The sequence below is a fragment of the Microcaecilia unicolor genome, chromosome 2, assembly GCF_901765095.1.
Source record: "Microcaecilia unicolor chromosome 2, aMicUni1.1, whole genome shotgun sequence".
Classification (NCBI taxonomy): Eukaryota; Metazoa; Chordata; class Amphibia; order Gymnophiona; family Siphonopidae; genus Microcaecilia; species Microcaecilia unicolor.
In genome coordinates, this window is record NC_044032.1 from 25,173,090 (window position 1) to 25,311,483 (window position 138,394).

A 138,394-nucleotide genomic window follows, 5' to 3' on the forward strand; every position below is an offset into this window, starting at 1 on the left:
CGATTTGGGCGACCCTGGAAAAAGGACGCCCATCTCCCGATTTGTGTCGATAGATGGGTGCCCTTCTCTTTCGAAAATAAGCCTGAAAGTTTTAAAGAAGAGCTATTTCCAATTTCAGGATTTTTTTTTTAACAAAAGGCACAGCGATGGGGGCAAATGTAGCCCCATCTACAGTATGTTTAGATATGGCATAGTTTATTTATTTTTTTGTTACATTTGTACCCTGTGCTTTCCCAATCATGGTAGGCTCAATGCAGCTTCCATGGGGCAATGGAGGGTTAAGTGACTTGCTCAGAGTCACAAGGAGCTGCCTGTGCCTGAAGTGGGAATTGAACTCAGTTCCTCAGGACCAAAGTCCACCACCCTAACCACTAGGCCACTCCTCCACTGTTGCTACTATTTGAGATTCTACATGGAATGTTGCTATTCCACTAGCAACATTCCATGTAGAAGTCGGCCCTTGCAGATCACCAATGTGGCCGCGCAGGCTTCTGCTTCTGTGAGTCTGACGTCCTGCACGTACGTGCAGAAACAGAAGCCTGCGCAGCCTTCTACATGGAATGTTGCTAGTGGAATAGCAACATTCCATGTAGAATCTCCAATAGTAGCAACATTCCATGTAGAATCTCCAATAGTATCTATTTTATTTTTGTTACATTTGTACCCTGCGCTTTCCCACTCATGGCAGGCTCAATGCGGCTTACATGGGGCAATGGAGGGTTAAGTGACTTGCCCAGAGTCACAAGGAGCTGCCTGTGCCTGAAGTGGGAATCCAACTCAGTTCCCCAGGAACTGAGTTTGCCACCACCCTAACCACTAGGCCACTCCTCCACTCCACAGTTTGTATATATGCTACCTTTCTAGTCTGATATTGTTATGTGGAAAAGATTATGGCATCTTTTGTGTGGGGGGGGGGGGAGGGGGGAGGAGTACATCAATTACATCAGTTTTTAAGGGGTCCTTTCTTAAGGTGCGCTGAAAAATGGCTTGCAGTAGTGTAGGCGCAGGTTTTGGGCACACATCAATCCATTTTTCAGTGCACCCGTTAAAAAAGGCCTTTTTAAAATTTTTGCTGAAAATGGATGTGCGGCAAAATCAAAATTGCAGCGTGTCCATTTTAGGTCTGCGACCTTACCTAGTGGTCAAGTCTCATGCGGTAACCGGGTGGTAATGACCTACACGTGCCAAACGCCACTTGGCATGTGTTTGATATGCGCGTCTGAAAATAAAAATTAGTTTTCAGCCGCGCGTTATCGGCCGCACGCCAAAAATGAAATTACCGCAAGAGCCACGTGGTAACCGGGTGGTAGCTCCATTTTGGTGTGGGTTGGGTGCGCGTAGACGCTTACACGGCTTAGTAAAAGGGCCCCTAAGTGATATGAACAATAAAGATCTGAATATCACTTTTTGCTCCACAATTGGTTTTGATCAGATAAAAGAACATAAGAGTAGCCTTACGGGTCAGACCAATGGTCCGTCTAGCTCAGTATCCTACTTCCGACAGTGGCCAATCCAGGTCCCAAGTACCTGGCTGAAACCCAACATTTTCAGACTACGAGCTCAAACTCACAGTTGTGAAGAGACTATCGACTCCGAGTTCAACCTGGCAGCTTTGGAGGAGATTATAGCTTTGTTTTGCTTCGGTGCATACAACACAGCAAGTTTTTGATCGAGATACCGATGACAACAGATACCAAAACATTAAAGACTCCTCCTGATGCAGGCCCTGTGGGCCGAAACACAGCTGTGTCTAATCTTGTTTGCTATTCAATAAATTATTATCTCCATCTGGAGCGTTGTTCACTTTTTGAGTCATCTTCACTGTCTTGCGGAGATTTGCTTCTTCTGTTGCACATCGAGATTCTTGACACAGCCATTAAACCAAACAAAAAAGGCCTCCAAACTAGAAACATCACTCCCCCAAAGTAGGGTTACCATATTTTGTCCCCCAAAAAGGAGGACACATGCCCCGCCCCACCACACATCCCACCACGCCCCCTTTCACACCCCACCACACCCGCTTGCATGCCCTCGCTCCGCCCCCTGTCACATTTTCCCCTCCCCCCTGTCACACACCCCGTCACTCCCCCTCCCCATCACCCCCCTCCCCTTACCTTACTACTGCCCTGGTGGTCTAATGACCACCCTGCATGCATCCTTCCTGTTGGTGATCTCGGCGCCGATTCAAAATGGCCGCCGAGAGTTGAAGTCTCGCGAGGTCACTTCAACTCTTGGTGCCATTTTGAATCGGCACCGAGGATCACCAACAGGAAGGATGCATGCAGGGCAGCGCTCTGGGCAGGAGAGAGGGGGCTCTTTCCTGCCCAGAAGGCGGAAGAGGTCACTAGACCACCAGGGCAGTAGTAAGTAAGGGGAGGGGAGGCTAGCAATCTGCCCGTTTGTCCGGATTTCTGGACAAACGGGCAGATTGGAAAAACCCGCCCGATTGCCCGGACATGTCCTCAAAAAGAGGACATGTCCGGGTAAATCCAGACATATGGTAACCCTACCCCAAAGTATGAAAACATCATCTACTACTACTACTACTACTACTACTACTTAACATTTCTAGAGCGCTACTAGGGTTACGCAAAACATTTCCAAAAAAATAAAAGAAGAACTGAAGGGAGAATGAGCTAAGAACGGAAGAATGGATAGCTCAGTTACCTGATTATCTGATGCCTCCAAGCTTTTTGTCCCATCTTTTCATAAGACGTGTGTTTATTTATTTAATATTGCCATTTTATTTTGATTTCCTCGTCTAGATTTTTCTGTCAGAAACACAAATAGTAGCAACATTCCAAGCTACCAATCCCAGGGCAAGCAGTGGCCTTTCCCATGTCTGTCTCAATAGATATGTTTTTTGGGCATTCGAATATTTTACCTTGATGGCAAGTTTATTACCTCCATTTTTAGGAAGCAAACTTATAATACCCTTTCGCACTATGAGAGTCTTCATCCAGTGGGACAATTCTTGTGTCTCCACTGGTTATTTATTTATTTTATAAACTTATAGCTCACTTAACAGAAACCTTGTTGTGAAAGCAAGGCATGAGAGTCCCATAGTTCCTTATAAAGGCCCTCACTAATGATGCCACAATGCCCTAGAATTAGGGTTACCATATTTTGTCCTCCAAAAAGGACACATGCCCCACCACACCCCACCCCGCCCCCTTTCACACCCTCACTCCGCCCCCTGTCACACCCTCGCTCCGCCCCCTGTCACATTTTCCCTCCCCCCGTCACATACCCCGTCGCCCCCCTCCCCTTACCTTACTACTGCCCTGGTGGTCTAGTGACCTCTTCGGGGCAGGAAAGAGCCCTCTCTTTCCTGCCCGGAGCGCTGCCCTGCATGCATCCTTCCTGTTGGTGATCTCGGCGCTGATTCAAAATGGCCACCGAGAGTTGACGTCTCACGAGGTCACTTCAACTCTCGGTGGCCATTTTGAATCGGCACCGAGGATCACCAACAGGAAGGATGCATGCAGGGCAGCGCTCCGGGCAGGAAAGAGGGGGCTCTTTCCTGCCCCGAAGGCGGAAGAGGTCACTAGACCACCAGGGCACTAGTAAGGGGAGGGGAGGCTAGCAATCTGCCCGTTTGTCCGGATTTCTGGACAAACGGGCAGGCTGGCGGGCAGGCCGTCCTCCCACCAGCCTGCCCGTTTGTCCAGAAATCCGGACAAACAGGCAGATTGGCGAAACCCACCCGGTTGCCCGGACATGCCCTCTAAATCCGGACATATGGAAACCCTACCTAGAATGAGGCTTAGAATGCACTGAAGAACACAGCAAGGGTACCAGAGAGAGGCTAGAATACTTGGACAGCAGACTGAGGCTTGGATAGTCTCTGGAATGAGGCTAGAATGCTGTAACATCAGAGTGAGGCTTGGATAATCACTGGAAAAGAGCTTGGAAAACAAGCTGTAGAGGCATCAGTGCAAGAGGAGTGTAGTCCTAGGGAGGCAGTCTTGAGAAGCCACGGAGCCTGACCACCGAAAGAAAAGGTGAGTCAGGACGTGAGGGCACAGCCTTGGCCATGACTGTACCTCCTCCGCAAAGCCCTTCCTCCCTTCAGTCCGAACTTGAGTCTATGAGAAATCACTGAATGAAACCTGCTGATGAGATTTGGAGCATGGATGTGGACTGCAGGACCAGAGTTTGAAGGCAAGGCTGGTGTTTGTAGACAGGACTGGATCTTGTAGAGATGACTGGAGCTTGAGATCAGGGCTGAAGTAAAACAATAGCCAGCAGACTTCCACGGGTTGTCCTCGGGACCGTAGGCCCCCCCCCCCCCCTCTGGAATCACTGATCTCCTGGACCTCATATCTAGGGTCTGGTTCTTTGGGCACTGCACATGACATCGGTGCTTGAGGAGGTTTCTTAATCTCTCTACTAAAATAGAGATTATCAGATCAATTAATTTTGTAATATACCATTGTAGCTTTATAATATTCTAAACTAGTAAAAAAGGCCTGTTTCTGACACAAATGAAACGGGCGCTAGCAAGGTTTTCCTCGGCTCCCCTGCAGCCACCCATGTCCAGCGACCCTCCTCTCCCCCTGCAGCCACCCATGTCTAGAGACCCTTCTCTCCCCCTGCGCCCACTGCAGTCACCCATGTCCAGCGACCCTCCTCTCTCCCCTGCCCCCCCTGCAGCCACCCATGTCCAGCGACCCCCTGCCCCCCCTGCAGCCACCCATGTCCAGCGACCCTCCTCTCTCCCCTGCCCCCCCTCCAGCCACCCATGTCCAGCAACCCTCCTCTGGACATGGATCAGCTGTGAGGCATGGTTTTTTTTTCCCCCGGGTTCTGAAGTTGACATCATAATGGCTACAGTGATGTCAGCCTGATCTACGGAGCCTAGCAGACCAACTCGGAATGAGCCACGGTCCCAGGCAAGTCAGAACGTTGGAGGTGAGAATTATTATATAGGATTTATGTGTTGCCCTCAATAAAAAAAAAGCAAAAAAAAAGTCTGCCTTCACGCACTACTCTTTAAAATGGTGACATTGATGTCATGTCTGCTTAAAGGAACAGCACCAGAGAGCATTTTTTGCTTTTTTCATTATTTGAATGAAAAGTGCCCAGTAAGCAACTTTAGCTGCACAAAAGAGTTCTGTACTACATCAATGCTACAGTTTTTAAAGATCCTTTAAAGAGCGGTCTTCGGTTTTTTGAGTATCATTGCTTAATTTTATGTTTTAGTGGACATGGATATATATATATATATATATATATATATATATATATATATATATATATATATATATTTATATATATATATTGAGGACAACACTTATAAATTTGAAATATTATGAAGCTACAATGGTATAATATAAAAGTAATTGATCTGATAATCTCTATTTTAGTAGAGAGATTATGTTGTGAGAGATGTTCCTTCATAGTTCGTATTTATGTGCACATAAAGATACACATGTGATTAGGACCATCTATATAATAATTTGTACCTCAGGTTCTCTGGCTGGTTGGGTTGGTAACATGCTGACGTCAGCTCGCCTCCAGCGTTCTCTTCCCTCTCAGTGTCCTGCCCTCGTATAAAAACAAAATGACATCAGAGGAGGGCGGGACACTGAGAGGGAAAGCAAGGGAACACTGCCGCTGCTGTGACCCCAGGTAAGATGGGCGGCTTGCAGGCAGGGCGGCAGGAAGGACAGAGTCACTGGCCATGGAGTGGAGGGATCACGGAACACGGATGGGAGGGAAGGGCAGGGCAGAGGAGAATTGCTGGACATAGATGGGATGGGAGGGGAGGGAAGAATCGCTGGACATGAAGGGGAGGCCAAATACGTGGGACACGGAGGGGAGGGGAGGGCAGGGCAGAGGAGAATCATGGGACACTGAGAGGGAAGGCAAAGGAATGCCTGAGGCGATGCAAGCCCAGCCTGCCGCCGCTGTGACCTCAGGTAAGATGGACAGCTTACAGGCAGGGTGGCAGGAAGGACAGAGTCACTGGCCGTGGAGGGGAGGGGAGGGGAGAATCACTGGACATGGATGGGATGAGAGGGGAGGGAAGAATCGCTGGACATGGAGGGGAGGGCAGGGGAGAGGGGAGAAGCAGAGGGACACTCCAACATACTGTACATCAATCGCTGGACATGGATGGGATGGGAGGACATGGCAGGTCACAGGAGAATTGCTGCACATGGATGGGATGGGAGGGCATGGCAGGGTACAGGAGAATTGCTGCACATGGATGGGATGGGCGTCAAAATGGAGTTACCACCTGGTTACCGCGTGGCTGTTGCAGTAATTTAATTTTTTGGATGCGCACAATGGACGCGCGTCAAGTGGCATTTGTCACGCGTAGGTCATAACCACCTGGTTACCGTGTGAGACTTTACCGCTAGTTCAATGGCTGGCGGTAAGGTCGCAGACCCAAAATGGACGCGCGGCAAGTTTGATTTTGACACACATCCATTTTCAGCAAAAATTTTAAAACGGCCGTTTTTACAGGCCCGAAACCCACGCCTACACTACCGGAAGCCATTTTTCAGCGCTTCTTTCTAAAAAGGACCCCATAGGAACCAAAACCCCTTGAAAACTGACACCATGATTATTGTTTCTGATTTTGCTTATCATTTACATATTGGTCGCCTTTCCAGGTTTCTCCTGAGTAATATACTGGAACGGGTAGGTAGTTGTTACTATTCGGGATTCTGCCAGGTACTTGTGACCTGGATTGGCCACTGCTGGAAGCAGGATACTGGGCTTGATGGACCATTGCTCTGACCCAGTGTGGCTATTCCCCTTGTCTTACGGTTCTTAGTAGTAATCATACGATCTGATTTCTGCATGAGACAGACTGCGATGGACAACTGTCGAGCCTATGAGCCTATGGCATGCAGAGCAATTGATGTTTCCAGCTCCAATCAACTGAAATTGCAGGCTTCAGGGAAAGCAAAGTAAAATAAATAAATACTACAAGTACAGAAAAAGATTAGCTAATTAAATGCTGAGAGGTTGGGTTAATTAGGTCCAGTGGAGATTTGTAAACCAGAGGCCGATGTGTTAGCGCGCTAAGGGTCGGGTGGGTGGACTGCTGTTTGCTGCTAATAGAGTTATTATTGGATCGGAGCACTGCTGTATTAAATCTCGAAATAAACGAAAACAAATTAAGAGCCAGCAGCTTGCTATGGTGTTATCTTGTCAGTGGCTGACAGAAATCCATGGCCCCTTGGTTGGAGTGTTAATTTTACGCATGGCTGCTGGATAAGGGGAGGGAACTTGAAGTCAATAAAACCACAGAAGGGGGAGGGAGAGAAGGGGGCTAGAGAGAAGGAGGTGAAAACAAAACAAAAAAAAAAAACAGGAAAAAGACCAAGGCATCTGTTTCCTTATGAGAGAAATGGGAATGTCACTCAATATGCTTTTTCATATAGACTAGTCATAAATAACTCCCACTTATGCTGATGGTATTTTAAAACAGATAAGATAAATGGGCCGTTCACTAGAAAAGCTGCCATGAATCACATACAGAGCTAATGTTCATCGTCTGCTTCTGGTAGCATTGTTCAACAGGATCTGGTGATAGGAGCCGGCTAGTGGCCCCCAATGGGCAGTAAGAGGGAAAGACGGTGATTGACGTCAGGGCCTACATTTGTAACGGAAAACCCGACAGCGTTCGGGCTGCAGAGGTTCTGAGAGTTGGAAACTGCAGGGTATTTCCAAGGACTTGAAGGGGGTTTCCATGCTCTGTGCCTGCGGCTAAAAGTAGTGTTTCCCAACCTATGTGCCGTCAGACCGGATCAGAACTGCTACAGAGACTCAGAGGCGCATTTTCAAAGCACCTGTTACTAAGCCACGGAAGCGTCTACTTGCGCCCAATGCATGCCAAAATGGAGTTACCGCCCGGCTAACTCGTGGCTCTTGCCCTCCTCCCCTCCCCTCTGTGGAGGAGTGGCCTAGTGATTAGAGCACCTGTCTTGCAATCCAGAGGTGGCCAGTTCAAATCTCACTGCTGCTCCTTGTGATCTTGGGCAAGTCACTTAGCCCTCCATTGCCTCAGGTACAAACTTAGATTGTGAGCCCTCCTGGGACAGAGAAATAGCCAGTGTACCTGAATGTAACTCACATTGAGCTACTACTGAAAAAGGTGTGAGCAAAATCTAAATAATAATAATTTAAGCCAAGTAAAACCTGGTGTAAATTCCCACATCTTATTTAGGCGCAGATCGGGCATATTCTGTAACAGTGCACATAATTTTTTAGGAACGCCAATGTCCCTCCCAAGGCCATACCCCCTCTTGTGATCTACACATTGGAATTTACACAGAATACGCTTAGAAAGTTCCATGCCTAAATTCTAATTAATGCCAATTAGTGCCAATAATTGCTTGTTATTGGCCAATTATCAGCGCTGATTAGCTTGATAAACAACCTTGGCTTGCGCACCATGAACTCATGGGCAAATGCATTCCAACTAAAACTCAATACAGACAAAACACATTGTCTCATCCTCTCATCCCAATACAATACGATCATACCCACAACCTTAAACACCCCAGATTACACCCTCCCTATCTCAGATAGCCTGAAAATACTTGGTGTTACAATCGACCGTAGTCTGACACTTGAGACCCAAGTCAACTCTACAATCAAGAAAATGTTCCACTCTATGTGGAAACTCAAACATGTGAAACCATTCTTCCCGAGGGCAACATTCCGCAACCTGATACAATCAATGGTACTAAGCCATGCTGACTACTGCAATGGAATTTATGCGGGATGCAAAGAGCAACTCATAAAGAAACTACAGACTGCTCAAAACACAGCAGCTAGGCTCGATTCGAAAGTGCCAAACCCCTTCGTGAAAACCTGCATTGGCTCCCAATCAAAGAACATATTGCTTTCAAAATCTGCACTCTGGTCCACAAAATTACCTATGGCGAAGCCCCGGGATATATGACTGACCTCATAGACCTGTCAACCAGAAAAACCACCGTGGAAAGCAGTCTGCGGAGTACCTCAAGGATCACCATTATCACCAATACTCTTCAACATGATGATGATTCCACTGGCACAGTCCTTATCCGACCGAGGCCTTAACCCATTCATTTACGCAGATGATGTTACAATATACATCCCCTTCAGACATGATCTGACAGAAATAACCAACAAAATCAACGATAGTCTGAACATCATGGACTCCTGGGCAAACTCATTCCAACTGAAACTGAACACCGAAAAAACACATTGCCTCATCCTCTCCTCTCCATATAACAAATACAAACCCACAACCATAAATACTCCAGGACATACCCTCCCTACCTCGGACAGTTTGAAAATACTCGGTGTCACACTCGATCGCAACCTTACCCTCGAGAGCCAAGTAAACTCTGTAACAAAGAAATTGTTCTATTCAATGTGGAAGCTCAAATGATTAAAACCTTTCTTCCCAAGAGCAATTTTTGATACCTAATACAATCAATGGTCCTAAGCCATGCAGATTATTGCAACGGAATCTACGCGGGCTGCAAAGAACAACTCATTCAAAAACTCCAGACCGCCCAAAATACAGCAGCCAGGCTGATATTCAGCAAAACATGCTTCGAAAGTGCCAACCCCCTCCGAGAAAAGTTGCATTGACTCCCAATCAAAGAACGGATCATCTTCAAAATCTGCACCTTAGTCCACAAAATCATATACGGCGTAGTCCCAGAATACATGACAGACCTCATAGACTTACCAATAAGAAACAAAGTCAGATCATCAAGATCCTACCTAAACCTACACTACCCAAATTGCAAAGGACTGAAATACAAAACAATTTACGCAGCCGGCTTCTCCTACATAAGCGCACAACTATGGAATGGGCTCCCAAAAGCTGTGAAAACAATCCACGACCACTTGAACTTCAGGAAATCACTAAAAACCAACCTCTTCAAAAAGGCCTACCCCAGCGACCCCACGTAACTCTCTTCACCTACCAACACAGCATGACTATGATCGAACAGGACAACATGCAATCTTCATCCATTTCGACCCTCCACTTATACCTCATATGATCACTATACAACTTTGTATTTGTTATCCACCGACTGGGCAAATGCCTTTGACGGTACTATGTAAGCCACATTGAGCCTGCAAATAGGTGGGAAAACGTGGGGTACAAATGCAGTAAATAAATAAATAGAAACTATCTGCTGAAATAAGATTTTCTCTCTCAACTTACCGTCAAGCCCAACATTGGAAGCAAAAATGTGAAAAGAGTAGTCATGCAAATTCTCCTGCTTCGCCTAGTACAGTACATCCTACAATCCCTCTGGCTCTGGCCACTTCCTCATTCTTCTGTTTGCCAACATAACCGTAAGGACCCTTTCATAGGGTTGCCACATTTGCGGAGACAAAAAAAAGAGGACGCAAAAAAGAGAAATAGTTGCTACTTTTGCTGAAGAAACATTTAATCGTAGCAAATGTGTAAATGGTTTTTAGTTAATGCACATCAAATAGTGACTGACTTACAGTCCAGCAGTAGACAATAATCTACTTTTCAAAACTTCTGGATTTGAGTTCAACTGAATTTGAGCCCAGGTATACTTATCAGAAGAGTGGATATCCCTCCACAACTTTAGCTGGCTTCTGAGATACATGTGAAAGTCTTTGCATGACAAAAGCTTAAGGTTCTGCTGCAGGAACAATTTCCTTTGACAGATTTAACAGCAGGGAAATAGATATCAGCAATGCCTTTCTCTCTCTTTAGCACCCCCTTGTGTCCAGACTGACTAATAGTCCAGAGATGGTTTCTCTCATAGGCACAAAAGAAAAAGAGGACATTTTCCAAAAAATTAAAAAACATGGAGGACATATTTGAAGAACCCCATAATCGAAATCATGTGCTCCAAATCGCTATCTGAGCTGGGCACGCTTAGGAATTATGTGTATAATTGAAAAAAAACCGCCCATATCAGACACGCCTATTCCCCCGTGTCAATGGGCGTTCTTGGCGACGATATAAACGCCCACTCCGTATTTTCGAAAACCCAATTGGTACAATGCCGCCACGTCAACCACCAACCCGGAAGGGTAATTTTATGGATGGCGAGGTAGAGCTACTGGTCCAGGAGATCCAGCAACGCCACCAACATGTGTTTGCTCCCACAGGGCAGAGGCTGGCTGCAACGACCAAACAGAGGGAGTGGGAGGCAGTCCGTGACAGCGTCAATGCAGTCTTCCATTGTGCAAGGGACGTGGAGGACTGCAAGCGCAAGTGGCGCAAGCTCCGGAGGGATGTGAGGCGCAAGGCTGGTGCCCATCCCCCACCACATGATACTGCCAACCTCACCCCCCTGGAGCTGATGGTGCACTCCCTCCTACCCCAGGAGGGCATCCATGGAATTGGGGCCCTTGACACCTCTGCACAGGCTGAGGACTCAGGTAGGTTGATCATTCTTTATGAAGCTGCGCTTATGTGTTCCGCTGCACTAAACTGTGTTATACAAGTTGGGGCCAGGAGGTGGGAGGTGGGGAGTGGGGTGAGCGGCAAGCGGGAGGGAGTTTCAGGCGGGTGTGGTAATATGTAGAATAAACGACCATCTTAATGCTGCTGTGCTGACTTTCTTACCTACCCCTACTCACTTGCTCTGTATCATTACTCTTTATCCCTACCGTACTCATTTACCTTCCCTCTTACTTGTCCTGTGTGTGCATCTTAACTACATTGTAAGGTCTCTTTGAGTAGTGGTGTGTCATAGGAGCACACTCTGTGGCTGCTGTGGGTTTTTCCCCACCCCCAATATTGAGCAACTATCATGTAGGTGTCCAGGGTGGAGTTTTGTGCACTCGGCTTCACCCCCAATAATGCATAACAGTTGGCTCCTATGGGTGTATGTAGGGTACTACTTTGGCACTACTTTGGGACCCTTCCTTCCCTACTACTCCCTCCTATTTTCCCATCACCAAACCGTGCCTATTTCCTTCTATCACCTCTGTGCTCTACTGAGTGTGGGCCACATGCATGCAACTTAAGGAGCCTGTAATGGGGGTGATAATGCAGTTCTAGAGAGTCTAGCAAGTCCGTAGTAACAGAAGACATGCTGAAATGTCCTTCATTTTGACAAATATACAACCAACAGCTTGTCCACAAAGTTGTGAGCGGTGTCCTTCTCTTGGCTGGCTGTCCACCACCTCTACCCAGCTGGCTGTGGGGCTCTCTTTCACATCGCTGTCAATTCCTTTCCTCCTCCTCACCATCTCTTTGCTGGGTCAGCAGTTTGGGGGCCAATGTATATGAATGCTGAAAGACAAAACTGGGTTATTTTCACCAACATTTGCTCACCCTTGTGCTATACAGGTGATGACTCTGAGGAGGCTGGCCCTAGTGGCCTGCAAGACCAACCAAGGCCTACAGCAGCACCACAGCCTCACCCTCCACCGCCTGCAGCAGCAGTACAGCCTCTACCACCACCACCACCACCACCACCTGCACCAGTACAGCCTCTACCACCACCACCACCACCTGCAGCTGACCCAGCAGTAGAGGCTCAACCTCCACCAGCACCACCAGCAGAGGCAACACCTCCACCACTGGTTGACTCTGCTGATGAGTATGCCTATAGGGGGCTGGCTCCTCGTCACAGGCCATCCAGCCAATGGAGGCAACTGTTGCGGCTGGCCACTGAGTTGCTGAGACACAATGTGCGCCTGGAGGAGTACCGCCAGGACAAACTACAGCTGCAGAGGGAAACACTGCAGGTGCAGCGGCAAGCCCTCCAGGCCCACCAAGAGCTGCTCCAGGCGCACCGGGAAGCCCACCGAGAGGTGCTCCAGGCACAGCGGGAAGCCCACCAAAAGGTGCTGCAGCAACTCCAACAGCTGCAGCACACCATTGAAGGGCTGCGCCCTCCGGGCCCACCACCACCTACTCCAGCCGTGCTGCAGCAGCAAGACCTGCCCTCCACATCCTCCTCCAGTGAGCAGCAACCACCAGCCAAGAGGTGGGCGTTCCGATCTGCCGCCTCTGCACCGACTACTGCAGCACCCACCACCAAACCATCTCCCATTCTGGGTCCTGTGGCCAGGCTACACCCAACAAAGTGGCCAGATTTCCACTCCGTAGCCCAAGCCGAGGAGGAGGACAGTGGGAGCAGCACTGAGAGTGATGACGATACTCCCCCTGCAGCACCAACTGCACAGGAACTCCGTGGGAGGGGTAGGAGGGGATGGGGGAGGGGACGGGGAAAGTGATGTTATCACATGCTGGAGGGTGAGGGTGGGGGGGGGTTGAACACCTATGCACTTATGCAGTTATACACAATAAATGTGCACTTACTTTCACGCAAAACTTGTTTCAATGAGTCTTTGTCTTGCTCTTATGCCAAGCTGGTAAGCATTGAGGTCTGCTCTGTGGGCTGGGAGTGGAGGGGGCTCCTCTTCTTGCTCATCTGGGGCCTCCTCGGGTGGCTGTGCCTCCTCTGGGAGAGGCTGTCCTCTGCGCTGAGCCAAATTGTGCAGCATGCAGCAGGCAACAAACATCTTGGCCACCTTTTCAGGGCTGTAGAGGAGCTCCCCTCCAGACCGGTCCAGACAGCGGAAGCGGTTTTTGACCATTCCAAAAGTCCGCTCAATGTTCCCCCGGGTGCTCCGATGTCTCCTGTTGTAAGTTTCTTGTGGGCCTGGTTGTGGATGCACCACGGGGGTCATGAGCCACGTCCTCTGCGGGTAGCCCCGGTCACCTTTGGAGACAAGCAGAATGAGATAGATGAGTGTGTATTGCTTGGAGCAGGTACGGGGGGGGGGGGGGGGAGATTAGGATAGTGGGTTGTGGAGTGAGGTGGAGGAAGGCAGGGCGGAGGGTTGCCCAGTGGAGGAGATATAGTATGGGTACATTCATGTTGCACTTACCTAGTAGCCATCCACCAGTGAACTCCCTTTGCTCAAACCTGCGGTAGATGCCCGAATGCTGTAGGATGTATGCATCGTGGGTGGAACCGGGGAACCTGGCACACATGTCTAATATCTCCCCCTGGGCATCACACACAACTTGCATGTTCATGGAATGAAAAGCCTTCCTGTTTCTGTAGGTGGCTTCGTGTGCCCTGGGGGGTCTGAGGGTGACGCGTGTGCAATCAATGACACCTATGACCGAGGGGGATCTAGCAACAGCATAGAAGGCGGCCATGTTGTTGTGCAGGGCCTGGGGGGGGGGGGGGGGGGGGGGAAGTGATGTAGTGAGAGGTGTGATTTAGAAAGGCATCCAGGAACTGGGTGAGACAGTGTGAAATAGAAGCCTGGGTGAGCCCTGTGTTAGCAGCTAATACAGATTGAAAACTCCCAGTGGCCAGGACAGAGAGAGAGGAAGTGATTTTGAGATGGACAGGGATGGGGTTATTCCTACGGGTCTGGGGCTGAAGGAGGGGTTTCAGCTGCTCACAAAGCTGCACAATGGTGTCCCTATCAAACCTGAACCTTGTAAGACATTGCTGGTCAGTGAGTTGTAGGAAGGTGGTGCAGGGCCTATAGACTCGGGGCCGTGCATACGTCCTGCGGTGTGTGCCCTCTTCCTCTACCATGCCAGACACCAGTGCATTAAGTGCATCCATTTTCCCAGCAGTGCAAGTATTATTAGTAGTAGTAATAACACACGCACAACACACAGACCTCTCACTGCCAGCCACCACGCCCTCTTCCACTCACACAGGCAACACAGAGACAAACGGAGGTCAGGGAATACAATATACACGTGGGAACAGTGATTATTGGAGAGGGATAGGGGGAGGGGAAGGGGAAGGTACTGATAGAGCAAGGAGTAGGAGTTGGGAAAGGTCAAACGGTCAGTCACAACAGAGGCAGGCCACACAGACGAACGTACCAGGTACTCAACACACTCAACTTTCTCTCTGCAACCAACAAATCAGCTCTCCCAACACCGATCTCGCCACTTTCCAACTCCACACAAGCGCTATTGGGTCTAAAGACGTTTCCCCCTTGCTCTGGTCACTTTTATTTGGGGTCCAACAAATGACGCCCATGCTCCCGCCCAACCAGATCCATTTCGCTATCCGTGATACGTTGTACACGACCAGGTCGTATCACCGCCCCTAACACGCCCCCGACACGCCCCTTATTGGGGCGTTTCTCTCTGAGTGTACGAGCGACCCGGACGTACTGAAAATTTTGTTTCCATTATACTGATTTAATCGTTTTTGTGAGATAAATGTCTATCTCCCGATTTGGGTTGCAATATAGGCGTTTTTCTTTTTCAATTATAAGCTGGATTGTCTCCTATCCCATGACTTCTTAATTTTCTTAGGAGTCTGTCATGAGGGACTTTCTCAAAAGCTTTCTGAAAATACAGATACACTGCATCAAATGACTCAGCTTTTTCCACATGTTTATTCACGCCTTCAAAGAAATGAAGGCGTGAATCCTTGGCTGAATTCATGCTGACTCTGTCCCATTAAAACATGTTTGTCTATGCGTTCAGTAATTTTATTCTCTATAATAGTTTCCACTATTTTGCCCGACACTGACATCAGGCTTACCAGTCTGTAATTTCCCAGATCACCCCTGGAACCCTTTTTAAAAATCGGCGTTACATTGGCCACCCTCCAGGTAATATGGAATGCTTTGATCTTATAAACAATGCAATGTGAAACTTAGGCTAGCTCTAAAGTGAGCCCCATACTCGCAGTGTCATATGCTGTTCACCCTGGACTTGGAGGAGCTCCATACTCACAGTGGAATGTGCAACTCAGTCTGGAACTACAGTGACCCCCCCATAGTCACACTGTAATGTGCTGCTCAGCCTGTCACTACAGTGACCTTCATACTCACTGTGAAATGTGATTGCCAAGACCTGTCGTTTCTTTCTTTACAACATCTGTAAAATCCGCCCCTTTTTTTCCGAGCACTCTACCAAAACCCTCATCCACACCCTTGTCACCTCTAGTTTAGACTACTGCAATCTGCTTCTTGCTGGCCTCCCACTTAGTCACCTCTCCCCCCTCCCCTCTCCAGTCGGTTCAAAACTCTGCTGCCCGTCTCGTCTTCCGCTAGGGTCGCTTTACTCATACTACCCCTCTCCTCAAGACCCTTCACTGGCTCCCTATCCGTTTTCGCATCCTGTTCAAACTTCTTCTACTAACCTATAAATGTACTCATTCTGCTGCTCCCCAGTATCTCTCCACACTCATCCTTCCCTACACCCCTTCCCGTGCACTCCGCTCCATGGATAAATCCTTCTTATCTGTTCCCTTCTCCACTACTGCCAACTCCAGACTTCGCGCCTTCTGTCTCGCTGCACCCTACGCCTGGAATAAACTTCCTGAGCCCCTACATCTTGCCCCATCCTTGGCCACCTTTAAATCTAGACTGAAAGCCCACCTCTTTAACATTGCTTTTGACTCGTAACCACTTGTAACCACTCGCCTCCACCTACCCTCCTCTCTTCCTTCCCGTTCACATTAATTGATTTGATTTGCTTACTTTATTTATTTTTTTAGTCTATTAGATTGTAAGCTCTTTGAGCAGGGACTGTCTTTCTTCTATGTTTGTGCAGCGCTGCGTATGCCTTGTAGCACTATAGAAATGCTAAATAGTAGTAGTAGTAGTAGTAGATACTCATCCTGGCACTACAATGACCCCCAAGGTCACAGGGTAATGTGCTACTCGGTCTGGCATGTGCTACTCAGCCTGCTAAGGTTAGGACACTAATATCATGCGTGGATGTTATTGAAAAATGCCATCTTGGAAGCCCTGACCAGATGCATTCCATGTGGAAAGAAGAGAAAATGACAGACAGCATGATTAAAAGGTGAAGTAAAACAGGCTATTACAGCCAAAAGATTGTCGTTCAAAGAATGGAAAAAAGGACCCAAATGAAGAAAATAAGAAGCAACATAAGAACTGGCAAGTCAGATGTAAAGCATTAAGGGGGTGTTTTACTAAAGCTTAGCTCAAGTTAACTGCAGCAAGGCCCAAAAATGGCCCAGAATCTACATCTACACCAGCTATACTTAATACTCCTACGTTTTTGTCTAAATACCGCATCCCTTCCACCTGGATACCTCCGGGACCTCCTCATCCCATTATTGAAACCTTTCAGAGACTTGTTTTGAATGACGTGGAAAAAAATGGAGAGTGTTCCGCGTCATTTTCATCATAATTTATCCAATGCTCAGATGAAAGCGGTGCAAGAATTATATAGGAGGATCATACAATTACAATACTTAGAGCTGATAAGGGGGGTGCGGTGGTAATCCAAGATCAGGAAGCATATATACGAGAGGCCCACAGACATTTGGATGATAATGCTTTTTATACCAGGTTGGATGGAGATCCCACATCTTTGTATCAGAGTGATGTGAAAATTCTGGTAGACCAAGCATCAGCAGATGGCATTATTTCTATACGTGAAGCTAGAGATCTGTTTTTGCAACACCCTACCATTCCTGTGATTAGATTTGTGCCTAAAATTCACAAGTGTCTACATAATCCGCCTTCACGACCAATAGTGGGTAGTAATGGTTCACTACATGAGCCATTATCACAATTTTTGGACTTTCATTTACAGCCTTTACTGCAGAGGACTTCTTCATACGTTAGAGATACTACTACTACTACTACTTAACATTTTTAGAGCGCTACCAGGGTTACGCAGCGCTGTACAAATTAACAAAGAAGGATGGTCCCTGCTCAAAGGAGCTTACAATCTAAAGGATGAAATGTCAAGTTGGGGTAGTCTAGATTTCCTGCGTAGAGGTGTAGTGGTTAGGTGCTGGAGGCGACATTGAAGAGGTGGGCTTTGAGCAATGATTTGAAGATGGGCAGGGAGGGGCCTGGCGTATGGGCTCAGGGAGTTTGTTCCACGCATGGGGTGAGGAGAGGCAGAAAAGGCGGAGCCTGGAGTTGGCGGTGGTGGAGAAGGGTACTGAAAGGAGGGATTTGTCTTGAGAGCGGAGGTTACGGGTAGGGACGTAAGGGGAGATGAGGGTAGAGAGGTAAGGAGGGGCTGCAGATCGAGTGCATTTGTAGGTTAGTAGGTTCGGCACACTTTTTTTTTTTTTTTGTTACTTTTGTACCCCGCGCTTTCCCACTCATGTTATCTATGTTGAATGATCTCCAGTTAGATGAGTCTCGATATATGCTTATCACTATGGATGTGAAGTCTCTATATACTGTTATCCCCCAGCAGGCTGCTTTACAAGTAGTGGATATGAACTTACAAAAATTGGATATTTCCCATCATAAGTTGGCTCTGTTGAACTCTATGGCTCAATGTGTAGTGTTACATAATTACTTTAAGTTTGAGGACACTTATTATCTACAAATACGAGGAGTGGCTATGGGCAACTGTTGCCCCCACCATAGCATGTCTATATATGGAGAATTATGAACAACAGTATGTCTATCTTTCACGTTTTACATCTAATATTGTGCTATGGGTCGGATATATTGACGACGTCTTTCTTATATGGCAAGGGGATCGACAGCAACTTGAGATATTTTGTCAACATCTCAATACATGTGATCCAAATATTGAATTTGATATTAATGTGGGAGGAACAAGTGAATTTTTTGGACATTTCCATTACAACAAGGTCGTTTTAATACCCAGCTGTTCCGTAAGGAAACCAACACTAACTCTGTACTCCATTATTCAAGTTTCCATCCTGTGTCGCAAAAAGAAGCTATACCCTATGGTCAATTTTTACGGGTAAGGAAAATATGTAATTTGAGAGTGAATTTTCATAGGCATGCGGCAGACATGTCACACAGATTTTTACAGCGAGGATACCCTCGGAAGATCATACGAAAAGCACAAAAAAGAGCTGCCAATGTCCGGAGACGATGGCTGTTTGAACCAAAGGAAGATGGCAGGCAGTCTCCTTATGATGAAACTGTCACGTGTGTGTTACCATATTCCTCAAGAACAATGCATATAAAGAATATTATCAAGACCCATTGGCCCATGATGCGGTTACATGGCATTTCCATCATGCCAAGGTTTGCCTACACAAGATCACGCAATTTGGACGAATTACTTAAGCACAAGGAATGTAATAGGATTCCAGTACGTGACAGAGGTCATTTTAAGTGCCATGGTTGTAATTATTGTAGGTATGCGTGAGTCACGTCAAGTGTTACTCATCTGGTCACTAAGCACACTATTTATCTGCAAGAAAGAACAGATTGTGATACAGCTCAGGTTATTTACGGCACACAATACCCATGTTTACTTTGGTATATAGGACAAACAAAAAGGAAAATCAAACAGAGAATAGGTGAATATCTTAGCAATCTGCATATACATAAGAAGGAGGCTCCGTTAGTGAGCCACTGGGATCTGAAGGGTCATCGTGAGGAAGAGTTAAAATTTGTAGTACTAGCTCGTGTCAGGCAAGTTCGGGGTGGCAACATTGTGTCTAATTTACTGAGAAGAGAAGCACAATATATTTATAGCTGGCAAACTACAATTCCCAGAGGGCTCAATAAGGCTATTGATTGGTGGACGGTTACACATTTGTAATTGGTTCATTTAGGATATAAACATCACTGCGCATGTACTGGCGTTCTACCGACCTGCACAGGGACTGTTGTCTGTATCCAACCAGGTGGTCGTTCTACTATATAAGTTTAGTTTTCTAAATTATTTTATGAAGTTGTATAATATATTATTGCATAGCGACATAGTTCATGAATAAAGATTTTACCTTTTAGATTTCGTTCTCCTGAGGACGCCAGAGGGCGAAACATGTGACTACATGTTGAGAGCGAGAACAAGAAAATTGCCAAGGCATTTATGGTTTTAAGAAATGGGCACTTTATCACACAGCAAATGAAAAACAAAAAAGAAGCACTTTAAAGAATTTTAAAGAACTGGGTCAACACACAGCTGTACTGAGCGTTCCACCAGATTCGCACTTAGTCACTTTAAGTTAAGTACAATATTTTGCTATTAAGATTGCCATCCATTATAACAGCAATGGGGTAGGAAGGGAGGGCTGACGGTGCGATGATGCCGATAGTGGTGGTGATTCAGCTGCTTGTCAGCTTCACTCACGTACCCAGTTCTGAGCACTGTTCACTTTATTTTAAAAAAATTTCTTAAATTTAATATTAATCTTTATTCAGCTATTTAGCTTTGTATTATATCATTACAGTAAGTCTTCAGTTATTTTTCATATAATAGGTTTCTATTTTGAATAGTATTTAAAAAGGTTTGGACAAGTTCCTGGAAGAAAAGCCCGTAGTCTGCTATTGAGACAGACATGGAAAGCAACTGCTTGCCCTACGATTTGTAGCATGGAATGTTGCCATGATTTGGGTTTCTGTCAGGTCCTTGTGATTTGGCTTGACCACTGTTGGAAACAGGATACTGGGCTAGATGGGCCATTGGTCTGACCCAGTATGGCTACTCTTATGTTATGTTCTTATGTATAGTGACCTGATACTGATGGTGCAATGTGCAACTCAGCTTGGCCCTACAGGGTACCCCATACTCACTGTGCCAGGTACTATACATTCTGGGGCTACAGTGATCTTCATTGGCTCTACAGTAACTCCATATCCACAGTACAGTCAAACAGTAAGGAAAATAGATGAGTCTTTCAACACTCAGTCACACATGTTGGAAGATTCATCCATTTGCCTTACTGTTTGGGCTCTGTGAAGCTTCCTCTGTTCCTCCACTTTGGTGATTTCTCCCATATCCACAGTGCCATGTGCTACTCAACCTGGCACCCCTGGTGCTATTATGTTCTCATCCTCAGGCTGGGTGGAGACTGGCAGGGTTGAGAACCCTATGCTCATAGTACTATGAGGGGCTGAGGCTGGCAGAACCAGTGATACTCAACCAAGAAGCAGGAGCAAAGTGGGCACTGTGGAGACTTCAATATCTTTCTTCCAGGAGTGAAACAGGGGCAACAACTAAGTATTTGGTCATGAAATCAGCTCCTATTGGAACAGGCTTTTCTTTCATTTGAAGGTTTAGTTCGTAAATCACAGAAAAGATTATTGGATTAAACTCAAAGAAGCGAAGAGGGAAATATGGCTAGCAAAAGCGCGAGCGAAAGAAAAAATGGCTAAAGACGTAAAGAGAGGTGACAAGACCTTTTTCAGATATATTAGAGAAAGGAGAAAAGATAGGAATGGAATTGCGAGACTGAAAAATAAGGAGAATGGCTACGTGGAGAGTGATCAAGATAAAGCGAACATGCTAAACAATTATTTCTCTTCGATGTTCATGGAGGAAAATCCTGGTGAAGGACCATAGTTGGCTGCCGAGGGAAGGTCTGGGAATGGAGTGGATATTGTGCCGTTTACGGAAGAAAGAGTTTATAAACAGCTTGAGAATCTGAAGGTGAACAAAGCTATGGGGCCGGATGGGATACATCCCAGGATACTGATGGAGCTCAGGGAGGTCCTGGCAGGACCTCTTAAAGATTTATTTAATAGATCTATAGAGACGGGAGAGGTTCCGCGAGATTGGAGACGAGCGGATGTGGTCCCTCTTCACAAAAGTCTCATGTCGGTGGTAGGAAAAATAATGGAGTCGCTGCTGAAAGAAAGGATAGTTAACTTTCTAGAAGACGACGGGTTACAGGACCTGAGGCTTTACCAAAGGAAAATCCTGCCAAACGAATCTTATTGACTTCTTTGACTGGGTGACCAAAGAACTGGATGAAGGACATGTTCTAGATGTAATCTACTGGGATTTCAGCAAAGCCTTTGATACGGTCCCCCACAGAAGACTTGTGAATAAGCTGAAAGGGATGAACTTAGGACTGAAAGTGGTGAACTGGATAGAAAATTGTTTGACTGACAGGTGGCAGAGGGTGGTGGTAAATGGAATTTGCTGGGACGAAAGGATGGTGAGCAGTGGGGTTCCTCAGGGATCGGTGCTGGGGCCCATTTTGTTTAATATATTTGTGAGAGATATTGCTGGACAGTGAGTGAGAGGAAGCTGGTCTTAACCTGAGATGAAGAGTCCCTGCTCAGCTGCAATTTATATTATATAAATGTCATAAATAAATAAATAAATAAATGTATACACTCACTTATCTGAGCTCTGATCAAGCTGCTGAGGTGGCTGGCTAAAGCTCAGGGTCAGGTTACCTGCTCTGGTGCCCACGCATTGACCCCACCCAGAGCTGGAAGCTTGGTACCTGCTGTTCTGGGAGGGTGATGTTCTTTATAGTAACTACAGCTTAGATGCTCCGGGAGAGGGCAGAAAGGCTTCCAGGTCCCTGGCATGCACAGTCCTGCTCACTGTATGGCAGGCAGCCACTCCTCTCTGCCCTGCAACCAGCTCTCCTGCCTTTCACCTTGTCCCTTCAAAAGGTCCTGCCTGTTCCTTCCCACCCAGGAGGAAAGGAGAGGCACAGCTAAGACCACTTCCCAGCTCTCTCGCCTTTAAAATGTTCCCTGGTTTCAGGGACAGATTTAAACGAGAAAGAAAGTAGAACTGGCTGAATTTTCTTCCTACAGGTGCTTAATGAATCCCCAATAAATAAACAAGGGAAAGAAAAACTGAAAATTGTGATAAAGAGGGAAAAGTTGTTATTTATTTATTTATTTTATTGCATTTGTATCCCACATTTTTCCACCTCTTTGCGGGCTCAGTGTGGCTTACAATATATTGTGAATGATGGAAATACAATTTGTTACAGTACTGTTATGGTTACATAGTGAGGAGTTTTGTGAAGGCAAAGTGAAAATCAAAATATCATTTGGGAAAATAGAACAGTGGAATGTATCAATGGGAAAAGATAGGGCGATAGAATGTAATTTTGGAAGTAGAACAGTGGAATGTATCAATGGACAAAATATCATTTGTGGATAGAACAATGCAGTGTATCGATGGGGAAATGATAGGGCGATAGAACAATAGCAAGAGATCATTAGGTTATAGCAATTTTATCTGAGGGTAGAGTTTTAGGTGTGGTGAAAGTACGGGGAAGAGAATTCAGAAGAGAGTGTATTGATGCATTTTTATTAGTGTGTATGGAATTCATGTGTTCTGATCCTTGCAATAGATTTTTTCGAAGAGATGAGTCTTCAGTAGTTTGCGGAAGTCGGTTAGTTCGTAGGTCATTTTCAGGTTGCGTGGTAGTGTATTCCAGTAGTGCGTGCTCATATAAGGGAAGGTTGATGCATGCAGTACTTTGTATTTTATACCTTTGCACTTCGGGAAGTGGAGATTGAGGAAAGTTCGGGATGATCTTTTAGCGTTTCTGGGTGGTAGGTCTATTAAGTCAGACATGTATGCAGGGGCTTCACCGTGAATGATTTTGTGAACCAAGGTGCATACTTTAAGAGTGATGCGTTCCTTGAGTGGGAGCCAGTGTAGTTTCTCACGTAAGGGTTTTGCACTTTCGTATTTTGGCTTTCCGAAGATGAGTCTGGCTGCTGTGTTCTGGGCAGTCTGAAGTTTCCTCAGTATTTGCTCTTTGCAGCCTGCGTATAGTGAATTGCAGTAGTCCAGGTGGCTGAGTACGAGTGATTGCACTAGGCTGCGGAAGACAGATCTTGGGAAGAATGGTCTTAGTCTTTTCAGTTTCCACATGGAGTAGAACATCTTTTTGATTGTGTTGTTCGCATGAGTCTCAAGTGTTAGGTGGCGGTCAATAGTGACTCCAAGGATTTTTAAAGTTTCTGAGATTGGTAGATTTAGTTTAGGTGTGTTAACAGCGGTGAATTTATTCGTGTTGTATTGGGAGGTAAGTATGAGGCATTGAGTTTTTTCTGTATTCAGTTTCAATCGGAATGCATCTGCCCAGGTGTTCATGATGTGTAGACTTTGGTTGATTTCGTTGGAGATTTCATTAATGTCTTGTTTGAATGGAATATATATTGTTACATCATCAGCATATATGTATGGGTTAAAGTTATGATTCGATAGAAGTTTTGCCAAGGGAATCATCATTAGGTTGAAAATGGTTGGTGAGAGGGGGGATCCCTGCGGTACTCCACATTCAGGTGTCCATGCGGCAGACGTGGTTGAGTTTGATGTGACCTGATATGAGCGCTGGGTTAGGAACCCCTTGAACCAGTTTAGGACATTGCCTCCGATGCCAAAATATTCAAGTATGTGTAGTAGGATTCCATGATCAACCATATCAAAGGCACTTGACATGTCAAATTGTAAGAGGAGTATGTTGGAGCCGGTTGCAATCATTTGCTTAAATTTGGCCATTAGGGTAATTAGTACTGTTTCTGTGCTGTGGTTTGACCGGAATCCTGATTGGGCATCATGCAGTATTGAGAACTTGTTGAGATAGTTTGTGAGTTGTTTGGTTACCATCCCTTCGGTTATTTTGGTTATTAATGGTATGGATGCAACTGGTCTGTAGTTAGTTATTTCACTTGCGTTTTTCTTTGGGTATTGGGGTGAGTAGAATTTTTCCTTTATCCTTTGGGAAAAGTCCGTTTTGCAGCATGAAGTTCACGTGGTTCGTTAGGTCTATTATGAATTGTTGAGGAACTGATTTCATGAGGTTGTTTGGGCAGATATCTAGTTTGCAGTGGGATTTGGCGAATCTTTTGAGCGTTTTGGAGATGAGGTCCTCTGACAGTGATTCAAATTCGGTCCAGGTTCTGTCTGCTGGATATATTCCGTCTTCTGGGTCTAAACAGTTTAGAAGTGTGGCATATTCGGTGGGACTGGTGGGTATTTTAAGTCGTAATTGTATGATTTTTTCCTTGAAGTATTTCGCAAGGTCGTCGACCCCTGGAGTATCTTTGCTGTTGTTTGTAACTGGTGTGGTGTCCAGCAGTTTATTTACAATTAGAAGAGTTTGTGTGTGTCTTTGTAGTTAGGTCCAATCATTGTTTTGTAGTGTAGTCTTTTGGTCTGTTTTATGGTATATTTGTATTTCCTCCGAAGTGATTTCCAGGCATTTAGTGTGTGTTCATCTTTCTTTTTGTTCCATGCGCGTTCTAGTTTTCTGACTTGTGTTTTGAGTTCTTTCAGCTCTTCGGTGAACCATGGATTTGATTTTTTCCTGTGTGATGTTCTGGTTTGGATTGGGGCAATTGTGTCTAATGTTGTTTTACATATGTCATCCCATTCTTGGAGGAATTGAATGGTGTCTGTGTTTGTTGACCATTTATTTTGGTAGACTTGTTGCCAGAATGTTGTGGGGTCTATTTTTCCTCTCGTGGTGTATGTTGTTCGTTCATGTTTGTTGACTGCGTTTTTGTGTATTTTTCGCCAGTGGATAGAGACATATGCTTTATGGTGGTCTGTCCATGGTGTGGGTGTCCATCTTGTGTCTGTAAGTAGGAGAGTTGAGTCTGGGTCGAATTTGTATGTAATTATGTCTAGTGTGTGTCCTTTTTCGTGTGTTGGTTGAGTATTAGGTGCGTGTAAATCCCAGAGTTTTAAGAATTCTTTGCATTCTCGTGTGCCTGTTGAGGTGTCGTCTTCGAGGTGTAGGTTGATATCTCCCATTATGAGGATGTTTGAGGCAGAGACACATGTGTTCGAGATGAAGTCCATGAGTTGCGTTTGGGAGTCTTTCCAATTTCCTGGTGGTCTGTAGAATAGGATTGCGTTGAGTTGTCCTTGTAGGTTCGGGTGAGTGATTCTTGTCGAGGCGATTTCGAGTTGTGGTGAGGTGGATTCGCCAGTGGTTGTGATGGTGAACTCGGATTTGTAAATTATGGCTATTCCGCCACCTCTTTTTCCATTTCTTGTCCAGTGGGTGATTTTGTATTCTGGTGGGCATGTCTCTATGATGGCGGGGTCTGTAGGGCCGTGGAACCATGTTTCCATGATGAACAGAAGATCTAGATTCTCTGCGGTAATCCAGTCTAGTATGTCTACTGAGTTGCTTACTGCTGATCTAGCGTTGATATTTGTAGTAAGGTTAGCATCTGAGTGTTGCTTCTGGAAATGTAGCCCTTTTCACAGCAGGAGAACTGCATAGGCAAACGAAAAACACTGCCTTACCAAATCAGGGAGTAAACATGTGGATAAAGATGAGCCGGTTGATGTAGTGAATCTAGATTTTCAGAACGCTTTTGATAAATGTTCCACATGAGAGACTCAGGAGAATTTTAAAGAGTCAAGGGATAGCACAAAATTAGCATGTGCTGTGTATCCACAGCACATCCACACCCTTGTCACCTCTCGTTTAGACTACTGCAATCTGCTTCTTGCTGGCCTCCCACTTAGTCACCTCTCCCCTCTCCAATCGGTTCAAAACTCTGCTGCCCGTCTCATCTTCCGCCAGGGTCGCTTTACTCATACTACCCCTCTCCTCAAGTCGCTTCACTGGCTCCCTATCCATTTTCCCATCCTATTCAAACTTCTTCTGCTAACCTATAAATGTACTCACTCTGCTGCTCCCCAGTATCTCTCCACACTCGTCCTTCCCTACACCCCTTCCCGTGCACTCCGCTCCATGGATAAATCCTTCTTATCTGTTCCCTTCTCCACTACTGCCAACTCCAGACTTCACGCCTTCTGTCTCGCTGCACCCTACGCCTGGAATAAACTTCCTGAGCCCCTATGTCTTGCCCCATCCTTGGCCACCTTTAAATCTAGACTGAAAGCCCACCTCTTTAACATTGCTTTTGACTCATAACCACTTGTAACCACTCGCCTCCACCTACCCTCCTCTCCTCTCCTCCTTCCTGTACACATTAATTGATTTGATTTGCTTACTTTATTTTTTGTCTATTAGATTGTAAGCTCTTTGAGCAGGGACTGTCTTTCTTCTATGTTTGTGCAGCACTGCGTACGCCTTGTAGCGCTATAGAAATGCTAAATAGTAGTAGTAGTAGTAGTAGTAATAGGAGGCAATAGTCTGGTCTGGACTAAAAATTGGTTATTAGAAAACAGAGTGTAGGGTTAAATAGTCATTTATCTCAATGGAGGAGGGTGAACAGTGGAGTGCCGCAGGGATCAGTACTGGAACCGGTGCTATTTAATATATTTATAAATGAAATGGAAATTGCAACAACGAATGAGGTGATTACATTTGCAGATGACACAAAACTATTCAAGATTGTTAAAACACGTGCGGACTGTGAATTCTCCGAGGACCAGCAGGTTGCTTGTTCTCATGGGTGGGTCGACGTCTGCATCGGCCCGGGAAACGGAGGTTATTTTGCAAGCAAAATCATAAAAAACCTTTCTGGAGTCTTCTGCCGCGCGAGCAGCGCGCACTGCGCATGCACGGCCATCTCCCCGCCCATCGCGTGAACGTTCTCGCTTAGTTCTTTTTTCTCCATGGTGAGGTGCGGTCGGTTTTTTAAATCGCTCCTCACAGGCCCGGGAAGGAGATCTTCTACCAGTTTTTGTGGCTTTGTCTCTTTCCTTATTTTATTTGTTAGAATTCTAGTTACAAAAAAACAAAACAAAACAAACTCTAGTAGTTTCATTACTTTTTTAGCCCTTTTTAAAAGTTTCCTTTGTTTTTCGACGCGGCCGCTTTTGGCCGAGCGGTCGGGTTGCTCACTTTTTCGTGCCCCTTTTTTCTTTTAAAAGGCACGATCGCGTCCTTTGATTTCGCTGAAGCCGTTTTTTCTTCCATGTCATTGAAGACACCCAGCAGCTTCAAACATTGTACTCGGTGCAACCGGACTATCTTGGGTACCGATACCCACGCGTGGTGTATCCAGTGCCTTGGGCCCGACCATAGCCCAGCCGCTTGTAGTCTGTGTCTTCGCATGAAGAAACGGACCCAAGCGTCTCAAGAGGCCCAGCAAGAGAAGCTTTTTGGGACTCAGTCCAGTCCTTCAACTTTGACATCGACATCGGTACCGAGGTCGTCGGCGTCGGCATTGACATCGAGGGGCGCATCGATGTCGGGAGCAAAGGTAATGGCTGCGGAGTGACCAACTCGTGCTGGGAGCAGTGAAGCGTCGAGTGGGCCTCCACCTGTCTCGAGGCCTCCTGTTATGCAGGCCCCCCGGCCCCGAGGAGACGTGAGGATTCCACGTCTTCCTCGTCAGTACCAAGGAGTATCGATGACGGGCATCGAGCGAAGGCAAAGAAGCACCGTCATCGTTCTCCTTCGACATACGGTGCCGGGAGCTCCAGGGCGTCGAGGGATTCGGCACCCAAGAAGCGTCAGCGCCAAGAGGATCGCTCCCCCTCTATTCAGGAGGTGCCGATGCATCGGTCTAGCAGCCCGGTACCTGCTCCCGAGCCTCGACAAATTCTGCCACCGGCTCCTGTACCAACCCCACAGCCTTCTCCGACAGCGGCTCTCAACGAGCGCATCAGGGCCCTACTTCCAGAGCTTCTGGAAGGGTTACTGCGCCAGGCTGCTTCGGTGTTGGGGGTGCTTGCGTCTTCTGTACTGACAGCTGCAGTGGTCTCTAGCCCTTCGCCTGTGGTGAGGTCCCTGACTCCGGTGCCGCCTGCGGCATCGGTGTCGGCTGCCACCCAGGTCGACTCTTCTTTGACGTCGGTGGAGGAAGCTTCACCCGAGTCCAGGCGCGTGTCGACTTCTCGGCATCGCCATCGAGGATGTCGTTCCTCGGCATTGAGACAGGCTCAGTTTCGGTCTGCTCTGAGAGATGTCTTGTCCGATACTGAAGAGGAGAGTTCGTGGGAGGAGGAGGAGGATCCCTGGTACTTTTCTTCTGACGAGACTTATGGGATTCCTTCTGAACCTTCCCCTCCACCAGAAAGGAGACTGTCTCCACCGGAGAGTCTGTCCTTTACCTCCTTTGTCTGGGAAATGGCTGCGGCTATTCCCTTCCCTATGGAGGTTGAGGATGAGACCAGGGCTGAGATTCTCGAGGTCCTGGATTATCCTTCTCCACCTAGAGAGGCTGCAACAGCTCCGTTGCATAATGTACTCAATGAAGTCCTTATGCGAAACTGGTCGTTCCCTCTGTCTAACCCCGTCATCCCAAAGAGAACTGAATCCCAATATCAGATCCACGGGGAACCTACCTCACAATTCCATGGTGGTGGACTCTGCTCTCAAGAGGGCCAAGAGTACTAGAGACTAAGCCTCAGCGCCCCCAGTCAGAGAATCTAGGACCTTGGACTCTTTTGGGAGCAAGGCGTATCAGGCCGCTATGCTCACTGCCAAGATCCAAATATACCAGCTCTTCACGAGCATTCATTTGCGGAACTCGGTGAGGCAACTGTCTAGCTTGGTTGGTGCGCTCCCTCTGGAGCAGGCCGAGCCTTTTCGCCAGGTGGTCAGGTAGCAGAAGGCGTGTCGAAAATTCCTGGCCAGGGGTACGTTTGACACTTTTGACTTGTCCAGAATCTCATCCCAAGGTATAGTGATGCGCAGACTCTCATGGCTGCATGTCTCTGATCTGGATAATTCGGTCCAGCAGTGGATGGCGGATGTTCCTTGTTGGGGGGATAACCTTTTTGGTGAGAAAGTAGAGGATCTAGTTGACCAGCTCAAAAAGCATCTTCTGCTAATACTTTCTCATCTAGGAGGTTTTTTAGTGGGAACAGGAGTGCTCCCTATTCCTATGCTAGGTGTAGGTACATGCCTGCTTCTCGGCAGCCTGTCCAGGCTCAGTCCCAGCGCGCTTGTTCTCGTCAACACCGTGTACCTAAGGCCACTGCCGCTCCCCACCAAAAGCAAGGGATGGACTTTTGACTGGCTCCAGTTCAGCATAGCCTCAGTAAACATGTCCGTACCGGACGACTTGCCGTTGGAGGGAGGTTAATGTTTTTTCACCAAAGATGGCCTTTTATAACCTCCGACCGGTGGGTTCTTCAAATTGTCCAGCTAGTATACACCCTCAATCTGGAATCTAAACCTCCAAATTGCCCACCGGGAGCTCAGTCTTACAGTTCCCAGCACAAGCAGGTACTTGCAGAGGAACTCTCTGCCATTCTACAGGCCCAAGCGGTTGAACCCGTTCCACCAGGGGAAGAAGGGCTGGGATTCTATTCCAGGTACTTCCTTGTGCAAAAGAAAACAGGGGGGGGGGTGTCCCATCCTAGACCTAAGGGCCCTGAACAAATTTCTAGTCTGAGAAAAGTTCAGGATGGTTTCCCTGGGCACCCTTCTTCCCATGATTCAGGAAAACGATTGGCTATGCTCTCTGGACTTAAAGGATGCTTACACACACATCTCGATACTTCCAGCTCACAGGAAGTATCTTCGTTTTCGGCTAAGAACACAGCACTTTCAGTACTGTGTACTGCCTTTTGGCCTGGCATCTGCGCCCAGAGTGTTTACCAAATGCCTAGCTGTAGTCGCAGCGTCGATATGCAGACTGGGATTGCATGTGTTTGCTTATCTCGACGATTGGCTGGTGAAGAGCACCTCGAAGGAGGGTGCTCTGGAGTCCTTGCGAATGAATAATACAAATCAGTGGCATAGGAAGGGGGAGGGGTGGTCCTCCCCAGGTGCACGCCGCTGGGGGGGGGGGGGGGGTGTCGGCTTTGCTGGTTCCCTGCTCCCTCTGCCCCTCTTCAACCTCAATTAATGTCCGCTAGTTCTACCACCTTCCCGTCTCCGGAAAAGGTTTGTTTGCGGATTAATACCTTTCAAATATTTGAACGTCTGTATCATGTCACCCCTGTTTCTCCTTTCCTCCAAGATATACACGTTGAGGTCGGCAAGTCTCTCCTCGTACGGTTTGCAATGCAAATCCCATACCATTTTTGTCGCTTTTCTTTGCACCGCTTCCAGTCTTTTTACATCTTTAGCAAGATACGGCCTCCAAGACTGAACACAATACTCCAAGTGGGGCCTCACTAACGACTTGTAGAGGGACATCAAGACCTCCTTTTTTCTGCTAGTTATACCCCTCTCTATGCAGCCTAGCATCCTTCTGGCCACGGCTGTCACCTTGTCACATTGTTTCTTCACCTTCATATCCTCCGACACGAACACCCCAAGGTCTCTGTCCTGAGTCGAGCTTACTAGTCTCTCCCCTCCTATTTGGTATCTCTCTTTTGGGTTTCTACACCCCAAATGCATCACTCTGCACTTCTTGGCATTACATTTTAACTAATTACTCAATCTGTGGAAGAAACACTCAATACCAACTGAGTCTAATACTCTAATTCTATACTATAACTCAGTCATATAGACTTAGAACCAAATACAAAATACAACTCAAACACTAAATTGTGATATTAATAATCTGCTCAGTTCATACCCATTCCGACCATTATATCCCCAAAGGAATATGTGGCAGTGTCACAGATGGAACCATCATAGCACATTAGGTGTTCCACATCCCTGAATTAAGTATGTACATACCAACGTTGCCTTCCACGGAACTGCAAATGATCACTGGTATAAGCCCCAGAACAGTTTATACCAACATATACCCACACTGTACTTTGAAGAAACATTTTGTATAATCTTTGAAACATATATATATATATATATTTATTTATTTATTATTACATTTATACCCCGCGCTTTCCCACTCAAAGCAGGTTCAATGCGGCTTACATAGTAACAGGGATTACAGAGTATTGATGGAGAAAATATAAGTTAAGTATAGCAGAATAACCAAAGAGATAAGTAGGTAGAGAAGGGCAAGGGTAAAGGGAGTAGGAGAGATATAAGCAATGGTAGGTGAGCGTTGGAGGAGGGGTAGAAGAGGCGGGAGGGGGATGGGATACGGGATAAGCATAGAGAATTTAGGTGGGAGGAGTAGTCTAGGTCATTGTCGTTGTCTCCTGGATATGTGTTGGGTAGTAGAGTTCATAGGATGGGCCATTAGGTTTGGGCCATTAGGATAGGCTTGCTTGAACAGATGAGTTTTTAGTGATTTCCGGAAGAGTAGATAATCACTGATTCATCGGATAGGTCTGAGGAGGGCATTCCAGAGTTGGCTACCTAAGAAAGAGAAATTGGATCCATAATAGGTTTTGTATCTGAGTCCTTTGCAATTGGGATAATGTAGGTTGAGGTAAGTTTGTGAGGTTTCAAACATGTTTCTGGTGGGAAGGTCAATCAGATTGAGCATATAGCCCAGAGATTCACCGTGGATAATCTTATGGATTAATGTTTGGACCTTGAAGTTGATTCGTTCTCTGATAGGGAGCCAATGAAGTTTTTCACGAAGAGGTGTTGCGCATTCAAATCGAGATTTGCCAAAAATGAGTCTCGCTGCTGTATTTTGAGCAGTTTGAAGTTTTTTCAGGATATGGGTCCTGCAGCCTAAGAAAATATTATTACAGTAGTCGGCGTGGGTAAGTACCGTGGATTGTACCAAGTTCCGGAAAGTTTTCAGAGGGAGATATGGTTTTACGCGTTTCAGTATCCACATCATGTTGAACATTTTCTTTGTAGTGGATTTTGCGTGACTTTTGAGTGAGAGATGGTTGTCTAATGTCACTCCAAGGATTTTCAGGTTGTCAGATATGGGGATTCTGATGTCGGAGGTGATAAGATTAATAGGGAGGAGCGCGGAGTGTTGGGATGAGAAGATTAGGCATTGTGTTTTCTCTTTGTTCCTTATATACCATACTACCCTAAGTATAGAAAACAGAGTAATTATGGGGTTTCAACTCGAGTAAATCATCGGTACCGGGAGATGCAAAACCCAATGTGCTATAGAAAAACTACACTGCTAGAATCTTTCTCCCAACCTCTATATATAGTTTTGCATATAACTTTAAACATACATAGAGGGGCATAATCGAACGGCGCCGGCCAAATAGATGGGCGGACATCTTCGGGGCCGGCTCCGCGAAGGGGCGGAGCCAAGTGTATTTTCAAAATGCGCTTGGCGCCGGCCAAATCACTTGCCGGGGTTAGATGAGATGGCTGACTCCGATTTTCAGCCATAATGGAAACCGGAGCTGGCCATCTCAAATCCGGTGAAATGTAAGGCATTTGGGCATGGGACGAGCCAGCATTTCTAGTGCACTGGCCCCCCTGACATGCCAGGACACCAACCGGGCACCCTAGGGGGGCACTTTAAAAAATTAATAAAAAAAACAAAATTAGCTTCTAGGTTCATAGCACCCTTCCCTTGTGTGCTGAGACCCCAAATCCCCCCCCCCCAAAACCCACTGCCCACAACTCTATACTATTACCATAACCCTAAGGGGTGAAGGGGGGCACCTACATGTGGGTACAGTGGGTTTTTGGGGGCTCCCATTTACCAGCACAAGTGTAACAGGTAGGGGGGATGGGCCTGGGTCCACCTGCCTCAAGTGCACTGCACCCACTACAAACTGCTCCAGGGACCTGCATATTGCTGTCAGGGAACGGGGTATGACATTTGAGGCTGGCATACAGGCTGGCAAAAAATGTCTGATTTTTTTTGTGTGTGTGGGAGGGGGGTGGTGCCCACTGGGGAAGTAAGGGGAAGTGATCCCCACTTCCCTCTGGTGGTCATCTGGTCAGTTGGGGCACTTTTTTTGGACTTGGACCTAAAAAAAAGGGTCCAAATAAAACAGACCAAATTCTCCTGACGGCCAGCTTTCTTTTTTCCATTATCGGGAAAGCCGGCCATCTCAACGCGCGCCCCCATCCTGCCCATGTCCCGCCTTCGCTACCATGCCAACACGCCCCCTTTCAACTTTCGCTGGCCCCGCGACGGAACGCAGTTGAAGCCGCCCAAAATCGGCTTTCGATTATGCCGATTTGGGCAGATTCAGGAGATCGCCGCCCATCTCCCGATTTGTGTTGGAAGATGGGCGGCGATCACTTCCGAAAATCAGCTGGATTCTACTATGAGCATAGGGTTCTCAACCCTGCCAGTCTCCACCCAGCCTGAGGACGAGACCATGAGTAGCACATGGCACTGTGGATATGAGAGAAATCACCAAAGTGGAGGAACAGAGGAAGCCTCACGGAGCCCAAAGAGTAAGGCAAATGGATGAATCTTCCAACATGTGTGACTGAGTGTTGAAAGACTCATCTATTTGCCTTACTGTTTGACTGTACTGTGGGTATGGAGCCAATGAAGATCACTGTAGCCCCAGAATGTATAGTACCTGGCACAGTGAGTATGGGGTACCCTGCAGTGCCAGGCTGAGTTGCACATTGCACCATCAGTATCAGGTCACTATACATAAGAACATAACATAAGAGTAGCCATACTGGGTCAGACCAATGGCCCATCTAGCCCAGTAACCCAAATCATGGCAACATTCCATACTACAAATCGTAGGGCAAGCAGTTGCTTTCCATGTCTGTCTCAATAGCAGACTACGGGCTTTTCTTCCAGGAACTTGCCCAAATCTTTTTAAACCCAGATATGCTAATCGCTGTTACCACATCCTCCAGCAAAGAGTTCCAGAGCTTAACTATTCGTTGAATGAAAAACTATTTCCATGAAACTTCCTCGAGGATCCCCTAGTCTTTGTACTTTTAGAACGAGTAAAAAATTGATATACTTCTACTCGTTCTACACCACTCAGGATTTTGTAGACCTCAATCATATTTCCCCTCACCCGTCTCTTTTCCAAGCTGAACAGCCCTAACCTCTTTAGCCTTTCCTCATACGGGAGGAGTTCCATCCCCTTTATCATTTTGGTCGTTCTTCTTTGAACCTTTTCTAATTCCACTATATCTTTTTTGAGATACAGCGACCAGAACTGAATGCAATACTCAAGGTGCGGACGCACCATGGAGCGATACAAAGGCATTATAGTATATTTGGTCTTATTTACCATTCCTTTCCTAATAATTCCTAGCATCTTATTTGCTTTTTTGGCCACCGCTGCACACTGAGCAGAAGATTTCAGTGTGTTGTCTACAATGACACCTAGATCTTTTTCTTGATTGCTGACCCCCAAAGTAGACCCTAGCATCAGTTAACTATGATTCGGATTATTCTTTCCAATGTGCATTACTTTGCATTTGTCCAAATTAAATGTCACCTGCCATTTGGACGCCCAGTCTTCCAATTTTCAAAGGTCTTCCTGCAATAATTCACAGTCCGCACGTGTTTTAACAATCTTGAATAGTTTTGTGTCGTCTGCAAATTTAATCACCACATTCGTCGTTGCAATTTCAATTTCATTTATAAATATGTTAAATAGCACCGGTTCCAGTACTGAACCCTGCGGCACTCCACTGTTCACCCTCCTCCATTGAGATAAATGACTATTTAGCCCTACACTCTGTTTTCTAATAACCAATTTTTAGTCCAGACCAGAATATTGCCTCCTATTCCTTGACTCAGGAGTCTCTCATGTGGTAAAGGAGAAAGTGGTTTGACCACGGAGATACAAAGACCTGGCGAGATGGATCTTAAAAGCACTTGTTTATTGATGAAAAAAGACGCGACACAACTGTTGTGTTTTGGCCATTAGGCCTGCATCAGGAGTCTAGAAAACACATACCTATATATATAAAACTCACCCTCAACATTCTGAAGACAGTGATGTCAGTGAAGCCAAGCCACTGACTTCCTTCAAACAGGGTTCGAAGGTTCGTGATGGTGAAGCCACCGAAATCGCTCCGGGTCCCGCCCTCGAGGGCGGAGCAATGGCAGAACAACGAAGGGATTGGCAGGGAGGGAGGCAGGGAGGGGGGGTGTTGGGAAATCGCTCCGGGTCCCGCCCTTGCGTCAAACGTCATGACGTTGAGGGCGGAGCAATGGCAGAACAACGAAGGGGTTGGCAGGGAGGGGGGGTGTTGGCGACGAAAACCTTGATGGTAGAACAACGAAGGGGTTGACAGGGAGGGAGGCAGGGAGGGGGTGTTGGGAAATCCCTCGGGCCCCGCCCTCGCGTCAAACGTCATGACGTTGAGGGTGGAGCAATGGCAGAACAACGAAGGGGTTGGGCAGGGAGGGGGAGGGGGTGTTGGCGACGAAAACCTTGCTAGCGCCCGTTTCATTCGCTCAGAAACGGGCCTCTTTTACTAGTATACACATAAATATTAGGTAACAGCAAAAACTATATGTAGTTCAAAACTAGGATGTAAAACTAGAATAGAAAATGCTAAAATAATTTATAATAAAAAAAATTCCAAGATAAAGACTTATAAAATAATACGAGTCTTTTTTCATCAATAAACAAGTGCTTTTAAGATCCATCTCTCCAGGTCTTTGTATCTCCGTGGTCAAACATCCCACTTTCTCCTTTACCTGTGTTCTCCCGTGGGACGTTCGAGTTCTCCGCTTACCGGCGGATTTGTCTGAACATATACCCCTGAACCTGACCATGGCGTTCCAAACCTGGAATTATGTCTCTCATGTGGAACATTTATCAAAAGCTTTCTGAAAATCTAGATACACTACATCAACCGGCTCATCTTTATCCACATGTTTACTCCCTGGTTTGGTAAGGCAGTGTTTTTCATTTGCCTATGCAGTTCTCCTGCTGTGAAAAGGGCTACATTTCCAGAAGCAACACTCAGATGCTAACCTTACTACAAATATCAACTTTTCCCTCTTTATCATGATTTTCAGTTTTTCTTTCCCTTGTTTTTTTATTGGGGATTCATTAAGCACATGTAGGAAGAAAATTCAGCCAGTTCTACTTTCTTTCTCGTTTAAATCTGTCCCTAAAACCCAGGGAACATTTAAAGGCGAGAGAGCTGGGAAGTGGTCTTAGCTGTGCCTCTCCTTTTCTCCTGGGTGGGAAGGAACAGGCAGGACCTTTTGAAGGGACAAGGTGAAAGGCAGGAGAGCTGGTTGCAGGGCAGAGAGGAGTGGCTGCCTGCCATACAGTGAGCAGGACTGCACATGCCAGGGACCTGGAAGCCTTTCTTCCCTCTCCTGGAGCATCTAAGCTGTAGTTACTATAAAGAACATCACCCTCCCAGAACAGTAGGTACCAGGCTTCCAGCTCTGGGTGGGGTCAATGGGTGGGCACCAGGGCAGGTAACCTGACCCTGAACTTTAGCCAGCCACCTCAGCAGCTTGATGGGAGCTCAGATAAGTGAGTGTATACATTGCAGCTGAGCAGGGACTCTTCATCTCAGGTTGAGCCCAGCTTCCTCTCACTCACTCTCCAGCATGGCTTTTGATGGGACCTGGAAGTTGGATCGCACTGAGAACTATGACAAGTTCATGGAAGTAATGGGTGAGCTGGATCTAGTCTACTCAGTGCAGAATAAGAAACAAAACGTATCTCTTGTTTGCAGGGCTGGTGCATGCTTTGTAGGGGATGGTGGGCTTTCTTTATCCCACAACCTCGCAGAGGGAATTTGATTAAATGTGGTAACACCTTCCTCCTTTGGAGTGACAGCACCAGTGAGTATTTTCCACCTCTCTGACACCTCATTCCAGGGCATTGGAAGCAGACGGGGTGCAGCTGTGGCTTCCCCTGTAACTTACTACTAGGGCAGTGATGGGCAACCTTTTGAGCTTGTTGTGTCAAAATTCGCGAAAAAACCGAGCATAACTCGGGTGGTGTGTCACTTCGAGAAAAATCTACTAGGACCGCCCCTGGGCCCCCCCTACCCGAGATCGCTGCCCACCCGAGGTCGCTGGGCCCCCCCCGTCCACTTGCTACCGGGCCCAGAACTAACCTTAAAGCCTCCTTTCACGTCGCAGCAAGCAGCAGCAGGGCAGACCTCTCCTCCTTCCTTCTGTGCTCTGCCCTTGCGGACGTTACGTCAGGCGAGGGCAGGACACGGAAGGAAGGAGTGGCCTGCCCTGCTGCTGCTTGCTGCGACGTGAAAGGAGGCTTTAAGGTTAGTTTCCGGGAGAGAGGAGGGAGGGCGGACCACACTGCGGCGGCGCCGCGTGTCATCAAAAATGGCTACGCGTGTCAGTGCTGACACGCGTGTCATAGGTTCGCCATCAGGGTACTAGGGGGACTAAGGAATAAGAAACCCACGTTTTGTAGAAGTTGAAGGTGGTCCTTCTTAGAACAGTGTCTGTCACATTTCCTTCTAACAAGGTACGGAGTGTCCTAATAACGACCCAGCTGTTAGGGAGGCGAAGCTGATTAGATGGTGCTCTTCAAGCGCTCTGTTTGTAATCATCAGGGTGCTGCTGTTTTACTTGTAATCTTTTTTCCACAGCAGCTTTCACCTAATGTGGAATATGAAAAGCTGATTGTATGGGTGTGGTACCAATTGTAAAGGAGAGGGATTGGGGAAATCTGCACCTAAAACAGAAATTGTAAGAAGGTTGATCCAGTCCTGGGTTCCCCCCCATTGCATTCCTTAAGAAATGCAAAGCTATAAAGCTATAAAGGGGTTAACCCAGGAGTGAATCAACTGGATCTAGTTGGCAGTCTTATTGTAACTAGGGTTACCATATTTACCCGGACATGTCCTCTTTTTGAGGACATGTCCGGGCAACTGGGCGGGTTTTGCTTACTACTACTACTACTTATCATTGCTTTAGCGCTACTAGACATACGCAGCGCTGTACACTTGAACATGAAGAGAAAGTCCCTGCTCGACAGAGCTTACAATCTAATTAGGACAGACAAACAGGACGAACAAGAGATAAGGGAATATTAAAGTGAGGATGATAAAATAAGGGTTCTGAACAAGTGAACAAGGGTTACTACTGCCCTGGTGGTCAAGTGACCTCTTCCGCCTTCGGGGCAGGAAAGAGCCACCTCTTTTCTGCCCGGAGCTCTGCCCTGGACGCATCCTTCCTGTTGCTGATCGCAGAGCCAATTCAAAATGGCCGCCGAGAGTTGAAGTGGCCTCGCGAGAATTCAGCTCTCAGCGGCCATTTTGAATTGGCTCCGCAATCAGCAACAGGAAGGATGCGTCCAGGGCAGCGCTCCGGGCAGGAAAGAGGGGGCACTTTCCTGCCCCAAAGAGGTCACTAGACCACCAGGGCAGTAGTAAGGTAAGGGGAGGGGGGTTGACAGGGTGTGTGACAGGGGGGAGGAGAAAATGTAACATGGGGTGGAGCAAGGGTGTGACAGGGGGCGGGGTGTGACAGGGGGCGGGGTGTGAAAGGGGCGGGGCATGTGTCCTCCTTTTTGGGGGACAAAATATGGTAACCCTAATTGTAACCATTCTAGGGACAGGGCTGAATGCTCAGATTTTGCCCAAAGGGGTCTGTGGTCTCGCTTGTACTAAGCAAATGAGTCACTTTGTACCAAACTGAACCAGCTCCTTCATTGTGTCCAGGGAAGTGACTTTCGGTTGTATGTAGCAGCCCAATCATTTTCAAAAGTTAGCAATTGTTGATCCAGGCCTGGTTTTACCTGTTGCCTTCATGGACTTGTCTCCCTTTTCTTAGTTAAAGCCTCAGTGGACAGTGAGAGAAAAACCAGGCCTGGATGACAGAAAAGGAGCTAATCAGTAACACTAAGCTAAGTGCATTAAAGCTCTTTACCTGTTTTCAAATGGTGATGATGGTGATGAGATGAGGCACATTGTGAGTATGAAGGTTATAAGCTGACCTTTTGGGCTTGTCTGCTCTCACACAGAACAGCCAAGTTACCCATTCCAGGAGGGAGACTTTGGCTGGTCCTGGTTTTAAACTTGCATCCCAAAGCAGTGTAACATTTGTAGTCTATGATTCTATCCAATGAAATCAGTGCTGCAGGTCCCATAATGCACCAGATGAGGTTTGCAGAAATCCAGGACTGGTCAAAAAGTCTCCCTCCTGGAATGGATAACTTGGCAGCTCTGCCTCATATAGAAGACTTCTTGAGACCCTTCAGCTCATTCCATTTATTCCACTCCAGTATCCATTTATTTATTTATTGCATTTGTATCCCACATTTTCCCACCTTTTTGCAGGCTCAATGTGGCTTACAATGTGTCGTTCTTGGTGGTATATAGATTATAACGTAATCACTTATTGTTACATAGAGATTTTTTGAGTATCAAAGTAGAAGTTTAAAACAAGCATATGTTATACAAACAGTTCTGAATATAGGTATAGGAGATGTATGCAATTACATGTGTTGCTCTGTGTGGTATGCCTTGTTAAAGAGATGACTCTTCAATGATATACGAAAGTTTGTTAGATCGTAGATTATTTTTAGGTTCCGCGGCAGTATGTTCCATAACTTGGCACTCACATAGGAAAAATTTGATGCATGCGTAAGTTTGTATTTTAAATCTTTGCAGCTTGGGAAATGAAAATTAAGGAATGTGCGGGCTGATCTTTTGGCGTTCCTGGTTGGTAAGTCTATAAGGTCTGACATATAGGCTGGGGCATCTCCGTGGATAATTTTGTGAACTAAGGTGCAGATCTTGAACGTGATGCGTTCTTTAAGTGGGAGCCAGTGTAACTTTTCTCGTAGGGGTTTCACACTTTCATATTTTGCCTTTCCGAAGTCTGGCTGCGGTGTTCTGGGCTGCATGGAGTTTCTTGATTATTTGTTCTTTACAGCCAGCGTAGAGTGCGTTACAATAGTCTAGGTGGCTGAGTACCATTGATTGTACTAAGTTACGGAAGATTGTTCTTGGGAAGAAAGGTCTTACTCTTTTTAATTTCCACATTGAGTGGAACATCCTCTTGGTTGTGTTTTTCGCATGGCTCTCCAGTGTTAGATGTCGATCGATAGTAACACCAAGAATTTTTAGGGTGTCCAAAATGGGGAGTGTCAGGTTTGGTGTGTTTATGGTGGTGAATTCGCTCTTGTTGTGTTGTGAGATGAGTATTAGGCATTGGGTTTTTTCTGCATTAAGTTTCAGCTTGAATGCATCCGCCCATGAATGCATGATATGAAGACTTTGGTTGATGTCGCTGGAAATTTCCTTTAAATCTTGTTTGAATGGGATGTAGATCGTTACGTCATCTGCATATATGTATAGGTTGAGGTGTTGGTTGGATAGTAGTTTGGCCAAGGGTATCATCATTAAGTTGAATAGAGTCGGTGAGAGGGGGGATCCTTGTGGAACTCCACATTCTGGTGTCCATGTGGCTGAAGTAGTCGAGTTAGATGTCACTTGGTATGATCTTGTGGTTAGGAATCCCTTGAACCAATTAAGAACGTTGCCTCCAATTCCGAAGTAATCAAGGAGGTGTAGTAATATATTATGGTCAACCATATCGAAAGCGCTGGACAAGTCAAATTGTAGAAGTAGTATGTTATTGCCAGTTGTGATCAGTTGTTTGAATTTGGACATGAGAGTGACTAGTACTGTTTCAGTGCTGTGGTTAGACCGAAATCCTGATTGGGAGTCGTGGAGAATTGAGAACTTATTTAAATAATTGGTGAGCTGTTTGGTTACCATATCCTCCATTATTTTGGTTATTAGGGGGATAGATGCTACTGGTCTGTAGTTAGTTAGTTCACTAGCACTTTTCTTTGCATCTTTGGGTACGGGGGTAAGTAGAATATTTCCTTTCTCCTTTGGGAAGAGTCCATTTTGTAGCATATAGTTCAGATGTTCTGTGAGGTCTGTTATAAATTGTTGAGGGGCAAATGTTATAAGGTTATTAGGACATATGTCTAGCTTGCAATGAGATTTAGCAAATATTTTTAGCGTTTGGGAGATGGTGTCTTCTGATAACGTCTCGAAGTTGGTCCAGGTTCTGTCCGCTGGGTATACACCAGGGTCTGGGTCTAGACAGTCAAGGAGTGTAGCGTAGTTGGTGATACTGATAGGTATCTGAAGTCGTAGTTTTACGATTTTCTCGTTGAAGTATTTAGCGAGACTGTCTGCTGTAGGTGCATCTATGTTGTTAGAAGTGACTGGTGTAGTGTCTAGTAATTTGTTCACCAGTTGGAAGAGTTTATGTGTGTCCTTGTAATTTAGGCCGATTGTAGTTTTGTAATATGTTCTTTTAGTTTGTCTTATGGTGTATTTGTATTTTCTAAGTAGTTGTTTCCAGGCCTCGAGTGTGGAGTCATTTTTCTTTTTGTTCCATGCTCGTTCTAACCTTCTGACTTGTGTTTTAAGTTTTTTCAAGTCTTCATTGAACCATGGTAGTGAGTTCTTTCTGTGTGAGGTTCTGGTTTGGATTGGAGCTATGTTGTCTAGTATGTATCTGCATATATTGTCCCAATCTTGGTTTGTATCTGTCTTTATTGTCCATTCATTGTCATAGATCTGTTGCCAGAATATTGTTGGGTCTATTTTTCCTCTCGTGGTGTAGGTTTTTCGTTCTTGTTTATTGGGTGGGACTTTCATTTGCCATTGGAGGAAGATGTTTGCTTTGTAGTGGTCGGACCACGGTGTGGGTGTCCACTTTGTATCTGTTAGTACAAGGTTTAGGTCGGTGTCAAATTTGTGTGTGATGATGTCTAATGTGTGTCCTTTACTGTGAGTTGGTTGCGCGTTTGGCATATGAAGGTCCCATAATTGTAGGAGTTCTTCACATTCTTGGGTGCTTGTTGAGGTGGGGTCTTCAAGGTGTAGGTTAATATCCCCTACTATAATAAGATTTGAGGTAGAGACACATGTATTGGAAATAAAGTCCATGAAGTGTGTTTGGGAGTCTTGCCAGTTGCCTGGCAGTCTATACAGCAGTACTGCAGTTAGGTGTTCCTGTAGGTTTGGGTGATTGATTCTGACCGAAGCAATTTCAAGTTGTGGCAGAATGGATTCAGCTGTGGTTGTGATGGTGAATTGGGATTTGTAGATTATAGCTATTCCTCCTCCTCTTTTTCCATTTCATGTCCAGTGGGTAATTTTGTATCCTGGTGGGCATAGATCTAAGATTATGGGGTCTTTGAGGTTTCAGTGATGAATAAGAGGTCAAGATTGTCTGTTGTGATCCAGTCTGTTATAATTGCTGTTTTGTTGACTACAGATCTTGTGTTTATGTAGCCCATTTGGATTGATAAATAGGATTCGGCTTGGGGAGGGTGTGTGTTGATCCATGTGTTACAAAAAGGTACAGCGCTCTAAGCATGTACTGATCCTCTGTTGTGCATCCCCCTCCCTGTGGGCTCTCCTCAGCCTGAGTGGGTGGGGTGGGGTGGGGTGGTGGTGGGGAGGGGGAAGGCAGAGGCACTTGCCTCCTGCACATCCATATGGAAGAATTGTTTTCCCCTCCCACTGGCCTAGGTAAAAACCCTGTTCTCTTTTTGCAGGTGTGGATGGGAAGTTAGCAGCTCAGGACAACCTGATGACAATCAAGCAGAATGGAAAGCAATTCAGTGTCCATGAATCAAGTGTTTTCAATGCCTCGGATATGGTTTTCAGATTGGAAGAGATTCATGAGTATAGCATGTTGGGGATAAAGCTGGTGGTAAGAGGGGTCCTGTGAACAGCTGGTCCAGGGAAGGCAAATCTAATACCTTGTCCTGAGGAGGATGGGGTGAATCTAACAGACAGCACTACCTTACCACAGAATAACACTGCTGTGGTATCTACACATGACACAACACCTGCTGCTTTTGGGAGCTGATAGCATGTCTTGCTTTGAATGCTTTCGGTTTTCTGGCAAATCAATACAGATTTTAATTGTTTTCCTGCCAAACCAGGTTTCCTTCTATGAACTATTGTCTCGGATGGCTTTGAATGCCCTTCAGACTGATGGCAATTGTATAGTGGGTGGAAGAACAGAGCAAGAACATAGGAAATCATGTGTGTGTAGGGGGGGAGGTCTAAGAAACTTAGCATGGCACTTGCATAACAAAGCTTGAGATCTGCCAGTCTGCAGCTCTGGGAAGTTACAGGACTAGGCACTAAACCGCATTTCGTATTGCTGGACTTTCCCTGCGCTAATCAGACATCAGCGTTGGAAAATCAGCATAAAAATACTGCATCAAAGAGTGATGAGGTGCACTTCAAATAGCTAAAACTAGAATGTTCCCCTCTGTAAAGCACAGTAAAATCTAGTGCTAGAGCAGAGAGTGATCTAAGGTGACATGAGGTACTGCACTTTCCTGGGATCCCTGAGCTGCCTCCTCTCCTACAGCTCCCCCTCCCTCAAACACTTAAGAGGACGCTCACTCGCTCCTGCCTCTGTGCCACCATGTTTTTTGTTTTTAAAAAAAAAAAATGATAGCAGCTGATACCATATGGTGCCTCCTGGGATGTGCTGCCATTTTTCACGATGACACTTGTAGACGCAGAGTGATGAGCGTTGAAGCTTACAGATTTTTGAAGATGATAGTAGAGGTAGTAATGAGTAGGCCTCACTCCTGCCTTCCATCTTTAAAGCTCTGGTGGGAGGAAGTGAGGGGTCTGCTGGATCACCAGGGATGAATTTTGGGATGGGGAAGGTGAGAGATGCAGAGTCCAGTAGGTGTTTGGCTTTCATTCTTTTTGAATGTCTCTCTTCTCAGTGCACGAACCAATAGCGTCCTGGTGTAGAGGTGCTTGCTGCTCTGTGGAGTTCAGGACCTCTCCAGAGTATACCGGGAGGAGAGGGAATGGGCAGAGCTGTGCTAATTGATTAGGCTCTGTTAGGTGTGGCTTGACCTCCTCTGGAATACCAAATGCGGTGTTACAATCGGTGATGTGCTGGAGTGGGCTCTCACAGGCTCATGAGAGCCAGTTGTTAAAGTAGGTCCCCTGTGGCTACTTTAACAACTGGCTCCCAAAAGGTGGGCTCAAGCCCCCTCCTGAATTCTCCTTTATTTTGGGGGTGGAGATGCTGAGCCCCAAGTAAATAGAGTGCTGCTGCTCCCCGCTCCTTGTTTCCAGCTCTGAGCAGCAGGCTGGGAGAAGTCCCAGAATACTGCTCAGAGCTGGAATGGAAACAAGCAGCAGGGGCACAGCCAGACCTCGCGGTGGGAGGGGCCAGAGCCCGAGGTGGGGGGGGTACATATTGGTCTGCCGCCTTGCTGCCGCCCCGCCGCCTTGCTGCCCCCGTCACCCTGCCGCTCTCCCCCTGCCACCCTGCCACTCCCCACCCACTGCCGCAGCAAATACCTTGGCTGGCGGGGGTCCCCAATCCCTACCAGCTGAAGCATTATCCAGCCCTGGTCTCCGGCCCTGCTCTGTCTTCCCCTCACATCCTGCACGCTTCTTTTAGTGAAACTGAGCATGCTCAGTTTCACTAAAAGGAGCGTGACAGATGAGAGGGAAAGAGAGCAGGACAGGCAACACGGCGGTGCCAGAGACCGGCACTGGACAACGCTTCAGCTGGTGGGGGTTGGGGACCCCCCGCCAGTAAAACCAGGGGCCCAGAGGGAATTTTTTTTAGGGGGGAACCGAGGCCCCCGTGGCCCCGCGTAGCTACGCCACTGGCAATAGTGGTGGCGGTCAATTTATTAATTGGTGGGACTCAACATCCCTTCAAAGGTATTCCTAGTGTGCCTGTACATAGGGAGGATGGAGAGAGAGGCATGCATCCCCCCCCCGACACCCCCCCTCCCCAAAATTGCTGAGCTGGCTATGCCTGGAGAGAGAGCCCATTGTTAAAAATTTTCCAGCACACCCCTGGTTACAATCTTAGTTCAGGTATCTTATCAGTGTTAAGTACTCCCACCCTGATCTATTCTGCAGTCCTTAGAAAGGAGCCAGAGATCAGCAGTAACAGTAGGTAACACATTGTTCGCTATGGTGTCAAAACATCTAATTAATTCTAACCTTTGATGTTCTGTTCTTTGTGTTTAATGTAAACCACAGATTTATGTTTTACAAACGGCCATAAACACATAAACCATAATTTATCTGGCCAATTACTGGAAATGATGTCACCCTTGTTGCTTTCCAGGTACTAGGTTATATCAAATATGCCTCTTGGTCATCACTTCCTGTGTCAGAAGCCAGGATTTGTGACTACCATCATGTCCTATCTGGTTTTAGGGCATTTGGCGGCGACTTGGACTCAAATTGGAAGGCAACTTTAATCGTAAAGATAACAAGAAACTTCTGAAGACAGAACAAGAAATTGCGGGGGGTGAGCTTATACAGGTAAGTTTACACTGCTGATTTCTCACTTTCCAGAAAGTTCCAGAGCTTTCATTTGAGTTAAATGTGTTGGAGTGGAGGAGTAGCCTAGTGGTTAGTGCAGTGGACTTTGATCCTGGGGAACTGAGTTCGATTCCCACTGCAGCTCCTTGTGACTCTGGGTAAGTCACTTAACCCTCCATTACCCCTGGTACAAAAATAAGTACCTGAATATATGTAAACCACTTTGAATGTAGTTGCAAAAAACCTCAGAAAGGCGGCATATCAAGTCCCATTTCCCTTTCCCTTAATAGATCTCTCCAGTGCTGATGGAAGCTTCCAACTCATTCAAAAACTCAAAGAACATCTGAGTAGTGCTGTTACATGTATCCAGCACAGGACACTTGGGATGGGGTAGCCCAGAACCAGCCCCCTTTAAGCTCTTAATAAATTAGGCAGTGGGAGAGCATGTGTAGAAAACGATGAGAGGCATCCTTTCACAGTTTGATGTCTGACCACTAGGGATGGGCAGCTAGAGAATTTTCATCCTGTGTTTACAGGAATTTTTCTTTGCCAAAAATAATGTACACTGTAGAAAGAGTGTGCCCTTTCCCCAATACTGTGTACATAAATACACAAGTTTGCATGTATGCCCCGATGCCAATCTAGGAATCATCGGCCACGTTGCTGCAAAAGATAACCCATCCCTACTGAGCACTGGAGGATGAGTTGTAGGCACAAGGTTTCTAGAACTGAGGTCTTGAGGACATAGCTGTGAGTCCATGAGAAATTGCCCTTCCTTACTACTACTACTTAGCATTTCTATAGCGCTGTACAAGTTTAAACATGGGGAAGGACAGTCCCTGCTCAAGAGAGCTTACAATCTAAAGGTAAAAACTATGTAGTCAGTGTAGGTATCAGGAATGGGAAGGTGGTTAGGCGCCAAAAGCAAGGGAGAAGAGATGGGCCTTGAGTAAGGACTTGAAAATGGGCAGGGAGGGCGCATGGCGTATGGGCTCAGGAAGTCTGTTCCAGGCATAAGGTGATGCGAGGCAGAAGGGGCGGAGTCTGGAGTTGGTGGTGGTGGAGAAGGGTACAGAAAGGAGTGATTTGTCCTGAGAGCGGAGGTTACGGGTGGGAACATACGGGGAGAGGAGGGTAGAGAGGTAATGGGGGGCTGCAGATTGAGTGCACTTGAAGGTCAATAGGAGAAGCTTGAACTGTATATGGTAGTGGATTGGGAGCCAGTGAAGCGACTTGAGGAGAGGGGTGATATGAGAGTATCGGTTCACGCGGTAGATAAGACGTGCGGCGGAATTTTGGACAGATTGAAGGGGGGATAGGTGGCTAAGCGGAGGCCAGCGAGGAGAAGGTTGCAATAGGTTGTAACCCCCAGCACTAGGCACCCTCGGCTTATCATAAGTACATAAGTATTGCCACACTGGGACAGACCAAAGGTCCATCAGTCCCAGTATCATGTTTCCAACAGTGGTCAATCCAGGTCACAAATACATGGCAGAAACCCATATAGTAGCAACATTCCATGTAGAACCTCAAAGAGTAGCAACTTTCCATGTAGAACCCCAAAGAATAGCAAGATTCCATTCAGAATCCCAAGTACATAAGTGTTGGCATACTGGGACAGACCAAAGGCCCATCAAGCCCAGCATCCTGTTTCCAACAGTGGCCAATCTAGGTCACAATTACCTGGCAAGATCCCCAAAAAGGTCAATACATTTTATGCTACTTATCCCAGAAATAGCAGTGGATTTTCCCAACATTTAGCAGAACCACACCCAAAGGATCCTCTAATTCTTCAAAACTGTTTCTATGAATACTGCTTTCCCTCCGCCCTTCTTCCTGTCCTGGGAGGCTGTTCACATATCCACCATCCTTCCTGTGTACTCAGTCTCCACCTAGACAAGCCACTGATGCAGCGTTTATACCTTACTGCTGCCATCCCTCCCTGCAGAACAGATCTGTTCAGGTTTTTAAACCTCGGCTCAGAGGACTGTGGTAGTCAGTCATGACTCTGGAATTCATTGCTGGAAAATGTGGTGAAGGCGGTTAGCTTAGCAGAGTTTAAAAAGGGCTTGGACGGTTTCCTAAAGGACAAGTCCATAAACCGCTACTAAACGGACTTGGAAAAAACCAAAATTCCAGGAATAACATGTATAGAATGTTTGTACGTTTGGGAAGCTTGCCAGGTGCCCTTGGCCTGGATTGGCCGCTGTCGTGGACAAGATGCTGGGCTCGATGGACCCTTGGTCTTTTCCCAGCATGGCATTGCTTATGTACTTATGTACTTATGACTCCTGACTTTGTCTTCAAGAGCAGTGGTTCCCAATTTGTCCTATGGACTCCTAGCCACTTGGGTAGTCAAGATATCCATAATGGATATGTTTGAGAGAATCTTCATTGCATGCAATGAACCTGAAGCATGTTCATTGTGGATATTCCGAAAGCCAACTGGCTGGGAGTCCTCAGGACAAGCTGGAGCCCTACCTTACTAGTTTTGACAGTGGTTAGCCCCATACCTGTGTCTTACTGCCAAGACTTCTACTCTGTTAACTTTGGGATCTTAACACTCATCTAAGCAGACTGCTAGATGTATCAGTGTGGTATGGTTGAGTAGATTGGATAGGCCTGTGTAATGCTTCTCCCAACATGTTAACCTCATAAAGGATTATAACAGTTCAACTCATCTGTTGAAGAAATGCAAAATATTCATGCATATGCATTGATATTCCACAAACTTAATTTATTTGGCAGCTTTGGAATGAGATTACATCCTATAGATTTGTATTGCTTCCTACTTCTAAAGGATTGATTAGGAAAATGCTGTTCCCTTAATCTTTGCACCATGGGTGTAGCCAGGTCCATTTTTGGGGGTTACCCCACAAGGTGGACTTAAGGGGGTCTGGTATTCTCTCCCCCTACCCTCTACCACAATAAAGTTATCTTTGCATTACTGCGCATGTGCGGGAAAGCCAATATTGGCAGTCAAAGCATGTCTGCTGGTATTCTCTTCCTCTTGCAGAGGGGGGCGGGAGCCCCTAAGGCACCCCCTCCCCTGTGGCTACACCACGCACCACTGCCTTTGTAAAGCAGGTCCTGAAGTTCTCACTATCCCATGTAGTTTTCATGATCTCTCATGTGCTACCTCCAATGTATCCACAGGAAATAATACACAAGACTTACATATTAATGTGGATATCCTGATAGCCAAATGGGCTAGTGCAGGGGTGGGCAACCTTGGTCCTCAAGGGCCGCAACCCAGTCAGATTTTCAGGATTTCCCCAATGAATATGCATGATATCTATTTGCATACCATGGAGGCAGTGCATGTAACTGGATCTTGTGCATATTCATTGGGGAAATCTGAAAACCTGACTGGGTTGTGGGCCTTGAGCACCAAGGTTGTCCACCCCTAGGCTTGTAAGAGCTTCAGAACTCATTTGTGAAATGGCTGTGGAGGTTCTGGTTTTCCTGTGAATAGTGTCCCTGAGCTACTCCTGGTGATAGTGGTGGTTATTCTAGTGGAGCTCAGGACAGGGCTGCCGAAAGGGGGGGACAAAATTCCCCGGGCCCGGGCCTCCGGGGGGGGGCCCGGCGCCGCAGTCCGGCCCGTCCGCCCTCCATCGCTCCCGGAACTGACCTTAAGCGCCTCCCTCACCTTCACAGCAAGCAGCAGCAGACCACTCCTTCCTTCCGTGTCCCGCCCTCGCCTGACATAAGTTCCGCGAGGGCTGGGCACGGAAGGAAGGAGAGGTCTGCCGCTGCTTGCTGCGAAGGTGAGGGAGGCGCTTAAGGTTACTGCAGAGGGCTCGGGGGTGGAGAGAGGGCCCGGCCCGGTGGCGGGTGGAGAGGGGGCCCAGCGACCTCGGGTAGGGGGGCCTGGGGGCGGCCTTGTCCTGGGCCTGGCCCAGTCTCTTGGCGGCCCTGGCTCAGGAGCTGACTCCAGCTGACAAGCTTCTCCGATGGGGTGGCTGATTTTTTTTTTAGAGGGGGAAGGGAGTTCTGTAATGTGATACTATGTTCGCTGACTCCTAGACACACAAGCTAATATTTCAAACGAAAGGGGCTAAACAAATTACTCCTCTCTGGATGAAGTGAAGGAGCTTCAGCTATGGATCTCTCATTCATTTAACATCACAGGGACTCTGAGCACCTACAGACATAATATTATGCAACAGGGAACATGTCAGTTAAACTTTTTTTTTGTTTTGTTTAAACTTTAGACCTACTTGTATGAAGGAGTAGAAGCCAAGAAGATCTTCAAGAGAGAGTGAACATCAGCCAGGGAGCTCAGTAAAGAAGAGCAGAAGAAACGTGGCCTCGGTCTTTCCAACCCATTACTGATGGGATCCTGTGGGAGCCCAACCTACTTGACTGTTCATCTTGCCAGACGTAGCAACTACTGTTCAAATAAAACATACAAATTCAGCAAAGCTGTTCTGTGGCGGTTTTCATTAGATCCTTTGTGCATAATCCAGAGCTCAGCAATAGAACCGAGACGGTGCTGCAGATTCAGTCACAAGGGAGGGAATGTAAGATGTCACTGGAGCCTTTGCAAACGGCTAATGAATGACGTGCCTTCTATAAGCCAGAGATGCCATTCATTTGCTGTTTGTTCCGGATGTAAGAGGCATATTTTGATTTATTTCCCCATTTGACTTTCATTATACTGTGAGTCAGCAGTCCAGTTTTCTGATAGCGCCATTCGGAGGACCCCTGATGAAGGCATTAATGCTGAAATGCAGCCTGTGCTGGGTTCTTGGAAAGTGACCTTGTATATGTCTCTCTGAACTTGAAATAAACTGGGGCTTTGGCCATCCCGGCAGTTTTGTCTTGGTGTCTTCTACTTTTTTTTTTTAATTCTTCTGTGGGTTATTTGTGGAAGGGTTTGTTCTCCTTTTTCTTGTGACTGGAGCCTTTGCGGCACAAGGCGGTAGAAATGGCAGAGTTACGTTATATTATGTTGCTTATATTCCACTACTAAAGCTCTAAGCAGATCCCAGGAATTACAATTATTAAAATATCACTAACATTTAGTCCAGTGATTCCCAAACTTTTTTTCACTATGGTGGATACCCTACTGTGTCTTTTTTTTTTTTTTTCATATCCTGAGGAACCCTCAATTTATGTAGAAACTGGAGGATGTAATGGGGCAGTTCTACAAACTGAAGAGTAGCAAATCTCCCGGACCGGATGATATTCATCCCAGAGTACTGATTGAACTGAATGTTTTGTACTTTTTTGGGATCTTGCCAGGTATTTGTGACCTGGATTGGCCACTATTGGAAACAGGATGCTGGACCTTTGCTTATCCCAGAAATAGTGGATTTTCCCCAAATCCAGTTAATAATGGTGTATGGACTTTTCCTTTAGGAAACCATCCAAACCTTTTTTACACTCTGCTAAGTTAACCGCCTTTACCACATTCTCTGGCAACGAATTCCAGAGTTTAATTACAATTCTAGATTTTAATTACAAAAAGGAACTCACCTTACCCCGTCACCATCTCACTATGGTAAAACCACCTCTGTTCAGATCCAGCAAGTTACCTGCTTCCAGCTACTTCCCTCGCCTTTTCATCTGTAAGGTTTCCATGACTTTTTTGGCCAACATTGAGGGTGACCCCCACCTATCTGCTTGTTTCCAACCTCCTCTCTGTTAAAAGGTCTGTAGCCGCCCAGCGTGGGACTCAAACCCATGACCAGGGGCGTATCTGCGTGGGGCCACAGGGGCCTAGGCCCCTCGCAGATTTTGCCCTGGACCCCCCTACCGCCGTCAACCCTCCCCCGCCGTCACCTACCTTTGCTGGCGGGGGACCCCAACCCCCGCCAGCCAAGGTCCACTTCCTCCTGCCGCTGCCTTTAAAAATATTCCTTCAGCTGGCAGGGGACCCCAACCCCTGCCAGCCGAGCCGAGGTCTTTGAAGTTCTTCTTCGTCCTCGTGCTGTTCAAAGCTGCATCCAGTTTCGGAGTCTGACGTCGCAGCACGTTGTACGTGCAGGACGTCAGACTCACAGAAACAGAGTCTGTGAGTCTCGTCCTGCACGTACAACGTGCTGCGACATCAGACTCCAAAACTGGATTCAGCAGTTGAACAGCACGAGGATGAAGAAGAACTTCAAAGACCTCAGCTCGGCTGGTGGGGGTTGGGGTCCCCCGCCAGCAAAGGTAGGTGACGGCGGCGGGGGGGGGGGGGGTCGGTGACATGGCAGGGGGGGGGGTCAGTGACGACGGCGGTGGTAGCGGCGGGGGGGGGCTATAATGTGCCCCCTCACTCTGGCTCTGGCCCCCCCTACTGCTGCAGTTCAGATACGCCTCTGCCCACGACCCTAAGATTAAGAGTCTCATACTCTACTGACTGAGCTGGCCAGCCTTAGATTTGTACTTGTACTATGTTTTTGTAGGAAACTGTCCTATTTTGTTTTTCTGTAAGCTGCTCTGATCTAGTTATGGCTTGCTCATTCATTAAAGAACTGTGTTCCATTTTTAAAGGCCCGTGGTGCTGTTTTTTTTGTTTGAGCAGTATATAAGCAATAACTTCATGAGGAAGCCTGGAAGAGAGTTTGAGGAACCTAGTCTGGGAATCAGTGATTTAGACAATAAATTACAATAGGATCTATATTTCACCATTACCAATACAGTTCATGGCAGATCACATATTGGCCATAAGCTACTGAGACAGACTGTGCGAAGGCAGTAGAACGAGAGGACATGAAATGAGATTGAAGGGGGGCAGACTCAAGAAAAATGTCAGGAAGTATTTTTTCACGGAGAGAGTAGTGGATGCTTGGAATGCCCTCCCGCAGGAGGTGGTGGAAATGAAAACGGTAACAGAATTCAAACACGTATGGGATAAACATAAAGGAATCCTGTTCAGAAGGAATGGATCCTAAGGAGCTTAGCCGAGATTGGGTGGCAGAGCCGGTGGCGGGAGGCGGGGATAGTGCTGGGCAGACTTACACAGTCTGTGCCCTGAAAAGGACAGGTACAAATCAAGGTAAGGTATACACAAAAAGTAGCGCACATGAGTTTATCTTGTTGAGCAGACTGGATGGACCATGCAGGTCTTTTTCTGCCGTCATTTACTATGTTACTATGTTACAGTGAAACAAGTATAAAAACCCATCATCGTGACATGTAAATAACAAAATAAAATGAAAGATATAAAGCTAACAGCACCTGGATAACATAAACTTCCAAAATAGGAAAGTTTTTCAGATTTGAAAGGAGTTATTGAATATTTAGAATGGAAGGTAGACTACTCCAATGGGAGGGACCTGGGCCTGGTACAAAAAGGAAGACACCGCTCAAAACACGGCAGCTAGGCTTATATTTGGTAAAACGCGATTTGAAAACGCAAAACCCCTCCGCGAAAAACTACACTGGCTCCTAATCAAAGAACGCATCGCCTTCAAAATCTGCACCTTGGTTCACAAAATCATCTACGGAGAAGCCCCGAGTTACATGACAGACTTGATCAACTTACCAATTAGAAATACATCTGAATCAACACGATCTTATCTAAATCTGCACTACCCAAGCTGCAAAGGACTTAAATACAAAACAACTTACGCATCTAGTTTTTCCTACATAAGCACACAACTGTGGAACGCACTATCAAAAGCCTTGAAATCGATGTACGACCACCTAAACTTCCGGAAATCACTAAAAACCAACCTGTTTAAAAAGGCATACCCTACCGATCCAACTCAAATGCCTAATCTCTGCAACACAACCAAACTAAAGCACGTAATGGACATAACACAACCCTTCCGTTCTCCGATTCCCTAATGTGGCTGTGCCACATGAACTTAATCTTACCACAACATCACCCTGTGTTTGTTCACATCGGAGCCTGCAAAGGCCTCTCCGGTACTATGTAAGCCACATTGAGCCTACAAATAGGTGGGAAATGTGGGATGCAAATGTAACAAATAAATAAAATAAATATTTTTTTATTTGTTACATTTGTATCCCACATTTTCCCACCTATTTTCAGGCTCAATGTGGCTTACATAGTACCGTATCGGCATTCAACAATTCCGGTATGAACAAATACAAGGTGATGTTGTGGTAGAATAAGATTCATCTATGACAGATACATTAGGGGATCTTAGCGAGAAAGAGTTGTTATGTCCATTACGAGCTTTGGTTTCATTGTGTTGCAGATATTCAGGCTTTTATGTTGGGTCGGTGGGATATGCCTTTTTGAACAGGTTTGTTTTTAGTGATTTCCGGAAATTTAGGTGGTCATACGTTGTTTTTACGACTTTTGGCAGTGTGTTCCATAGTTGTGCACTTAAATAGGAAAAGTTGGATGCATAAGTTGATTTGTATTCAATTCTTTTGCAGCTTGGGTAGTGGAGATTTAGATATGTTCGAGCTGATCCTATTGTTTTTCTGGTTGGCAGGTCTATGATGTCTGTCATGTATCCCGGGGCTTCGCTGTAAATAATTTTATGAACCAGGGTGCAGATTTTGAAAGCAATACGTTCTTTGATTGGGAGCCAGTGCAGTTTTTCTCGGAGGGGTTTGGTGCTTTCAAACTGCGTTTTTCCAAATATAAGCCTGGCTGCTGTGTTTTGAGCGGTCTGAAGTTTCTTTATGATTTGTTCTTTGCATCCTGCATAATTTCCATTGCAGTAGTCTTAGTACCATTGATTGTATCAAATTGCGGAATATTTCCCTCAGGAGGAATGGTTTCACGCGTTTGAGATTCCCCACTGAGTGAAACATTTTCTTTATTGTGGATTTTGCTTGGTTCTCTAGTTAGAGGTTCTGGTCGATTGTAACGCCGAGAATTTTCAGGCTGTCTGATATAGGAAGGATGTATCCTGAGGTGTTAATTTTTGAGGGTTTATACGTGTTGTATTGGGATGAGATGGTGAGACAGTGTGTTTTTTCTGTGTTGAGTTTTAGTTGGAACGCATTTGCCCACGAGCCCATGATGTTCAAGCTGAGCTTGATTTCGTTGGTGATTTCTGCCAGATCATGTTTGTAAGGGATGTATATTGTGACATCATCTGCGTAGATGAATGGGTTAAGGCCTTGGTTGGATAAGGACTTGGGTAGTGGGGTCATCATAAGGTTGAAAAGGATCGGTGATAATGGTGATCCTTGTGATACTCCGCAGTCTGCTTTCCATGGTGATGATATGGTTGAGTTTGATTTCACTTGCTATGTTCTAGTGGTTAGGAAACCCTTGATCCATTTATGTGTGTTTCCACCAATCCCGAAGTAATCTAGGAGTCTTAGTAGTATTTTATGGTTGACCATGTCGAACGCACTAGACATGTCGAATTGGAGGAGAAGTATGCTTTTACCTGTTGCTATTTCCTGCTTGAATTTAGTTAGGAGAGTAATTAATACTGTTTTGGTGCAATGTAGGGGGCGAAATCCTGATTATGATTCGTGTAGTATTGTGAATTTGTTTATGTAATCATTAAGTTGTTTGGTTACCATGCTTTCCATTAATTTGACTACCAGTGGGATAGATGCTACTGGGCGGTAGTTGGTGATGTCATTCGTTTTTTTCTTGGTGACTTTTGGGATAGGGGTGAGTAGGATGTTGCCTTTTTCCTTAGGGAAGAGACCTTGTTGAAGCATGTAGTTTAAGTGGGATGTGAGGTCTGCTATGAAGCGGTGGGGGCGGATTTTATTAGGTAATTTGGGCAGGTATCCAATTGACAGTGAGTGCTGTCCGCTGGGTATTCACTAGGGGTTGGGTCCAAACCATCGATGAAGTTTTCGGTATCCGTGTTGTCCTGAGGTAGAGTTTTGCATAGGTTTGCAATTTTTTCGTTGAAGTATTTAGCAAGATTGTCTGCAGATGGGATGTCAGTATTGGTTTAGGTGGCCGGAGTTATGTCTAGTAGTTTGTTCACAAGCTGGTATAGTTTCTTCATGTCTTTGTAGTCTGGCTCTATTTTAGTTTTATAGTATGATCTTTTGGTCTGTCTTATTGCGTATTTGTATTTTCTTTGTATTTGTTTCCATGCGTTGCGTGTGTGTTCATCTTTTATTTTTTTCCATTCGTATTCGAGTTTCCTGGACTGTGTTTTTAATTTTTTCAGTTCTTCGTTGAACCATGGTATCGAGTTATGTCAGTGTGAGGTTCTTGTTCGTAAGGGTGCTATTTGGTCTAATATGCTTCTACATCTTTTATCCCATTCTGAGAGGTAGTATATAGAGTCCGTTTGAGTTGTCCAGTTGTTATTGTATATCTGTTGCCAGAATGTTTCTGGGTCTATTTGGCCTCTTGTGCTGTGGGTTATGTGTTTTCGTATGCGAAGAGAACCCCTGTATTTGAAATGAAGTCCATGAAGATTGGCTGGCTTTTGTTCCAATTGCATGGTGGTCTGTATAACAGTACGTAATTTAGGTGGTCGAGCAGGGTTTTGTGGTGGATTTTGATTGAGGCTATTTCGAGTTGGGTTGTTATGGACTCGACAGTGGTTTCGATGGTAAAATGGGATCGATATATTAGTGCTATGCCTCCGCCTCTCTTTTCCTTTCTGGTCCAGTGAGTGATTTTGTTACCTGGGGGGCATAGGTTTAGGATTATAGGGTCCTCTTGATCATGGATCCAGGTTTCAGTGATGAAGAGTAGATCGATTTTTTCTGACATGATCCAGTCTGTTACTATTGTTGTTTTGTTTACCACAGATCTGGCATTAATGCAACCTACTTGAATTTTTTGGTATGGGTTTTCTGTGTTCGGTGTTATGTGGACTTTTGTCAGTTGTCGTTTCTTAGTTTGTGTGGATTTTTTATGATCTTTCTTTCCCTTCTGTTGAGGTTGTCTGTTTGTTTGTGTTCTTCCATCGTTTTGGTTGTTGTCAGTGTGGTGAGGTGTGGTGTATCTGTTCAGTCTATGATAGTTATGTAGTATTGGTATGGTGTTACTTTCTGTGAGTGGGGTGGTTAGTGTTAGGTGGATCAGTGATAAGGAGTAGATTGCTAGGAGTAGTTTGATGGTATTCATGATGGTTTCAATTCACTTTGGGCTGCAAGTAGGCCATGTTTGATAGGGTGCGTGGTAGGACTTTGTTTTTTGTGATGGAAGCTTGTGTTCTGGTCTTCTGTGGTTTATGTATTTTCGGCTTGCCTTGAGCTATAGAGATCAATAGTTGCTCCGGTCCTCTATGATATTAGTGAGCGGAGGAGGTGTGGGGGGGGGGGGGGTGGAATAGTTCTTTGTCTCTTCTTAGCTAGTTACTTCCAATGTGAAGGGTGTCCTTGGCATAACAAAATAGAACTGAAGTCTCTTTCTTTCTAAGATTTCAATTATTGAATAAATATAGATAATTTACTCACGGTTAGATGTTTTGATGCCTTAGGGCACAGAGACTCCGTATTCTGTGAGCTGTAATAGTGGTTGGAGGTAGGAATCAGAGGAGGATAAGTTATATTATAGAGGTGAGTAGATAGTTGAACAGGTGGGAGTCGCATGGGCTAGGTGTTGGAGAGTGCAACAACTTAGTGGGAGGATATAGGGCATAGGGATTCCATAGTCACGAGCATCACATCGGTGGCTGGAGGTAGAAATCGAGGGGCAATTGGCAGCCCCTGCCGCTACTGCTTCTGTACTCTTCTAGAAGTCATTTCCAGCCAAGGTGATTTTCCTTCTGTGATAAATTCAAAGAATATAAGCGGTGTTGCAACTATCAACTCAGCACTGCGTATCAAAGTAGTGGGGTAAATCCCCCTATAAAAGTTTAAATATTAAAACACATAATTTGAATTGAACCTAAGCCTCATTAGGGAAACAATGTAACTTTTCTTAAGGCGACATCTTAACCAGTGGCGTAGCCACAGGTGGGCCTGGGTGGGCCGGGGCCCACCCACGTAGGGCTGAGGCACACATTTAGCGGTAGCTGGTGGGGATCCCAAGCTCCACCAACTGAAGACTTCCCCCTGATGGTAACAAAAATGCTGCTCTCCACAATACTGTTACCTGTGCATGCTCAGTTTTCAGCGCATGCCTGCTGCAGACTGCCAAGATGGAGAGAAGCATTTTCCCACCAGCTGAGATATTTTTTTGGTGTGTATTTGGGGGGGGGGAGGGGGGAGAACGCTTGGTGCTTACCCACTTCTTGCCTAGGCCCACCCAAAATCTGCTGTCTGGCTACGCCCCTGAGTCTTAACATATTTGTGAAACAAAGAGGGGCATTTTTGATAGAACGTCTAAATCAGAATTTGGACGTTTTACAAAAACATCCAAATTCTGAACAGGAAAAGTCATTTTCGAAAAAGATGACTTTTGTGTTTGAAAATGCTATGTCCGTCTTGTGATTTGGACGTCCTTTTTCTTTTGGTCCATTTTCGAACAAAAGATATCAAAATGCAAGATGTCCAAAACAGAGGAGGAGTGGCTTAATGGTTAGTGCAGTGGGCTTTGATCCTGGCAACATGGGTTCAATTCCTACTGCTACTCTTTGTGACATTGGGCAAGTCAAATGCACAAGGGGCATTTTTGGATATGACATCTAAGTCTGAATTTGGACTTTTTATGTAAAATGTCCAAAATCAGAACAGGAAAGGTTATTTTCTACAAAAAAAGTCTATCTTTTCCTTTTGAAAATACTGATTGGAAAAATGTTTTGTGATTTGGGGGAGTAATAATAAAAATGACAGTGCAAACAATTTTAAATTGAACATGTTTTGAACTAGGCAAACACAAGAACAACTTATAGGGCTTCTATCGACCTAGATAAAAAGGATCCCATGCTCCTTGGTTGGAGCCTACTCAAGACAGCACTTCTGACACTTCAACTCATCTTTGTGGCCGAGTCGGTGAAGTTCGTAAGCTGAGGTAACTGTTCTGTTTGTAAACAGAAAGGGGCCAGTTGGGACTGGATCTGCAGTGTAATACTGTGACATTGCTTCAGACTGGCCATCTTTCACTTAGAATTGGTGCTCAGTTTTGGAAGACCTGAGTCCATGTAACAGAGTAGATGAAGGCAGATAAAGACCTGAAGGGTTCATCCAGTCTTCCCAACATTCACACTCATTATCAATTAAAACCCTTTAGTGTCCAATGTTCCCGTAATAAGCCATATGGGAACAGATTGATGGGAACATTGGACACTAAAGGGTTAATGGTTAAACTAACAATGTGGTATAAAATACTTGATCCTGGTCTTTCTTGCTCGTTTCTGGGACATAGACTGTAGAGGTCTACCTGGCACTGTCCTTAAGTTCCAACTTCAGGAGTTGCCATCAAAGCCCACTCCAACCTGTCCCGATCTGTCTTGCCTTATATACAGGCCACAGAACGTAGAATTTTGCCTGGAATTGGCCTTAATTCTTCACAGCCAGAGTCGTCATCTAAGCAGCACTAGACACATCACCCATATGCAGCCATTTGGATGGCGACTCTGACTGTGAGGAACTTCTACTATCTGCGATGTGTCCTTAATTTGAGAAGATAGGTATCCTGTGCACTTCTGCTGGGGCCCAGCAAGGTCTAAAGCAGAATGTTCACCTTAAAAGGTATAATCTAGCCTTGGTCTGGGTACACTTTTCTCACTTTCCAGGTACATGTAAGTGCTTTACCTGCAATTTAATCTAATGGACATTGGGGAGGTACTTAGTGAATCCAGGGAAGTAGCCCATGTGAAGCAAGGAGAGTGAAGCCAGGGGCAGTTGTAGCACTTGAATGGGATAATTAGTCTGGCCCTATTGTAACAAGCTGTGCTAACCTTCAGCACGGTGCCCTAACTTTGTTCCCAATGCACAAAAAAACTGCAGTAAAATACCACTGAAGGGCAGCATGGCCAGTATTTAAACTCTCTGGCTCAGGGACTGCTCCTAGTGTAAAACATTTTGGCATGTTTACTTTTGTTATGGAGCAGTATCTTTATACTGTAAAATTATTTTAGAGTTTCTTCCCCCTCAGTCCAAATCATCAAAATGTCATCAATATATCAGTAGTATTTTAGGGGTGTGGTCTGATATGAATTCAGAAATGTCTCTTCCAGTTCAACCATAAAGAGGCTAGCATACTGGGGTGCTGCCCTGATTCTTTCAACACATACCATCCTACAATCAGATTCAAAATTGACTACTCCCCAGAAAAAGTCAATTTTTTGGACACCACAGTTTCAATCAGCAATGGCTACATACAAACATCCATATATAGGAAACCCACAGACAAATGCAGCTACCTCCACAACTCCAGCTTCCACCCTTCACATACAAAAAAAATCCATTATTCACAGCCAAGCCACAAGATACCACCGTATCTGCTCTGACCCAGGGGACAGAGAGAGGCACCTCAAAATCTTGACCGCATCCTTCGAACAGAAAGGCTACAACCCCAAAATAATCTCCAAGAATATTGCCTCCTCCCTCAAAACACCCAGGGAAAATCTGCTACAGTACAAGGAAAAGAAAGCCACGGACAGAACTCCCCCGTATAGTGACATACAACCCAGAGCTGGAAAAACTGAGGAAAATCATAAGAGATCTGCAACCACTACTCGCCTCACCCTATGCTTGGAATAAACTTCCTGAGCCCATATGCCAAGCCCCCTCCCTACCCATCTTCAAATCCTTGCTCAAAGCCCACCTCTTCAATGTTGCTTTCGGCACCTAACCTTTTACCTTTCAGGAAATCTAGACTGCCCCAGTTTGATGACCCCTGCTTGTCTGACTGTACATTTGTCCTTTAGATTGTAAGCTCTTTGAGCAGGGACTATCTTTCTATGTTAAATTGTACAGCGCTGCGTAACCCTAGTAGCGCTTTAGAAATGTTAAATAGTAGTAGTAGTAGAGAATCCACCTTTTACTGATTGGCTGCAGTCAACAACAGCTCTGTCCCTTGAAGAGTTAGGTTCTTTGCCTCCATTCCCCCTCTGATCATTTCAAAGTTAGTGGGTGTGTCTGGTCTCTCTACTGGGGAGGGCATGCATGTCTTATCTTCTGCCTGGACCGATATACACATATCACCCCTCTCCTCAAATCACTTCACTGGCTTCCGATCAAGTACCGGATACAATTCAAGCTTCTCCTACTAACCTTCACATGCACTCGATCTGCAGCCCCTCCTTACCTCTCTACCCTCATCTCCCTTTATGTTCCTACCTGTAACCTCCGCTCTCAAGACAAATCCCTCCTTTCTGTACCCTTCTCCACCACCGCCAACTCCAGGCTCTGCCCTTTCTGCCTCACCTCACCCCATGCTTGGAATAAACTCCCTGAGCCCATACACCAGGCCCCCTCCCTGCCCATCTTCAAATCCTTACTCAAAGCCCACCTCTTCAATGTCACCTTCGGCACCTAACCACTATACCTCTATTCAAGAAATCTAGACTGCCCCAACTTGACATTTTGTCCTTTAGATTGTAAGCTCCTTTGAGCAGGGACTGTCCTTTTTTGTTAAACTGTACATTGCTGCGTAACCCTAGTAGCGCTCTAGAAATGTTAAGTAGTAGTAGTAGTAGTAGTAATTACTGAAAGAGATATTCCCATCCCCACCAGTGTTGGCCTTCCGACAGCCACCCAATTTAAAACACAAGCTAGTGAGAAGCAAGCTCTCAACAGAGACCCAAAAAGAAGAGAACGGCACACATCCTTGCAAACTATGCCAAAACATGACACAAGACCCCACATTCATTCACAAAGGAAAAATATTCAACATAAAGGAATCCTTCACATGCTCATCTTCCAATGTATTATATGTCATCCAGTGTAAAAAATGTGACGAAGGATGCTATATTGGAGAAACAAGCCAGATGCTGAAGATTTAATTTACATAGACATCATATGAAAAATGCCAGTGCCAAGCAGGATGTTACCTCTGTGGGACAGCACTTTACAAAACCAGAACACTGTACTAATGATTTTATGGTAAGAATACTTTTAAAGGAAACTTTAAAACAATACAGGAACGCAAGACCTTTGAAGTCAAAATGATTAAATATTTTGACACCCACCAGACAGGACTTAACAATAACATAGGCAGGCTGCACACCCTCTCACCCCCTCCCCCTTGCTCTTCCCCTTCACGCACTCACAGATCAAGCATGAGACAGATTTTCTTTTTGGGAATAAATGGCCACAGCTTTATTGAAAACACATTAAACAATCCCTAGGAAGCAACTGAGCCTTGTGCTTGACGTTGTACATACTTCTGCCCTCCGCCATGCCTTTCCAGCTAGAGAGCCTGCATCACCGCCCTACGTGTCGGCCAGCCATGACTCCGCCCCCAGTGTGGCCGAGTGTCCGTGTGCTTGGGACTGCACTCCCCGACCAGTGTTCCACCTGCCATGTATAGCCAGCGAGGTGATTAGTCTGCCACCAGTGAGAGTTCCTGTCCCTTGCCTGAAACGGCTGATCTTCCTTTCACCTGTTGTTCCAGCACATCCCAGAATTTCCAAGCTCGGGTGCCTCCGCTGGTGTGACAGTCTACAATGGTTGTTCATAACACGCCTATAGGGAGACAAATAACAGCAATTCCCCTAGCCTCCCCGTGACCCCCTCCTTCCCCGCAGTCCTAACAGCACAACAATTTCTAGAGAACATGGTAATGCAAAGAAATGGCAAATCAATCACCGGTGGGTACCGCAAGTTAACATTACTGGCAATCCCCAACAATCTCTATAGTAGCGCTGTAGCACAGAGAATTAACATTCCACTTAACAGTGAGTATTATAACCTAACAGTAACAGTGCATGCAGGCGAACCCCCAAGACTCTGTAGCCGTAGCATGGGGGACCCAAGAATTAAGAACTCAATCAACAGTGGGTATCTCAACTTAATAGTAAATCTACAAGCTGCTGGGACCCTGAGCCTCTATAACCGTGGCCCTGTGTACCCAACACCCATCCTGGGACGCGTGAACAGGGGGGGAGGGCTGGGAAACTCCTGCACCGCTCGTTGCCGAAGGAGAGACTCCCCTCGTCTCGTCGGCAGCTTTTATACGTTCGCTTTATCTTGAACGCTCTCCACGTAGCCATTCTCATAATCTTTCAGTCTCGCAATTCCATTCCTATCTTTTCTCCTTTCTCCAATATATCTGAGAAAGGTCTTGCCACCTCTCTTTACATCTTTAGCCATTTTTTCTTCCGCTCGCGCTTTCGCTAGCCGTATTTCCCTCTTCGCTTCTTTGAGTTTAATCCAATAATCTTTTCTGTGATTTATGAACTAAACCTTCAAATGAAAGAAAAGCCTGTTCCAATAGGAGCTAATTTCATGACCAAATACTTAGTTGTTGCCCCTGTTTCCCTGATACTCCTGGAAGAAAGATATTGAAGTCTCCACAGTGCCCACTTTGCTCCTGCTTCTTGGTTGAGTATCACTGGTTCTGCCAGCCTCAGCCCCTCATAGTACTATGAGCATAGGGTTCTCAACCCTGCCTGTCTCCACCCAGCCTGAGGATGAGAACATAATAGCACCAGGGGTGCCAGGTTGAGTAGCACATGGCATTGTGGATATGGGAGAAATCACCAAAGTGGAGGAACAGAGGAAGCTTCACGGAGCCCAAACAGTAAGGCAAATGGATGAATCTTCCAACATGTGTGACTGAGTGTTGAAAGACTCATCTATTTGCCTTACTGTTTGACTGTACTGTGGGTATGGAGTTACTGTAGAGCCAATGAGGATCACTTTAGCCCCAGAATGTATAGTACCTGGCACAGTGAGTATGGGGTACCCTGTAGTGCCAAGCTGAGTTGTACATTGCCCCATCAGTATCAGGTCACTGTACATAAGAACATAACATAAGAACATAAGGGTAGCCATACTGGGTCAGACCAATGGCCCATCTAGCCCAGTATCCTGTTTCCAACAGTGGTCAAGCCAAATCACAAGGACCTGACAGAAACCCAAATCATGGCAACATTCCATGCTACAAATCGTAGGGCAAGCAGTTGCTTTCCATGTCTGTCTCAATAGCAGACTACGGGCTTTTCTTCCAGGAACTTGCCCAAATCTTTTTAAACCCAGATACGCTAATCGCTGTTACCACATCCTCCAGCAAAGAGTTCCAGAGCTTAACTATTTGTTGAATGAAAAACTATTTCCATGAAACTTCCTCGAGGATCCCCTAGTCTTTGTACTTTTAGAACAAGTAAAAAATTGATATACTTCTACTCGTTCTACACCACTCAAGATTTTGTAGACCTCAATCATATTTCCCCTCACCCGTCTCTTTTCCAAGCTGAACAGCCCTAACCTCTTTAGCCTTTCCTCATACGGGAGGAGTTCCATCCCCTTTATCATTTTGGTCGCTCTTCTTTGAACCTTTTCTAATTCCACTATATCTTTTTTGAGATACAGCGACCAGAACTGATGCTATACTCAAGGTGCGGATGCACCATGGAGCGATACAAAGGCATTATAGTATATTTGGTCTTATTTACCATTCCTTTCCTAATAATTCCTAGCATCTTATTTGCTTTTTTGGCCACCGCTGCACACTGAGCAGAAGATTTCAGTGTGTTGTCTACAATGACACCTAGATCTTTTTCTTGATTGCTGACCCCCAAAGTAGACCCTAGCATCAGGTAACTATGATTCGGATTATTCTTTCCAATGTGCATTACTTTGCATTTGTCCAAATTAAATGTCACCTGCCATTTGGACGCCCAGTCTTCCAATTTTCAAAGCTCTTCCTGCAATATTTCACAGTCCGCACGTGTTTTAACAATCTTGAATAGTTTTGTGTCGTCTGCAAATTTAATCACCTCATTCGTCGTTGCAATTTCCATTTCATTTATAAATATGTTAAATAGCACCGGTTCCAGTACTGAACCCTGCGGCACTCCACTGTTCACCCTCCTCCATTGAGATAAATTATTATTATTATTTATTGCATTTGTACCCCACATTATCCCACCTTTTTGCAGGCTCAATGTGGCTTACAGAGTGTTGTTATGATGCAGTCATGACATGATCTTAAATAAATGACTATTTAACCCTACACTCTGTTTTCTAATAACCAATTTTTAATCCAGACCAGAATATTGCCTCCTATCCCTTGACTCTTTAATATTCTCAGGAGTCTCTCATGTGGTAAAGGAGAAAGTGGGATGTTTGACCACGGAGATACAAAGACCTGGAGAGATGGATCTTAAAAGCACTTGTTTATTGATGAAAAAAGACGCGACACAACTGTTGTGTTTCGGCCATTAGGCCTGCATCAGGAGTTTACAAAACACATATATACACATAAATATTAGGTAAGAGCAAAAACTATATGTAGTTCAAAACTAGGATGTAAAACTAGAATAGAAAATGCTAAAACAATTTATAATAAAAAAAATTCCAAGATAAAGACTTATAAAATAATACGAGTCTTTTTTCATCAATAAACAAGTGCTTTTAAGATCCATCTCTCCAGGTCTTTGTATCTCCGTGGTCAAACATCCCACTTTCTCCTTTACCTGTGTTCTCCCGTGGGACGTTTGAGTTCTCCGCTTACCGGCGGATTTGTCTGAACATATACCCCTGAACCTGACCATGGCGTTCCAAACCTGGAATTTTGTCTCTCATGTGGAACATTTATCAAAAGCTTTCTGAAAATCTAGATATACTACATCAACCGGCTCATCTTTATCCACATGTGTACTCCCTGGTTTGGTAGGGCAGTGTTTTTCATTTGCCTATGCAGTTCTCCTGCTGTGAAAAGGGCTACATTTCCAGAAGCAACACTCAGGTGCTAACCTTACTACAAATATCAACTTTTCCCTCTTTATCACGATTTTCAGTTTTTCTTTCCCTTGTTTATTTATTGGGGATTCATTAAGCACCTGTAGGAAGAAAATTCAGCCAGTTCTACTTTCTTTCTCGTTTAAATCTGTCCCTGAAACCAGGGAACATTTTAAAGGTGAGAGAGCTGGGAAGTGGTCTTGTGCCTCTCCTTTCCTCCTGGGTGGGAAGGAACAGGCAGGACCTTTTGAAGGGACAAGGTGAAAGGCAGGAGAGCTGGTTGCAGGGCAGAGAGGAGTGGCTGCCTGCCATACAGTGAGCAGGACTGCACATGCCAGGGACCTGGAAGCCTTTCTTCCCTCTCCTGGAGCATCTAAGCTGTAGTTACTATAAAGAACATCACCCTCCCAGAACAGCAGGTACTAGGCTTTAAGCTCTGCGTGGGGTCAATGGGTGGGCACCAGGGCAGGTAACCTCACCCTGAACTTTAGCCAGCCACCTCAGCAGCTTGATGGGAGCTCAGATAAGTGAGTGTATAAATTGCAGCTGAGCAGGGACTCTTCATCTCAGGTTGAGCCCGGCTTCCTCTCACTCACTCTCCAGCATGGCTTTTGATGGGACCTGGAAGTTGGATCACACTGAGAACTATGACAAGTTCATGGAAGTAATGGGTGAGCTGGATCTAGTCTACTCAGTGCAGAATAAGAAACAAAACGTATCTCTTGTTTGCAGGGCTGGTGCATGCTTTGTAGGGGATGGTGGGCTTTCTTTATCCCACAACCTCGCAGAGGGAATTTGATTAAATGTGGTAACACCTTCCTCCTTTGGAGTGACAGCACCAGTGGGTATTTTCTACCTCTCTGACACCTCATTCCAGGGCATTGGAAACAGACGGGGTGCAGCTGTGGCTCCCCCTGTAAGTTACTACTAGGGGGACTAAGGAATAAGAAACCCACGTTTTGTATAAGTTGGAGGTGGTCCTTCTTAGAACAGTGTCTGTCACATTTCCTTCTAACAAGGTACGGAGTGTCCTAATAACGACCCAGCTGTTAGGGAGGCGAAGCTGATTAGATTGTGCTCTTCAAGCGCTCTGTTTGTAATCATCAGGGTGCTGCTGTTTTACTTGTAATCTTTTTTCCACAGCAGCTTTCACCTAATGTGGAATATGAAAAGCTGATTGTATGGGTGTGGTACCAATTGTAAAGGAGAGGGATTGGGGAAATCTGCACCTAAAACAGAAATTGTAAGAAGGTTGATCCAGTCCTGGGTTCCCCCCCATTGCATTCCCTAAGAAATGCAAAGCTATAAAGGGGTTAACCCAGGAGTGAATGAACTGGATCTAGTTGGTGCCTTATTGTAACTAGGGTTACCATATGTACGGATTTACCCGGACATGTCTTCTTTTTGAGGACATGTCCGGGCAACCGGGCGGGTTTTGCCAATCTGCCTGTTTGTCCGGATTTCTGGACAAACGGGCAGGCTGGTGGGCGGGACGGCCCACCCGCCAGCCTGCCCGTTTGTCCAGAAATCCGGACAAATCCGGACAAATGAGCAGATTGCTAGCTTCCCCTCCCCTTACTTACTACTGCCCTGGACCCGAAGTGGTGAACTGGATTAGGAATTGGTTGACGGACAGAAGCCAGAGGGTGGTGGTAAATGGAATTCGCTCGGAGGAGGGAAAGGTGAGTAGTGGTGTGCCTCAGGGATCGGTGCTGGGACCGATTCTGTTCAATATATTTGTGAGTGACATTGCCGAAGGGTTAGAAGGTAAAGTTTGCCTATTTGCGGATGATACTAAGATCTGCAACAGAGTGGACACCCGGGAGGGAGTGGAAAACATGAAAAAGGATCTGAGGAAGCTAGAAGAATGGTCTAAGGTTTGGCAATTAAAATTCAATGCGAAGAAATGCAAAGTGATGCACTTAGGGAATAGAAACCCTCGGGAGATGTATGTGTTAGGCGGGGAGAATCTGTTAGGTACGGACGGGGAGAGGGATCTTGGGGTGATAGTATCTGAGGATCTGAAGGTGACGAAACAGTGTGACAAGGCGGTGGCCGTAGCTAGAAGGTTGTTAGGCTGTATAGAGAGAGGTGTGACCAGCAGAAGAAAGGAGGTGTTGATGCCCCTGTATAAGTCGTTGGTGAGGCCCCACCTAGAGTATTGTGTTCAGTTTTGGAGGCCGTACCTTGCAAAGGATGTAAAAAGAATTGAAGCGGTGCAAAGAAAAGCTACGAGAATGGTAAGGGATTTGCGTTACAAGACGTATGAGGAGAGACTTGATGACCTGAACATGTATACTCTGGAAGAAAGGAGAAACAGGGGTGATATGATACAGACGTTCAAATATTTGAAAAGTATTAATCCGCAAACGAACCTTTTCCGGAGGCGCGAAGGCAGTAGAATGAGAGGACATGAAATGCGATTGAAGGGGGGCAAACTCAAGAAAAATGTCAGGAAGTATTTTTTCACGGAGAGAGTAGTGGATGCTTGGAATGCCCTCCCGCGGGACGTGGTGGAAATGAAAACAGTAACAGAATTCAAACACGCGTGGGATAAACATAAAGGAATCCTATTCAGAAGGAATGGATCCTAAGGAGCTTAGCCGAGATTGGGTGGCAGAGCCAGCCGGTGGTGGGAGGCGAGGATAGTGCTGGGCAGACTTATATGGTCTGTGCCAGAGCCAGTGGTGGGAGGCGGGGCTGGTGGTTGGGAGGCGGGGATAGTGCTGGACAGACTTATACGGTCTGTGCCCTGAAGAGGACAGGTACAAATCAAAGTAGGGTATACACAAAAAGTAGCACATATGAGTTTGTCTTGTTGGGCAGACTGGATGGACCATGCAGGTCTTTTTCTGCCGTCATTTACTATGTTACTATGGTGGTCTAGTGACCTCTTCTGCCTTTGGGGTGACGGGGTGTGTGACAGGAGGGAGGGGAATATGTGACAGGGGGTGGATCAAGGGCGTGATGGGGTGGGGCATGACATGGGCATGACAGGGCGTGACATGGGGCGGGGCATGTGTCCTCCTTTCCCTAAGAAATGCAAAGCTATAACGGGGTAAACCCAGGACTGAATCAACTGGATCTAGTTGGCAGCCTTATTGTAACCATTCTAGGCATAGGGCTGAATGCTCAGATTTTGCACAAAGGGGTTTGTGGTCTTGCTCGTACTCAAGAAAATGAGTCGCTTTGTACCAAACTGAACCAGCTCCTTCATTGTGTCCAGGGAAGTGACTTTCGGTTGTATCTAGCAGCCCAATCATTTCCAAAAGTTAGCTTCACCAGCATAGATGGCACATCTGAATACAAGGAACTTGGCAATTGTTGATCCAGGCCTGGTTTTATCTGTTGCCTTCATGGACTTGTCTCCCTTTTCTTAGTTAAAGCCTCAGTGGAACCAGGCCTGGATGACGGAAAAGGAGCTAATCAGTAACACTAACCTAAGTGCATTAAAGCTCTTTCCCTGTTTTTAAATGGTGATGAGATGAGGCACATTGTGAGTATGAAGGTTATAAGCCACAAATGCTCGTAGTCTAAGCAATAAAGTACATGACCTTCAAGCCCTGATGTTGGAGGCAGACTTAGACGTTGTTGCAATCACGGAGACGTGGCTCAATGGTTCCCATGAATGGGATGCAAACATACCAGGCTATAATCTATTTAGGAAGGATAGAGAGGGTTGTAAATGTTGGAATAATGTATTGTGTTTTACATGCATTGTCTGTCAGCAATGTTTTTTTCTTTCTCTGTGATTACTCTGTGACCTCTGATGTGAATTGCCTAGAGAGGTCACACCCATGCAACTTCCTGTGGGGATTAGGAACAGCCAGCACATGGAGCTCATGATCTCTCCTAAGCTGAGGATCTGTGGTGTGAGCATCCATTACCATCTAAGCACATGGAAAGAGCTGATAAACCAAATGTATTATATTATGTATATATAAGCCTGCTGAATATATATCTAACTACAAACTGTGAGTAAACAGATGTTTTGTTACTTCAACTTTAAAGTGACTCAGCAGTGAATTATTCTGGGGTGTATGTGAGAGAGATGAAGAAAAGAAATTAACATTTCTAAAGCTGAAGCTGTGTGTATAAAATCTGCTAATTATTTACTACAAATAATCCAACAAAAGGGTTATGGGCCCAGCCCAGGAATTGAAAAAGGAAGAAGAGAAATATTACCAGGCAGTGAAAAAGCCAAATTTTTCTCTTAAGTTTTAAAAGAAAGATTCAGTCTGTCTCTCTCTCCCCCCCACACACCAAACAGAAAGCAAATGGCTGAGGGAGGAAATTCACCATTTTTCCACTCTCTCAAGGTGCCTAAATTAACTGAACATAATTATAAGCAATGGGAGCTAAGATTCGGATGTCTCCTTCAAGCAAAGAAATTAAGCATATGTTTAGACCAAAACAGAACAGCTGAAAATATGGCTGAATGGGACAATGCAAACTATTATGTGAAGTGCATGTTTTTTGAAGCTCTCTCAGAGAAACAAGCCATATTGGTGGAGGCAAAAGATACAGCAAAGGAAATTTTAGATAAACTGAGAACTATGTATGCAACTACATATGCAAAACAGCAACCAATTTGGTTGGCAGAGTTGAATGAAACCAAATTAAGGGATAAAAGTAAGTGTAATGATCACATTATGCATCTTATGTCTTCATTTCAAAAGCTAGAACTTTCTGGAATTCCCATGTGTGATGCATTGAAAAGAGCATTTCTTTTTACCTCACTATCAAAGAAGTTTGATGTTTTTAGGTCTGTAAATGAAGCCATTGAAGGGCAATCTTTTGAACAGGCAGCATCAAAACTGAGGCAGGAATGCATAATTAATGATTTTGAGGAGATGTGTTCTCAAAGACAGTCAGAGAGAAATGAAACAAATTTCTTGGCAAAGAATAGAGGAAGGCGGAGCTATGGGAAAACTCCACCCAAGGGCAAGCTGATTTGCTACTCATGTGGAAAGGAGGAACATGTATCTAAATGGTGTAAGGAAACACAAAACACCCCCTCTAGCTCACCTAAGCCAATGGAACAAAAGAATTTTCCAAGCAGGAAATGTACAAAGGACAATGATAAACATAAGAGCTTTCTAATGGCAGAAAAATCTTTGACTATGGTAAATAATAATTCAAATGAAAGTACTTGGATTTTGGATTCGGGGAGCACATGCCATTTAACCAATTGTAAGGATTTCTTTCAGGAAATGTGTCCAGAAGAAGGTATTCTTAATACTGCAAACGCAGGGACTGCTAAGATCCAAGCAAAAGGCATTGGATTCTTAAAATGCAAAGAGTCTAATGAAGTTAAAGAAATTCCTGTAAGTGATGTCTTGTATATTCCCCAAGCAGTTTGCAATATGCTTAGTGTATCTACATTAGATAAGAAGGGATTTGTGATTCATTTTGAAAACAGTAAGTGCACAATCTCTAAAAATGATGAAGTGTATGCTGAAGCTTTTATGCATAATGATATTTATAAACTGAGCATTTCAGGTGAAGCCTCACATATGGCGCAAGTAAGGAAGAATGATGGTAAATGTAGTCTGGATATCTGGCACCGCCGCCTGGGACATCGTGATTTTAAGGTGATCCAGGATCTTTACAGTAAGCAACTTGCTACAGGCATTGAAATAAGTGCAGATACTGGTAAAATGGAGAAATGCATAGACTGTGTTACTCAAAAGGGTGTGAGACCCTCATTTCCTGCATACACAGGAAGTAGGAGTAATAAAGTACTGGACTTAATACACAGTGACTTATGTGGACCGTTTAATATCCCATCATTGGGAAATAACAGATTTGTGCTAATATTCTTGGATGATTTCTCTAGATACTGTGTGGCCTATTTGCTGAAAGAAAAAAGTCAAGTCACAGACATGCTGAAGAAATACGTAGCCATGGTGAGCAATAAATTTGAAAGAAAACCAAAGGTTCTTCAGACCGACAATGGTGGTGAGTTCACTTCACAAAGCATGCGCACATTTCTAGAACAAGAAGGCATTCAGCATATCACAACAGTAGCTTATACACCAGAGCAAAATTCTGTTGCAGAGAGAAAATTTAGGTCACTTGTGGAAATGACCAGATGTATGCTGTCAGATAGCAATCTCCCTAAAAGACTATGGGGGGAAGCCATTCTCACAGCAGTGTACCTACAAAACAGAATGCCAACTAAAGGCGCTGAGCGCACACCACATGAGACATGGCATGGTAGGAAGCCAAACCTGTCACACATAAGAACATTTGGAAGTACAGCATATGCTCATGTACCAAAGCAAAGAAGGCATAAACTGGATTCCACAACAGAAAGGGGCATTTTAGTTGGCTATGCTCCAGGACACAAAGGATATAGAATTTTGAATCTGAAAACTGGCATTGTTGGCATAAGACATGTTACATATTTTGATGAAAACAAAAGGGTTGATAAAGGCTGGATTATCCCAGATGAGCCTTATCATCCAGAATATGAAACTAGAACCATAATAGACATGCCAGTGTATATAAATGCCATACCAAGGCAGATGTCTGAAAGCAACTCATCTGTATCTAACGAGGAACAGGCAGAGGAAGCAGACACAGAAAGGATCATTGAAGAAGACAGTACAGTTGGAGAAGGGGAATCAATTGGAGAAGGACTCTCAGATTTAGAGGATGCGGAAAGGTCGGACCAACCTGTTGTCAGACGCTCATCCAGGGAAAACAAAGGTGTTCCACCCCCAAGACTGTCTTACCTAACAAAGTCAGCAGAAGCTCAAGAGCCCTTAACATGGGATGAGATTGAGAAAATGCCAGCAGAAGAAGCTGCTGAATGGCGTAAAGCTGCACAAGAAGAAATTGATTCATTGCATAAAAATAAAACTTGGATTCTTACAAAATTACCTCCTGGCAAGAAAGCTATAGGATGCAAATGGGTATTCAAGTTAAAAAGGAATGCACAAGGAAAAGTGGAAAGGTATAAAGCCAGATTAGTCGCAAAGGGATATCTTCAAAAATATGGAGAAGATTTTGATGAAGTGTTTGCACCTGTAGTGAAACACACGACAATTAGAACACTTCTGAGCACTGCAGTCTCAAAAGGCATGCAAGTCAACCACATTGATGTGAAAACAGCATTTCTTCATGGAGATATAACTGAAGACTTGTACATGGAACAGCCAACAGGTTTCATAAATACAAAACAAAGACAGCTAGTGTGTAAATTAAACAAAGGTCTTTATGGATTAAAGCAAAGTGCAAAATGTTGGAATGACAAATTGCATGAAATATTGACAAATTTAGGATTTAAGCAAGGTGAAGCAGATAAATGCTTGTACACTAGGTGCAGAAATGGACAATATGCATACATTTTAGCTTTTGTTGATGATCTGCTCATTGCAAGCGAAAGTGAGCAAGAGTACAAGGACATTGTAAAATATTTAAACCAGAATGTTGAGATAAAAGAACTTGGTAATGTGTCATACTATCTTGGTATAGAAATTGAGAAACAAAATGATGGTTCTTATCTTCTAAGCCAGAAGCAGAAAATAAATGAGCTTATTGAAAGTTTAGGTATGCAAGATGCCCAAGTTGTAAGCACTCCCATGATCACTGATTTTCTGAAGGATGAAACAGTAAGAGAACCTTTACCAGATAACATCCAATATAGATCAGCCATAGGTAAGCTTTTATATCTGACTACCACATACAGGGCTGATATAGCAAATGCAGTAGGAATTTTGAGCAGAAGGGTCAGCTCACCTACCAAATCAGATTGGACTGCAGTTAAAAGGATGGTAAGGTATTTAAAAGGTACCATTGATTGTAAATTAAAGATTTCAGCCAATAGTAATCCAAAACTAATATGTTACTGTGATTCAGATTGGGCAGGGGATCATTCTGATTATAAATCCACAAGTGGATATGTGTTTATGTATGGAAATGTACAAATTTCTTGGGCCAGTCATAAACAAAGTATTGTGAGTCTGTCTTCTACAGAAGCTGAATATGTGGCTGTATCAGAAGCATGCAGAGAACTGATGTGGATTGAAAAACTTTTGCTGGATTTTGGAATAGATGAACAGAGACCAATCCAGATAATGGAAGATAATCAGAGCTGCATCAGGCTGTCACAGAATGACAAGGTTCAGTCACGCACCAAGCACATCGCAACGAAATATCACAACGTGCGAGAGCTGGCGAAAGAAGGGGTTATCAGTCTACACTATTGTCACACCAGTGAGATGACAGCTGACATCATGACCAAACCGTTACCCAGAGAACGTTTTGAGAATCTGCGAATAAAGCTTGGACTTTGTATGAATTAATAATTGCATGACAGTTATGCATGAGAAGGGGTTTGTTGGAATAATGTATTGTGTTTTACATGCATTGTCTGTCAGCAATGTTTTTTTCTTTCTCTGTGATTACTCTGTGACCTCTGATGTGAATTGCCTAGAGAGGTCACACCCATGCAACTTCCTGTGGGGGTTAGGCATAGCACATGGAGCTCATGATCTCTCCTAGCCTGAGGATCTGTGGTGTGAGCATCCATTACCATCTAAGCACATGGAAAGAGCTGATAAACCAAATGTATTATATTATGTATATATAAGCCTGCTGAATATATATCTAACTACAAACTGTGAGTAAACAGATGTTTTGTTACTTCAACTTTAAAGTGACTCAGCAGTGAATTATTCTGGGGTGTATGTGAGAGAGATGAAGAAAAGAAATTAACATTTCTAAAGCTGAAGCTGTGTGTATAAAATCTGCTAATTATTTACTACAAATAATCCAACAGTAAAGGTGGAGGAGTAGCTCTATATGTAAAGAATGATATCATGGCGACTGAAATGACAGGGACCTGGGGAAAAGAAGAAGCGATATGGATCACCTTAAAAAGAGAGGATAGAACCTCTGTCCACGTGGGTGTTGCCTAATGACCCCCGACACAATTAGAGGAACTAGATAAAGATCTGATCGCAGATATTCAAAAATTAGGAAAGAAAAAAGAGGTTCTGTTGATGGGAGATTTCAATCTGCCAGATGTAGATTGGAAGGTTCCGTCTGCAAAAATCGGAAAGAAGTAAAGAGATCGTGGATGCTTTCCAAAGTGCTCTGCTCAGACAAATGGTGACGGAACCCACGAGGGAGGGAGCGACGCTGGATCTGGTGCTCACAGATGGGGATAGTGTGTCAAATGTCCGAGTGGGTGCACACCTGGGAAGCAGTGACCATTAAACGGTTTGGTTTGATATGACGGCTGAAGTGGTGGGCGGCCACTCTAAACTCAAAGTCCTGGATTTCAAGCGTGCTGACTTTAGTAAAATGGGGGAATACCTGAGGAAGGAGCTGATGGGCTGGGAGGACGTACAAGAAGTGGAAGGACAGTGGTCCAGGCTGAAAGAAGTAATAAATAGGGCCACAGACCTTTATGTAAGGAGAGTAAATAAAAGCAAGAGAAAAAGGAAACCGATATGGTTCTCCAAGAAAGTGGCTGAGAAAATAAAGGCTAAAGAGTTAGCGTTCCAGAAATACAGAAAATCTCAAGAAGAGGAACACGGGGAGGAATACTGGGTGAAACTGGAAGAAGCCAAGAGAGAGATACGTCTGGCGAAGGCGCAAGCGAAAAGAACAAATGGCTAGAAACGTAAGGAGGGGAGACAAAAATTTCTTCAGGTATATTAGTGAAAGGAGAATGACTAAAAAGGGAATTGTGAGACTAAAAGATACAGTGAAAAGCTATGTAGATAATGATGAAGAAAAAGCCAATTTGCTAAATAGATACTTTTGTTCTGTTTTCACTGAAGAAAATCCTGGAGAAGGACCGAGAGGGACTGGCAAAAGTACACCTGAGAATGGAGTGGATAGAGCACCGTTCACGGAAGAGAGTGTGTACGTTCACGGAAGAGAGTGTGTATGAACAACTTGGAAAGCTAAAGGTGGACAAAGCCATGGGACCGGACGGGATCCACCCCAGAATATTGAGGGAGCTCAGAGAGGTTCTGGCGGGTCCTCTTAAAGATTTGTTTAATAAATCCTTGGAGATGGGAGAGGTTCCGAGGGATTGGAGAACGGTGGATGTGGTCCCTCTTTACAAAACTGGTGATAGGGAAGAAGCTGGAAACTACAGGCCGGTAAGCCTCACTTCGGTTATTGGAAAAGTAATGGAAGCCATGCTGAAGGAAAGGATAGTGAATTTCCTGTAAGCCAATAAGTTGCAAGATCCGAGACAACATGGTTTTACCAGAGGGAAATTGTGCCAAACGAATCTCATTGAATTCTTTGATTGGGTAACTGGAAAATTAAATCATCGACATGCTTTAGACATAATCTACTTAGATTTTAGCAAAGCTTTTGACACGGTTCCCCACAGGAGGCTCTTAAATAAACTCGATGGGCTGAAGATAGGTCCCGAAGTGGTGAACTGGATTAGGAACTGGTTGACGGACAGACGACAGAGGGTGGTGGTAAATGGAGTTCACTCGGAGGAGGGAAAGGTGAGTAGTGGAGTACCTCAGGGATCGGTGCTGGGGCCGATTCTGTTCAATATATTTGTGTGTGACATTGCCGTAGGGTTAGAAGGTAAAGTTTGCCTATTTGCGGATGATACTAAGATTTGCAACAGAGTGGACACCCGGGAGGGAGTGGAAAGCATGAAAAAGGATCTCAGGAAGCTAGAAGAATGGTCTAAGGTTTGGCAATTAAAATTCAATGCGAAGAAATGCAAAGTGATGCACTTAGGGAGTAGAAACCCAAGAGAGACTTATGTGTTAGGCGGTGAGAGTCTGACAGGTACTGAGGGGGAGAGGGATCTTGGTGTGATAGTATCCGAGGGTCTGAAGGCGACGAAACAGTGTGACAAGGTGGTGGCTGTAGCGAGAAGGTTGTTAGGCTGTATAGAGAGAGGTGTGATCAGCAGAAGAAAGGAAATGTTGATGCCCCTGTACAAGTTGTTGGTGAGGCTCCACCTGGAGTATTGTGTTCAGTTTTCGAGGCCGTACCTTGCGAAGGATGTTAAAAAAAATGGAAGCGGTGCAAAGAAAAGCTATGAGAATGGTACGGGATTTGCGTTCCAAGACGTATGAGGAGAGACTTGCTGACCTGAACATGTATACCCTGGAGGAAAGGAGGAACAGGGGTGATATGATACAGACGTTGAAATATTTGAAAGGTATTAATCCGCAAACAAATCTTTTCTGGAGATGGGAAGGTGGTAGAACGAGAGGACATGAAATGAGGTTGAAGGGGGGGCAGCCTCAGGAAAGATGTCAGGAAGTATTTTTTCACGGAGAGGATGGTGGATGCTTGGAATGCCCTCCCGCGGGAGGTGGTGGAGATGAAAACGGTAACGGAATTCAAACATGCGTGGGATATGCATAAAGGAATCCTGTGCAGAAGGAATGGATCCTCAGAAGCTTAGCCGAAATTGGGTGGCGGAGCAGGTGGGGGGAAGAGGGGTTGGTGGTTGGGAGGCGAGGATAGTGGAGGGCAGACTTATACGGTCTGTGCCAGAGCCGGTGATGGGAAGCGGGACTGGTGGTTGGGAGGCGGGAAGTACTGCTGCGCAGACTTGTACGTTCTGTGCCCGGAATAAGGCAGGTACAAATCAAGGTAAGGTTTACACATATGTTTGTCTTGTTGGGCAGACTGGATGGACCGTGCAGGTCTTTTTCTGCCATCATCTACTATGTTACCTCTTGGGCTTGTCTGCTCTCACACAGAACGGCCAAGTTACCCATTCCAGGAGGGAGACTTTGGCTGGTCCTGGTTTTAAACTTCCATCCCAAAGCAGTGTAGCATTTGTAGTCTATGATTCCATCCAATGAAATCAGTGCTGCAGGTCCCATAATGCACCAGATGAGGTTTGCAGAAATCCAGGACTGGTCAAAAAGCCTCCCTCCTGGAATGGATAACTTGGCAGCTCAGCCTCATATAGAAGACTTCTTGAGACCCTTCAGCTCATTCCATTTATTCCACTCCAGTATCCATGTGTTACTGAAAGGTACAGAGCTCTAAGCATGTACTGATCCTCTGTTGTGCATCCCCCTCCCCGTGAGCTTTCCCCAGCCTGAGTGGGTGGGGTGGGGTAGTGGTGGGGAGGGGGAAGGCAGAGGCACTTGCCTCCTGCACATCCATATGGAAGAATTTTTTTCCCCTCCCACTGGCTTAGGTAAAAATCCTGTTCTCTTTTTGCAGGTGTGGATGAGAAGTTAGCAGCTCAGGACAACCTGAAGATGACAATCAAGCAGAACGGAACCCAATTCAGTGTCACTGAACAAGACGTTTCCAGTACCTCAAATAGCATTTTCAGATTGGATGAGAAAATTGAGTATAAGCTGCCTGGGGTTTCCAAAAAGCTGGTGGTAAGAGGGGTCCTGTGAACAGCTGGTCCAGGGAAGGCAAATATAATACCTTGTCCTGAGGAGGATGGGGTGAATCTAACAGACAGCACTACCTTACCACAGAATAACACTGCTGTGGTATCTACACATGACACAACACCTGCTGCTTTTGGGAGCTGATAGCATGTCTTGCTTTGAATGCTTTAGGTTTTCTGGCAAATCAATACAGATTTTAATTGTTTTCCTGCCAACCCAGGTTTCCTTCTATGAACTATTGTCTCGGATGGCCTTGAATGCCCTTCAGACTGTTCAGGAGCCTTTGCAAATGGCAATTGTATAGTGGGTGGAAGAACAGAGCAAGAACATAGGAAATCATGTGTGTGTGTGGGGGGGGGGGGGGGGACAGAGGCGTAGCTAGGTTTTGACATCTGGGGGAGCAGACTTTGTAAAATAGGCGCCAGACATGGGCATAGTTTGACTGTTTCATTTTGGGGGGGCAAAGGGTGTGGCTTGGCACATTTGCATATTCATTTGCATATGTACATCTCATACATATTCGTTAAGGCCACTTAAAAAACACACACACGCGCCAGACTAAAATGCTGAATATGAAGCCAGCATATCAAAAACAATAGGGCCAGACACTTTATGAAATAACACAAAACCCTATAAAAAGACACTCAAAATCTATACAGAAAACTTAACACACAAGAGCCCTAATTCACCTATGAAAATACCCTGGACCCTAGAGCACCAATATACCTGCTACTAGAAAATGGAACAAGCTGGACTGTTACACATTCCTACACAAAACACTACACGCTAGCAGACTCCGTCACCTCAGTCACATATGCAGAACATGGACAGACCCTCATGTGATACAAAATAGGGGACCACAAAAAACATGCCCACAAAAACTGAAATATAGATCTCTTCAAGAAAGCCAGACTCTGTAAGCAGTACAAATACTGGTAAAAGAGAAACAGAAATGTATTTTCTCCTGTACTATGCAAAATACAACAATACGGGAAAAACATGTACATTTCACAAAGCAGGCACATCTTAGTCCTTAAAAAGCATTAAATAAAAAGAATGCTTTGTTTTCTACCTTTGTCTGAGCATTCTATTTTTCTAGTTGGGCTGGTCCCAGTCTCTAATCTACTTTTCTCCTAAATTCTTTTCCAGGTTGGCTTTTCCATTTCTTTGTTCTTCTCTTGTCTTCTTCCTGTCCTTCTCTGCATCTGCCTGGCACTGATCTTTCATTTTATGTTTTTTCCCCCACTTTTCTCTCACTCTTTAGTCCTTAGTATTCATCTACCTACTAGCTTTGACCATCTCCCTCTCATTCCCTTTCCAGCACTCCCATTCCCCCCTCTATCTCTCCCTGTCTCCTAAGTTCTTCTCCCATCTTTCACCCACTTCATAAGTGTTTTTCTGATCATGCTGGCCCAGTATCTGATTCTGCTGCTATCTGTCCTCTTAACTCCGTTTCCAGGGCTTCCTTTCCATTTATTTCTTTACTTTCCTCCTTTCTTCTTCATTTCTTGCTCTATATCCATAAGTAAAAGCTGGGTCCTCCGCAGTCTTGACTGTCCAGTGGATCCAACTTCTGCCTATTTTCTCCATCCATGTGCAGTTTTCTCCTCTCTTCCTTTTCCCTCATCTCATCTCCTTCCTCTCTCTTCCCTCCCCTCCATCCATGTCCAACATTTCTTCTCTCTCCCCTCCATCCATGTGCATCTCCTTCCTGTCTTCTCTTCCCTCCCCTCCATCCAACAATTCTCCTCTCCCCCTGCCCTCCCCTCCATCCATCCATGTCCAGCAATTCTCCTCTCTCCCCTGACCTCCCCTCCATCCATCCATGTCCAGCAACCCTCCTCTCTCCCCTGCCCGCCTCCATCCATCCATATCCAGTAATTTCTCCTCTCTCCCTGGGCCCTGTCCTCCCATCCATGTCCATCCATGCTCCTCTCTCCCCTGCCCCCTCCATCCATCCATATCCAGCAATTTCTCCTCTCTCCCCTCCCCTCTGTCCATGTGCATCTCCATAGGCGCCCCGTATAAGAGGCTTGGGGTAGCCCGCCACTGCCCCGCCGCCCGCCGTACCTTTAAATATTACAGTTTTGCTGGAGTCGCGGGCAGCCGGCATTGAAGACATCGGCAGGCTTACGCCGGTTCCAGCAACCTTCCCTCTTCCCTCGTTGCAAGTCGGATGATGGCTCCGCCCTCTTCTGACGTATTTCCTGTATCTACGAGGGCAGAGCCATTATCCGACTTGCAACGAGGGAAGAGGGAAGGTTGCTGGAACCGGCGTAAGCCTGCCGATGTCTTCAATGCCGGCTGCCCGCGACTCCAGCAAAACTATAATATTTAAAGGTACGGCGGGGGGGGGGGGGGCAGGAAGGAAACAGGGCAGACGGGAGAGGAGGGTTGCTGCACATGGTGGAAGAAGGGGAGAGGAGGGTTGCTGGATGGAGGGAAGAGGAGGGTTGCTGGACATGGTGGAAGAAGGGGAGAGGAGAGGGCAGGGGAGAGGAGGGTTGCTGGATGGAGGGAAGGGGAGAGGAGGGTTGCTGGACATGGTGGAAGAAGGGGAGAGGAGGGTTGCTGGATATGGTGGAAGAAGGGGAGAGGAGGGTTGCTGGATGGAGGGAAGGGGAGAGGAGGGTTGCTGGATGAAGGGAAGGGGAGAGGAGGGTTGCTGGACATGGTGGAAGAAGGGGAGAGGAGAGGGCAGGGGAGAGGAGGGTTGCTGGATGGAGGGAAGGGGAGAGGAGGGTTGCTGGACATGGTGGAAGAAGGGGAGAGGAGGGTTGCTGGATGGAGGGAAGGGGAGAGGAGGGTTGCTGGACATGGTGGAAGAAGGGGAGAGGAGGGTTTCTGGACATGGTGGAAGAAGGGGAGAGGAGGGTTGCTGGATGGAGGGAAGGGGAGAGGAGGGTTGCTGGACATGGTGGAAGAAGGGGAGAGGAGAGGGCAGGGGAGAGGAGGGTTGCTGGATGGAGGAAAGGGGAGAGGAGGTTTGCTGGACATGGTGGAAGAAGGGGAGAGGGCAGGGGAGAGGAGAGTTGCTGGACATGGGTGGATGGAGGGGAGGGTAGGGGGGAGAGGAGGGTTGCTGGACATGGAGGGGGAGGGAGGAGTGAGGAAGGAGATGAGATAACAGAAAAGGAAGAGAGTAGAAAAACTGCACATGGATGAAGAAAATAGGCAAAAGCTGGATCCACTGGACAGTCAAGTTTGCGGAGGACCCAGCTTTTACTTACGGATGTAGGACAAGAAATGAAGAAGAAAGGCGGAAAGTAAACAAATAAATGGAAAGGAAGCCCTGGAAACGGAGTTAAGAGGACAGATAGCAGCAGAATCGGATACTGAGCCAGCACAATCAGAAAAACAAAGTCACCAGACAACAAAGGTAGAAAAGATCATTTTATTTTCATTATAGTGTTTGGAATATGTCCACTTTGAGAATTAGGTGTTCAACATTAAAAGTTTATTTACTTATTTATGACATTTTATCCCACATTAAACATGAATTAGGATGTTTTGTGGCTCTACATGAGAATTGTGATATTATGATCCCTTATTTCAATATTGTTGGCGGTCTGCATTTTCCGTATGGGTGGTATATTGGTGTATTAGGTTCTGCCCAGTGTAATATTTATGGTACAGTAAGGTTCAGAGTGTGTTTTTGCACAAAGTTGTGCATAGTGTTTTGCAGTTGAGCGATTGTGGTTAGTATATGCTTTGAGCAACCACTTTATTCTTTGACATATGATACATAGCTAATATCTAAATTTAATAAAAGGTATTAATTGTGACATTTATTTTTTTTTTTCTGTGTGTGATCAGACAATTATGGATTTAAACTCCACCCCTGGCCCCACCCCTAACCCCGCCCCCTTTAGCCTCCCCAAACAGTTGGGCAACCGACTGCCTATGTGCATCTCCTTCCTGTCTTTCCTCTCTTCCATACATATGCAGCATTTCTCTTGCCCTCCCCTGCATCCATGTACAGCAGCTCTCATCTCTCCCCTGCCCTCCCCTCCATCCATGTCCAGCAACTCTCCTCTCTCCCCTGCCCTCCCCTGCATCCATGTTCAGCAACTCTCCCCTGCCCTCCCCTGCATCCATGTTCAGCGATTTCACCCCTCTTCCCTGCCCCCTCCCCTGCATCCATGTACAGCAACTCTCATCTCTCCCCTGCCCTCCCCTCCATCCATGTCCAGCAACTCTCCTCTCTCCCCTGCCCTCCCCTGCATCCATGTTCAGCGATTTCACCCCTCTTCCCTGCCCCCTCCCCTGCATCCATGTTCAGCAATTCCTCCCCTCTTCACTGCCCCCTCCCCTGCATCCATGTTCAGCAATTCCTCCCCTCTTCCCTGCCCTCCCCTGCATCCATGTTCAGCGATTTCACCCCTCTTCCCTGCCCCCTGCACAGGGGTGTAGCTACGGGTGGGCCTGGCTGGGCCCAGGCCCACCCAATTTCAGCCCAGGACCGCCCAGCGCCAGCCCCAGCACCCATCGCCGGCCACTGCTGCTTTTCCTGTTGAGCAGCAGGGCCGGCGCTACAAAAAGAAGAAGCGCTAACGGCGCTAAGGATGAAAAATGTTTAAAAAATAAAAATAAAAAGCGCGGCACCGGCAGGCACTGTCTAGGCAGCCTTGAGGCATTGGCTGCTGGCTCGCAGGCTCCTCCCGTCTCCTACGTCACTACTGACGTAGGAGACGGGAGGAGCCTGCGAGCCAGCAGCCAATGCCTCAAGGCTGCCTAGACAGTGCCTGCCGGTGCCGCGCTTTTTTTTTTTTTTTTAAACATTTTTCATCCTTAGCGCCGTTAGCGCTTCTTCTTTTTGTAGCGCCGGCCCTGCTGCTCAACAGGAAAAGCAGCAGTGGCCGGCGATGGGAGCTGGGGCTGGCTGGCGCTGGCATGCAGGGTGGGCCTCGTCGAAGAAAAGAGGGAAAACATGGAAGAATGGGGAGAAAAAGAGGGAAAACAGATGGAAGGATGGCAGAGAATGAGGGAAAACATGGAAGGATGGGGAGAAAGAGGGAAAACATGGAAGGATGGGGAGAAAAGAGGGAAAACGGAAGGATGGGGAGAAAAGAGGGAAAACGGAAGGATGGCAGAGAAAGAGGGAAAACATGGAAGGATGGCAGAGAAAGGGAAAACATGGAAGGATGGGGAGAAAGAGGGAAAATAGATGGAAGGATGGGGAGAAAAGATAGAAAACGGAAGGATGGCAGAGAAAGAGGGAAAACAGATGGAAGGATGGGGAGAGAAAGAGGGAAAACTGATGGATGGGGAGAGAGACTGGATGGAAGGATGGGGAGAGACTGGAAGGATGCAGAGAGAAAGGGGAGATACTGGAAGGATGTGGAGAGAGAAGGGACACTGAACAGAAAAGGGTAGAGATACAGAGACACTGGTTAGAAAGAGGGAGAGAGAGACATTAGATGGAAGGATCAGGAGAGAGGGTAGATGGATGGAAGGATGGGAAGAGAAAGAGGGAAGACGCTGGATGGAAGGGTAGGGAGAAAGAGGTGACACTGGACGGAAGGATGCAGAAAGAAAGAGGGGAGACTACTGGAAGGATGGGGAGAGAAAGAAGAGAGCTGCTGGATGGAAAAGGAGAGTAGTGAAAGACTGGAGAATAAGAGGAAGGGGCATGGGGAGAACAAGGGAGAGAAAAAGATGAAAAGCCATAAGTAGATGAAGGAAATTAAAGAATGGATAGTAAGAATGAATTAAATCAGGACAGAGAGAGAGAGAGAGAGGCAGAAAAATATTGAAGAAAGCAAAGAAAAAGGAGAGAAAAATGAGAAACGGCCAGGAAACCGTGGCAGAAGAGTTAAGTGAAAACGAAGGAAAGCAGAATCTAGAGACTGGGAGCGACACAATGAGAAAAAGTAAATGGCCATACAAGAAAGGTAAAGAAAATAATTTTATTTTTAATTTAGGATAAAGTAATATGGTACCTGTGTTAATGAAGTTTCAGAGACCAATACTTCCTTCCTTAGGTCAGGCGAGGATACCGTAACAGCATTATACTGACCTGAGGCAGGAGGTTTTGGCCTCTGAAAGCTCATTGAAAAGGGTGTTAGGCTATTAAATACATTTTCTGAAATCTGATGCACTGAAAAGCAGCACTTTTACCCTATGTGACAAATGCATCTGATTAGCGTGACTAAATTTTGCTGGGGGAGGGGGGTAGAGAGAAAATTTTGTGCCCACCCACTTTGGGTTCAGGCCCATCCAAAATTGGCAGTCTGGCTACGCCACTGCCCCTGCATCCATGTTCAACGATTTCTCCCCTCTTCCCTGCCCCCTGCATCCATGTTCAACAATTTCACCCCTCTTCCCTGCCCCCTGCATCCATGTTCAACGATTTCTCCCCTCTTCCCTGCCCCCTGCATCCATGTTCAACAATTTCACCCCTCTTCCCTGCCCCCTGCATCCATGTTCAACGATTTCTCCCCTCTTCCCTGCCTTCCCCTGCATTCATGTTCAGCAATTCCTCCCCTCTTCCCTGTCCCCTGCCCTACCTCTTAAAACTCATTTTACTGAACAGCAGTGAAAGAAGCAGAGAACAGCCAGCTCGCGTCCCGCCCTTGCGTAAACAGGAAATGAGGGTGGGACCACAGCTCAGCTCAGCTGAGAGGGAAGGAGAAAGCAGAAGACGAGCCGGCTGTCCTCTGCTTCTTTCACTGCCGTTCAGTCAGGTAAAATGAGTTTTAAGCACTGGCTGGGCGGCAAGAAAGCAGGAGGGCAGGTTTCAAAATATTGGGGGTGCTCAAGCACCCACGAAGTCGGTGCCTATGGCTGCATAGGCGCCGTTTTTTAAAAAAATCGATTTAGGGGAACGACCGCTCCCCCTGCGCCCCACCTAGCTACGCTTCTGGGGGGGGGGGGGGGGAGGGTGTAAGAAACTTAGCATGGCACTTGCATAACAAAGCTTGAGATCTGCCAGTCTGCAGCTCTGGGAATTTACAGGACTAGGCACTAAACCGCATTTCGTATTGCTGGACTTTCCCTGCGCTAATCAGACAACAGCGTGGGAAAATCAGCATAAAAATACTGCATCAAAGGGTAATGAGCTGCGCTTCAAATAGCTAAAACTAGAATGTTCCCCTCTGTAAAGCACAGTAAAATCTAGTGCAAGAGCAGAGAGTGATCTAAGGTGACATGAGATATTTATTTATTTAATTATTTATTTATTTATTTATTGTATTTGTATCCCACATTTTCCCACCTCTTTGCAGGCTCAATGTGGCTTACAATACATCATGGATAGTGGAAATATATGACAAAAACAGACATTTAGTATTACAGAAGAATCTTGGGTAACATGATAATGATAAAGCATGATAGTAGTATTACAAGCAAATATTATAGGACAATTCTGGATATATGTGGAGGAGGTCACATTTGTTGATCTTTTTGGTATGCCTTGTTGAAGAGATGGGTCTTCAGTAGTTTGAGGAAGTTGGTTAGGTCATAGATCGTTTTTAAGTTGCGCGGTAGTGCGTTCCAGAATTGTGTGCTCATGTAGGAGAAGGTTGACGCATGCGTTAGTTTGTACTTTAGACCTTTGCAGTTGGGGAAGTGAAGATTAAGGAATGTGCAGGATGATTTTTTAGCATTCCTGGATGGTAAATCTATTAGGTCTGACATGTAGGCTGGGGCGTCTCCGTGAATGATTTTGTGAACTAGAGTACATATTTTGAACGTGATGCATTCTTTAAGAGGGAGCCAGTGTAGCTTTTCTCGTAGGGGTTTAGCATTTTCATATTTTGTTTTACCGAATATGAGTCTAGCTGCAGTGTTCTGTGCTGTCTGAAGTTTCTTGATTATTTTCTCTTTGCAGCCAGCGTAGAGTGCATTGCAGTAGTCTAAATGACTGAGTACCATTGATTGTACCAGGTTTCGGAAGACGTTCCTTGGGAAGAATGTTCTTATTCGTTTTAATTTCCACATTGAGTGGAACATCTTCTTGGTAGTGTTTTTCGCATGATTCTCAAGTGTTAGGTGTCGGTCAATGGTAACTCCAAGAATTTTTAGGGTCTCTGAAATTGGAAGATTCAGTTTTGGTGTGTTAATGCACTTTCCTGGGATCCCTGAACTGCCTCCTCTCCTACAGCTCCCCCTCCCTCAAACACTTAAGAGGACGCTCACTCGCTTCTGCCTCTGTGCCACCATGTATTTTTTTTTTAAATGATAGCAGCTGATACCATATGGTGCCCCCTGGGATGTGCTGCCATTTTTCACGATGACACTTGTAGTCGCAGAGTGCTCTCCTGCCTTCCATCTTTAAAGCTCTGGTGGGAGGAAGTGAGGGGTCTACTGGATCACCAGGGATGAATTTTGGGATGGGGAAGGTGAGAGATGCAGAGTCCAGTAGGCTGTTTGGCTTTCATTCTTTTTGAATGTCTCTCTTCTCAGTATACGAACCAATAGCACCCTGGTGTAGAGGTGCTTGCTGCTCTGTGGCGTTCAGGACCCCTCCAGAGTATACCAGGAGGAGAGGGAAAGGGCAGAGCTGTGCTAATTGCTTAGGCTCTGTTAGGTGTGGCTTGATCTCCTCTGGAATACCAAATGCGGTGTTACAATTGGTGATGTTGTGGAGTGGGCTCTCACAGGCTCGCGAGAGCCGGTTGTTAAAGTAAGCCCCCTGTGGCTACTTTAACAACTGGCTCCCAAAACGTGGACTCGGGCCCCCTCCTGAATTCTCCTTTATTTTGCGGGTGGAGTTGCTGAGCCCCAAGTAAATAGACTGCTGCTGCTCCCCGCTCCTTTTTGAAAAACAACAAAAAGCGGAAGAAAACCAAAGAAGACCAGACTGGAACCACAGATGGTAAGAGCACCAAATAAAGTTTTATTGGGACCCTACACGGTCCGTGTTTCGGCCGAAAAGGCCTTCCTCAGGTGTCTAAAACAAAACAAAATATGACATATAATAACATATATAATATAATATAATATAAACACATCTAAAATTGTTCCGTACAATATTCCATGTATGATGCGTGATAGTGACATTAAAATTAAAATTCTAAAAACATATAATATCACAAAACATTATAAAAGATAGATGAGGATGCAGTATTTTAAATAATCCAAAATAAGAATAGCAGTAAAAACTAAAGTAAATGACTATATAATTATGATAATGGTAATACCATTTCAAACTCCCTGAGCCATATACAGGAATATATATGTTAAAACATATAAATTAACAAATTTAAAAAAATTATAAATGATATTAATAATAATGTGGAATTATCAATTTGACCTTCAATGCCAAATAAGAATTCTTTATATTATAAATTAGTATATGATAAAAAGGAGAAAATAAAACATGATTGAATAATAAGTGAATACATGTAAGGGTTATACAGATGTGACATACCTTCAGATTGACGTATACAAATGTTCCTTCAAAATTCTCATGAAGTGGAAAAGCATAAATCTACATAGAGTAAAAACAAAAAAATAAAAATAATTAATAGAACGAATAATAATGAAAAGATGATAATAAAAAGAAAAAGAAGAAGAAGAAAAATATGTTGGTGTTGAGGAAAAAAAAGAAAGAAAAACAAAAGGAAAGACAAAAAGAAAAACATCAAATGCTTGATAGCACTGCCGTTAAGTAAGTCAGTTGTGAAGAATGTATGCCAACTGTTAAAAATAAAAATGTAAAATAAGAATAGACGAAAAGATGAAAATAAAATAGATGCACTATCCTGCTTATTTTCGAAAGACAAAAACGCCTATAGTGCGACCTAAATCGGGAGATAGACGTTTATCTCACAAAAATGATTACATCAGTATAATGGAAACAAAACTTTCAGTGCGTCCGTTTCGCTCGTACGCTCAGATACAAACGCCCAAATAAGGGGGCGTGTCGGGGGCGTGTTAAGGGCGGTGTTACGAGGTGGTCGTCTACAACGTATAACGGATAGCGAAATGATTTTGGGTGGGCGCGAACATGGGCGTCATTGCTTGGACCCGAAATAAAAGCGACCAGAGCAAGGGGGAAATCGTCTTTAGACCCATTAGCGATTGTGTAGAGTTAGAGAGTGGCGAGATCGGTGTTGGGAGAGCTGAATTGTTGGTTGCAGAGAAAGCTGAGTGTGTGGAGTACCTGTTACGTTCGTCTGTCTGCCCTAGTCGGAACGTTGTCACCCTCACCTGCCTCTTTTGTGTCTTACCTTTTGACCTTTCCCTACTCCTCCTCCTTGCTCTATCGGTCCCTTCCCCTTCCCCTCCCCCTATCCCTCTCCATTCACTGTTCCCACGTGTATATTGTCTTGCATGACCTCCGTTTGTCTCTGTGTTCCCTGTACTGTTTGGAGAGTGAGTGGCCAGAGGGTGTGTTCGGAGTGAGATTCTGTGTGCTGCTGTTGTTTCAGTACTACTACTAATACTTGCACTGGTGGGGAAATGGATACACTAAATTCACTGGCGGCTTCCATGTTAGAGGAACAGGCCACACACCGCAGGAGGTATTCACGGCCCCGAGTGTTCAGGCCCCACACCACCTTCCTACAACTCACTGACCAGCAGTGTCTGACAAGGTTCAGGTTTGATAAGGCGACCATTGTGCAGCTTTGTGAGCAGCTGAAACCCCTCCTTCAGCCCCAGACCCATAGGAATAACCCCATCCCTGTCCACCTCAAAATCACTGCCTCTCTCTCTCTGTCCTGGCCACTGGGAGTTTTCAATCTGTATTAGCTGCTAACACAGGGCTCACCCAGGCTTCTATTTCACACTGTCTCACCCAGTTCCTGGATGCCTTTCTAAATCACACCTCTCACTACATCACTTCCCCCCCCCCCCCCCCCAGGCCCTGCACAACAACATGGCCGCCTTCTATGCTGTTGCTAGATTCCCCTCGGTCATAGGTGTGATTGACTGCACACACGTCCAACTCAGACGCCCCCGGCCACACGAAGCCACCTACAGAAACAGGAAGGCATTTCATTCGATGAACATGCAAGTTGTGTGTGATGCCCAGGGGGAAATATTAGATGTGTGTGCCAGGTACCCCGGTTCCACCCACGATGCTTACGTCCTACAGCACTCAGGCATCTTCCGCAGGTTTGAGCGAAGAATAAGAATAGTAAAAATAATAATACTATAGAAGAAAAAATAATAAATAAATAATAAAAATGAAAAATGAAAAATAATATATGAATAATAATAATAATGAAATTGATAATGGTAAATGAAAATAGAAAAAAGAGAATAAAATAAAAATAAAAATATATAAAAATAAAATTAAAAATAAAAACTGATAAATAAATGAATTTTGAAAAATTTTATTATGAAATATTTTGTAGAAAATGCAAGAGTAACAAATACATTTAGAATTGAAAAAATGAAAAAATGGAAACATGAATGTGTAAATAAACATAAAAATAATAAGAATAAGAATAAAAGTAAAAAGGGATAATAAAAATAAAAATGAAAAGGTAATAATGAAAAATGAAAAAATGGGAAAAAAGAAAAAGAAGAACAGATCTGAAAAATAAAAAGGACATATACGTGAAATATGAAGTGAAACATCATATACATCACAAAAAGTGTATGAGTTCCAAATCTTTATTTAGGCCTTTTGGAGTTACCGAATCTAATTGATAAATAGCGCGTTGTTCTGCTTTAAGCAATGTACTATCCAAATTTCCACCTCGCCAATTATTTTTAAAAGTTTTAAAAATTAAGAATTTTATGTCATCACAATTATGTTTAGCCTGTATCCAATGTTCCACCAGAGGTGCAGTTCTGATTTGTCTCTTGATACAGCTACGGTGTTCTATAATTCTGACCTTAATCATCCTGCTAGTCTTGCCCACATATATCAAGCCACATGGACATAAGATTATATATATCACATTTTGTGTTTTACAATTACTGCTAAAGTTTAATTTATAGCAATATCAGATATCCTTAGATAATCCTGAAATGTGTTTATTCATTAGGAGGAAAACCTCAAATTTAAAAGGGAACACTCCGTCAGATAACCAACATAAGGGAGGACCCTTTAATCATCATAGGTAAAAACCTCCTACTTTTAATAAACGGCAACTGCTCAATGTTTTCAAAAAATTGAATAAATTTTTTTGAAAAGAAAAAACGTTTCTGTTTGAATGACAGCTGATAGGCGGAGCTTAGAAGCGAAAGTGTCTGACGTCAGTATATATAAATAAGCAGCCATTTTATGAAGGTAGTAGAAACAGACACTATCGTCAGTGAAATCCCTTGTAAGGACCTTCATATAAAATCATCCTTGTTTGAAGTCATGTTGGTTAAGGTATGATACTGATTTTTTGTGTTTTATTTATAGAGCAGTCAGATACCACGGACCCTGAGGCAAAATGTGAAACTTGGGCCGAAGTCGGACCGTGGATGGTATTTCTTACTGCAAATCTTAAAAGATAAAAAGATAAGTGATCCGTTGTTTAACGAGATGTAGAAACGGTTCATATTTATGAATATATTTTTTGAAAACATTGAGCAGTTGCCGTTTATTAAAAGTAGGAGGTTTTTTACCTATGATGATTAAAGGGTCCTCCCTTATGTTGGTTATCTAATGAAGGAGTGTTCCCTTTTAAATTTGAGGTTTTCCTCCTAATGAATAAACACATTTCAGGATTATCTAAGGATATCTGATATTGCTATATTTTCAATTTTTCATTTCTTGATATCCAAGATTGCTCTTTTGTGAGAAAGTTTAATTTATAACATTTTTTAGTGGTTGGATGGACAAATTCTTCAAGAGTTAATGAATGGACACAAACTGAACAAGAATTGCATGGCTTGTGACCAGTCTTGACTTCAATTGATTTGTCAAGTATAGGGAGAGCTGACAAAACTAAATGGTCCCTCAAATTTGGATTTCTGGAAAGGGCAAATGTAGGTAGGATATCGCTGAAACAAGGATGTGTTTGCACAATATGCCAGTGTTTATTGATGAAGATTGTTTTTGAAAAAAAGGGCTGAATGACGAGAAGCGGAAGGTACACACAATATCAGGTGTTACCTTGTTTTTTCTACCAGTTTGTAAAAGATCTTCTCGTGTCCTATTACATGCCCTATGGAACCCTTTATTAATACATGCTTTGGGGTATCCTCTCTGGGTGAACCTTTCTGAAAGAAGTTTTGATTGTTTCAAAAAAATCTTCTGTATCGGCACACACTCTTTTGAGTCTTAAAAACTGACAGAAGGGAAGATTGTCTTTTAGAGCACGATTGTGGTAGCTGGTGTAATGTAAATAACAATTCTTGTCAGTCGGCTTCTTATACAATGAGGTAGTCAGCCAACACGTCTAGAAATTAAATCCTTTCCATATTATATTGCATTTTAAACTTCAGGTTGGCATCAAGACTATTTAGGCTGCCATGAAACTCATTTAATAGTTCCATATTCCCTTTCCACAAGATAAAAATATCATCAATGTATCTTTTATACAGCTTAATCTCTTGTTTATATGGATGGTCATCAAGGAACACCTTTTCAAACTTTGCAACATAGAGATTGGCTATATCAGGAGCCATGGTAGCCCCCAGGGACCAGTAGGTCCTATAATTAAAGCCTTCTATGAAGTGGTCCTTAGAGATATCACCAATTTAGAGAAGAGTGGAGCAAGAACTCCTTATCAAAATTTAACTAGAGAAGAGAATATGGCTTTACGATCTCTTGCATCAAAGTGATTAAACCAGCCGACAAGGGTGGTGGTTTGGTGGTTATGGATAGGGTCTCATATATTGCCGAAATCATGTGGCACTTAAAATAATACCGAATTTTATATTCGTCTTCAGCAAGATCCCACGGAATCTCTAAAAAAAGAAATCACTGAAGTGGTAGAATATGCCAGTAAGATGGGCTATCTGACACCAAAGGAGACACAATTTTTAGTGAATGACCATCCCACCATTCCTACGATTTACATCTTACCAAAGATTCATAAGAACATAGAGAATCCCCCAGGACGACCCATTATCTCGGGCAATGGTTCTATTTTAGAGCCTCTATCCTTTTTCACTGATTACTTCCTGAGACCATATATTCCTTTTATAGAATCTTATGTACGTGATTCTGTGCATTTTATTAATATACTCGAGGAATATGACGGTGATCTGGAGGGACTAGTTTTAGTTACTCTAGACATTGAGTCGCTGTACACTAATATCTCACAATTAGAAGCATTAGCCATTATTGAAGAAACTTTACATGATAGGCAAACTAACACCAACCGTTTCATTTTAACCATGGCCACTCTAGCTCTCACAAAAAATTATTTTGCTTTTAATGGAAACTTTTATTTACAAGTTAAGGGATCGGCAATGGGGGGATCCATTTAGATTGTTTTTTTAACAACAGATATATCTATATGAGCAGCAGTACTTGAGGAGAAGAAGTGTTTGATTTGCAATTTCCTTTGAAATTTAAATAGATCTATACGTGTCTGTAATGCATCATAACTGGATGTAAGGGCAAAGGAAAGACCTCTCTGCAATATTTTATTTTCTGTATCTGTAAGGTTATGCTGAGATAGATTGAAAATAGGGATATCGTCTACCAACTGGGGCGGAAACTCCTTTGTCCTCTTCCCCTGCCTCTTCCGCGACCCTTGTATTGGGGGAAGAAATTGTGAGTCAGGGGTATTTGTCCTGTGGTGGAAATATGACTGTCTCTCCGAGGGTAATCCTTTTGCCAAATCTGTTCTAAAAAATATTGTGAAGGAGTAGTATGTGTCATGGGACTGGAAGGAGGAGATGTGAATGGTTCATCATCCAACATGTGTCTGATTCTTTTCCGACTTCTTCCTCTATCTACTGATCTGGAAGAATCTTCCATATTTTGATGTACTTCAGCCTGCACTGTAATGCTATTCTTATTATTAGGTTCACGATAGGTATCTATTCTACCTTTTTGTCTATAATTAACATTGTGTGTTTTATATGCATCCATATGTGATTGTGATTTCATCCATCTCTTGACTTGATATTTTACCTTTGCTTTGGCCCATGGATACACCGGGCCTCTACGGTAATCATCAATATTATGCCTGAACTTTTCCATCTTACCTTGTTTCAACTCTTGCTTAAAGCTCTTACTCCGGTTATTTACATCTAATATAATATCACTAAATGCTTTCATCCTTCTCAAGGGACTCTAAATCTATCTGAATAGAGCTTTTTAAATCATCTGCTTTCTTCTTAGCTGTTTCTATGAGAAGGATCATAAGATCCAGCGAACATTTATTTAAAATCTTACACCAATTGTCCAAAAAAGTCTGATCATCTTGGAAGATGGTGGGTCCCTTCTGCTGTCTGCAATATTCCAAAAGAAATGAGAAGTGCAGATCCAATCTAATCGCATTCTTCTGCTGTAAAATCAGGTTAGACTAATGTTCTAGCAATGTAGAATCTGTTTCAGAGTCTTCCTTTACAGTAAAGGGCGGTTGAGACTGTAATAGTCCATTAATATGGTCTCCTGAAAAGCTAAGGATATCTTCCCAAGGACGAAAGGCCATGTCTAGACCCAAACAGAACAAAAAATGTTGTTCCCCGCTCCTTGTTTCCAGCTCTGAGCAGCAGACTGGGAGAAGTCCCAGAATACTGCTCAGAGCTGGAATGGAAACAAGCAGCAGGGGCGTAGCCAGGCCTCGCAGTGGGAGGGGGCCAGAGCCCGAGGTGGGAGGGGGCACATATTGGTCTGCGCCCTGCTGCCTTGCTGCCCCCCGCCACCCTGCCGCTCTTCCCCCTACCACCCTGCCACTCCCCACCCACTGCCACAGCAAAAAACTTGGCTGGCGGGGGTCCCCAAACCCTGCCAGCTGAAGCATTGTCCAGCGCTGGTCTCCGGCCCTGCTGTGTCTTCCCCTCACATCCTGCACGCTCCTTTTAGTCAAATTGAGCATGCTCAGTTTCACTAAAAGGAGCATGCTAGATGTGAGGGAAAGAGAGCAAGACAGGAGACGTGGCGGTGCCAGAGACCAGCACTGGATAATACTTCAGCTGGCGGGGGATTGGGGACCCCCGCCAGTAATACCAGGAGCCCAGAGGAATTTTTTTTGGGGGGGGGCCCACGTAGCTACGCCACTGGCAGGGAGTGGTGGCGGTCAATTTATTAATTGGTGGGGCTCAACATCGCTGCCATCAAAGGTATACCTAGTGTGCCCGCAGAAAGGGAGGAGGGAGAGAGAGGCATGACTTCTCCCATCCACCCTCGTCCACCTCTGACCCCCCCCCTCAAATTGCAGAGCTGGCTATGCCTGGAGAGAGAGCCCCCTGTTAAAAATTTACCAGCACACCCCTGGTTACAATCTTAGTTCAGGTATCTTATCAGTGTTAAGTACTCCCACCCTGATCTATTCTGCAGTCCTTGGAAAGAAGCCAGAGATCAGCAGTAAAAGTAGGTAACACATTGCCCCCTATGGTGTCAAAACATCTAATTAGTTCTAACCTCTGATGTTCTGTTCTTTGTGTTTAAAGTAAACCACTGATTTATGTTTTACAAACGGCCATAAACACATCTACTATAATAAAACTCACCCTCAACGTTCTGAGGACACTGACGTCAGTGAAGCCAAGCCCTGACTTCCTTCAAAAGGTTCGAAGGTTCGTGGTGGTGAAGCCACCAAAATCGCTCCGGGCCCCGCCCTCGAGGGCGGAGCAATGGCAGAACAACGAAGGGGTTGGCAGGGAGGGAGGCAGGGAGGGTGGGTGGGAAATCGCTCCAGGCCCCGCCCTCGCATCAAACGTCATGACGTTGGGGGCGGAGCAATGGAAGACTAACGAAGGGGTTGGCCAGGGAGGGAGGGAGAGGTGTTGGCGACGAACACCTCACTAGCGCCCATTTCATTTGCTCTGAAACGGGCCTCTTTTACTAGTAAACCATAATTTATCTGGCCAATTAGTGGAAATGAAGTCACCCTTGTTGCTGTCCAGGTACTAGGTTATATCAAATATGCCTCTCGGTCATCACTTCTTGTGTCAAAGGCCAGGATTTGTGACTACCATTGTAACAGAATCTTCGGCTAAGTAAATCAGGAGACAAGAGGCAAATGGTTCCGAAAACAAGGCAGCTTTATTGCTAGCAATGAACAGTACTGAGTTCAGTCTCAGGATACTGCGTGCCAGAAATCATCTGACACTCACATTTATACCTCCCTGTTGGGCCTGTGCATTAGGCCCCTTATACGTCACAGTTTGACATGCGCAGTAAACATTTGTAGTTCTAGTAGTTCTCACAGTACATATACACGTCATAATACTGGCAAAGAAAACGAAACTTATCATCCTGTTTTGCACACACACACATAATCATACAATGCTTCTTTCACAGAGGAGATAAGACTCGTTAGGCTCAGAGAAGCAGAATGGGGGTGGCAACACCCTCACAGGCTATCTATTCATGTGGCGTCTACGTGCAGGCTGAATTCTGTGTGCAAGCCTTGGCAACTAAATGTTACAAGCTGTTTATCTAATGCACCTGCATCCTGTCTCAAACAGTTATCTATCTAGCTAGCAGGAGCTGACAGTTTGTGGTTAAGGCACAATACAAGAAGATGCAAATGTTCAGTAAACATTCAAGTATAGAATATGCCATAAAGAAGGCAAAGTCCATAAGTTGTGTGCACAGAGCAAAGTCCATAGGTAGTATGCACAGAGCTTGAGGTCGTCCTGCCAGTCTAGTGATGGCTGCAGGCTGTGTTCAGTGTTCACTTGTCCACTCCTACACCATCATGTCCTATCTGGTTTTAGGGCACGTGGAAACTACATGGAAAAAAAATGGAAGGCAATTTTACTCGTAAAGATAACAATAAACAGCTGAAGATAACATATGAAACTGTGGGGGCTGAGTTTATACTGGTAAGTTTACAGTTCTGATTTCTCACTTTCCAGAAAGTTCCAGAGCTTTCATTTGAGTTAAATGTGTTAATAGATCTCTCCAGTGCTGATGGAAGCTTCCAACTCATTCAAAAACTCAAAGAACATCTGAGTAGTGCTGTTACATGTATCCAGCACAGGACACTTGGGATGGGGTAGCCCAGAACCAGCCCCCTTTAAGCTCTTAATAAATTAGGCAGTGTGAGAGCATGTGTAGAAAACGATGAGAGGCATCCTTTCACAGTTTGATGTCTGACCACTAGGGATGGGCAGCTAGAGAATTTTCATCCTGTGTTTACAGGAATTTTTCTTTGCCAAAAATAATGTACACTGTAGAAAGAGTGTGCCCTTTCCCCAATACTGTATACATAAATACACAAGTTTGCATGTGTGCCCCGATGCCAATCTAGGAATCGTAGTTTTCATGATCTCTCATGTGCTACCTCCAATGTATCCACAGGAAATAATACACAAGACTTACATATTAATGTGGATATCCTGATAGCCAAATGGGCTAGTGCAGGGGTGGGCAACCTTGGTCCTCAAGGGCTGCAACCCAGTCAGATTTTCAGATTTCCCCAATGAATATGCATGATATCTATTTGCATACCATGGAGGCAGTGCATGTAACTGGATCTCGTGCATATTCATTGGGGAAATCTGAAAACCTGACTGGGTTGTGGGCCTTGGGCACCAAGGTTGTCCACCCCTAGGCTAGTGAGAGCTTCAGAACTCATTTGTGAAATGGCTGTGGAGGTTCTGGTTTTCCTGTGAATATTGTCCCTGAGTTACTCCTGGTGATAGTGGTGGTTATTCTAGTGGAGCTCAGGAGCTGACTCCAGCTGACAAGCTTCTCCGATTGGGTGGTTAAACTTTTTTTTGTTTTGTTTTGTTTAAACTTTAGACCCTCTTGCTTGAAGGAGTAGAAGCCAAGAAGATCTTCAAGAGAGAGTGAACATCAGCCAGGGAGCTCGGTAAAGAAGAGCAGAAGAAACGTGGCCTCGGTCTTTCCAACCCGTTACTGATGGGATCCTGTGGGAGCCCAACCTACTTGACTGTTCATCTTGCCAGACGTAGCAACTACTGTTCAAATAAAACATACAAATTCAGCAAAGCTGTTCTGTGGCGGTTTTCATTAGATCCTTTGTGCATAATCCAGAGCTCAGCAATAGAACCGAGACGGTGCTGCAGATTCAGTCACAAGGGAGGGAATGTAAGATGTCACTGGAGCCTTTGCAAACGGCTAATGAATGACGCGCCTTTTATAATTTATTTATTTTATTTGTTACATTTGTATCCCACATTTTCCCACCTATTTGCAGGCTCAATGTGGCTTACATAGTACCGTAAAGGCATTCGCTAAGTCCAGTAGGGGACAAGTACAAAAGATGTTAGGGTGGAATAGGGAAGATAAGATTCAGGCAGGTGGGGTTACAGATAAGGAGGGTTTGATAATGTCCAATACGATCTTTGGTAGTGATGTGTTGCGGAGTATGTATCACTCTCTCAAGAAAAAGTAACCAAAAGAAAAGCACGGTGTTGGAAATCATCTTGACGTTTTCCAAGAATTTAGTTAAATCAAATTCAGAATAATTTCCAAGCAAATTGCTGCTGCTTTTACAGTTTTGGGGGATTTTTTTTTCGATAAATAATACAAATTAGATAATATAACAGAGTCAGCAGTAGACAATGACAGTACTTCCTTTAGATATTTACGAAACAAGATCTCAGGTGATAATAACTGAGCAATAGGAAAACTTGATACCCAAAGATCCTTAGACTTGTACATATTTTCCAAAAGCTCATATTTAAGCCAGAGACGCCATTCATTTGCTGTTTGTTCCGGATGTAAGAGGCATATTTTGATTTATTTCCCCAGTGGAGGAGTGGCCTAGTGGTTAGGGTGGTGGACTTTGGTCCTGAAGAACTGAGTTCAATTCCCGGCATGTCACTTAACCCTCCATTGCCTGCTGCATTGAGCCTGCCATGAGTGGGAAAGCACGGGGTACAAATGTAATAGAAAAAAGAAATTTGACTCTCATCATACTGTGAGTCAGCAGTCCAGTTTTCTGATAGCGCCATTCGGAGGACCCCTGATGAAGGCATTAATGCTGAAATGCAGCCTGTGCTGGGTTCTTGGAAAGTGACCTTGTATATGTCTCTCTGAACTTGAAATAAACTGGGGCTTTGGCCATCCCGGCAGTTTTGCCTTGGTTCCTTCTACTTTTTTTTTTTAAATTCTTCTGTGGGTTATTTGTGGAAGGGTTTGTTCTCCTTTTTCTTGTGACTGGAGCCTTTGCGGCACAAGGCGGTAGAAATGGCAGAGTTACGTTATATTATGTTGCTTATATTCCACTCTAAGCAGATCCCAGGAATTACTATTATTAAAATATCACTAACATTTAGTCCAATGATTCCCAAACTTTTTTTCACTATGGTGGATACCCTACTGTGTCTTTTTTTTCATACCCTGAGGAACCCTCAATTTATGTAGAAACTGGAGGATGTAATGGGGCAGTTCTACAAACTGAAGAGTAGCAAATCTCCTAGACCGGATGGTATTCATCCCAGAGTACTGATAGAACTCAATATTTTGTACTTTTTTGGGATCTTGCCAGGTATTTGTGACCTGGATTGGCCACTGTTGGAAACAGGATGCTGGGCTTGATGGACCTTTGGTCTTTCCCAGTATGGCAGTACTTATGTACTTATGTAAATTAAAACTACAATATAAGAAAAAAAAAAAAGGAACAGTTCCCAAAAGGAACTCACCTTACCCCATTACCATCTCTGGCAAGATCCCAAAAAAGTACAAAACATTTTATACTGCTTATCCCAGAAACAGAGGATTTTCCCCAAATCCAGTTAATAATGGTCTATGGACTTTTCCTTTAGGAAACCGTCCAAACCTTTTTAAAACTCCGCTAAGTTAACCGCCTTTACCACATTCTCCGGCAATGAATTCCAGAGTTTAATTACAATTCCAGAGTTTAATTATAAAAAGGAACTCACCTTACCCCGTCACCATCTCACTATGGTAAAACCACCTCTGTTCAGATCTGGCAAGTTACCTGCTTCCAGTTACTTCCCTCTCCTTTTCATCTGTAAGGTTTCCATGACTTTTTTGTCCAACATTGAGGGTGACCCCCACCTATCTGCTTCTTTCCAACCTCTTCTCTGTTAAAAGGTCTGTTGCCGCCCCGCGTTGGACTTGAACCCACGATCGTACTCTACTGACAGAGCTGGCCAGGCTTAGATCTGTACTTGTACTGTGTTTTTGTCCTATTTTTTTTCTGTAAGCTGCTCTGATCTAGTTATGGCCTGGTACAAAAAGGAAGACACCAATGGTTTAAAGCACTTGACTTGCTTTATATATGGGAACTGAATAAGGAAGAATGATCTATCCTACCCACAGAAAGCATGGTAACCAAACAACTTACAGATTACATAAACAAATTCTCAATATTACACGAATCACAGTCAGGCTTTCGCCCCCTCCACAGCACGGAAACAGTATTACTCACTCTTCTAGCCAAATTCAAGCAGGAAATAGCAACAGCAAAAACATCCTTCTGCAATTCGACATGTCTAGTGCATTTGACATGGTAAACCATAATATATTAATAATATTACTAGATAAGTTTGGGATTGGTGGAAACATACTTAGCTGGATCAAGGGCTTCCTAACCACAAGAACATATCAAGTAAAATCAAATTCAAACATATCATCACCGTGGAAAGCAGACTGTGGAGTATTGCAAGGATCGCCGCTATCACTGATCCTATTCAACTTAATGATGATCCCACTTGCCAAATCCTTATCCAACCATGGCCTTAACCCTTTCATATATGCAGACAATGTCACAATGTACATTCCTTACAAAACCAAACTGACAGAAACCACCAACGAAATCAAGCTCGGTCTGAACATCATGGATTCAGGGGAAAATGCATTTCAACTAAAACTCAATAAAGAAAAAACTCATTGTCTCATTCTCTCATCCCACCACAGCGCAGACATCCCCACAAGTATCAACACCCCAGATCACACCCTTCCTGTCTCAGACAGTTTGAAAATCCTTGGCGTTACAATGGACCGTAACTTAACACTAGAGAGCCAAGTGGCATCCACAACAAAGAAAATGTTCCACTCAATGTGGAAACTCAAACGCGTGAAGCAATTCTTCCCAAGGGAAACATTTCGCAACCTGATACAATCAATGGTACTAAGCCACTTAGATTACTGCAATGGAATTTATGCGGGATGTAAAGAACAAACCTTAAAGAAACTTCAGACCGCTCAAAACATGGCAGCTAGGATTATATTTGGTAAAACGCGATTTGAAAGGTCAAAACCCCTCCGCGAAAAACTACACTGGCTCCCAATCAAAGAACGCATAGCCTTCAAAATCTGCACCCTGGTTCAAAAAATCATCTACGGAGAAGCCCCGAGTTACATGACAGACTTGATCGACTTACCAATTAGAAATACAACCGAATCAACACGATCTTATCTAAATCTGCACTACCCAAGCTGCAAAGGACTTAAATACAAATCAACTTACGCATCTAGTTTTTCCTACATAAGCACACAACTATGGAACGCATTACCAAAAGCCTTGAAAACGACGTAAGACCACCTAAACTTCCGGAAATCACTAAAAACCAATCTGTTTAAAAAGGCATACCCTACTGATCCAACTTAAATGCCTAATCTCTGCAACACAACCAAACTAAAGCACGTAATGGGCATAACACAACTATTCCGTTCTCCGATTCCCTAATGTGGCTGTGCCACATGAACTTGATCTTACCACAACATCACCCTGTATTTGTTCACACCAGAGCCTGCAAAGGTCGCTCCGGTACTATGTAAGCCACATTGAGCCTACAAATAGGTGGGAAAATGTGGGAAACAAATGTAACAGGCTCAATGTGGCTTCTATCGACCTAGATAAAAAGGATCCCATGTTCCTTGGCTGGAGCCTACTCAAGACAGCACTTCTGACACTTCAACTCATCTTTGTGGCCAAGTCGGTCAAGTTTTTAAGCTGATGTGCCTGTTCTGTTTGTAACCAGAAAGGGGCCAGTCGGGACTAGATCTGCAGTGTAATATTGTGACATTGCTTCAGACTGGCCATCTTTCACTTAGAATTGGTGCTCGGTTTTGGAAGACATGAGTCCAGGTAGCATAGTAGATGAAGGCAGATAAAGACCTGAAGGGTTCATCCAGTCTTCCCAACATTCACACTCATTATCAATTAAAACCCTTTAGTGTCCAATGTTCCCGTAATAAGCCATATGGGAACAGATTGATGGAAACATTGGACACTAAAGGGTTAATGGTTAAACTAACAATGACTGTGGTATAAAATACTTGATCCTGGTCTTTCTTGCTCGTTTCTGGGACGTAGACTGTAGAGGTCTACCTGGCACTGTCCTTATCCTTCAACTTCAGGAGTTGCCATCAAAGCCCACTCCAACCTGTCCCGATCTGTCTTGCCTTATATACAGGTGACTCTGACTGTGAGGAACTTCTACGATCTGTGATGTGTCCTCAATTTGAGAAGATAGGTACCCTGTGCACTGCTGCTGGGGCCCAGCAAGGTCTAAAGCAGAATGTTCACCTTAAAAGGTATAATATAGCCTTGGGCTAGGTACACTTTTCTCATTTTCCAGGTACATGTAAGTGCTCTACCTGCAATTTAATCTAACAGACATTGGGGAGGTACTTAGTGAATCCAGGGAGGTAGCCCATGCGAAGCAAGGAGAGTGAGGCCAGAGGCAGTTGTAGCACTTGAATGGGATAATTAGTCTGGCCCTATTGTAACAAGCTGTGCTAACCTTCAGCACGGTGCCCTAACTTTGTTCCCAATGCACAAAAAAACTGCAGTAAAATACCACTGAAGGGCAGCATGGCCAGTATTTAAACTCTCTGGCTCAGGGACTGCTCCTAGTGTAAAACATTTTGGCATGTTTACTTTTGTTATGGAGCAGTATCTTTATACTGTAAAATTATTTTAGAGTTTCTTCCCCCTCAGTCCAAATCATCAAAATGTCATCAATATATCGGTAGTATTTTAGGGGTGTGGTCTGATATGTATTCAGAAATGTCTCTTCCAGTTCAGCCATAAAGAGGCTAGCATATTGGGGTGCTGCCCTGATTCTTTCAATACATACCACCCTACAATCAGATTCAAAATTGACTACTTCCCAGAAAAAGTCAATTTTTTGGACACCACAGTTTCAATCAGCAATTGCTACTGTGAAGAGGAGGACGGGGGGGGGGGGGGGGGGTGTGGATAAAATAGAAGTGGAAGAAGAAGAAGTGAAGAGGGTCCAGAGGAAATAGAGACAGAACAGAGCCTTGCCTGTGCTACTTCCGCAGAGGGAGAAAAGAAAAGGGTTTCTTCCCACTGAAAAATGGAGGCTGGAAAGGAACTGCAATACCCATCAGCCCCGGGGAAAACCCTGGTATAGAAATTATCCTCCCCAGCAGCCTCCAGGGGAGAACCATGACAAGGCAAGGCAGGTGTCCCCTGGGGTTAATCAGGAGGAGGAGGAACAGCTGAGAAAAGGGTGGGACGAGGAACCCATGGAGTGGCAAGAGGCGGAAGAGAGAGAGAAGGGGGAGAGCCTGGAGGAACCCATGGACATAGCAGCATGGGCTCAATCGTTGGGGAAAAAGCTGAGGAAGCAGGTGACTTCTTGGTATGGCAGCTGGACTGAAAGGGAGAAGAAAAGGGTCATGCGGGAGAAGGGTTAGTGATAGTGAAAGTGTGACCCAGAAAGGGTGGGACCCTTGTATCTCCCCATAGAGTTCAGGCTGTTTTGAACTGTGTGCTGCTGAACGACTTAGAGTGAAAAGTGTGTTGTTTTGGGAGGGATTCTTGTTTTTGCCTGTGTGCACTACTCAAAGAGAAAGGAAGATTTTTTTAAACTGTTTGCCATTGCACCTGGGGAAGACATGCAGCAGTGGTTTTGTTTTTTGAGCTGTAGCCTGCGGACGCTCCCCCCGGGGGGGGGGGGGGGGGGGAAGCTCTAGGCTGTAGGACTGTTTAAGGGGAACGAACTGAGTTCTTGAAGCAGTGGGATTTATGTTTTTTTTACCCTGCTGTGTTGTTTCCATTGAAGAGGGAAACAGTGGGTGCTGTGTTTTGTTCCTGTTTTATTTTGAACTGCTGGACTGTGAGCACCAAGGAAATAAAAAGTTGCTGGTTTTCTTTTGGAACTGTTGGTTACCCTAGTCGTACCCTGTGGATTACTGTGGGTTATGGGGCTGGGCATGAAGCTTGGTCCATAGCCGGAGTCTCAAACGAAGAGACGGGATCCTGAGAACCCCTGGAGGAGGGACGGATCTTTCACACTACGTACAAACATCCATATACAGGAAACCCACAGACAAATGCAGCTACCTCCACAACTCCAGCTTCCACCCTTCACATACAAAAAAATCCATTATTCACAGCCAAGCCACGATACCACCGTATCTGCTCTGACACAGGGGACAGAGATAGGCACCTCAAAATCTTAACCGCATCCTTCAAACAGAAAGGCTACAACCCCAAAATAATCTCCAAGAATATTGCCTCCTCCCTCAAAACACCCAGAGAAAATCTGCTACAATACAAGGAAAAGAAAGCCACAGACAGAACCCCCCTTAAAGTGACATACAACCCAGAGGTGGAAAAACTGAGAAAAATCATAAGAGATCTGCAGCCACTACTCCAAGAGGATGAATTACTGAAAGAGATATTCCTGTCCCCACCAGTGCTGGCCTTCCGACAGCCACCCAACTTAAAACACAAGCTAGTGAGAAGCAAACTCTCAACACAGACCCGAAAAGAAGAGAATGGCACACATCCTTGCAATATATCCAGCTGCAAGCTATGCCAAAACATTTCACAAGACCCCACAATCATTCACAAAGGAAAAATATTCAACATAAAGGAATCCTTCACATGCTCATCTTCCAATGTATTATATGTCATCCAGTGTAAAAAATGTGACGAAGGATGCTATATTGGAGAAACAAGCCAGATGCTGAAGATTTAATTTACATAGACATCATATGAAAAATGCCAGTGCCAAGCAGGATGTTACCTCTGTGGGACAGCACTTTACAAAACCAGAACACTGTACTAATGATTTTAGGTAAGAATACTTTTAAAGTAAACTTTAAAACGATATAGAAACGCAAGACCTTTGAAGTCAAAATGATTAAATATTTTGACACCCACCAGACAGGACTTAACAAAGATCTGGGTTTTGTAGCCCATTATAAACCATGAAATTTCACTGCTTTGTCACCCTCTGATCACCATGCATATCTCCCTATCCCTCATCCTCTCAGCCCTCTCTGTTTCTCACCTAGCCCACCCCTCCCTCATTGTTTCAGACTGTCACTAAAATACTTTGGTGTTTCACTTATATATGCTGTTACTTATCAAAATTTGCTTATTTCTGATCTGACGAAGAAGGTACCTTCGAAAGCTAATCAAAAAATGTATTATTTTATTTTATTCCATTTCTATTGACTGCCTTTAGAAGTGGACTAACACGGCTACCACATCTCTCTACCTTTGGGTTTAAAAAGCAAAATCATGTATGTGCATGTAAGGTCTGGATAACTGAATTAAAACAAAGTTGAAAGCAAATGCCCATAGTATGTAATATGTGGTACCAATAATGAAAGAGTGATGGAATATTCATGTAGCAAGCAGCCTGAGCCAACAGATTTATTTTCCACTGAACACAATTAACTTTGAACTTGGCAGTCAACAGTGTGCTGAACTGGACAATGTTGGCAATTTAGACTGACTCTGGAATTTATAAGAAATTACTACTCCACCTATGAAAAGTTATTCCGTTCTTATACTGCTCAAGCTGCCTAGCATGTTTGAAAATATAAGTAAGATTAAATAAAAATGCTCTTAGGTTTGTTTGCTTTGTTTTGAGTGTAGGCAGAACGACGGCAGCGCGGGGAAAGAGAAACATAGATTAACCAAAGTGGCTGAGGCTTCAATAGGTTGACGTCATGCCTCCTCCGCATCAATCAAACTTCCTTGCAAGAGCATAAGAAACCAGTAGGCAGAGCTTGTGGACGTATCAATTTCATTGTTTGGGGTGTACCAAGATGTCCGCTGCTTCCGGTTCAGCTTCGTGACATCTTAACCCGACTAGGAGTCTGCGCACGCGCACATTGGGGGGGGGGGGGGGGGTGTGTGGGGTGTGGACAAGCGGAAGCGGAGATGGCTGCGGTCCGTGAACGGTGTCAGCGGCCAGAGGCGGAGGAGGAAGAATCCGATCAGAGGGCAGAACCGGAGCCCCGGGGTTGTTTGCGTGCACTGGTCCGTCACTCCTACTGCTTCGACGTGTGGGTCTTCCTCCTCTTCGACCTCGTCCTCTTCATCCTCATCTACCTGCTGCCCTGAGCCAAAGCGGCCGGTGAGTCCCGAGCACTGAACAGCCCTTCTCTCCCCCCCCCCCCCCCGAGCTCAGCGCAAACTGCATCCCTCACCCCCACCCTCCATCCCTTGAATGCCTTCCCCTCCCCCTCACCCCCACCCTCCATCCCTTGAATGCCTTCCCCTCCCCCACACCCACACTAGCCATCCCTTGAATGCCTTCCCCTCCCCCACACCCCCACTATCCATCCCTTGAATGCCTTCCCCTCCCCCACACCCCCACTATCCATCCCTTGAATGCCTTCCTCTCCCCCACACCCCTACTATCCATCCCTTGAATGCCTTTTCCTCCCCCCCCCCCCGAGCTCAGCGCAAACTGCATCCCTCACAAGCTAAGTGCTGAGTATATTTTATATTGAGTGCTTTAAAGTCACAAGTTTCTTACACCATTCAGCCTTAATAATTGTGTACTAACGGGGCTGAATGTAATGGTAGCTGTAGGACGGTGGAGGTTGAGTCAATGATTAGCAAATGGGCACGTACAAGTGATCCACCATTGGGTGAGATGTGAATAATCATGTGCAAGATATGAGACTCTAATCCACCTAGTTATTTCAACAGCTCTTGTTTCAAGGTTACTCATCTATATACACTCAGTGTCATTTTTTGTGATATCCCAGAAATAAGCAGATGATTTTCCCCAAGTCATTTCTCCAGCCCCCACTATCCATCCATTGAATCTCTTCTCTCCTCAAGAAATTCAGCCCTCCTGTTGAGCTCCAAATCGTACTTCTCCCCCCCCCCCCCCCACCAATCCAGCCATTGAAGCTCTTCTCTCCTTCTTGAGACATTCAGCCCTCCTGCTGAGCTCCAAACCCTACTTCCCCCTCCCCCCATCATATATGAATCTCTTGTCTGCGCCTCAAGATATTTAGCCCTCCAGCTGAGCTGCAAACCCTACTTTCCCTTTCCCCCAGAGATGGTGGTTTGTTTGGTGCTTCAATCTCGGAGCTGTTCTGCTGCCCCAGCCTCATGCTATTCCTCCTCAGATCCTGACCCTGATCAGGCCTAACTCTGCCCCAAATTCTCTTCTTGGTGAGGTCTAACTCTGCTCCAAATTTTCTTCTTGGTGACGTCCAAGACCACTACAGCTGCTTGGGTTTGGAAAGCACATCCTGAGCTTCCTAAGGGTCTTGTGGTATATTAGTCAGTATATAAAGCTGTTTTTACTCATTCTACTCTTGTTCAACATCCGTTGAGCTATCAGACTGATTGACAGACAGAAGGGTTCTTTATTAATTGGACATAGGGAAGACTATCCATAAGATAAAAACTAGCATTATTGAACATACAGTGGGGGAAATAAGTATTTGATCCCTTGCTGATTTTGTAAGTTTGCCCACTGACAAAGACATGAGCAGCCCATAATTGAAGGGTAGGTTATTGGTAACAGTGAGAGATAGCACATCACAAATTAAATCCGGAAAATCACATTGTGGAAAGTATATGAATTTATTTGCATTCTGCAGAGGGAAATAAGTATTTGATCCCCCACCAACCAGTAAGAGATCTGGCCCCTACAGACCAGGTAGATGCTCCAAATCAACTCGTTACCTGCATGACAGACAGCTGTCAGCAATGGTCACCTGTATGAAAGACACCTGTCCACAGACTCAGTGAATCAGTCAGACTCTAACCTCTACAAAATGGCCAAGAGCAAGGAGCTGTCTAAGGATGTCAGGGACAAGATCATACACCTGCACAAGGCTGGAATGGGCTACAAAACCATCAGTAAGACGCTGGGCGAGAAGGAGACAACTGTTGGTGCCATAGTAAGAAAATGGAAGAAGTACAAAATGACTGTCAATCGACAAAGATCTGGGGCTCCACGCAAAATCTCACCTCGTGGGGTATCCTTGATCATGAGGAAGGTTAGAAATCAGCCTACAACTACAAGGGGGGAACTTGTCAATGATCTCAAGGCAGCTGGGACCACTGTCACCACGAAAACCATTGGTAACACATTACGACATAACGGATTGCAATCCTGCAGTGCCCGCAAGGTCCCCCTGCTCCGGAAGGCACATGTGACGGCCCGTCTGAAGTTTGCCAGTGAACACCTGGATGATGCCGAGAGTGATTGGGATAAGGTGCTGTGGTCAGATGAGACAAAAATTGAGCTCTTTGGCATGAACTCAACTCGCCGTGTTTGGAGGAAGAGAAATGCTGCCTATGACCCAAAGAACACCGTCCCCACTGTCAAGCATGGAGGTGGAAATGTTATGTTTTGGGGGTGTTTCTCTGCTAAGGGCACAGGACTACTTCACCGCATCAATGGGAGAATGGATGGGGCCATGTACCGTACAATTCTGAGTGACAACCTCCTTCCCTCCGCCAGGGCCTTAAAAATGGGTCGTGGCTGGGTCTTCCAGCACGACAATGACCCAAAACATACAGCCAAGGCAACAAAGGAGTGGCTCAGGAAGAAGCACATTAGGGTCATGGAGTGGCCTAGCCAGTCACCAGACCTTAATCCCATTGAAAACTTATGGAGGGAGCTGAAGATGCGAGTTGCCAAGCGACAGCCCAGAATTCTTAATGATTTAGAGATGATCTGCAAAGAGGAGTGGACCAAAATTCCTCCTGACATGTGTGCAAACCTCATTATCAACTACAGAAGACGTCTGACCGCTGTGCTTGCCAACAAGGGTTTTGCCACCAAGTATTAGGTCTTGTTTGCCAGAGGGATTAAATACTTATTTCCCTCTGCAGAATGCAAATAAATTCATATACTTTCCACAATGTGATTTTCCGGATTTAATTTGTGATGTGCTATCTCTCACTGTTACCAATAACCTACCCTTCAATTATGGGCTGCTCATGTCTTTGTCAGTGGGCAAACTTACAAAATCAGCAAGGGATCAAATACTTATTTCCCCCACTGTATTTCTGCTATTCACCTTTTGTGCAGCATTGCAGCAGCCCATGCCGGGAGCCCTTCAAAGTACAGTATAAGTTTTAATAGAGCAATAAGCATTTGAAACAAAAACTGCAATGATCTTTTTCCACCACAATACGTAAAGTACAGGTGAGAACTAAAAACGTCACATTCTCTAACTGCATGGTCTTATGGACAAATCAGCAAAACTGAACGTTACCCATTTATGGCTTTTTGGATCTACTGCATCAAGACGTCAATATTTACATATGGCCAAGTGGATCATTAAGCTAAAAGCCAATGAAATTCGCAGCGTTTTGCATGTGATTGAATAAGCTATCCCCAATGGCCACACGAACAATTGGGCCAGCCACCTCAGATGTGAAAAATGGGTTAGTCTACTTGTCCGTAAGATTACGGTTTATAACAAATTGCTACTCTACCTATAAAAAGTTATTCCATTATTCTTTGATAACGTTTGGCTTCTATGGTATGCTTTTTCAGATTTGGAAAATTCTGTTCAGCACACACAGTTCTATACACAAAACTGTTGAAAGCCATTTGCATTATCCCATTTTCAGATTTTATATGTCTGAAGAGGGCTGTATTCCTATAGTTTAAAGGCAGAGCACTCTCAGTGGTGCTGGTTTTCCAAACACTTTTCATTGTTTTGTTATCCCCATTGGATGACAAAGCATGGCTTTCTTACACCTGATGTAAAATTTTGACCCTCACAGCTGCTCCTCTAAGTTGTGTTTTTTTTTTTTGTCACCATTCTTCTCATTTTATCTCCTTTTTGAAAGTTAAATGCTAACGTATTGGATTTCCTGTGTGTACTTACTCCAGAACTTATATCAAATCTGATCATGTTATGATCACTATTGTAAAGTGGCCCCAGCACCTTTACCTCCTGCACCAGATCATGTGGTCCATTAAGGACAAGATCTAGAATTTTTCCTTCTCTCGTTGGCTCCTGTACCAGCTGCTCCATAAAGCAGTTCTTGATTCTATCAAGTAATTTCATCTGTTTAGCATGCACTGATGTTACATTTATCCAGTCAATATTGGGGTAATTGAAATCACCCATTATTATTGTGTTGCCCAGTTAGCCTTCCTAATTTCCTTTAACTTTTCTGCGTCCGTCTGTTCATCCTGGCCAGGCGGACGGTAGTACACTCCTATCACTATCCTTTGCCCCTTTACACATGGAATTTAAATCCGTAGAGATTCCAAGAGGTGTTTTGTTTCCTGCAGAATTTTCAATCTATTTGAGTCAAGGCCCTCCTTAACATACAAAGCTACCCCTCCACCAAATCAGTACAATATAATTTGTACCCCGTTAGGACAGTGTCCCACTGGTTATCCTCCTTCCACCAGGCCTCAGAGATTCCTTTTATATCTAATTTTTAATTTAATGAAATATATTCTAACTATCCCATCTTATTTCTTAAGCTTCTGGCATTTGCTTATAGACATTCCAAACCATTTTTGTTCCTGTTCACAGCTTGCTCAGCAGTTGACAGTGTTAATTTACAATCTTGAAAATCTGCCTGCTCTTTATTTTAAGACACTTGATCTACTATGGTCTCTATTACGTTCCCTGTTTTGGTGGTATCTTTTAATGATACCTTATTCCGAACCGTGCACTTTTGAGTGACTGTCAGCCTTCCCCCAATTTCTAGTTTAAACTGCTCTATCTCTGGTGGTTGGGAAGCGGGGATAGTGCTGGGCAGACTTATACGGTCTGTGCCAGAACCGGTGGTGGGAGGCGGGGATAGTGCTGGGCAGACTTATACGGTCTGTGCCCTGAAAAGGACAGGTACAAATCAAGGTAAGGTATACACAAAAGTAGCACATATGAGTTTATCTTGTTGGGCAGACTGGATGGACCGTGCAGGTCTTTATCTGCCGTCATCTACTATGTTACTATGTTTTTAAATGTTGATGCCAGCTGCCTGGTTCCATCCTTGTCCTCCCTGAGTGCTCCATTTGCTCCTTCCTGATCTAACAGCCCCACAGATTCCCTCGCAGGCTTCCTGCTGCTTATATACCTGAAAAAAAGCGTTACTATGAATTTTTCTGTGCATGCCAAGTTTTTCTTTCTTAGTTGCTCTAAGAAGTAGTCATTTATTGTATCTAGAAATTTTACCTCCCTAGCACTCCCTGATGTAGCATTTATCCAATCAGTATCATGATAATTGAAGTCACCCATTATTATAATGTTGCCCAATTTGCCAGCTTTCCTAATTTTTGTCCCGGCAGAGAGTAGTACATCTGAACCAGCATAATCCCTCCCTTCACACCTGGAATTTCTATCCACAAGGATTCCACGCTGCTGTTTCATGTAGATTGTTTATTGTAGTTGACTAAATTCCCTCTTTAACATATAGCGCAACCCCCCCCCCCCCCCCCCCCCATTTTGAACAACTTATTTATTTATTGCATTTGTATCTGCAAAACGTCCATGTTCAAACAACACGTCCTGTGCTGTGTCTCAGTTTTCAATTTTCTCAGTTTGGTATTGCTCCCACATCCATGACATGGCTGATCTTCTGTCTCTGTATCAGACAGTAGTCTCTGTCAGGCTGTAGTATGTTTTGATATTAGTAATTGAATTCATCCATTTGATTACATAATCATTTTATTCTTCCCCTAAGTGAAGATGTTAAACACTTTACAGTGTGTATTTGGGGGGGGGGGGGGGGGAATGCAGATTCCTCTACACTGCGTTTGAGAATTGGTTGATGCAGTCTGTCCTGAGTTAATAACTACTTATCATTTCTAAAGCGCTACTAGACACGCGCAGCACTATACACTTGAACATGAAGAGACAGTCCCTGCTCGACAGAGCTTACAATCTAATTAGGACAGACAAACAGGACAAATAAGGGATAAGGATAAAGATTAGCAAGATATCGGAATCCCAAAGAGAAGCAAGATTCTGTGCAGAATCCCAAAGAGTAGCAAGATTCCGGAATACAAAGAGTAGCAAGATTCCAGAATCTCAAAGAGTAGCAAGATTCCAGAATTTCAAAGAGTAGCAAGATTCGGAGCAGAATCCCAACAGTAGCAAGATTCTGGAATCCCAAACACTACTACTTATTTCTAAAGCGCTACTAGACGTACGCAGCGCTGTACACTTGAACATGAAGAGACAGTCCCTGCTCGACAGAGCTTACAATCTAATTAGGACAGACAAACAGGACAAATAAGGGATAAGGATAAAGAGTAGCAAGATTCTGGAATCCCAGAGTAGCAAGATTCTGGAATGATCAAGATTCCGTTTAGAATCCCAAAGAGTAACAGGATTCTGGGCGGAATCCCAAAGAGTAGCAAGATTCTGTGCAGAATCCTAAAGAGTATGAAGCTTCTGGAATCCCAAAGACTACTACTACTACTTATCATTTCTATAGCGCTACTAGACATATGCAGCGCTGTACATTTGAACATGAAGAGACAGTCCCTGCTCGACAGAGCGTACAATCTAATTAGAGCAAAATGCAGGCCAGGCCTGTGTCTCATCTGAGCTGCTGAAGAGCAAGCAACGGTTTCTTTGAAAGGGCACAGTTTTCACCCTTTTTAGGGAAGAACTAATGCTTTGAAATATTTCAGCTAAAATTACAGCTTGCTTAGAAGAAGTTAAGGTGCTTGCGGAAGTTTAAGAAAGGTAGAAGGTAGCTGGTGCAGGGACTCGTGTAGGAATTAAGGCTACTGTAGTTCTTTTGTTAGAAGCACTGACAGATTTTAAGGTTGATAAGAAACTAAATAGCTTTTCCTGTTCTTTCCTTATTTTATTGTAGGAATTTCTGAGTGCACCGTGTAGAAAGGCATAAGCTTCCATATCCCACTAGAAGAAACCATTGGGAGGATGGCATCGGCGGTCAGAGCTACCTGCTTGGAAGCATCTATCATTAAGGACTTATGCTGAGGGGTAGAAAAAGCTTCTGCTAAATGATGCCTTAGAGCTGAAGCCTCCTGCCTTGAAGGGAAGGGGCTATCTGTTGATTATTAAATACCCCTGCTGTCTTTCTTTTGTGCTAAATCGAGTAAAGAGTACAGGCTCGGTGTTATTTTTGGGGAAGACTCCCTCTAGCCATTGGAAGAGGGTGGGTTCTGCCCTCACTCAAGGAGGAATTTGCACGGATGGGAATAAGGAAACCTCCTAACTCTCCCAGCACTATGAACTCTCCTGCACCCTTGGTGGTGTGGGGAGGGAGGTGGAACCTTTTTCACTTGCACGGCTGTTGGTGGACACCATGGCAGTATGTTTGTACTCTGTTTGAACTTCCTGCTTTGCCATTGTAATTCTGTGGTAATAAAGGATGCTACTACATTGCAGTGAATGTGTCACTTACATTATGTTTATGTGGGATAAACATAAAGGAATCCTGTTCAGAAAGAATGGATCCTAAGGAGCTTAGCCGAGATTGGGTGGCAGAGCCGGTGTTGGGAGGCGGGGATGGTGCTGGGCAGACTTATACGGTCTGTGTCAGAACTGGTGTTGGGAGGCGGGGCTGGTGGTTGGGAAGCGGAGATGGTGCTGGGCAGACTTATACGGTCTGTGTCAGAACTGGTGTTGGGAGGCGGGGCTGGTGGTTGGGAAGCGGGGATATTGCTGGGCAGACTTATACGGTCTGTGCCAGAACCGGTGTTGGGAGGCGGGGATAGTGCTGGGCAGACATATGGTCTGTGCCAGAACTGGTGTTGGGAGGCGGGGCTGGTGGTTGGGAAGCGGGGATAGTGCTGGGCAGACTTATACGGTCTGTGCCAGAACCGGTGGTGGGAGGCGGGGATAGTGCTGGGCAGACTTATACGGTCTGTGCCCTGAAAAGGACAGGTACAAATCAAGGTAAGGTATACACAAAAGTAGCACATATGAGTTTATCTTGTTGGGCAGACTGGATGGACCGTGCAGGTCTTTTTCTGCCGTCATCTACTATGTTACTACTATTAAAGAGGCTACACTGTAGGCTGGGAGGTTTTTGCTGAATTATCCTAGGTGCTGCAGCTGATTCTCCTGACTGCATGGGCAAAGGGTCAAACGCAGGCCGTTTGCACCTCTGCATATTTCTTATGCTGGTATCTGAGCCTGCAGCTAATCTGGGCTTCCCCAGGATGCTCTGGGGCTGTAGAAGTCTAACGTACACCAACATGGAGGCCTCTGACTGTGGAAGGATTTCAGAATTAAGGAAGTATCTACCTTTTTCACCACTTTGGGTATATAAGGCTAGAGTGCTCCCCCCCCCCCCCCCCCCTCTGGTCCCCTGCTTGATGGCAGAAGCTCTTACAAGCTACACATAAGATGGGGAATATGAGTGTGTCATCTCAAGCTGGGGTAGGGGGATTTGGTTTAGAATATGACGGTGGCACAAAGAATATGGGTATTTGATCCTGAAAAGCTGGATAGGGGACCCATTAAATCCGGTGCTACTGCTTAGGTACTAAAGGGCATTTGTCCTACACTCACAGTATTGAAATGCTGCTTCATGGACTGTGTTTAATTTTTATATTAACTGCATGCACAAACCTGTTACGGAAAAAATACAGGCAAATTCCAGCTTGGCAGAATATAGGAAAACTTTTACAGCAGAGAGGATAAGAACATAAGAATAGCCATACTGGGTCAGACGAATGGTCCACCTAGCCCAGTATCTTGCTTCCAGCAGTGGCCAATCCAGGTCACAAGAACCAGAAACCCAATTAGTGGCAACATTCTATGCTACCAATCCCGGGGGCAGGCAGTGGTTTCCCCATGTCCATCTCGACAACAGAGGATGGACTTTCCTCCAGAAACTTGTCCGAACCTTTTTTAAATCCAGACATGCTAATCGCTGTTACCACGTCCTCTTTCAACGAGTTCCTAAGCTTAACTGTTCTTTGAGTGAAAAAATATTTAATTGCATGGCCCCTAGTCTTTGTACTTTTTGAAAGAGTAACATATAGTGACATAGTAGATGGTGACAGATAAAGAGACCTGTACGGTCCATCCAGTCTTCCTAACAATATAAACTCGTTACATCATATTTATACCTGTTCTTGCCATTTTTAGGGCATAGACTGTAGAAGTCTGCCTGGCATTGGCCTTGTTCTAAAATTTCTGTAGTTGTCAAAGGCCCTGAGAAGCAACACCTGATTCACTTTTACCTGTTCTACACCACTCAGAATTTTGTAAACCTCAATTATAGTCCCCCCCCCCCCCCCACCCCAGCCATCTCTTTTCTAAGGTGAAGAGTCCTACCCTCTTTAGCCTTTCCTCATATGGGAGGAGTTCCATCTCCTTTATCATTTTGGTAGTTCTTTGTCCCTAAGAAGGGAGCTGAATATTTCCTCCAGCGGATGATGACCTTCTCCAGCTAAGCTAGCATTGCGGTGAATAACTTTTATAGAGGAGTAAAGTGTTATGGTTTCAATGTACTGTCTTTCTGAGGTACAATCAAAGTGGTTTACATTATTATATGCAGGAATAGCTGTCATGTAGATTTGGAATAACGGAGTGAACAGGACACTATATGGGGAATATTTGGAGTAACAACATGAGCCCATATATTTGGAGTAACAGCATGGAATAGCTGTCCCATAAGAGAATGCAACTAGCTCAGAAATGGTCAGGGAAGTTTGCCTCTATGCTCTTGTCTATGGCAAGGGGGGAGTGTGATGGAAGTTTCTGCTCTGACCCAGGGGCCAGAGACAAACACCTTAAAAGCCTGACTGCAGCCTTCAAACAGAAAGGCTACAATCCCAAAATAATCTCCAAGAATATTGCCTCCTCCCTCAAAACACCCAAGGAGAATCTGCTACAGTACAAGGAGAAAAAATCCACAGACAGAATTCCCCTTGTAGTGACATACAATCCAGAGCTGGAAAAACTGAGGAAAATCATAAGAGATCTACAACCTATACTCCAGGAGGATGAATTACTGAAAGAGATATTCCCATCCCCACCAGTACTGGCCTTCCGACAACCACCCAACTTAAAACACAAGCAAATCAGAAGTAAACTTCCATCACAGACTGAAAAAGAACAGAAGGGTACACGTCCCTGTAATTTATCCAGTTGCAAACTATGCCAAAATATTTCACAGGATCCCACAGTTACCCACAAAGGAAAGATATTCAACATAAAGGGATCTTTCACTTGCTCATCTTCCAATGTGGTATATATCATTCAGTGTAAAAAATGTAACGAAGGATGCTATATTGGAGAAACAGGCCAGATGCTTAAGACAAGATTCAATTTACATAGACATCACATGAACAATACAGCCAGTAGGGCCCCCACCACGGTGGGACAGCACTTCACAGAACCAGGACACTGTACCAGTGATTTCACAGTGAGAATACTGAAAGGTAACTTTAAAACCATAGAAGAACGTAAGACCTTTGAAGTCAGAATGATTGAATATTTTAACACCCAACAGAAAGGACTTAACAAGGACCTGGGGTTCCTAGCCCATTATAAACCATAAAGCTGTAAGTCTCTGTTGATCACCCCTCCCCTCACCTATCCACACCCATCCTGTTAGAATATCAATGATATGCTTTCATGTCCCCATGCATACCTCCGACCCACCCCATCCTCCCACCCTGTCAGACTGTCATAGTAATGCTTGAATGTTTTCACTTATATACACTGTCAGCTAGCACATTTGCTTATTTCCGATCTGACGAAGAAGGGCAACCTTCGAAAGCTAATCAAGAAATGTATTAAGTTATGTCCAACAAAAAAGGTATCATCTTATTTTCTTTTCCATGTTTTATTTTGTTTGATTTCTATTGATAACCAAGCAGGAGAAACTCCTGTCTTGTTAAACCACGTTGGGCTAGCCATCCATCGCTTTCAATGACGTTTAACTGTGCAGTGCCGCTGAATATCAGTTCTCATTGACTGTAGTGAAATTGGCCAGTCGAGAAGTTCTGTAAGCAGTTAAGATATTCAGTGACGGTGCCACATAGCTATCTGGGCAAGTATGACCATGTAGACAGCAGCCTCAACTTTGCCCAGTTAGCTATGTGAGTATGGCTTCGAGTATTGGTCTTATCTGCATAATTTCCAGGTATTGTAGCTAACCTGGATATTCAGTGTTGGTCTACCTACTATATAATATGTATGAAATAAAGGGAATGGGACTTGATATACTACCTTTCTGTGGTTTTTCCAACTACATTCCAAGCAGTTTACATATTATATACAGGTACGTATTTATACCTGTGGTAATGGAGGGTTAAGTGACTTGCCCAGAGTCACAAGGAGCTGCAGTGGGAATCAAACCCAGTTCCCCAGGATCAGAGTCCACTGCACTAACCACTAGGCTACTCCTCCACTAGCAACATGCCATGTAGAAGCCTGCCCTTGCAGATCAGCAATGCGGCCATGCAGGCTTCTGTTTCTGTGAGTGTGAGTCTGACGTCCTGCAGGACGTCAGACTCACAGAAACAGAAGCCTGTGCAGACGTGTTGCTGATCTGCAAGGGCAGGCTTCTACATGGAATGTTGCTAGTGGAATAGCAACATTCCATGTAGAATCTCAAATAGTAGCAACAGAACCTCAATAGTAGCAACATTCCATTTAGAATCTTATCAATAGAAATCAAACAAAATAAAACATGGAAAAGAAAATAAGATGATACCTTTTTTATTGGACATAACTTAATACATTTCTTGATTAGCTTTCGAAGGTTGCCCTTCTTCCTCAGATCAGAAATAAGCAAATGAGGTAGCAGATAGTATATATGAGAGAAACATCAAAGCATTAATTTGACTGTCTGACAGAGTGGGAGGGTGGGGGTATGCATGGGGACATCAAAGCATTTCATTGATATTCTAACAGAATGGGTGTTGGTAGGTGAAAGGAGGGTACTAAACAGAGAAATAAACAGAGAATTACAGCTTTATGTTTTATAATGAGTTAGAAAACCCAGATCCTTATTAAGTCCTGTTTGTTGGGTGTCAAAATATTCAATCATTCTTATTTCAAAGGTCTTACGTTCCTGTATTGTTTTAAAATTACCTTTCAGTATTCTTACTGTGAAATCACTGGTGCCATGTTCTGGTCTAGTGAAGTGTTGGCCCACAGGGGTGGGGGCCTGACTGGCACCGGCTATTTTCATGTGATGTCTGTGTAGATTGAATCTTGTCTTAAGCATCTGGGCTGTTTCTCCAATATAGCATCCTTCGTTACATTTCTTACACTGAATGATATATACCACATTGGAAGATGAGCATGTAAAATAGTCCTTTATGTTGAATATCTTTCCTTTGTGAATGACTGTGGGGTCTTGTGAAATGTTTTGGCATAGTTTGCAGCTGGCTGTGTTACACGGGAATGTGCCCTTTTCTTTTTCCATCTGTGTTGGAAGTTTACTTTGTGTTTTAAATTTGGTGGCTGTCGGAAGGCCAGCACTGGTGGGGATGGGAATATCTCTTTCAGTAATTCATCTTCCTGAAGTAGTGGCTGTAGGTCTCTTATGATTTTCCTCAGTTTCTCTAGCTCTGGGTTGTATGTCACTACAAGGGGAATTCTGTCCTTGGCTTTTTTTTTTTTCTTTGTACTGTAGTAGATTTTCCCTGGGTGTTTTGAGGGAGGAGGCAATATTCTTGGAGATTATTTTGGGGTTGTAGCCTTTCTGTTTGAAGGATGCAGTCAGGGTTTCAAGGTGTCTGTCTCTATCCTCTGAAATAGGGAAAGGGAAATTGGACTTGATATACCACCTTTCTGAGGTTTTTGCAACTACATTCAAAGCAGTTTACATATATTCGGGTACTTATTTTATACCAGCGGCAATGGAGGGTTGACCTGCCCAGAGTCACAAGGAGCTGCAGTGGGAATCAAACCCAGTTCCCCAGGATCAGAGTCCACTGCACTAACCACTAGGCTACTCCTCCACATAAAAACTTGCTAACGTCTATTTATAAAATTAGGAGAAAAGGACATTAGATGGCCAAGTGCAATGAATTAAGTGCTAAATAGCTTCAAATGAGGCAGCATATAGGACACTGTGATCACTGGTCCTCAAAAACTCCTATGATATGTACAAGGTACAATACTCCTAGAATCATGTACTACCATTGCTTCCTATTTTTATATACTTATATCCAATATTAAATTGAACACCACCTGTGTCTCATCCACACTATATAGTTCAAAAACTGCATCCAAATGGTTGATATTGTGTATCTGGCTTTTCAAAAGGCGTTTGACAAAGTACCTCATGAAAGACTCCAGAGGAAATTGGAGAGTCATGGGATAGGAGGTAGTGTCCTATTGTGGATTAAAATCTGCTTAAAAGAAAGAAAACAGAGAGTAGGGTTAAATGGCCACTATTCTCAATGGAGAAGGGTAGATAGTGGGGTTTCACAGGGGTCTGTGGTGGGACCGCTGATTTTAACATATTTATAAATTTATCTAGAGATGGGAGTAGCTAGTGAGGTAATTAAATTAAATTCAAAGTTCTTAAATCACAAGAGGATTGTGAAAAATTACAAGAGGACTTTGCGAGACAGGGCATCCAAACAGCAGACGAGGTTTAACGTGAGCAAGTACAAAATGATGCACGTGGGAAAGAGGAACCCAAACTATAGCTACTTGATGCATGGTTCCACATTAGGAATCACCAACCAGGAAAGGGATCTAGGTGTCATCATTGATGATATATTGAAACCCTCTGCTCAGTGTGCAGCTGCGGTTAAGAAAGCAAATAGAATGGTAAGTATTATTAGGAAGGGATCTGAAAACAAAAATAATGCTTTTGTATCGCTCCATGGTGTTGAATACATTTCACAAAAAGATATAGTGGAATTAGAGAAGGTACAGAGAAGGGAGACGAAAATGATAAAGTGCATGGGACAACTTCCCTATTGTATAGGGCTCTTCAGCTTGGAGAAAAGACGGCTGGGATGATAGGGGGCACACAATGAAGATACAAAGTAGTACATTTAAAACAAATTGGAAAAATATTTCTTCACTCAGTGTGCAATTAAACTCTGGAATTCGTTGCCAGAGAACGTGGTAAAAGCAGTTAGCTTAGCCGGGTTTAAAAAAGGTTTGGATAGCTTCCTAAAAGTTCATAAGCCATTATTAAAATGGACTTGAGAAAAATCCACTGCTTATTTCTAGGAAAAGCAGCATAAAATGTATTGTACTTTTATGAGATCTTGCCATGTACTTGTGAACTGGATTGGCCACTGTTGGAAACAGGATGCTGGGCTTGATGGACCTTCGGTCTGTCCCAGTATGGCAATACTTATGTACTTGGGATTCTGAATGGAATCTTGCTACTCTTTAGGGTTCTAAATGAAATGTTGCTATACACTTTGAAATTCTGCATGGAATCTTGTTATTCTTTAGAATTCTAGAATCTTGGTACTATTTGGGGTTCTACATGAAATGTTACTATTGTTTGGGTTTCTGCCAGGTACTTGTGACCTGGATTGGCCACTGTTGGAAACAGGATGCTGGGCTTGATGGACCTTCGATCTGTCTCAGTATAGCAATGCTTATGTTCTTATAGCGCAAAATGCAATCAATGTCCAGTGGTTCGTCACCTAAGGAAATCCCAGTTAAGGTAAGTGGTGGGGGTTCCTTAAGTGATGAACCGCTGGATATTGATTGCATTTTGAACTATGTTGTTTGGATGCAGTTAATGAACTATATAGTGTGGATGAGACACAGGTGGTGTTCAATTTAATATTGGATATAAGTATATATAAAAATAGGAAGCAATGTTAGGACATGATTCTAGGAGTATTGTACCTTGTGCATATCATAGGAGTTTTTGAGGACCAGTGATCACAGTGTCCTATATGCTGCCTCATTTGAAGCTATTTAGCACTTAATTCATTGCACGTGGCCATCTGATGTCCTTTTCTCCTATTTTTATAAATAGACGTTAGCAAGTTTTCATTTAATTCCCGTGGGTGGGGGGGCAACGGTGCCAGAAGCTGTGCACACAGAATTGGGGAGAGAAAATAAGAAAAGGTGGTTTACTCATACCAGTTGATTTCCTTTCCTTGAACTCTGCTACACCAGTCCAGATGAATGAGTTGTATTCCCATCACCATCTGAGTGGTTAATGCAGCAGACTTTGACCCTGGGGAATTGAGTTCAATTCCCACTGCAACTCCTTGTGACTCTGGGCAAGTCCCCTAACCATTGCCCCAGGTACAAATAAGTACCTGTAGATACTATGTAAACCACTTTGAATGTAGTTGCAAAAACCACAGAAAGGCAGTATATTAAGTCCCATTTACTCTTCCCTTTCCCCTAGCAGCAGGAGGTTGAGAACAAATCTTCCATTGACTTCACTGGTATAAGTGCTGGTGCAGTCCGGAACTCTTTAAACTTTGTGTGATTAAAAAAAAAAAAAGCACCTTAAAGAAGACCAGTGACAATAGGAGAGTGGCTACTTAAGATAACAAGGCTCCACACCTCCGCCTGAATGAGGTCTTCAAGCTTTGTGCTATTATTACTACTAAGTGGAGGAGTGCCCTAGTGGTTAGGGTGGTGGACTTTGGTCCTGAGGAACTGAGACCGATTCCCGGCGGAGGCAGCTCCTTGTGACTCTGGGCAAGTCACTTAACCCTCCATTGCCCCATGTAAGCCGCATTGAGCCTGCCATGAGTGGGAAAGCGTGGGGTAGAAATGTAACAAAAATAAAATAGATACTATTGGAGATTCTACATGGAATGTTGCTATTCCACTAGCAACATTCCATGTACAAGGCTGCAGGACGTCAGACTCACAGAAGCAGAAGCCTGCGCGGCCACATTGGTGATCTGCAAGGGCCGACTTCTACATGGAATGTTGCTAGTGGAATAGTAACATTCCATGTAGAATCTCCAATAGTAGCAACAGTGGAGGAGTGGCCTAGTGGTTAGGGTGGTGGACTTTGGTCCTGAGGAACTGAGACCGATTCCCGGCGGAGGCAGCTCCTTGTGACTCTGGGCAAGTCACTTAACCCTCCATTGTGGGGTACAAATGTAATAAAAATAATCATTTTATAAATACACACACAAATAAGCATTTAATTTTTTTTCAAACTTTATTTATTAATTTTAAACACTACAATATTTGTAGAAACATACATCTGCATATATTATTGAAATAATTTACTTTTTGGACATACTTTATTTCCAAGGAATGGAGCATCAACAAGGTTGACACCCTAGAATTATTGGGATACTTCTTGGGCCTCAGTTCAGGAAGTTGCTTGCACATGAGTGGAATGCAGCTTAAAAACAAACAAACAAAAGAACACCCAGTGATCTCTTCTCTCCCCATGCCCTCTCCTCCTCTCCATGTCCAACGATCTCTTCTCTCCCTCAGCCCTCCCCTCCCCTCCAGCGATCTCTTCTCTCCCCCTGCCCTCCCCTCCCCTCCCATCCATGTCCAGCTATTCTCCCTGCTCCCCAACAGCCCTCCTCTCCTTTCCTCCCCCCCCCCATGCGTTTAACCCTTTTACTTTCAGGCGCAGCGATGGCAGTGAACAACACAGCGGGCTTGCCTCCAGCTTCTCCCTTCCCTCACACAATGTCCCGCCTTCTGAGATTATGTATTTCCTGTTTCCGTGAGGGTGGGACACTTTGTGAGGGACGGAAGAAGCTGGAGGCGAGCCTGCTGTGCTGTCTTCACTGCCGTCGCTGCGCCTGAAAGTGAAAGGGTTAAATATGCGGGGGGGGGGGGGGGGGGGGGGGGAACGGAGAGGAGGGCTGTCGGTCGGGGAGTTGAGGGCGGGAAGGAGGGACCGTTGGAGAGCTGCCTTGCGCTGCGCCGGCCCTGCCCCCCAAACTACACCCATGGGTGGATGTCGGGAAGAAAGAGAAGACTGGAGGAGAGAGAATTGGCAATTATACAGGACAAGTGACCCCAGAAACAGAGTTAAGAAAAGATGGATAAAGGAAAGCAGAAACCAGAGCCTGGGACCAACATAATGAGAAAAATAAAATGACCAGACAACAAAGGTAAAAAAACAATTATTTTCAATGTTGTGATTGGAATGTTAGTTTTTGCAGTGTATATCTGCTATCTTCATATTTTGCATAGCAGATGGGGAAATATTTGTTTTCTGGTGTAGTACTTGAAGCAAGACTCTGGATTCAAAAAATGCAGCCTTCAGTTGCAGGGCTCTGAACCACTGACACTGGTACAGCGGGCATGCTCAGTTCTACCACATGCTCAGTTCCATGCACAGGGTACTGGCAGATTGCAGTGCTGCTGCTCACAACTAAAGTTGTCTGAAGGATAGTGTTGGGCTGCTAAGTGTTGAGCTGGTGGAGCTTTGAGATCCCCATCAGCTAAGGTACTTTTAATTTTTAAGCTTGCAGGGGGCAGGGGAGAGGAAATGTTTTCCCACCCAACCTACCCATTGGCCCATCCAAAAATTGCCTTCTGGTTATGCCACTGCCTGCAGTGTTTTGATTTGTAAGTTGCTGTGAACAGCATTGTGCCAGTAAGTGTTTGTTAAAAAGTGTAAGCTCTTTCTGCATAGGGTTACCATATTTGCGGGGACAAAAGAGGACAGAAAAAATAAAAATGGTTGCTACCTTTGCTAACAAAAATATTTAATCACTAGTAAAAAAGGCCCGTTTCTGGAACGAATGAAACGGGTGCTAGCAAGGTTTTCCTGGGAGCGTGTATGTCTGAGAGAGAGAGCCAGAGTGAATGTGCGGGTGTGTGACAGAGTGAGACTGTCTGTGTGACAGTGTGTGTGTGACAATGAGAGTGTGTGACAGGGCCCCCTCCCCTGTTCCTAATGCCCCTCACCCCGTTCCCTCCCCTCCTTTTCGTCCTCCTTCCCACACTTTGGGTTCCTTAAGGCTTTCAAAAGTGTGGGCCCCGTGGCCCTAACGCCCAGTATCCGGATACCCCACCGCTTTCCTCCTCACCCCTCCCCCAAGATGTAATACTTTCACGTCCTTCATTTTTTAAAAAAAGTGTCCTATCTACCCTGTGTACAAATGCCCGGCATTCAGATTGTGTTCCTCTCGTAAATTTTCATTTCTTTCATTCATTCAGAACTTGCCCCCCCCCCCCCCCCCCCCCCCGAACACTTTTGGTTCCTTCAGTCTTTTAAAACTCTCCTATGTACCCTGTGTGCTAATGGCCAGCATTGAGTTGTTTTCCTGTCCCAAATTTGCATGTGCTTCAGTCATTCACAACTCCCCCCACCCTCCAGTTTAACACTTTCGTTTCCTTCAGTCTTTTAAAACTCTCCTATCTACCCTGTGTCCTAATGGCCAGCATTCAGATTGTTTTCCTTTCCCAAATGTTCATGTCTTTCAGTCGTTCAGAGCTCCCCCCCTCCCCCCATTTAACACTTTCGGTTCCTTCAGTCTTTTAAAACTCTCCTATCAACCCTGTGTCCTAATGGCCAGCACTCAGATTGTTTTGCTTTGCCAAATTGTCTGTCACTGATATCACTGAGGTCAGTGCCTGCCTGCCTAGCAGACCACTTCCGGCAGGCACGGTCCCAGGCACATCCTGTTGGAGGTGAGAATTATTATATTGGATAGCCTTTTAGTTAATGAACACACATCAAACAGTGACTTACTTACAGTACAGCAGTAGACAATTTACTTTTCGAGAACTTTGGGATTTGATTTTGACTGAATCTGAGCCCAAGCGTACTTATCAGAAGAGCGCATGTCTCTCAACCACTTTGGCTGGCTTCTGAGATAGGTGTCAAAGTCTTTGCATGACACATGCTTAAAATTGTGCTGCACGAACAAAATTCCTTTGACAGTTTCAACCAGCAGGGGAGCGGAGAGGGGGATCAGCAATGCCTTTCTCTCTCTCTTTAGCACCCCCATTGACTAATACATCATAAATGGTTTCCCTTATCGCCTATGTTTACTAAGCGGCGCTATGGGCACATTAGCGTTTTTAACGCACATAAATGGTTTACGCGTGTTAAATGCTAATGCGCCCATAGAAATGTGGTTTTGTGTGTTGCTCAGAGGCACATAAAAGAAAAAGAGGACATTTCCCTAATAATTAAGAATCCCGGAAGACGTGTCTGAAGAAGTCCAAAAAGAGGACGTAGGATAACCCTATTTCTGCATCCTCTGAATGGCAGTGGTGCCAGTCCTCGTGCACACCCTGCTGATTCCTTACCTGTTAATTGAAGCATGGACTTCGTGCACCTGAAATATTGCTTATCCTGTACCGGTTGCATGGGACATGCTCCACCCTGTGCAGGAGAATTGTGTTAGATCAGTAGAGGAGTGTGGTAGCCGTGTTAGTCCACTCTTAAAGTTATCAATAGAAATCAAACAAAATAAAACATGGAAAAGAAAATAAGATGATACCTTTTTATTGGACATAACTTAATACATTTCTTGATTAGCTTTCGAAGGTTGCCCTTCTTCATCAGATCGGAAATAAGCAAATGTGCTAGCTGACAGTGTATATACACTGTCAGCTAGCACATGTTAGATCAGTAAAATTGGAACTAGACATAGTAAAGCCTTTTTGAAGCTAAGGGCCCCTGCTGTTTCCCATGTGAAAAAAAAAGACTCCTGCAGGCAAGGCATCATGGGAGAGTTAATTTTCTGTGCAAGTGGGACTGTAAATCCCACTGATCCTTATAGATACAGTTATTGTTGAAGTGCCACCAAATTGCTTGATGAAATAAAACCCAATACAGACATATATAAAACCTTAAACCTGCATTTGATCAGTGGCAGTGCCTTCTTATCTAAGCAGCTCTTGCTAAACAGAAAAGCAAGCAAGATGGCAGAACTTCCAGGGTCCTTGACCAGCCATAGCTGAATGATTTCTCAAGACTGGACAAAGTATTGTAGGCGGGTGCAGGGGCGTAGCTACGGGTGGGCCTGGGTGGGTCCAGGCCCACCCAATCTCGGCCCAGGCCCACCCACTCTTTTGTGACCTGACGACTTAATCTTCTTGCCCGCAGCGGCGAGCGGGCGGACGTAAAAGCAGCAACTAGCCAGGCTCGACTCCGTCGTTCGCTTCCTGCCCTCTCAGCGCCCCACCCGCCTGCAAGGAAATGACATCAGAGGAAGGCGGGGCACAGAGATAGGGCAGGAAGCGAACGATGGAGTCGAGCCTGGCTGCTTGCTGCCTTTACGCCCGCCCGCCGCTGCAACTGCTTCAGTTCCCCGTGCGGGGCACGGTGTCCATCTTTCTTTGCTGTCCGCCTGCCGTGCACCGGTGCTCCATTCCTCTTCTCATGTCCATGTCTCGTCAAGCGGCTGAGGCGGTAGCTGAGCTGCAGCCCGGTAACACTGTGCGCGTGTCAGAACGAGCCAGAGCGGGAAGTGTCGGAGCGGAACCTTTCTGTTGTGTTCGTTAGCAGCGGTTGCTAAGCAACCAGAAAGAGTAACAGAAGCTGTACGTCGGGGGTGGGGCTGGTGCTGGGTCCCTCCTCCCCCTCCCCCTCGGTCCCCGCATCATAGGTGACCTCCTGGCCTGCGAGGCGGAGCTGCTCAGTTTGCTGACAGAGTATTTGAGCTCATGGGCGTATCTGCGTGGGGCCACAGGGGCCTGGGCCCCCGCAGATTTTGCCCTGGACCCCCCTACCGCCGTCAACCCTCCCCGCTACCGTTGTTTACCTTTGCTGGCGGGGGACCCCAAACCCCCGCCAGCCGAGGTCCGCTTGCCGCCTTTAAAGATATTTCTTCAGCTGGCGGGGGACCCCCGTGGCTGGCCGTGCTGTAGTTGACTGTTCAATCCAGTTCGGAGTCTGACGTCCCCACAACGTGCTGGGACGTCAGACTCCGAACTGGATTGAACAGTCAACTACAGCACGGCCACGGAGGCCGAAGAAGAACTTTAAAGACGTCGGGTCGGCTGGCGGGGGTTGGGGTCCCCCGCCAGCAAAGGTAAACAACGGCAGCGGGGGAGGGTTGAGAGTCGTTGGTGGGGAGGTTCTGGCAATGGCAGCGGCGGTGGGGGGTCATTGGGGGGGGCTAAAATGTGCCCCCTCTCTCTGGCTCTGGCCCCCCCCTACCGCCAGAGTCCAGATACGCCCGTTTGAGCTTTGCAGAATTTGAAAAAAAACACTAAAATGTTTTGCAAAGGAATGCAAACTAAAAGGCAAACCATTACCCAAAACAACTGGAATTTCCCTAAGAGACTCCAAAACATTGATGGTCCAGAAGGATCTGCTCATGGCTTTTGAAGCCAGAGACCGGAAAGTGTTCTTTGAGCTGTGGGAAGAACACGCTTCTCTGGGGGTCTGAGATAATGAGTGAGTTGCCCAAAAGTTGGGGTTTTATCTCAACATCCATTTTGCAGTTTTCCCTTGGAAGCACTTGGTAGGAAAGCTGGACAAAGCAGATTTTGATGACCAAATCTCTCACTTTAAAACCTATCTGGAGACCAGTGGAGCAGCTCTGAGCCAGACCACAGAATTTCTTCCCTTTTATGCTTTGCCATTTGTTCCCAACCCTACAGTGCATCCCTCTTTTAAAGAGCTCTTTCAGGATTCTTGGACCCCAGAGCTGAAGACAAGGTTGGAAAAATTCCTGTCTGTGATGTTGAAAGCAGTACCCCTCGGCTCTTCACGTCATATAAGGACAGTTGACAGAGCAGCAAAGGTACCGCACTGCAAATGCTTTGTAATGTTACTCTTCCAAGAGACACTTTGATGCATGCATGGCTGAATAAGAGGGTGCTCTTTCCCTAATAAGTTTAATGCAGTTGGTGTACCCTCTCCTTGGGTAGAGTTGCCAAAGAAAAACCTGACACCTGCCCTGCCCATGCTCCTCCCTTGTCCCACTCTCATGCCATGCCCCAGTTCAGTATTTTGCCTTCATATTTTTTGATTTCTAGTTCCTTGTGTCGTGTCTGTTGTGTCATGTGTTTTTCATGTGTGATCAAGGTGCAGTATTCTGCTAGCGTGTAGTATTTGCAGCCCTTTTTGTTTTGCTTTTTTTTTTCACGAGGTAGTGTATTGGTGTTTTAGAGCCTAATGTAATTACAGTTCTGCCTTTATAAGGTTGTAGCTCATCCTGTCCTTGGAATTAGTGATGTTATGGTTTAGTAAGGATATGAGTGTGTTTTTGCACAAGTTTGTGTACAGCATTTTGCAATGGAGAGATTGTGGAATAATATAATTATATTTAAAAATATCAATTTTTCCATTAAGTATGTATGTGGTTATACTGATTCAGGGCAGCTGTTGGGCAGACTACTTAGAAATCCATCATCAAGTGAATTCTAAGGCATTATTTTGTAGGATCCCAAGAGACACTACTCATACTTATATAGACAGTGCGTGCCCACCCATATTAGCTCTGGGCCCACCCAAAATCTCAGGTCTGGCTACGCCACAGGGCGGGTGCTGCTGCTTTAAAAACAATGCCTGTAAATTGTGTTAAAAAATCTGCGCATATCCAGCAGATAGCCAAGACTTGTCGCTTCTTCCTCTATAACATTAGCAAAATTTGCCCTTTCCTCTCTGAGCACACCACCCGAACTCTCATCCACTCTCTCATTACCTCTCGCCTTGACTGCTGCAACCTACTCCTCATTGGCCTCCCACTTTGCCATCTATCCCCCCTTCAGACCATTCAGAACTCTGCCGCACGTCTTATCTTCCGCCTGGACCGATATACTCATATCACCCCTCTCCTCAAGTCACTTCACTGGCTTCTGATCAGGTACCGCATACAGTTCAAGCTTCTCCTATTAACCTACAAATGCACTCGATCTGCAGCCCCTCCTTACCTCTCTACCCTCATCTCCCCTTACGTTCCTACCCGTAACCTCCGCTATCAAGACAAATCCCTCCTTTCAGTACCCTTCTCCACCACCGCCAACTCCAGGCTCCGCCCTTTCTGCTTCGCCTCACCCCATGCCTGGAATAAACTCCCTGAGCCCATACGCCCACCTCTTCAATGTCGCCTTCGGCACCTAACCACCATACCTCTATTCAGAAAATCTAGACTGCTCCAACTTGACATTTCGCCCATTAGATTGTAAGCTCTTTTGAGCAGCGATTGTCCTTTTTGTTAAACTAGAGTAGCGCTCTAGAAATGTTAAGTAGTAGTAGTAGTCACGGAAAACAAAATGGCTGACAGATAGCAGCAGAGACAAACAACCTCATCTACAGACTTACACCCTCACAGCTTGTTCAGTTTGTTTGTTTGTTTTGTTCTTCATTGATTTCGAATATTAAGCATTATTATTTCTAGCAGATGGGTTGAGGGATCTGACAAAGTTCTGTGTTAACTAGAAGTTAAATAAGGATGCTGTTCTCCTAGACCTAGTATCTACTTCCTCCCTTAGTAGGGTTATCATATTTGCCGCAACAAAAAAAAGAGGACACAAAAAATAAAATGCAGCCGTCCCGCCGCCACACCCCTGTGCCGCACAGTCACCTTGGCCCCGCAAGAAAGCCAGATTCTATAAGCAGTGAAAATACTGGTAAAGTAACAGAAATTCATTTTCTTCCGTACTCTGCTAAATACAAAATGAAAAGATGTAAATTTCCAAAAAAAGCAAACATCCATGAGCGTGTCCCCCTTTCCTTTCCCTTCTATCCATGACCAACACATCCCCCTCTCCTCTCCTCTCTTTCTATCTATATGCTGTATTTCCCCCTTTTCCCTCCTCCCATGTACATCCCCCTCCCCAATCCTTTTTCCAGCCTTCCGCCATCTACCTTTTTACAGCCCCCTCCCTCCACTCACACAACTCCATCCACATCCCTTCCCCTCACGTACCTTATCACAGCCTGGTGGTCTAGTGACCTCTTTGGGACCGGAAAGAACCCCACTCTTCCCTGCCTGGCACTGCTGCTGGCATGCTTGCTGTCAGCGCCGCTTCAAAGTGGTGGCCTCATAAACCTTTTGTGGAAGTGTCATGAGGCTGCCGCTTCAAGTCTTGGCAGCCATTTTGAAGCAGCGCTGGTAACGAGCAGCTCAGCGGCAGCACTGGGCAGGAAACAGTAGCGTTCTTTCCTGCTCCGAAGAGGCCACTAGACCACCAGGGCACATTAAGGTACATGAGGAGAGGGCATCCTGAGGCCCACCAACCAGCCAGCCAGCCAGCCTGACTGCCCAGAAACCCGGACAAATGGGCAGGCTGGAAAAAACTGCCCTGATCCCTGACAGTCCCCTGAAAAGGAGGACATGTCCGAGGAAATACGGACATATGGTAACCCTATTCCTTAGCCCTCTGTTTTATTCTTTCCTTTCCTTTCTGTCTATATTGTAGCTCCTTTCTGTTTTCTGCCATTGCTTTTGTTTGTAAACTGTCTTGATGGAACTCCTTACGGCAGTATATCAGTCCGAAACTGAGTCTGTCTCGACGCCGAGGAACGACGTCCTCGATGGCGATGCTGAGAAGTCGACGTGCGCCTGGACTCTGGTGAAGCTTCCTCCACCGACGTCGAAGGAGAGTCGACTTGGGTGTGTCAGGTTCTCAGGTTCAGAGCCCGCGGGGCTGGGCTCTGGAGCAAACGTGAGCCCTTGGGCTGCTGACGAGGAGCGACAGCAGCAGGCAAAACCCACCAACCAACACTGGGCAAGCACACCGACACCGGCAGGGACTACAGGCACCGCCCAGCGAGCCGGAACACACGGACTGGAACACTGGACTGGAATTCCCCGGACTTGTCCACACAGCTTCACCTGCACTTAGCTACTAAGCCCCCCAGGAGTTGAGCTCCTGGGTTCGAGTAGCCGGCAGGACTTACTGGATACCGGATGACACAGGGACCAGGACTGGAAACAGAAGTGCTCCTAAACCTAAACTGATCTACGTGCTCCCAAGCCCTAAACCAGCAGGAGTGTTCCTAACAGTAAACTGACAAAAGGACTTCCTAAGCCCTATACTAAACAGGAGCTCCTAAGCCCTGCTCAAGAAAGGGACTTCCTAAGCCCTAAACTAACAGAGCAGGGAACTAAACACAAAGCTAACACAGGTGCTACTAAGCACCAAGCTACAAGCAGAGCTCTACACTAACAAGCTAAACACAAAACTAACAAGCTACCTAAGCACTGCTCTAGCAAGCTAGATACAACTAACAAGGTGCTTCCTAAGCACTACTCTGGCAAGCAACCAGAAGAGCTCCTAGCACTAAAAGGGAAGACAGGGGAGCCACAAGGAAAAAGCAGGGAAGCTAACACACATAAGCCAAAAGTGATTCTAAATCACCAAACACCAACAGCAAAGACTGCAATGCTCCCAATAGCACAAACCCAGAAGTACTTCTAACAGCAAACTCTGCAGTGTTCCTAACACCACCAAACCCTGAAGTACTTCTATCAACAACAGCGCTTCCAAAGCCCTACACACAGCAATGCTTCCAAAACCAAGAGGGAAAAGCAGGGGAACCATACGGGAAAAGAAGGAAAGGTAAACACACAGTCACCAGTGCACACTGCACTAACACTAACCTGGACCTTAGCAAAAGCAAGCAGGGAAACTAGACACAAAGTCAGAAGTGCACACTGCACCACCCTACCTAAAGCAAACACCACCATTGCAAAGGCTCTGAAGGAAACAACACCACTTCCTTATCAAGGCCCTCCCTGATGATGTCACACTCCCTAGACCTAGGCAAAAGCACACTGACCCAGAGAGGCCCAACCCACACCAATGCAACACCGTGAAGCACTTGAAGCCAGTACACCCAAAGAGAGGTAGAGTTAACTCAGTCCACCCACACAGCTGTAGTAAAGTAAAACAATTAACCTCATGCTGCTGGAAGCTGCCAGCACAGAGAGACAGAGCCAGCTCAGAAAGGACAGAGAAAAGAAACAGAAGCCAGCTAAGAAACTGACCCCCAGGAAAGAGGTAAGTTTGAGAGGGGTTCTGACCCCAATCATAACAGGGTGGCAGCCGACACCGATGCCGCAGGCGGCACCGGAGTCAGGGACCTCACCACAGGCGAAGGGCCAGAAACCATTTCAGCCGTCGGTGCGGAAGGCGCAAGCACCCCCGACACCGAAGCAGCCTGGCGCAGTAACCCTTCCAGAAGCTCTGGAAGTAGGGCACTGATGTGCTCGACGAGAGCCGCCGTCCGAGAAGGCTGCGGGGTCGGTACAGGAGCCGGTGGCAGAATCTGTCGAGGCTCGGGAGCAGGTACCGGGCTGCTAGACTGACGCATCGGCACCTCCTGAATAGATGCTTCTCGGGTGCTGAATCCCTCGACGCCCCGGAGCTCCCGGCACCGTGTGTCGAAGGAGAACGATGACGGTGCTTCTTCGCCTTCGCTCGACGCCCGTCATCGAGACTCCTCGGTACTGACGACGTGGAAGACGTGGAATCCTCATGTCTCCTCGGGGTCAGTCCCGGGGGGGCCTGCATAACAGGAGGCCTCGAGACAGGTGGAGACCCACTCGATGCCTTACTGCTCCCAGCATGAGTTGGTCGCTCCGCAGCCATTACCTTTGCTCCCAACGTCGATGCTGCTGACCTCAGTACCGATGTTGATGTCGACGTCGACATCGAAGGACTGGACTGAGCCCCAAAAAAGCTTCTCTTGCTGGGACTCTCAAGACACTTGGGTCCGTTTCTTCATGTGGAGACACAGACTACGAGCGGCTGGGCTATGGTCGGGCCCAAGGCACTGGGTACACCATGCGTGGGTATCGGTACCCGAGATAGTCCGGTTGCACCGAGTACAACGGTTGAAGCCGCTGGGTGTCTTCAATGACATAGAAGAAAAAATGTCTTTGGCGAAATCAAAGGACGCGATCGTGCCTTTTAAAAGAAAAAAGGGGCAAGAAAAAGTGAACCCAACCGCGCAGCCAAAAGCAGCCGCATCGAAAAACAAAGGAAACTTTTAAAAAGGGCTAAAAAAGTAATGAAACTAAGCGAGAACGGGCGGGAAGATGGCCATGCATGCGCATGCGTGTTGCACGCTGCTCGCGTGCCAGAAGACTCCAGAAAGGTTTTTTATAATGTTGATTGCAAAATAACCTCTGTTTCCCGGGCCGACGTGGACGTCGACCCACACATGAGAACAAGCAACCTGCTTGTCCTCGGAGAATTCACAGTCCGCACGTGTTTTAACAATCTTGAATAGATTTGTGTCATCTGCAAATGTAATCACCTCATTTCTTTGTTGCAATTTCCATTTCATTTATAAATATATTAAATAGCACCGGTTCCAGTACTGATCCCTGCGGCACTCCACTGTTCACCCTCCTCCATTGAGATAAATGACTATTTAACCCTACACTCTGTTTTCTAATAACCAATTTTTAGTCCAGAGCAGACTATTGCCTCCTATCCCTTCACTCTTTAATATTCTCAGGAGTCTCTCATGTGGAACATTTATCAAAAGCTTTCTGAAAATCAACTGGCTCATTTTTATCCACATGTGTACTCCCTGGTTTGGTAAGGCAGTGTTTTTCATTTGCCTATGCAGTTCTCCTGCTGTGAAAAGGGCTACATTTCCAGAAGCAACACTCAGATGTTAACCTTACTACAAATATCAACCTTTCCCTCTTTATCACGATTTTCAGTTTTTCTTTCCCTTGTTTATTTATTGGGGATTCATTAAGCACATGTAGGAAGAAAATTTTGCCAGTTCTACTTTCTTTCTCATTTAAATCCATCCCTAAAACCAGGGAACATTTTAAAGGCGAGAGAGCTGGGAAGTGGTCTTAGCTGTGCTTCTCCTTTCCTCCTGGGTGGATGTTTATTTGGGAAGGAACAGGCAGGACCTTTTGAAGGGACAAGGTGAAAGGTAGGAGAGCTGGTTGCAGGGCAGAGAGGAGTGGCTGCCTGCCATACAGTGAGCAGGACTGCACATGCCAGGGACCTGGAAGCCTTTCTTCCCTCTCCTGGAGCATCTAAGCTGTAGTTACTATAAAGAACATCACCCTCCCAGAACAGTAGGTACCAGGTTTCCAGCTCTGGGTGGGGTCAATGGGTGGGCACCAGGGCAGGAAACCTGACCCTGAGCTTTAGCCAGTCACCTCAGCAGCTTGATCGGAGCTCAGATAAGTGAGTGTATAAATTGAAGCTGAGCAGGGACTCTTCCTCAGGTTGAGCCCAGCTTCATCTCACTCACTCTCCAGCAGTATCTCTCACAAATATATTAAACAAAATGGGCCCCAGCACCGACCCCTGAGGAACCCCAATGCTCACCATCCTTTCCTCCCAGCAAATTCCATTTACCACCACCCTCTGCCACCTGTCGGTCAAACAGTTTTCTATCCAGTTCACCACTTTCAGTTCTAAGTTCATCACTTTTAGCTTATTCACGAGTTTTCTGTGGGGGACCGCATCAAAGGCTTTGCTGAAATCCCAGTAGATTACATCTAGAACATGTCCTTCATCCAGTTCTTTGGTCACCCAGTCAAAGAAGTCAATAAGATTCAATTGGCAGGATTTTCCTTTGGTAAAGCCATGTTGCCTCAGGTCCTGTAACCCATTGTCTTCTAGAAAGTGGAGCAGTGGCCTAGTTGTTAGGGTGGTGAACTTTGGTCCTGGGGAACTGAATTCAATTCCCAGCACAGGCAGCTCCTTTTGACTCTGGGCAAGTCACTTAATCCTCCATTGCCCCATATAAGCTGCATTGAGTCAGCCATGAGTTGGAAAGTGTGGGGTACAAATGTAAGAAAAAAAAAATTCAGCAGCAACCCCATTATTTTTCCTACCACCGATGTGAGACTTACCTGTCTGTAGTTTCCCACTTCTTCCCTGTCTCCACTTTTGTGAAGAGGGACCACATCCGCTCGTCTCCAATCTTGCGGAACCTCTCCCGTCTCTAAAGATCTATTAAATAAATCTTTAAGAGGTCCCGCCAGGACCTCCCTGAGCTCCCTCAGTATCCTGTGATGTATCCCATCTGGCCCCATAGCTTTGTCCAACTTCAGATTCTCAAGCTGTTTATAAACTCTTTCTTCCGTAAACGGCACAATATCCACTCCATTCCCAGACCTTCCCTCGGCAGCCAACTACGGTCCTTCACCTGGATTTTCCTCCATGAACACCGAAGAGAAATAATTGTTTAGCATGTTCGCTTTATCTTGATCACTCTCCACATAGCCATTCTCCTTATTTTTCAGTCTCGCAATTCCATTCCTATCTTTTCTCCTTTCTCTAATATATCTGAAAAAGGTCTTGTCACCTCTCTTTACGTCTTTAGCCATTTTTTCTTTTGCTCGCGCTTTCGCTAGCCGTATTTCCCTCTTCGCTTCTTTGAGTTTAATCCAATAATCTTTTCCGTGATTTACGAACTAAACCTTCAAATGAAAGAAAAGCCTGTTCCAATAGGAGTTGATTTAATGACCAAATACTTAGTTGTTGCCCCTGTTTCCCTGATACTCCCGGAAGGAAGATATTGAAGTCTCCACAGTGCCCACTTTGCTCCTGCTTCTTGGTTGTCTATCACTGGTTCTGTCAGCCTCAGCCCCTCATAGTACTATTAGCATAGGGTTCTCAACCCTGCCAGTCTCCACCCAGCCTGAGGATGAGACCATAATAGCACCAGGGGTGCCAGGTTGAGTAGCACATGGCACTGTGGATATGGGAAAAATCACCAAAGTGGAGGAACAGAGGAAGCCTCACGGAGCCCAAACAGTAAGGCAAATGGATGAATCTTCCAACATGTGTAACTGATTGTTGAAAGACTCATTTATTTGCCTTACTGTTTGACTGTACTGTGGGTATGGAGTTACTGTAGAGCCAATGAAGATCACTGTAGCCCCAGAATGTATAGTACCTGGCACAGTGAGTATGGGGTACCCTGTAGGGCCAAGCTGAGTTGTACATTGCACCATCAGTATCAGGTCACTGTACATAAGAACATAAGAGTAGCCATACTGGGTCAGACCAATGGCCCATCTAGCCCAGTATCCTGCTTCCAACAGTGGTCAAGCCAGGTCACAAGGACCTGGCAGAAACCCAAATCATGGCAACATTCCATGCTACAAATCATAGGGTAAGCAGTTGCTTTCCATTTCTGTCTCAATAGCAGACTATGGGCTTTTCTTCCAGGAACTTGTCCAAACCTTTTTAAAACCAGATATGCAGCATGTAACACACAGGCTAAAGGAGCTAGGCTTTGGTGCCGTAAATTATGTCTAGTAGCTATACTACAGAGCTGGGTGTCTCCGGACCTATCTGCTTATTGGCAGTGGAGAAACCAGATTCATTTATTAGTCACATGGGAAGCTAGAGAGGCGAAAGGATCCCCGAAAAGGAAAAAGGATTTCTTGCAAATCTGGAATCCGTATATAGACAGTTTAAGCCCTCGTGGGCGCAGCTTACTCCTAACCTGCTGTAATACCAATGAGCTCGATGGAGGAGTCCCTGAGCCCGATCTCGAGCGGCAGAGGATAGAGGCTCCTTGTGGGGGTGGGGCGGGGACCCGCCTGAATATAAGAACCAAAGTCCGTGGGAGGGAGTGGAGAAGGGGGGGGGGAAAGGGGGGAGAAAGGGAAGGGAGGAGAGAAGGGGATAAAATGCTAAAAATTTGATGGCATATGTTATGATGTTTATTTGATTGCATTACAATATGAAAAGTTTGAATATGTTGTAATTTGTCTCCAATAAAAATATTGAAACATAAACCCAGATACGCTAATCACATCCTCCAGCAAAGAGTTCCAGAGCTTGTTGAATGAAAAACTATTTCGAGGGCCCCCTAGTCTTTGTACTTTTAGAACGAGTAAATCATATCTCCCCTCATCCATCTCTTTTCCAAGAAGAACAGCCCTAACCTCTTTAGCCTTTCCTCATACGAGAGCTGTTCCATCCCCTTTATCATTTTGGTCGCTCTTCTTTGAACCTTTTCTAATTCCACTATATCTTTTTTGAGATACAGCGACCAGAACTGATGCAATACTCAAGGTGTGGACGCACCATGGAGCAATACAAAGGCATTATAGTATTTTTGGTTTTATTTACCATCCCTTTCCTAATAATTCCTAGCATCTTATTTGCTTTTTTGGCCACCGCTGCACACTGAGCAGAAACATAGTAACATAGTAACATAGTAGATGACGGCAGAAAAAGACCTGCATGGTCCATCCAGTCTGCCCAACAAGATAAACTCATATGTGTATACCTTACCTTGATTTGTACCTGCCTTTTTCAGGGCACAGACCGTACAAGTCTGCCCAGCAGTATTTCCCGCCTCCCAACCACCAGTCCCGCCTCCCATCACCGGCTCTGGCACAGACCGTATAAGTCTGCCCTCCACTATCCTCGCCTCCCAACCACCAACCTCTCTTCCCCCACCTGCTCCGCCACCCAATTTCGGCTAAGCTTCTGAGGATCCATTCCTACTGCACAGGATTCCTTTATGCACATCCCACGCATGTTTGAATTTCGTTACTGTTTTCATCTCCACCACCTCCCGCGGGAGGGCATTCCAAGCATCCACCACCCTCTCCGTGAAAAAATACTTCCTGTCATCTTTTTTGAGTCTGCCCCCCTTCAATCTCATTTCATGTCCTCTCGTTCTACCGCCTTCCCATCTCCGGAAAAGATTTTTTTGTGGATTAATACCTTTCAAGTATTTGAACGTCTGTATCATATCACCCCTGTTCCTCCTTTCCTCCAGGGTATACATGTTCAGGTCAGCAAGTCTCTCCTCATACGTCTTGGAACGCAAATCCCGTACCATTCTCGTAGCTTTTCTTTGCACCGCTTCCATTTTTTTAACACCCTTCGCAAGGTACGGCCTCCAAAACTGAACACAATACTCCAGGTGGGGCCTCACCAACAACTTGTACAGGGGCATCAACACTTCCTTTCTTCTGCTGATCACACCTCTCTCTATACAGCCTAGCAACCGTCTCGCTACGGCCACCGCCTTGTCACACTGTTTTGTCGCCTTCAGATCCTCGGATACTATCACCCCAAGATCCCTCTCCCCCTCAGTACCTATCAGACTCTCACCGCCTAACACATAAGTCTCTCATGGGTTTCTACTCCCTAAATGCATCACTTTGCATTTCTTTGCATTGAATTTTAATTGCCAAACCTTAGACCATTCTTCTAGCTTCCTCAGATCCCTTTTCATGCTTTCCACTCCCTCCCGGGTGTCCACTCTGTTGCAAATCTTAGTATCATCCGCAAATAGGCAAACTTAACCTTCTAACCCTTCGGCAATGTCACTCACAAATATATTGAACAGAATCGGCCCCAACACCGATCCCTGAGGCACTCCACTACTCACCTTTCCCTCCTCCGAGCGAACTCCATTTACCACCACCCTCTGTCGTCTGTCCGTCAACCAGTTCCTAATCCAGTTCACCACTTTGGGACCTATCTTCAGCCCATCTAGTTTATTTAAGAGCCTCCTGTGAGGAACCATGTCAAAAGCTTTGCTAAAATCTAAGTAGATTACGTCTATAGCACGTCGATGATTCAATTCTCCAGTTACCCAATCAAATAATTCAATGAGATTCGTTTGGCACGATTTCCCTCTGGTAAAACCATGTTGTCTCGGATCTTGCAGCTTGTTGGCTTCTAGGAAATTCACTATCCTTTCCTTCAGCATGGCTTCCATTACTTTTCCAATAACCGAAGTGAGGCTTACCTGCCTGTAGTTTCCAGCTTCTTCCCTATCACCACTTTTGTGAAGAGGTACCACCTCCGCCGTTCTCCAGTCCCTCGGAACCTCTCCCGTCTCCAAGGATTTATTAAACAAATCTTTAAGAGGACCCGCCAGGACCTCTCTGAGCTCCCTCAATATTCTGGGGTGGATCCCGTCCGGTCCCATGGCTTTGTCCACCTTTAGCTTTCCAAGTTGTTGATACACACTCTCTTCCGTGAACGGTGCTATATCCATTCCATTCTCAGGAGTACTTTTGCCAGTCCATCGCGATCCTTCTCCAGGATTTTCTTCAGTGAAAACAGAACAAAAGTATCTATTTAGCAAATTGGCTTTTTCTTCATCATTATCTACATAGCGGTTCGCTGTATCTTTTAGTCTCACAATTCCCTTTTTAGTCATTCTTCTTTCACTAATATACCTGAAGAAAGTTTTGTCGCCCCTCCTTACATTTCTAGCCATTTGTTCTTCCGCTTGCGCCTTCCCCAGACGTACCTCTCTCTTGGCTTCTTTCAGTTTCATCCGGTATTCCTCCCCGTGTTCCTCTTCTTGAGATTTTCTATATTTCTGGAATGCCAACTCTTTAGCCTTTATTTTCTCAGCCACTTGCTTGGAGAACCATATCGGTTTCCTTTTCCTCTTGCTTTTATTTACTCTCCTTACATAAAGGTCTGTGGCCCTATTTATTACTTCTTTCAGCCTGGACCACTGCCCTTCCAATTCATGTTCGTCCTCCCAGCCCATCATCTCCTTCCTCAGGTATTCCCCCATTTTACTAAAGTCAGCACGCTTGAAATCCAGGACTTTGAGTTTAGAGTGGCCGCCCTCCACTTCAGCCGTTTTATCAAACCAAACCGTTTGATGGTCACTGCTTCCCAGGTGTGCACACACTCGCACATTTGACACACTATCCCCATTTGTGAGCACCAGATCCAGCATCGCTCCCTCCCTCATGGGTTCCGTCACCATCTGTCTGAGCAGAGCACTTTGGAAAGCATCCACGATCTCTCTACTTCTTTCCGATTTGGCAGACGGAACCTTCCAATCTACATCCGGCAGATTGAAATCTCCCATCAACAGAACCTCTTTTTTCTTTCCTAATTTTTGAATATCT

General features: G+C 45.2%; 1 protein-coding gene and 1 long non-coding RNA gene across 9 annotated transcripts; both read left to right on the forward strand.

Moving 5' to 3' along the window:
• Positions 1-36,694: 36,694 nt before the first annotated feature.
• On the forward strand, positions 36,695-96,558 carry LOC115462820 (fatty acid-binding protein, intestinal-like). Of its 8 annotated transcripts, XR_003940960.1 has the most exons (5): positions 36,695-36,907; positions 42,797-42,954; positions 45,285-45,372; positions 45,465-45,572; positions 49,790-50,391. XR_003940960.1 is itself a non-coding variant. In XM_030192847.1 (4 exons), exons 1-3 carry the CDS (start codon positions 36,841-36,843, stop codon positions 45,588-45,590), a joined length of 351 nt encoding a protein of 116 aa, XP_030048707.1. In that variant the 5' UTR covers positions 36,702-36,840; the 3' UTR covers positions 45,591-45,608; positions 53,027-53,036. The 8 variants fall into 8 exon arrangements, 6 of the variants coding, with proteins under 6 accessions (XP_030048708.1, XP_030048707.1, XP_030048706.1 ...); XM_030192847.1 differs by lacking the exons at positions 45,285-45,372; positions 49,790-50,391 and adding an exon at positions 53,027-53,036 and having other exon boundaries at positions 36,702-36,907; positions 45,465-45,608; XM_030192846.1 differs by lacking the exon at positions 45,285-45,372 and having other exon boundaries at positions 36,709-36,907.
• Positions 96,559-104,668: 8,110 nt separating this feature from the next.
• Positions 104,669-112,132, forward strand: LOC115462822. The gene is made up of 2 exons (XR_003940961.1): positions 104,669-104,896; positions 111,595-112,132. It is a non-coding gene; the product is annotated as an uncharacterized LOC115462822 (long non-coding RNA).
• Positions 112,133-138,394: the final 26,262 nt, after the last annotated feature.

Excerpts from the sequence above, each read along its gene's own strand:
- LOC115462820 (XM_030192843.1), top strand. The coding sequence starts at position 65,551 with ATGCCAGGGACCTGGAAGCCTTTCTTCCCTCTCCTGGAGCATCTAAGC. Across the intron at positions 77,573-95,323 it reads GGGTTTCCAAAAAGCTGGTG|GGCACGTGGAAACTACATGG; the intron begins GTAAGAGGGGTC and ends ATCTGGTTTTAG. Across the intron at positions 95,432-96,353 it reads TGGGGGCTGAGTTTATACTG|ACCCTCTTGCTTGAAGGAGT; the intron begins GTAAGTTTACAG and ends TTTAAACTTTAG.